Source organism: the organism of the source record quoted next, unplaced genomic scaffold, assembly GCF_019419815.1.
Source record: "Pyrus x bretschneideri cultivar Hongxiangsu unplaced genomic scaffold, Pyrus_bretschneideri_v1 Contig13, whole genome shotgun sequence".
In the NCBI taxonomy this organism is placed as follows: domain Eukaryota; kingdom Viridiplantae; phylum Streptophyta; class Magnoliopsida; order Rosales; family Rosaceae; genus Pyrus; species Pyrus x bretschneideri.
Genome location: NW_025999424.1, coordinates 2,677,703 through 2,819,959, shown reverse-complemented (window position 1 = coordinate 2,819,959; position 142,257 = coordinate 2,677,703). Strand labels below are relative to the sequence as shown.

The window sequence follows — 142,257 nt, the reverse complement described above, 5'->3', positions numbered from 1 at the left end:
TAAAAAAGAAAATACAAGAAAAAAGATGGGGTGGTCATAGGACCAAACCCCTCTATAAAATCTAAAAGGTAAGCACCGGCAAAACAAGTTGCAAAACAAAAGGAAAATCCAAAAGGATTAGGTAAAAAAGAAAATCACATATCAAGAAGGGAGACAAACCTGTAGGTCAGCATGCCCAAGAAATTTGAGTGCGGAAAAGGAAGAATATATGTAAGAGGAGCAGCATGCCAAACAAGTAAAGACGATAGAAGCCCTAATTAGTTAATTTGTCAGCAAATGCATTCCCGTCTTGAAATGTATGAGAGCAATGGAATACCATGTTTTGCAATCGGAAAATACAAATTTTATAACGTGTCTGGAGCGACCAAGGAGGAGAAAAAGAATCAAAAGCAAAACAAGATATCATGCTAGAAGAATCACTTTCAAGTCATAAATTTTGCCAACCTCGTGCGTGAGCCAACTTGATATCATGAAGCTCTGGATAAAAAGAGGTATGATGCCACAAGCTCAGGGAAAAATCGCCAAGAAAGTAACCTGCAAAATCTCATAAAACCCCACCATATGCCGCAGGACACAGGTTACTTTTAGCAAGGCCATCAGAATTCACCTTGACCCAAGTAAATGGAGGGGGCTACCAAAGAGCATGGACTATAGAAAGAGCTTTACAGGACTCAGCCAAGATTGCAAGAGAGACTAAAAGTTGTTTATCTAGAAATACCCCATACATGGCCAGGAGTGAAAACTCCAACCTACCTAATCCAGACTAAGGTGGAATGACAAAGGCGTGAAAAGGAAGGTGACTTACTTTCAAACTTCACTTTATTACGCATCTTCCAATTAGCCTTTGATTTTCAACATGATCAGACAATGGACTAATATTTTTGATATGGTAGCGATGAAATGGAAGAGATGGCCATGACTGACCACCTTTTTTTTATAGACATGATTGACCATGTTGAATTCTCAAAGCTTGCAATCAGCCATAACTCCATATTAGTGTATCTAATGTATCTTTTTAGTAGTTGACCATATTTTCTCAAACGAACACGACATGTTTTTCAACTAACCAAAATTTAATGATTTGTACTAAAGAGAAGCAAAGAACTTGTGAAAAGTAGGTTAAACGTCTGAAATAACCAGACACAAATCATATGTGAGACACATGACTTATTTTCAATAGAAAACTTAACAATGTTAAGGGTGAAATGAAAAATTAAGGAGTTTGAAAAGTTAATATAATAAACCGCTTAAGTTTTAGTTTATATGACAAATTGAAAACTCATATAACATTTCAAAATCTTTATTCAACTAGAAAACCCTAATATTTAAATACCAAAAATACCCTAACATACAAATAAACTAAAGGGGTGCTATCCATACATTCTAACTTACTTCTCACACACCCCTTATTAATTTATATCCTTTGATAATCATTAATTCATTAGTCGAAAATTACAAGGATGTATGGGAAGTAAAAATGAGTATGTGGATATCAAATCCCTAAACTAAATTACTAAGGAATATTTTGAAAGTTGTGGTACCTGGGGAATATTTTGAAGTTGTGGTAGCTGTAGTTGTTACCTTACGGTGTACTTTCCATCTCTTTGCATTGCCTCGGGACAGAGATGATCGGTGGACCGTATAAAGATTAGAGACCGATCATGAGATAAAGAATAAAAAAGACAAGCGTGGAAAGCTGCAACGTCTAATTATCAAACCTTTCAACATTTATAATACAACAAAACAAGAGCACCTCAACTTGCTTGATATTAACACTTGTGTTGATCAAATGCTTGATATTAACACAAGCAACTAGCTAGCTGTAGATTCTCCGATGATGTGATTTTCATTTCTAAATTTTGTTTTAGAGTGTATTTTTGTTCATCACCTTCAAGTGGTGATAATGTTCATCACCTTACTTATTATCATTGAATGAGTTTAAATTTTTAAATTTGTGTCTATTCACTTGATGGTGGTAAGCAAAAGTATTCATCTTTCTTTAAAACACAAACCAACAAGCAAATGCAAGTGTAATCATATTAATTACTGCATAAGTGGTTCTCGTGTGCACCCTAATTTTCATTCATTTCTATACATTTTAGAGTAGTTTAAAGTAGAATAATGCTTAGTATGGAACAAAACCTGGCCTCAAAACAACAAAGGAGTTATTTTCCTCTTTCATTTTGTATTTTTGTTATTAAGAACTCAACCCAAAGTTCTTTTTTCAAAAAAAAAAAAAAAAAAAGACCAGCTGGCAATTTTGTCACGACAATCAATTTTTTCATGAACCAAGAAGATTAACAGAGACATCTTTATTACCAGGCTACCTTCGAATGCTTTTTTCATGTTGTTAACATGCTACATATTAAAGGAATGCAATTGCAAAACACATATTTATTTGGAGATAAAACACAATTAATTAATACTTCAAGTCAATGAAGGACCACACAATTATTTGCAGCATAAAGATTAATATATACATTAGTGACTTAGTGGTCCTAGCTACTATGTGATCTAGTAGTCCCCTAACAATCTCCATCCTTTATATATATATATTCCTTATTTGTACTAATTAATTAGTAATTATAAACACTGTCATAACTTGTATAAACCCAGATAATTCACCTTAATCTCATCCTATATACTCCTTTAAGTACTTGTGACAGTGTCTTAAAAACAAAAATCGACCCCAATCGAAACTTATCATATTCGAACAAGTTTTTCCTGAAGTCTTGTTTCTGCATAAAAACAACTCATAAAAAAGGATGATGGGTATATACACCAGCTTTATGAGAGAATAAAGGTTGCTGTTGAGAGTTAATCCCACATTGAAAAAATGAGAGATTTTGTATGTACTTATAAGTAAATGGAGTTACTCTCCATATTGCCAATTGGTTTTGCAGTGGACCCTCAACTTTCTTCATGGTATCGAGCATGTTGTCTTGAGTATGAAGCCCAACTACCACATGTGTTCCACATCACTCAACTTGTGTCATCCATGTATTTGGCTTGAAACTTCGCCACACATGAGGGTGTGAATGAATCCCACATCAAGGAAAGGAGAGACATTGCTTGTGCTTATAAAAAAATAATTTACTTCCCATGTTGCCAATTAGTTTTATGACATTTATATTTACCATACTTTTCTGATATCTTTTCATAAGTGGGACAAAGACATGTACAAATCAAAATAATGATAATATTAATAAGACAAGGACTTATGCAAATATGAGCAGATTTGGTTCGTTGTGAAATCTTTAATCCCAATACGAACGAAGTATGGGAATTCACCGATTTATGAAATTTTTTGCCATCTCTTGATTTTCTAATTTGCGGTGAATAAGTTACGTGTGGGTGTGTTCTCACAACATTTGGTACCATCAACCATCTATAGCATTTAACTTGAAAAATTGTTTTCACACACCTTTCTTCATTTCTCATAGATTTCTCTTTCTTTCTAGCCATCAAATTGAATAAGTCAAATAGAATCAATGGCAATGATTAAGAAAGGGTGCGTAAGAGGCTAACTTGAGTGTGTTTATCATTTCCATTTAACTTTACTAGTTACTAATTTCACCAACCATGACATTGATTACCTTCACAATAAAACTGTGCCTCTAATTAACAGAAAGAATGTATATAGCACGTAGTGTACACAGTTATAGTGATTTCTGCTAATAAGAAGAAAAAAAACGTGTAAAGTTTTGTTCACGTCATTATTTTATTGATATGAGACATGACGTAATAGTGTACCCCATGTCATGTAAGTTATTTTCCTAATTAACCTAATAAGTTGGTTGCAAGGGAAATAGAATTGTCGTGTATTGAAATATTGATACATGCATGATATCTACTAGGAAAATGCCAGGGAGACTATTTTTTTAGACTATTCTTTGAAAACCATATAATGTTGTGGCTGCTTCTTTTGCGTTAAAAAGCTTGATTCTCTTTCTTCAAATATCCTTTTTATAGAGTCAAGTCAGACATTCACATCTTCTTCTACTAAATACCCATAATCCTACCTCTATCCCGTCATTCGCTAGACTCTATATGATACTAATAGTTCTATCAAGTATAAGTTCTATTACAGTGTGTAAAGCGATTTACAGATTAATCAATTCCCTAAATCAAATGAAAGTTCACGTAAAACTATAGCTACTTCATGTGTAATATTGGATCGTATAGTATGGAATTTGAACCCACGTGAAAACAAAGAATAAAGAGGTCATTTGTCTAACCTAATTAGGAAACCATATGGCCCCATTATCAGTCTAATTCACGAGCTGCCAACTTCAACATTGCCTTTGGTCAATGCAAATGCCGCCCTAGCTATATTGAATTAGGTCAAACTCAATCTTTACTAAAGATTCTAATAACTGAACTTGTTTTTCTACGAGTTTGGTAAAACATTCAATATTTGGGTCTTTCAAAGTTCGATTAGGGTTGTTTTTGGAGATAATGGGAGCAAAGAGTTGCGTGTGACTTACTTAAAAATGTTGTCAAAAGCACATTTACATCAATGGTTATACAGATTTACCTAAAAAATTTAAACAAATTAATTTCAAGAAGTTTGCTATTGTAATTGTTGATGAGGCCGTCTAATTCTCTAGAAAGAATGAATTAAACCTTCTAATTGTTTATTATACTATTTTTACTATTAGAAAACTAGAACCCCATATTGGGGTCACAAGGCTTCACAACCATTGGCACAATATGTTTAGTGGAAATTCAAAAGTAACTACATATATTTCTATGTTCTTCGCAGCAAAATTTCATATACAAAGATATTCTCAAAGTACTTTACGGATTTACCAAAGGTATAAAGGTATGTATTTTCAAAGTACTTTAGAAATGTATAATGTTGTTGCAGAAGTACGTGTAACGCAAATTGTAGACTTGGCAGGCCGAAGGAAATGGAATTTAAGAAAAGCTTAAGCAACCATTTGAGTTCATGATTGGTCTGCAACGTTTTCAATTATAATATGCTGTAAGCTTTCTGTATAGTGCCAAGATGAAAAAATGACCAAGAAAGAGGCGTTGGCATTCAATTTTAAAGCTTTTCCTCAACATGACAGCACTAGTAAATCCCATTACCTTTTTTTGGCTAAAAGCATGCAAGTATCTCTAAAATTGATTAAGATGGTTTTTCTTGGACCACAGTGCAAGACTTCTCATTACCTTCTTTTTATGCAGAAGTTCGTTTCTCTTGAGTTGATGGCTGGTGGAATCTTAGATAGGACCACAGTGCAAGACTTTACTGCTGAACAGATCAACAGCTCAAAATTTAGACACATGTCCAACCGTAATTGGTCGTAAACCGCAGCTGCTGATCCTTCAACACCCGAGTCCAGTTTGAAAAAAAAAAAAAAAAAGTCCAATTACCAAATTCTTCTTGGCTATGCATTGACGGATTTCTAAGACCCAAAGTTTTATTCGGACAGCAAACTATTTGGCCCATACGCCAAAATGAGTTTGGTCCATTATATAGATTGTGCATTTTGAGCCCTAAAGAAGCCCTCCTCAAACACTGCGTACCATTTTTTCACCTAGTAGCAGTGAAAATAGAATGAATAATTTGGATGTACCGGTAGAATTTGGAATGTGCTTGATTAATTGTGAGACCGTTTACAAGCAAATATGTATTTGGGAATTTCTAATAGTAGTTTAGGTAAAGAGATATTTGGCTAATATGATACTTAAGCATAAAATATATATTTTGAGCTGTACAACTAAAATGAAAAAAAAAAAAAAAAAAAAAAGATAAAAAAAAACATGAAAATACAGGTGACTAGAAATCGGAAAGAAAATAGATTAATACAAGAGCAGGGAGCAATAACCATCTTTGGTTTATGGACTACGGATTACTAAGGTCACATTAGAGACCTCTAAGAATAGAAGAAAGGCGTGATAGCTTGCTTACTTAGTGCTTGCCCCCAGTAAGCTAAACATGCATACGTACATACTGCTTTGAGGGTTTCTTAGAATTGACATCTACCCGTTCAACTCACACATAATGTAATGTATACCTGAATTTTTGTTCCCTCTCCATACCCAAGGCCGAACTTGATTACAACAACTCACAAGCACGATCATGAAAAAACGTCAAAACCCTACGAACATCGAAAAGGAAAAGAGAAGGGAAAAGAAAACCTTGTACATATTTGGTTCGGCAATTGCCATTTTCAGATCCTTTGATCACCAAACGCCAAAAGGGAAACGTTTTCTAAGAGTGTACTACTGCATAATTATATATTTTGAACATGCTTGAATCATTCTAGTTTATTCAACCTTCTTCATTATGTTCTTTTGAATATTGGCAGTTGAAATTGCATATGAACATCGTGGAGCGTCCTATACCGTTCTTTCTTGGCTTTTCGTTCTTGGGATAATCAACAACTTGACCTACCAAAAGAGATTATATTACGGATAATCAACAATTTAATCACCTTTCAAGTACGTTGCTAAAGAAACCCTCCATTATAACAACCAACACGATTAGATATGTGGGCCTTCAAAGTAAATACAAAGTAATCTAAACATTTATGTACTAATTGAATTGGATACAGAAGGAGTAATCTGGCAATATATGAGCTATATATATATATATTAGATACAGAAGGAGGAATAATTCCGGAACGAACTTTTAAGATCAGTCAGTACCACTCATAAATTGATGCTTTATGCATGTCAAATATATGCACTTATCAATGGAGGATGAAACGTGATATCTAGGTACGTACATAATTATTCAGAAGAATTAAATACATGAGAAGAAGTTTCTTTACTAATACCCGAGAAATTCAGAAACTACTAGCTATCTAGGTTACTTGAGATAAATTAGCTAAATATTTAGCTAATATAGTTTGTCTATATACCCTTTTTATAATAACAAAACTAAAGATTTGGCTAAACTGGTATCATTTTTTTCACTGCTCCATCACCATGTAATGCACATACACCATTGCTGCTAGCTGTTGTTTTCTTTTAATCTGCACAGACTTATTTTCAAAGAAAAGTACCATATTTTCATATGGGCATTACAAATACATATCATGAATAACTTGGTTTCTAAAGGGTCTTTGCACACAAGACCTAAAAATATTAAATAAAGCATCACTAATCGCAAAGCAATGAGTAGACTTCAAGCACTCGTCCAACCTCATCGAAAATAGTAAGATTACACATATCAATAAAACAGTTAAACCTCGTTAGATGGACTTCAAGCACTTGTCCCACCTCATAGAAAACCGCTGGATTACACAGATCAATAAAATAGTTAAACCTTGTGTTACATGAGATCATATGAGAACAAAATTTCAAATCTTATATTGGGACAAGAGTACAATGCCCAAGGGTCGACCACATCACCTATCACCACCACGTTCCTAGAACACCAAGTGAAGTAGATCCAGCAAATCAAATAGTTCTATCCTTCACACACGGATCCAAAAGAGGTAGCACACTAAACGAAAATCAAAATCAAGCAACTCTCTTATAGAGAGCAATCAAACTAGCAAACTCTCCTAGACAGAGAAATCAAAACAAACTTCAAGACAATTCGTGGAAATTATTATACATAAACAAATAAAAAGATAAAATCAGGTTGTTGCTCCACATTCTCTGGACATCTGAGAGGCATATCACCACACCGGCTAAATTCATAGTGTCGATCTGACTAAACTAACATCTTCTGACATAAACTGGCATATTTCACGACTTCCTACTTCAACCCTATATTAAGGGTGATAACTGGATCCAAACCTTGTGTTTACTCTGGATGTGGGCAAAAGACGACTATCACGGCAATTGCAGCGTTTCACATCGACTATTCTACACCAAACAAACTAAAAGGAAAAGGAGAGGAAAAATGCTAAGAATGATTTTGAAGAAGATAGCCGACGACCCCAAAACCAAAGCAGGAGCCTGCGGCAGAGAATTTTTCTTTAATTTTTGCTCTGGACGGCTAAATGAAGAGTATCTGCACACACTTAAATCAACTAGGAAAAAACAATACCTTTTAACCTTCCACCCATACATATATAATAGACTGTCTTGGCATATATTTCCGTAATCTCTCAACCCAGAAAAAACTAAAACAACAATATCTCTCAAACCACACACTTAATAATAATTATTATTATATGTAGCTGCTTAATTATTTTAATTAAGCACCATTTGAAGAAGGCGAAAAGCACTCGCAGACGGTCTCTACTTCTCTTCTGTGGAAATTCCTGTGGCAGCCACAGGCAGCACAGGTGAGCGCAGCAGTTGTTCCCTCCTCCCCATTACTTGCCATGAACTCTCTGCACCCGTCAACAGCGTAGCCTCCTACCGCGGCGGCATGGTTCTTCTGGCACTCTCCATATCTCACGACGGTGAAAGATGAAGCTGCTGAAGCTTCTTCTGTCCTTCTCAAAACTACTTGCCGCTTCCTCATTTAAGTTTCTGATAAATTAGATCCCTGTTTAAGATCTTGGTTATTAATTGCGTTTCTTGATTTCCCCGAACCCCCTTGACACTATATGCTGAATTTACTGACTGATTTTTTTGACTCAGAATCAAATATGGCAAATTAGAAGTCCGGGGCGGTGAGTTGGTGATTGAGAGAGAGAAAGAGAGGGGAAACAAGTACTTATTGTGGTGGTATGACCAAGCCCTAACCCTAGATATATGTTTATAGCATATTAGCACGTAATATTCTCTCTCTCTTCTTGCTTTAGCAGTCTTAACTATTGGTAGGTACAGTAATCCAGCTGTTTTTGTTTAATTAAAAATTGTTTTATCTTATACCAGATATGACTTGGCGAAAAACTAGTCGGTAATTATATTGTTTTATTTTTCTATTGACAGGAAGTGGGGGCATGATCCATGACCAACTTTTTACTATATAACTATTAATGTGTAATCTCGTTGTTTACTTGCTAGCTACTGGTAAACCCAAAAATGTTCTTTGTGAACTGATGGTCCAACAACCTCACAACTCATTAGCATAAAATTGAAAGGAAAAAAATTATGAAATCTGATCTGTGTAAATAAGGAAAAAGCCTAGATGCTAAATATGTTGAGAAAGCTTTTTCTATATCAATCGTAACTCCGATTGGTTTAATATAGAATGACCAGCTAAGCAGAAATATTAAGACCTCATAAAACATAATATGCATGTACTGTGTGGACCCTAAAGTGCTACTAAAGGGATGGTTTTGTGGTGTGCAATCAGGGCCGGTCTAGAGATTTTTGAGGTTCGAGATAACATAAAAAAATGTGCCCTCACTTTATATAAGAAATTTATTTGTTTTTACATGTTAGATATCGATAAAATTATACTTAGAAAAGCACTTCAAACTTAATAATTTAGAAACAAGGATAAACTAATTTATTTTGTATCGTGAGAAGAAACAAAAAAACTTCGGGTTCACAAGTTGATAGATATGAGTTTTTTTTTCCATTTAAACTTTTAAAGTGTTTTCGTATAAATCGTGAGACGTTTTTTCTTATTTACTAACCTTGTCAATATGGGACTAAAAAAATAATTATATTTTTGAGTCTTTAATTGATGTGTATAAGTAATAAATTGGTACTAAATTAAACTTTTTGATGACATGTTATATGATTTGCAAATTTGGTCTAAAAATTTGGCCAACGCATTACTCTTTGTGAAAGATTAGACTTGAATTGGAACAAATGTTTAAAAATAACAACCCACATAGCTATTAGCTATTAATTAAAAATAAATTAACAACCAAACAAAAATTCGTAAAAATTGAAAAGAGCACTTAGCATTTTCAGCTTAGGACCTCTCGTTAATTTTAAACAACAAAAACCATTGATTCTAATTAAATTTCTTGATCATTTAGCCAAATTTTATATATTTATACTCTTATGAAACATAATTTGTAAAAATTGAAAAGTAAATAAGCACACATGGTGTTTTGAACCTAAGACCTCCTCATTAATTTCAAACAACAAAACCACCAATTTTAGTTAAACTTCTTTGTCATTGAACAAAATTTTATAAATTTATACTCTTATGAAAACATATACAAATATATCATCCTAATAATTTTGGTGCCCCCAATTATTTTGGGCCCCGGATGGTCGCCCTACCCACATTGGGCCTGAGCCAGCCCTGGGGGCAATGATACGATGCCAATGGAAATTGTCTAGCTTAGCTTCATCAACGACCTAAAAATAGTTTAATTTCATCACCCTAAAACTCGATGGAAAATGATATCTTGCCAACCCTGTACGGAAATGCAAATGCTACAATTCTAATTCTCTTCTTGTTCTCTTGCTTGCATGGCATAAAGTGCTACTAAAGTGCTACCAAAGGGCTACTAAAGGGATGGTTTTGTGGGGTGCAATGATACAATGCCAATGGAAATTGTCTAGCTTAGCTTCATCAACGACCTAAAAATAGTTTAATTTCATCACCCTAAAACTCGATGGAAAATGATATCTTGCCAACCCTGTACGGAAATGCAAATGCTACAATTCTAATTCTCTTCTTGTTCTCTTGCTTGCATGGCATAAGGTAATAATTCAATTTCATGGTTTATGCAGAATTAATAAATAAAAATAAAAGTTTGATGGTTAAGTTTATAGAAACAGAGAAGGCAATAGTTGGTGCCATGCAATATATCGATAATGATTTTTGCAAAAGGATAATGTTAGAGAGACTAAAATTTTGAACTAAATTTTGAAAACCAAATGATGTAATTGTTCATGATTGGATTATTACTTAAGTGATGATTAAGCATGCTTGTTTCCTATTAGTAACACATCACCTGGTTTGCAAATTTGATTTAAAAATTTGGTCTTCCTAGCATTATTAACATAGTTATTTCCTATTGGTAACACATCATCTGGTTTGCAAATTTAATTTAAAATTTTGATCTCCCTAACATTATGCTTCCTAGAAATTATGTCACAGATTCATCCAATCACAAGCGCACATATAAACAAAGTGCACAATTTTGCCTTTGATTAATTACAAAAACAAATGATGTTTCCAACCATATATAAACCGATATGATATAATTTTGTCTGTGTAATTATAAACTAACACGAGCAAACATTGTTAGCTGTATAAGGTTATACAATTAAAACACAAATGAAGAAGTGACTAACCTGATTCCAACGACGGTCATAGAAGTCGAACACGAAAAGAAGTGGGCATGGCAACACCAAGATCTTCTATAAGCTCCTAGCCGAATACAATTACTCTATGGGAAGCATTATGTTGTGTGTTCTAGGGCTTATAGGGACCAGTGTTTTATATAGGCTAAAAGCTAGGGTTTCCATCCATAAAGGAAACCTAAACTTTACTTTCTTAGCCTCCAAGTCAAGTATCATAATCATATTCAATTAAGGATTCCATCAATCCTATTTCCAATATAAGACACCTTATATAGGATTGATATCTTTAAGAGATCAAATCACAATCAACATTATTCTCCAATATTACATTCCTATTACATGTAGTAGACCACTTAAAGGTTGACTTATATTGGATAAATCCAACATTCTCCCACTTGGTCTACAAAATGTAATATTCATGTTTATACTTGAGATTGGAGACTAATGTCACTTTAGTGGCCATGTAATAGTGATTACATCTCATCCTTAATGCAGTTTCTGTCAAATGCATTTCTTAACATGGATCTGACAAGGTTGTAGGATTGATACAACCTAGAACCTTCATAATTACACATGCTAAGATCCTCATTCACATGAAACACAAATTATGATCAAGAGATGAAACTTTATATTAACCAAAATGTCTTACTTTATATCATCTCAGGTCCACCTTATTATAACTCACAAGTTACACTTTACGCTTATTCGAAGCCTTAAATCTATCAATGCAGATATCTTTCATCTAATGAAACCACCATAATCTGTAGGTGTGAATACATCTCCAAAACAATCATGCATCACTTTCATTAGATTAGTAACAATACAAACGATGTTTGTAGCCAAAGGACACAATTGAAAATACCAAATAGGCACATGTCCAAGTAAAATATCCCAAAAACTTCATAAAACAAATTAATTCAACACTTGTGAGTAAGATGAATTAATATGTTTTTGACACTGATCTATGCACCATACCAGTTACTTTCATAGTGATTTCCAACACCTGCGGGCAAGATGAAAATCCTCACAACTGAGGCAGTGCACAAACCATGTCATGCCATTTAATATGCAATTTGATAACAACTTGATATCTGATATATATTTCATCATATAATTGACTAGCACACGAAAAATGTGACTTAATGAATCCATCTATATGTTGAACATATCCAAAATTCAGGTCATTTGGTGACCATTAGACGTGTCATTCACCCGATTTAAATCAAGACACGTAATCTGCCAGAAACAATTATGTGCATTTATCATGAATTTATGCATCCATAACAAATTAAATTTCATATCATATCAATTTCGATGTTTAAAGGAAACTTTAGTAGTCAAATTTCATCCTCTAAACTGACATCATAGTTCAAATTGAAAAGATTTACAAGCATAAGATTTAAACAATGCGTACCTTAGCATGGGTCCAATACTTTGCATCAACAAGTCTCATGAAGAGACACAAAATATGTCATGATGCAACCGATTTCCGTGCCTTCAAACCACAACCTTTTATGGGGCTCATTGTGGAAATATTTGTCACTAATGGCATGGAACTTTATCCCAATAAACTTCATGAAACTAAATTAATTTACACCTCTAGGCAAGAAAATTAACAAGTTTCTAGTACTAGATTTTATGTCACAAAAGTACCTTCATGAAAAACTTCAACACATGTAGGCAAGATGAAGATTTTCACAACTTCTGTGAAATAAAACACATATTATGCCATCTTAATTAAACTAAAAGAAGTAATCCACACCTGTAGGTAAGAAGATTATCCCTTTTATTCTAATTAAGATGCAAAGTTGACCGAAGTAATTCAAAAACACAGTCCCATTGGCAACTAAGCCGTTGTGTCTTGCTTAGTTGAAAAGGCATTGGTCAACTCTGCCCTGAAAACAATACAAGAAGTCACATAGATTAATTAACTGTAATAACCTGATTCAAGCTTCGAGTCTTGCCAACAAATGACACTAATTCCTTCATGACTCCCTTTGACATTAAATTAATCTCAAGAAACCTGACAGTATACTTGAAAGAGATTAATCACATATAGAACAAGTTTTATTCCACCACAAGAATGTCAATACTTATCATTATGGAGTCAATTACTTAATAGAAATACTTTATGTAATGGGAAAGAACAATACATTCCTTTAATTTAAAAGCTAAATCGCTCAAATGTTTTCTTAAGTCAAACATGTTCCTTTCCTTTTATATATTTCTTTCCGTAACACAAAACTACTAAACATAGGATTAAAATCATGCATTAGCTTTTGCAAATACCAAATTAAATAAAAGGAACAACCAAAATTATTTTCTTCCATAGAAAACATCTCCAATATGTGCCATACATTAGCCATGAAAAGTTTCTTTTCTTCTCCCCTTATGACACATAAAAATTTACTAATCAAAGCACTGTTTAAATTCTTTAGGCATAGGAAAAACCACAAACAATAATACATGTTTGAAATTCATGCTTATCAATTAAGTCACATATTTTGAATAGATTACATACCTCATGCCTTCATATGTTCATCACTTCTTTGTAAACATATATATAATCACATGACCATTCATATGTTCATCACTTCTTTGTAAACATATATATAATCACATGACCAACCATAATTCTTATATAAGAATAGATAAAAATACAAATGAGAATTGTCACATTAATACAAACCTTATTCATTTGTATAATACCTTTGTTCTTATCACTGGATGCTTCCTGTCATTCTCAATCAATCCATAAGTTATGCATCAATTTTATAGTTAACTAGTCATGTACAATTAAATGACTATACTGAGATGGGAAAGCAAAATTGTAGACAAACCTAATTGATTAGTCACGCATATTTCTTGTGCTATTAATGGCATAAAAGTTCATTCACAGCTCGTGAATATTAGTGGAAACAAAACTACAATCCATTATAGTCCAAAACCCACGGCAATATTAAAAATATGTCATCTCATGCTTGAACCAAATTAGCCATACAAGCAACACCATACACGCCATTTGCTTAACAAATGTTGCCAAAATATGTATGACTTACTTTCATGTATAGGAATTTTATTAAAATTCATTAACAGACATGTATATAGTTGACATGCATAAAACTTAGCATATGCTTCCCTACAACACAACTGTAATATATGTTATTACAATCATAGGCACAACATATCCCAATAGTATTGATAAATTATAGGATATGACTAATTCCATCTCCTACAATCAGAAAGACGTCACGACATGGTTGAATTTTGCGGGAACAATTTAACACTTCATGAATCCAACACAACCATTCCTTATATAATTTATCATGAAGACCAAAAGAAAAGATCATACCAGAATTTCATATACTGATGTATATACGAATCTCTTCATTGGGCTTGTTCGACTGAGGGATGTCAAGAAATTCTCCAATCCAAGGTTAGAACAAATGCAAATTTGTACAAATGCTTACACAACTTGAGAATACATCGGCAGCATATGGTAAAACATTCTAATCAAAATTTTCTTTACATCCCTTTATCAAAACCAAATACGATAAGAGCTTTAACAATAACATGCTTGCCACATTTAAAATCCAAATCTAATTATTCATTAAGCAGTTTGCATTTAGTCTCTAAGTAAATTAATTAGGCCACTGTTGTATTATGACTTGAAGCAATTGACATGAATATTCATGTAGAATAGTTAAAAGTGATATGGCAATCAAACCAACATGTAATCACAGGTTCACGATGCAGGCTCAGATTTTATAAACTTTACGCCCCATATGCAGAAAGACCAACTTTTACAATAAATTCATTGCATACTTGCAATGGACTCCAAACCTCTTTTAGTGCACAAGCAATCCGCATGAGCATAACCCACTTTCCTTGTTTAAAATTGAATGACTCAACACTGCATAATTTCTAGGAATAAGCGGCTAGGAATTGTTGCATGCAAAAGAGATCCCAATTTGATAGAATATTACAGGACTATAACTGATTTGATGCACTCTACAAGTGCATATATACAAGTCTAAATCATGTCACAAATCAATAGCAAGGTATAATTCTTAATTATTAATGTGCCAAAACCTCATACATAATGATTTTAGTTGAAACTATCATGAATGATAAATGCAATTGGTTGCAAGAGGCATGTGGTCCCAGGAAGTAGATCATAACGACAATATATTAATTATACAATTGCTCAAGAATTATCATTGCAGTGTATGATTTACTCACGACAATTAATGGGATGTGAGAAATTGCACAAAATTTCAAGACAATGGTATGTACTCTCAACATGTTGCTTAAAAAAAAAAAAAAAATTTAAAGCTCAGTTCATCAATTTTATCGACAACTTTAATCAAACTTCAATCTTAATAGGTTTTAATTATATAACCAATGGCTCTGATACCAACGGTTAGTTGTATAAGGTTATACAATTAAAACACAAACGAAGAAGTGACTGACCTGATTCCAACGACGGTCATAGAAGTCGGACACAAAAAGAAGTGGGCATGGCAACACCAAGATCTTCTATAAGCTCCTAGGCGAATACAACTACTCTATGGGAAGTATTATGTTGTGTGTTCTAGGGCTTATAGGGACAAGTATTTTATATAGGCTAAAAGCTAGGGTTTCCATCCATAAAGGAAACCTAAACTTTACTTTCTTAGCCTCCAAGTCAAGTATCATAATCATATTCAATTAAGGATTCCATCAATCCTATTTCCAATATAAGACACCTTATATAGGATTGATATCTTTAAGAGATCAAATCACAATTAACATTATTCTCCAATATTTCATTCCTATTACATGTAGTAGACCACTTAAAGGTTGATTTATATTGGATAAATCCAACAAACATTACATAACCTACAGACTTCATATGCTTTTTAGACGTGATTTTATTTTATTTTGTGCCAATTGTACCGGACAATTTTACACCTAAACAAAATGAATTCATGTGCTCTATAGAGCTAATTTGCACATGCATGCACAAGTGTCATACGGATTTTTTGCGTTTTTGCCAAAATTCAACTAAATATCAAGTCTGCCGAACATCTCAATCTCCCATGTCCTTGACGACATAAGGAGGCCAAGGATGACAATGTCCGTGAGGGGAAATTTAACCGTTGAAACCTTCATATATTAGTTTATATATGTGCTGCTATAAGTGATGTGGTACGTACGTATGTATGCTGTGACTGAATTCACAATGCTAGCTATAGTGGAAAAAATTGTGTTAAGAAACAAATTGGATGGCATGAATTCAAGGCGTTTGGATGGTTTTGGATTTTCTGTTGTGTTTGATTTTGAGTGACCTAATTCTCAAAACTTGAGAGCATCATTATTGCAAAACGTTGTTGTGCTATTAGAAGTGAAATCATTTAACATAATTTTCTAATGTAGAGTTGCATTCTTCAACATTGATTACATCTTAAGACTAGCCAACCAGTTCGTAATACCGTGACAAACTGAAATTTTACATTCCTATGGTTATTAATTAACTTAAATTTAGTGGTAGTTAATTCTTGCGTAAACTTATGCTGTCGTATCTTTGAAATGGGAAAGGCCAAGATTTTGTGTCGTATGGCGCCAATAATGACATCAAAAGGGTTAAGGATGAGTAGTCAATAAAATATATCTTATGTGTAAATTGTTATTTGGACTATTGGGTATATGAGTGTACGATAATATGAAGGGAACTGTTATTAGCCCTCCAAAAATCTCATTTTATAGTCATTTCTTTCTAATTATAGAAAATTAGAAATGCAAATGAGATTTTTCGAGTGCCAATAATAATTCTCTAATGCGAATACATATTTTAACTTTTAAGAAAATATTACATAAAGTACTCCATTGCCCCTAACCGTCGTCACAAAGATTTTGCAACTAAAATCAGTTTGATTATTCATGATCAAATTGGAAGAGAATATATATAATGTCTTGTAATACTCTGACGCGGGTGACCCAAGGGTCTGGAAGAGATGGAAGATAAGGTAATTGGGCATCTTTGGATCAGGAACAACAAATCCACTCAATGTCGTTAATCGTGGATTAGCTCGACACAACCAAACCCAATGCTTAAGTTGAAAAGGAGAGATCACTCATTTCAATTACACAAGGCAAATATACGTTTTTTTTTTCCATTAATCAAGTCTCCACTTATAGGCATTCTAATACAATATCTAATCGACCTCTTTTTTCTATGGAACTCTTACCAACCTCTCCAAAGAAGACTTAACAAACACCTAATACTTCCCATACAATTGGTTATCATTTAATGGACTTTGTGTACTGCATCATTCTCCTCTTCTCCGATAAAACTCGTCCTTGAGTTCAATTGACTTTTTTTTTTCCTTCTTCTTTTCCTCAATCTTTTGGATGTCCAACCAAGATATTCCATAGTACCCAATTTAGCACCAAAAATTTTCTAATCACTTATTTTCTTCTTGAAATAATCACATGGAATAATGATTCCAAATTCATATTCATGACTTGTTAAGGAGTAGAGATAATTCAAATCATGTTGAAAAGTTCTTTTATCAAAAAGCTCCTCTCATATCTCAAACAACAAAATCGTCCCAAAAAGGATAATGAATGCTATGGATACTAAGAACTTGTACTCCATTATATAATTGTACATGGAATTCTTCAACCACATCTTTATAGCCTTCATAATAATCATAAATTGGGGCAAAATCCCATTCGGCAAAGTTATTGACTTCGTCAATGCATTCTATATGTTCCCCTTTCGTGCCAAACTCCATGTTGGAACCTTTTTCAACCTCTATACATGTAACACAACAAATCTCACATGAACTACAATAAAAACTAGAGGAAGATTAAGATTTAGAAAATCGTCACCTGAAAAATTAAAGGCAGCCGTTTCTAGAACCCAGCCAACCTCATTTACTGACAGCAGCAACATGCTTTAGTAAATTGAGGATATCGTTTTGTAGAAATAACAAATTGAGGAACCGCTTGAAAGTTTGGAAACTATTAATAACAGAAATGTTTAGTAATAACATAAATGCCACATGGTACTATTTTAGTAGTGGAATTTGTTAGTATAGTTAGAAGGGTATTATTGTAATTAGGATATATGGTTATATAAGGGATTGTATAGCTATCATTTTCTTAAGTTCAATTGTATACATTTTGTCTAATCAATCAATACAATCTCTCTTGTTTCTCTCTACCAATTCTTTCTCTTTCTATGTACCAATTCTTCATCTTTTGCAATGTAGTTAATATGGTATCAGAGCCACCAGGCTCACACTTTGGATTCTGGTGGTTCCATTTCCCATTATTTTTCATCTGTTTCTAGCTTAGTTTCTTTCCAATTTTTCATTAGATGTTCGATTAAGTTTATGGGTGCTTCTGTGATCATTCTTTTACTTCTAGGTTTTTTTCTATATTGTGATCAGAGATTTCTCCACTGATCTCGATGAATCCTCTTTCTTTCCGAAGTCAGATTGTGGATCACAGACAAAGAGGTCATTCACGCTGCTGGCTTTTGGTGTTTGTTGACAACCATCACAATGCAAACCGAAGTGGGAACTTCCTGATTCTTGAATTCGGGAAAGGAAAATTTTCTAGGAAAATGTCGGATTCTGGGAAAGGAAAAGCATCAACTTCTGGGCAAGTGTTCGATTCCATTGAAGGAAAGTATGATTGTTAAGTTCTTGGGTTTGAGGAAAGTACGACGGCGGCAGCCTCTCTTAGGTGCCAATTCTGAATTCTACAAATATAAGATGGGTCCAGACCAACACTATAGTTCGATTTCGCCAAATGAATTATACATCGACACTTATAAGGATGGTTCTGTTTGGAGGACCAACAAGTTTATTGATGTTTGCACAGGGCTGATGGTTGCGCTTGTTAATGGCAGGGATGAGCATTGCGGCTTGATAACGTATGCTTGTTGAGAATTTTTCCAATTGTTTTTGCTTCTTGTGATATTTTAGTGGAATTGGCTGTGAAACAATTTGGGTATTGGAAATTTTTTATTTTGGTGGTTGTTTGTTCAAGATTGCAAATCTTGGGAGCTCTTCAGGTTATGATTTTGTGCACTCCAACTATTTGAAGGAATGGGTTAGTGAATTCTTTGATCTCTACTTTGTTCTTTGGTATGGAAGAAAGATCAGACATAGGTGCAGTCCAGGTGTTTGTCGAATTACCCAACTCAAAAGTTTCATGTGAAGGTTATATTTGGTGTTAGTCTCTGGGAAGATTTAGGAAGATCTCAAGAGTGTCATTCTCCTTGGTTAATTTTGGTGTTAGTATCTAGGAAGATTTAGGAAGCTATATAAAGTGTCAATCTCCTTGGTTGATTTGGTTTCTTGGAGTGTCATCCTCCTTGGTTAATTTGGTTTCTTGGAGTGTCATTCTCCTCGGTAGATTTAATTTCTTGGAGTGTCATTCTCCTTGGTTGATTTGGTTTCTTAGAGTGTCATTCTCCTTGGTAGATTTAGTTTCCAGGAGTGTCATTCTCCTTAATTGATTTAGGAGGGATAATTTGCATATATAGTGAGTGTGTTACTATGGCTTCTCAGTTCATAGTCAAAAACTTGTTGGGTACGTTTAGACCAAGATCAAATTTGATTGTATTGCTAAGCTCATTAATAATCAGGAAAGCCTTGCAATCTTGCAGATTCACGTACAGTGAGAATTCGGTCCTGTTCTGGATGTAATACTACCTGGTTGTGACAACTTGGGAAAGTAAGCATAGTGGGCACTATCTCATCCCACCATAACCTCGCAAACGGTCTTTTCCAGCTGAAGAACCCGTTTCTGAAGCGGATTCACTAGATACTGCTCTTCACCACAACCTTTGTCATGCGTTCAAAACGTCTTGTAGTTCCCAATTAGTTTCAGAGCTATATATGGCTATATAAGGGATTGTATAGCTATCATTTTCTTAAGTTCAACTGTATACATTTTGTCTAATCAATCAATACAATCTCTCTTGTTTCTCTCTACCAATTCTTTCTCTTTCTTTGTACCAATTCTTCATCTTTTGCAATGTAGTTAATAACTATATTGGAATAGATTTCAAATGATATGTGGCATAAAGGTCAAGAAGTGCTTAATAAATTCGAAACCTGACCCGCAAAAGAACTGATTCGGTTTTTGCAACGTCACTAATGCTCTCTAGTGTTTTACCGGTATCTGCACGGACAAAATTTCGTTTGATGCACGGTTTGTTGCGTTGAAAATTAGACTCTTAGAGCTTTCCGATGATATATAGCTCTCCAAATGAAAGTCACGGGAACTGAGTCAGTTTTGATGACGAACACACACATATGATTGTGCAGCACCTCCACTAGGATTTCAGATAAAAATCCAAAAACCCGCCCAGATACCACTTGATGCAGGGTAGACCGAGGAATGTCGAGGATGAAGGATAGGTCACCTGGGATTCATTGAACCAAGGTCAACAAATTCACTTGATGTTGTTAATCGTGGATTCACTTGACACGACCAAGTCAAACGCTTGATTTGAGAAGGAGAAATCACTTACTTCACTTGCTCAAGGCAAACATATGTTTTTTTTCATTAATCTAGGCATTCTAATACACTATTTAAAAGGCTTACAATATTTAATAGACCTCTAATTTCTATGGGACTCTTACAACCTCCAAAGAAGATTTAACAAACTCCTAAGTAACAACATTTCAATTTTTTTTTTTTTTGAAAAAAACGAAATTATTTACACTATAGGGAGGGCATGGGTTTAGCCTCACAATGGACTAGCAATAGTGCGGTTCAAATTTTCCTTTGGCGAAAATCAAACCTAAGACCTCTTACTTACAAGTGCAGAGGAATATCACTAAACTGTAATACTAAGTGACAACATTTCAAATTTAAAATTTAATTAAGTCTTATACTTCCCATACAATTGGCTGTCATTTAATGGACTTTGTGTTCTGCATCATACTGTTTCTTTGGTTCTTGACTTGATCTAGCTAGGTACAAGAAATCATGAGGTATAAGGAAGGGAAATCTAGAGAGATAGAGAGATGCTTATAATAAGGATAAATATTTTGTAGATTGATGGGGTCTTTTTAAAAATATATATGATTGTGCTTTGAGAAGATAATGGACGAAGAAGCGTTTTGCCTCTCACCAACCCAACCCAATATTTTTATGCCCACAGTAAAAGCCCTAGTGTGATCTTGTCATTTGGGTCCTTAGGGTAAAAGCATCTTAGGCTCCTAATCACGTATTTCCTTTTTATCACTTTGTATCGTACTTACATGAATGGTGACAACAACTCACTAATCAAGTTGATCAATAATACAAACTAAAATGGAAATTTTTAAACAAAAGTTGGTTTTGATTGATGCAACTTGACCTAAGTATTTTCCCTCAGCAATTAAGGGCTCGTTTGGATGTACTTTTAAAATGACTAACAACGCTTTTAGAAAAAATGTTATTGTGTGTTCGTCCAACTCCAGAGGATATGATGCGAAATTGAAACTTTGGTGCATTTGATGTGAAATTGTCTAAGAGCGGCGTCGATCTGGCTGTCTTGTCCATTGGGGCTATGGAGTTGGACGGACACACCAGAGAATATGATTGATTGTGTGGCTAAACTTGCAAGTGAGTTGTCAAGAGAGAGTTTCGACTAGTTCCTTGTTCTTCTGTGGATTATGTGAAAGGAAAGGAACTCATTTTGTGGAAAGGAAAGGCGCTTGAACTGATGGAACTAAATTGTAGGGCAATTAGTTGGTTGAAGGAATTCCAACATTGGCATGGGAAAAATGAAAAATGCAGCTGTAAAGTTTCTCAAAAATGGACGAAGCTGGATGCAGGGTGGTCTAAATCTAATTTTGATGTGGCATGGGACGAACATAGGGGTGTTGGTGGTGTTGGGATGGTGATTCGGAACAATAGGGGTGATTTTAGGGCAGCCATGACAACTAGGCATGCTGCTATTTCCTCCCCTCTGCTGGCCGAGATTATGGCAGCTAGGGATGCGGCTTTTTTGGTCAAACAGAAGCAACTACAGGCCATGGTGTCTGAAGGTGATGCGCTGCTTGTTATGGCAGGCCTACAACATGATGGTTAGGAAGATTATTCATCGTTTGGAAATATTTTAAATGATACTCGATTGATGATTCATTCATTGTTTCAGTGGAAGATTGGTTTTAGCAGAAGGAGACGAATAAAGTGGTGCACAGATTAGCACAGATGAGTCTGAAGTGAGAATTTTATTTTTTGGTTTGAAGAACCTCCAGATGTAATTGTGGACCTTCTCTTTGAGGATAGTATTTCTTAATTTGTTTGGTGCGGAACACTCTTTTTCCCTTAGACCAGGTTGAAATCTCCAGCAAGATTTTTATCGAAGATAATTGTATGCACCAAATCCTCATTGATTGTACGTATTCCCTTCTGTAATGAATATCGTACATTTTCTCAAAAAACATATGAACACTTAGGGCATAGTCAATTTAAACCTTATCAATAAGTAAGCAAATCCTATCTACATCACCTTCATAATATATAGGTATCAAAACCTATATATCCACGTTACCTTTACATTCGATATCAAAGTCATTGAGATTACCTACATTTGGTATCAAACACGTATATCCACATTAGTAAGTCTCAAATATAATTATTTTTAAGCTAAAAATTAATTTGTATGAAACAACATTAAAGTAGAAACAACATTAAAGTAGAAAAATAATGGTTGACAAAAAAATTGTAGACAGTAAAATAGGCATGAAAAGAAATGAGAAATGAGAATTCTAGCTCTTAATTAACTCCCATCATATCACTTTGGTAAGTTTTTCAATATGAAAAGTTAGTCAAATATTATATTATTTTGTTGTTGCTTAGTTCATTTCTTACATCGTCGTACTCTAGTGAGCTAATCACCTGATACTTTGTTTAAAAAAATAGTACGGTAATATTCAATATGCAGTGTGCATGCAATGTGCTGATGGCCTTAATAATTCGAGTAAGATTTGGGTGGTTTGATTATCTGAGACAGTGTCGTTGAAAGATATATTTGGTCAAAAAAAATGATAATTAGTAATAGAACTTAATGGCTATTAGGCACGTCAAAATAGAAAACATGGCCACTGAAACGACGTTGAATTATGGATCCTGTAACTTTCTTGTTAATTGTCATGATGGATTAGGTGGGGATTAAGTTGATGATTCCGGGTGAATATTTTGTTCTTTTATTCGTGGAAGAGAAAAATCGGTTTAAATGTTATTTACCAAAAATAATCTCACTTCTAAACACACCAATGTAGTCATTTCCCCCCAATTTTCTTGCAGTTGTAAATTATGAACTCCCTGCATATTTAGGAAATTGTTATAATAATAATACTTTCATTCAATTTCTTTGAATGAGCTCATTCTCTCACTTACAAATAACGATCCGTATCTTCACACTAGAAATTTCATAATCAGAACCATTCAATTTCTTAATCTTCATTTGGAGATCATCCTTACAGAGACTCATTCGAATTGGAGATCGTTAGGTCATTCAAATGCATCAAATAGATCAACGGTGCAAGTACTAAGTAATAGGTTAATGATAAACCGTCTATTATTTGATATAATTGGATAACTAAATAATCTCTATTTCGAATAATTTTTTGTAGAAATGATCTTCAAATGAAAATTAAGAAACTGGACCGATTATGAAATTTTTACGATAAAAATACGTTATTTACAAGTAGGATAAACGCAAGTATTATTTTGTTATTAATCCATGTACGAATATTATTCATTCATTCACTAATATTTAACATTTATTCTGTGATCCCTGATTTGAAATTTGGGCACTCAATTGTTAATAAACGCTCGAATAAAATACGTAACTATGTAGAAGAATGTTGCATTATGTAATTCTTGTAACTGTGTAGACAGGAAAATTTGAGAAGATACGCTGAAAAATTAGTGGTTATTAAGGACTTTAGGAGAAAACTATATAAAAACAAAAAAGAAGTTTATTCTTAGTACGTTGGGAGTAGGGAGTATTGATGAAAGACCTGTTTTCTAGGGTAAAATAAGTACCCCATATTTTGCCTTTCAATGTGTGCTATGTATAGACAATCTATTCCATTTTTGTGACTTCTCAAACTAGAGACCCATGAGCCTACAATCGATCACCCACACGTTGGGTGGTTTTTGATCTTACGTAGAAGCATGTGAATCCCGCTAACGAGGCCTACATGAATCCATTGTCACAAATAAACATTTAGGTTTCACCCATTACTTTGTATCAATTGATTTGATCACATACTTAGTTGGTGTAGTAATTAGGTGTTTGATTAAGTTTCTGTAGTGCATATTGACCAGGGTTTTGTTCATAATCTTTCTTGAGTTTGTTTGGTTGTCACAAAATAACATTTAGGCCAATTTAAGGTACCCATTTATCACGCAATCCTGGTTGAATAAGCAAACCTGAATCCAAAATAATATGCAAACTTAAAACTTACTACCTCTAAAGGCTTTTTAGAAAGAAAAACACAATCTCCTAATTTAATTACGCGCTTAAGTTGTTTTGGACCATACCAACGATGTTTATGAAGGCTCACAAACATCTACGGTCACAAATAAACAATTAGGTTTCATCTTACTTTGCAACAATTGATAAGTTATGCTTTTGGTACTCTCTCTCTCGTCGTACCAGCAGATTATTGGATTACATATATACATTTGCCATTCTATATTGAAAGCTTCAATGCCAAAGCACATTTTCTCTTATAACAAAAACTATATGTTAGTCATCAATTATGACTTAGTGAAAACGATGTCTTTGAGAGCCTTGAATTTCCATTCCTTCGAGCCAGCATTTTCTAAGTACGTACGTAAGAAAAAACTACATGTGCAATATATATTCTTGAGCATGCATGTGAAATTGTGAATGTCTCGTTTGAGTACCAAAACCCTATGACACTCTCATGTGGTAGCATTAAAAGAGATAGTAAAAATAGCTTCCTCCCATCTGACTCTTGGTAGCGCCTCATGCTGTGACTGTCTGCAACTTCTTAATTCGCCAGTCTTTGAATTTTCTTTCTTTATATTTATATCTTTTTTCCAGATTTCATCAATCACTCTTCTAGAAAGCTCGGCGGCATTGGTTGCATTTTTCTCTTGGTGCCAAAAGTTTCAATGAATTGTCGGACACAAACTGCACACATAAGTACTACTGATGTGATGTATATTTCAATTTCATGGCAAATAGACCAAGTCAATACAACCTCAATGGGACTTCACCTCGTTAGCCGGTGATCATTTTCCACGTAGTACTTCACATGCACATAACAAGGAACTGCGTTTGGACGACTTTTCATGCAAGCCATTAAATTGATGAGATTTTTGGTTGCAGACACGTATTGTTTAGGGTTTCGCTAGAATTAGTCACGTACGCGCATGGATGTATCGAGCCATTGACTTTAAGTGCCGGTTAAGATCTTGCGCGTGCGTACGTAACAAACACTAACACCTTCCTAAAGCTAGTACAATCTAATGTATACATATGAATACATATACTCAGAACACATACACAAACACTTGCAACAGTTAATACAGCATAAAAGGGGTTTTGGAAAATCATGTCTGAGAGGAGCACATGTTTCTGTCATGGAACAGGAAGTTGACAAGGGTGGCAAAACTTGCAAAGCATTAGTTAGCTAGAAATGGAGGGTCCATTATGTTATGTACAAACACAAGGAAATAGTATTATGATCAAATTAAAACTGCAAGCTAAGAGCTAGCTATAGCAAGACACCATTGCAACATGCAAAACCCTTAAAATATTATAACCGTGGGGTAACCCTGCGGGGTCTAATGTCACAATTTAATGTAATGTGAACATCAAACTAAAAATTGGGAATATATACTTGCTAGCTTAACTAGTACATCTCTATGATACTGTCTTGAAAATTTCGGTCTCTTTCTCCAAATATTTGTAGGCATGGTTGGACTATCTTACCATCTGGCCACATTCACAAAAATAATGACGCTTTACATATACTTACATTGAAATTTATGAAAGTCCCCACTTTGTGAGTTTAGCCGGACAGATAAATGTCCATCAGAATAACAAAATTCTCCACCTAAATCCTACACATCCATCACTTCACCACATTATGCTATTGCACCAAATTAATGATCATGTCTAATCAGGGGACGTTATCAACTTTGACTTTCATATATGTCTTTAATAGGCTATAATGCTAGTTAAATCAGCTCATTCCACTACCATATCTGATAAATCAAATTAAGAAGCTAGAGAGGGGCCGGGCAAGTAGTTAGTAACTCACCATGCAACTTGGACAGCATGGCTCGTATTGTGTACGTATTTTGAATGGTATTCATTGGGGACCAATTACCTGTGATTCTTACCCAATCATCCCATAATTCCCATTTTGCCATGCATGCCTTTTTCTTATGGGGTTGTTTTGCCCTTACAGTCTGGATTATTTGCTTGGCCAGGTTTAAAACACAACTTGTAATGACAAGTAGTAGTGATGAACATCAAAACCCTTCACGTGTTTCAATTAGTTTTCTTGGCCAGCCATCAAAAGCTTCACATGTTCGTTTTAAGGCCAATTTGCACATTTGCAATGCAGTTTCGTTTACCCGTGCTCAGTCACACAATCACAAATGTTAATACATTTCTTATATTTCTTTCTTTAAATTAGCCTAATCATTTTGATAAGATTGGTACCTAATTGAAATAGCTTTAGCTTAAAATTCATGATTAAATTTTCTTCCCAATGGTTGCTTTTGACGGCAATGTTTAAGTAGACCAGTAATAGTAGGAGAAATTTTATGTAAAGCTTTCAAATTTGGACAGGGTGTAGCTAGACATAAAAACCCTCATCGATGATTCCACCTACTTCAATTAATTTTTTAATTAGAGAAATGCTAAGCAACTCTCTCAAAAGTTAGACTCTTTATGAACTTTCTGTTGCCTCACAGTTTACGTTAATTTTCATACCAATATTATAAAATATTATGTCAAAAACATAAAGTGACAAAAAGTCCATAAGAGTCCTACTTTGAAAGAGTATCATTGCCATTTATCTTTTAACCAAGCAAGCTGCAGGACTGTTGGCTTTACTTATGTTTTAAGTTTTTAACATTCAATTATGCTATCTGCATGGTTGACTTGGTTTCAATTGGCATACATAAATCCATGTCATATCACTTTCATCACAACGAATAAGTGAAAGCCATTGTGCACAAAGAGTACCATTGATGCTAATCTATTGAATGAAATGTTCATAAAAGTAGAAACAGCCAAAATCAGCTCACGCGCTAGTGATTTTATCACTCATCGTTTATTGAAACGTTGATTCAGTCATATATTAGAGCAAGTCCATCGGGAGTGGATTGCCCTGCACCCACCACCCAAAACAGCCCGGCCTCTAGCCAAATCACTCCACCCCAGCCTAATAGGCTGGCACCCAGCCCAAGCCAGGCAAGAGACTGGTCCAAAATCGACAGACCCCTATGCCGAGCCATCTGACGTGAGCAATCTCATGCACGGCGGCCATGACGGTGTTGGCCGTGGGGGCGTTCACCACCAAAATAAGAAACCCCAATAACACCATTCATCCATTATTTTGCCGCACTCAAATCTCACCCCAAAATAAGAAACCAAACGTGTACCTCCAGGAATGACTCCTAAACAACCCAGATCATCCACACACCCATCCATGCCACCCCAACGACTTTCACTTTTGGAATTTTACCGCAGAATCTGACCGTTTGCGCTCCTACTCGATGTAGTGGACCAGGATCGAGACTGCTTTCGTCGACAAGTCCGCTCGTCGCTGGACCAGGACTTGCCTAGCTATGTGACGATGGCTATGGGGATAAAGGGGCTGGGAAAAAAAGGCTTGAGATGAAAGGGTGGGGATGGTGAACAGGCCAGAGCATAATATTTTTATTATCATTTTATAATAAAAAATAATAAAATTTTAATAAAATTGACTAGGCTATTTTTTGTTAGGGGTGGAGGTGTATTTGGCCTATTATTGTTCATTGGCATCTATCACTATTCATTGAGGGTGCTGGTGCATTTTTTTAGGGGTGGACTTGCTCTTAGGTGAAGCAAATGCAAATATTTGCTAGAAAACAATGGATCTATATTTTGATTGAATTTATACAAGTACTTTAAAGTTTGAAGAAACAAGAACAAGAGCTAGCTAACATGAAAGAACTCTTTATAACACAAAAATAACAAGAAAATAATATATATATATATATATATATATATATATGTGTGTAGTGATCATGAAAAGAAGCTAGGCGACAAAATGGTGGATGATAATTCAATTCATCACAACATTCCAAGATCTTATAGAACAAAATCTTAGGCATAAAATGGGAAATAATTATTATCTTCCAACTTCTAAGACATTTGACAATCGACATAATTATAAAGTAATATTTTTACACTTCCTTTTCTAACAATTTCCCTTTGCTAATCAAGGCACTGGAAAAGACTAACAATTAATTAAGATATTCCAATCTGCCCAAAAAACAAGCAAATCCTCAGAAAATGTTAGCATTTCCATGATCTGGTATCACCATATCACTAAAGAAGTGGTATTTCCCTAGAGCAGCAGCAGCAGCAGCACCTTCATCAAACAGCCACTTCTCAAGAAACGACAGCGGCAACTGGTCGCTGGTAAGATCCGGCTTGCTTTCGCCCTGGAATAGACTGGCCTCCGGCGACGTGGATGGAGACAAATCGGAATTCGAGGACTCAAAACCGAACAGAGACTCAAATGTATCAGATAACTCAACATTGCCACTATTGGCAGTATTTGCCACCGATGTGGTTCCCTCACTAGATGAATAATGCTGATAATCTGTCTGATTATTAGCCAAGTTGGTTAACCTAGCTGATTTCTTTGGTGGGTTTTTCATCCAACCTTTCAACAATCTTGAAATGTTCTCAGTGCTTGAAGCATAAGTAGAATTGCTTGATTGATCTAGGGTTGGTTTTTTCAGGTTCGAAATCGAAAACCCATCTGCGGGATTCAAATCAGAACTCAAAGCCAGTGGCTTTTCTGGGGAAAGGGCATCTCTGAGAGCTTGCCTGGCCATGTGGATGTCTGTTTGAAGCCTCCTCTCCCATTGTCCTCTGGATATTGCCTGTGAGGAAGAATTACTGTTTCCTTGATCTTTAGAGTGAAGGCCTTCAGTGCCTCCTCCTGCAGCTTGGAGCTTGATCAGCTTCTTCCTCAAGTGTGTGTTCCAATAGTTTTTAATGTCATTGTCAGTTCTCTGAGGAAGGTATGAAGCTATTGCAGCCCATCTGCAATCACACATTCAATACTACCCAAATTAATTGAAGATTGGATCTTTTGTACTATTAGATGTAATGTAAATAGAAATTCTAAAAATTAAACAATATGGTGCGTTTTATTGATAAAATTACCTATTGCCCAAAAGAGCTTGAAGGTGGATGATCATCTTCTCCTCATGGTCAGTAAAGTTACCACGCTTGATCCCTGGCCTGAGGTAATTAGTCCATCTAAGCCTGCAACTTTTACTGCATCTATGCAGCCCTGGATTTACCAAAATAGAACAACGATACGTATTAGTTTTGATTCCCAAAGAAAAAGAAAACAAAATGTGACAATTTAAAGGTAAAATATCACAAATTTTAAGATCTTCCACTAATCTCGAAGTTAAACAAAACCAATGTTGTCATTCCAAGCAAAAACCAACATTTTACTCTCAAAAAATGGAAAGAAAAACAAAAACGGAAATTAGAAAAGAAAGAAAATCTACCTGTGTTGGTAGGAACAGCCCTCCAATTTCCAGGACCATGTTCTTGAATGTAAGAGACTAAACTGATGTCTTCTTCAGGAGTCCAAGGTCCTTTCTTGACCCCTTCTTTGTCACAGCAAGGAGGCCTCCCCATAATATTTTCCCTTTCTTTTCTCTTTTCTTTAATCAAATCACCACCACAAAATCTCCCAAGTGTCTTGCTATCTTGTCACTCACCCACTTGGAACTATGTTTTTTTTTTTTTGGAAAATGCTTTCTTTCTTGGAAAATGCTTAAGACAAGAGACTCAATACTAAAGAATGGAGGTTTTGGTCTGCATAAATAGACAAATGAAGCCGAGAGAGAGAGAGGAGAGAGAAATAGGGAGATAGGGGAAGACGCTGACCCAAAAGATATCAACAACAGAAGGGCAAGGGTAGCAAAAGAGTCAAAAGGTGACAGCAAGGGCATTTATTCAATGGCAGCAAGGCAAAGCTAAAGTCAGATGTAGTGGCACCTCAATCTCACTTCCCGCCAGCCCCCCCACAACCCTTTTTCTCCTCTCTCCTCCTCGTCCTTCTACTGCCTCGCAAAACCGCGTGGCATTCAATGTGGCTCAACTGGGGAAAACCCCGTCCTTTAATGTGCTCTTAAACCCAACATGTCATCACTCATGAATTATGTGCTTCGCTTTCAGCAGACTCGGCACTGCTCCTAGTGAAAAGTAAACAGTCAAAAACCCTACAAGCCCCCCTAGTAATTACTTGGAACCAAAGTCTTTAACGCTCTCTTATCAAAATTTTGCCTCTACACTCTCCTTTGGAAGTGCTTCGTGAAGAAAGTGCTTCTCCAGCCTTTTTTATAGCTCAAAAGTAATTTTAACTTTTGTTGCCCTTATGATCCTTTTTTATTGTCAAAATGTAATTTCAAACATGTCCTTTATATCCTTTTTGCATGTTTACGTTACCTTATTGATATGATAAAAAAAATTTAAATGTAAGAATGATTCGGTCACATAACATATTATAATTAATATGAATAGTTTGATAACGTTATGTGGGTATGCTGCGATTATATATACGCTAAAACAATTCTCATGATGAAAGGAGTAAGTTGGACTTATCTTGAACCATAACTAATATGTATATGGGGGTGTAATGGGTGTTGGATTTGTCTCATGTAAAGACTTTGATTTCACTTGACATCATAGAAAATTAAGAAAGATAAAGTATGATCAATTTGATCAATTTGATCAATTTGTTGAGTACCCAAAATCCAAGACGGGGACATACGTGGCGATTGATCTTGTTTTCTCGTGCATCATACATGTCGGCTAACCTGCATGGATAGCGAGGTAGTGATCAAAGTCAACCGTGTCAGCTATGTTAACTTATTTAGCCAAGAACAAGATTAAGTCGCTTAAATCACAAACAAGAAAGCATGAAAACTCTTACATAAATATGTAAAGAACTCTGCAATACCACTAACCTGATGAACTGCTATTGGAAGATGCCATAGCTGCTGCCATTCAATCTCAGTGCGTTGCAATCCTTCTCCTCTCTGTCAGATCAATTTAAGCTCTAACCAATAATAGGACTTAGTTCTTAATTAAGCGCGCATCTGTAAGAGTAGAGGTCACAATATATATATATATATATATAGACATATATCTCTCCTAATCCAATAAGGATTCCCTATTAAAATCCCTGCAAGAAACAACTTATGTCTCCTAATCCACATCAGTTCACCACTATGATAGACTCCTCTATCAACAAGAACTCACATTCATCTTCCTATAAGGCTTTCTTATACTAATTGGTCCAAATAGCTAATGTCAGTTCACTGAGAACTCATGTTCATATTCTTACAAGCTACTCATGGAAATCACTTGCCGTATGTCTATTACATTGCTTATCATCTTATGATCTTATCCTTGGAATGATTCCCATAAAATAAAATAAAAAAAAATTAGATCATCTAAGACTATGTTTTCGTACTTATTTCATGAATAAGAAAGATATCGAAATGTTTGTGTGAGATAACTATTCCTTAGGTAATTAAATATATAGTTGCTCATGTACAAGATGCTTATTTTAACGTCGAATGAGTCATATAGTTTTTTATTTTTATATGCTAGTGAACACATGATATGTCATTAATCAGGCGAATGCTTCCAAAAGGCGACCCTCTCGAGTTTCCAGCTGTTTCCAAGTGGAGTTCTTTCTTTCTCCCATAATCTTCTTTTTTCTCAATCGTCCGAAAGAGTGAAAACCTGTTTAAATCCTAGTCATTCATCGTACATAGTACAGTCAGAAATCATTTGAATTTTTTTATTTAAAATTAAATACAAATAGTACCTGATAAAAACTGACTGCACGATATACGATGAATGACTAGAATATAAGAATTCCAAAAATTCTCACAAAAAGTATCCGGAGAGGATCCTCCGTGCAATTTCGATTCATGTGTCATTCTTACCATTGGGAAGTGACTTGACTAGGGGATGGTGGGACCTTGAAAGGCATAATCTTGTGGAATCTTAATTAGGCCTGATTGTAATTATCTTGAGCTTGGACCCATCATTTATATATCATCCATCGTACAACGAAAATGACAGTGAGTTTAGAGAGTGAAAAGCCTGGCTTTGCACTTAATCCAACCGGCTAATTAATGGTCCTACTGTTCGCCATAAATATTTAAGCTTAGTCGACAATCAAATTATCTTGTATAATTACATGTTTCTAAATCTTCTTCCAAGTCGTTGTAGTAAAAAATCAAAGTCGATTTCAACCCGTTACAATATATACTGAAAAGTGAAAAATGTAATTATTCTGATGCATGTAGTTAATTGATGGCAACCTATAATCGTCACATTTCTTTTTGTATCATTTACTGTTTTTTACCACCGAAATTGTATCACGCATTGTATGCAAGAACGTTCTTGTGTGCCCGGTTAATTGTAAATATATAGAGCTTTATGTAATAAAAAGGTTTCTGGAGTATAGTGGAAATGAAGGGGCTGATTTGGAACCAGGAGGCGAAACCCTAGCAGAAGAAGAATGGCAGATGCATGTCTGTGTTGTGCATATGTTTAATTGTTTGTGTAAGAAGAAAATTATATATGCATGTGCCAATTCTAAATTGCGTCACCGATTCTGTCATACTGCAATTTCCATGTGCCCTTTAATATATATGCAGAATCAAAATTCCTTCTTCTTTCTCCCTCTTCTGATTTGGCTCTATGCTAGCTATTTCTGATTGGAAATTTATATATGCTCGTGCTTCCAATTAGGATGCAATCTCCAATATGATATCCCTGTATATATATGCATTTTTTTAAGGGAATTTTAACGAAAAACTTCATGTGATGTTCATTTTAACGAAAAATCATATTTTTACACTAAAAAGTCAATTCTGGTATTATTCACTTTACTCTTTATTTTGTCATTTTTATTAAAACTCAAAGTTTTCAAATCATTTTCATTAGTTTTTTCTTTTTATAAAAGCCTGCAGCCTGCACAATTCACAAAATGATCCAATTGCATGATCAGTTGGCCATATATTTTCTGCTGCCAGTGAACGTGAATATATACGGGTGATGAAATTTGGGAGCATGAATGTTTGTAATTTGTTTATATATGATACAAGCATACAAATACTAGGATCTCGAAGATCATTGTAGTTGAGAATTTATGTCCAATTTTTAATGGTTAAATTACATCATTGCAATTTGAATGTACTTTTAAAAAATGTTGACTGTATATGAAGATTAAAATGAATTAAACAAGGGAATTATTATTGGCACTCCAAATTTCTCATTCTACATTTCGAACTTTCTATATTTAGAAAGAAAAATACACTTGTGAGGAGTGTAAAATGAGATTTTTGGAGTGCCAATAACACTTCCCTTAAACAAATACATGATAGTTTCCTTTGGAACGAAAAGCCAGTTTGAGATTTTGCTTTTGAAGAATCGAGTTACTTTTTTTTCAGTACTATATGTTTAAAATTTTTGTATGCTTTTATATGTTTCATTACTCCATTATTAAGATGTGTCTCCAACTTGCGAACTTTTGCTACAAGATTGGACAACCTTAAAATTAGAAAATAGATCGAAACTTGAATTTGGTACCGAATTCTATTTCTTTAAGCTCGCTTGAGCTTGACTCGTATAAAAAACAAGATAATCTTCGCTCAAGCTCAAAATTTTATACAAGCCAAACTTGAGCATATAGTTCGATTCAACTCGTGTACAACTTTAGTGTTTTTTTACTTCTCTAATCAGATTCGAGTTTCTTTTTTCGTAAGAGAAGTGTTATTGGCATTTCAAAAATCTCATTCTACACTCCTCACAAGTATATTTTTCTTTCTAAATATAGAAAGTTCAGAATGTAGAATAAAGAATTTTGAGTGCCAATAACAATTCTTTTTCGTAATTTAAATCATATTAGACTATTGGTCGAATAAAACAAATTGATTTTATAGGTCCATAGTAGTGCATGCCCATCAGTGGTGGTTTTCTGTATTGATCTTCCTCATTTCTCTCTTGTTTTGACCTTTTATATTTATTTTTCTTCTGGCCGACTACATGTCCATAGACTCCATACTGAAACAAATACATGACCTTTTATACGAAGGTGTTGGTTTCTAGCTAGTAGTATAGTTGACTGAAACAAATGCATGTCCATACTTTCTATTTTCTTTGATTAAAATGCCCATACTGTCCATACAGATTTGAAGTGTCCAAGTCGTGAGTACTGAGAAAATTCATGTGCATTATTATTTCCCACAATTTACAAGACGCTTTAGTGGTGTATATGAAATGAAAAATCAATATGTATTCAAGTATTCTCACATGTACAACCATCACGGGGTGGCCCAATGGTTGGGGACAAATTTCAGGACCGTATCTTATATGGCACATTCTGAGTTTGATTCTTGACCCTAGTAAATCACATGATGGTTGTTAGGAATAACCTGAAATTCCTCTATGAGTATTCCGATTCTCAAAAGGGTCCTTTTGAAAAAGAAAAAAAAAAGTATTCTCGCACGTACGTATTTAAAGATAAAGATGAGCAAATATGATCTTTAATATCTTTATATATGTGTGGATATGTATGAGAGATATAACTACAACCTTCAAGATATGCATTGAACTTGTTATATTGTGACCTCGTCAACTTATTTCTTTGGTTTCATTGGGCATATCACATAATGATATGATCAGATCGAGTAGATAATTCCGTCGACTGAACTCTCTTCCATTCCAAAATGGTATGCCGCATGTCAAATCAATAGAATGAGGTACCACTCATAGGTACGGGAGCAGTAGTTGGCAAATGAATAATTAAATTTCAATAGGAGTAGTAGTGTTTCGATCATAAAAACTTAGTTATGTATAAACAAGAAAAATCATTACCTGTTTTTAAGCAACGAAGACAAAAGAATTCGAACATAAGACATCTTTCAAGTTTAGTTTTTTCTTAACGACCCAAACATAAGGTTGCCTTGTTTCTTTCACAAGCAAAAGCTTCGACGAGCCACGTGACCTAAACCAATGCAATCTCAAGCTGTTTTGAGACAATTCACATTCTAGTCTCGAATCCAATTCCCTTCTTTTAATATTGCTGGTACAAATATATATTGATTATACAGAAAATTGTCTTTAACACTTCAAAAATCTCATTTTATACTTCAAATTTTCTATAATTAAAAAAAGATAATTTTTGAAATGTGAATAATGTGAATATATGAACTTGTTCATATTTTTCAATTTGTCATATAAACTAAAATTTTAAGCAATTTTTCATACCAACTTTACAAAATCATTAATTTGTCATCTCACCCTAACTCTTTAAGTTTTCCATCCAATATAAATCATGTGTCTCGCACATGACTTGTGTTTAGGGTTATTTAGGTCATTTTAATATCTTTTCATAAGTTTTTTACTTTTCTTTAGTACAAGCACTTAAATTTTTTACTTTTATTTAGTACATATGCATTTACAACTTCATTTATGGCACAAAACGTCAACTTGTTTCTCATTTATAGAGCCCGTATGAAATTATGTCTTCGTGACATGCTAAAATGCAAACTCCCATTTGTGTATCATTACATATTTGGAATAGCCAAAAGGCAGTGCATTGCATGATCATTCCATTGTTATCATATCAAAAATATTGTTTCATTGCCTGAGAAACCCTACCGTTTTTTGTCAAAGGGAAGTAAGGTATTAGAACAACCGAAATAACCCTAAACACAAGTCATGTGCGAGGCACATGACTTATATTGAATGGAAAACTTAACGAAATTAGGGAGAGATGACAAATTAATGGTTTCAAAAAGTTGGTATGACAGATTGCTTAAATTTTACAAATTCATATGACATTTCAAAAAATTTCCCTTAAAAAAAAATTACACTTATGAAGAGTTTATGAAAAGTGTAGAATAACATTTTTTTAATGTTAATAACAGTTTTCATTATATATATATACACACACACACACACACACACACACACCCAAGTCCAGTTCCCATCTCCTTCACATGTGTAGGGTTGTCCCATGACTTGCTCCAAGCAGCCTATGTGAGCCCAATTCAAATCCCAATTGAATGGACCATTTTGAGCCCAAGGTGAAATGAAAGGATATGGCCTGATTGCGGGCTTAAAACCCCCATCAATGCCCCTCGTTACGATAAATTTCTGTCTCAGCAACCGTCCACAACTACACATACGACACTGGAGCTGGCCGCGTTGTGCCGCACATTGTTTCGTCAGAAATCGATCCAGAAGAAGGATTATTTTGACTAGGGGGTGGCTTCATTGTTTTCTCTTACCAAGGGACTAGGTCATCGTCCTCTTCTCCTACTAGAAAACGAACCTCAACATCGTATTATGTGTCTCCATCTATAAATCTCATGCTGATCACGAATGACGAAGATGAGGAATTAAAAAGAATTTTTTGCATTTGGAAGGTAAGAAAATATGAACCTTAAGAAAACTCTAAACCCTAATATTATATATAGAGAGAGAAACCCTAAACCCTTAATCTAATGGTCATATGATTTCAGATTTAGATAATTTTTGGTATACATGATCTTTGATGGTTCGGATCGTTAAACACATTACGAAATAGGTCTCATGAAAACGTTTTTCAAAAGCTGTGTAAAAAAAATGATGTCACGAATTGGACTTCATATATATATATAGGTTAAATTCTTTTTGACTTGTGTATGTCATGCATATATATAATAACGTTCATTCTCTGTGAAGACTCAAATACTGTAAAGCTTGTGGCACCAATTCCATTAGGCATGCATAGATTATCGATAGCCCCACACGTTATTAGGAAGATATTGCCTTCAGATGTGCCATTCTAGGACGGCAGATAAACAAAACATTCTAATTTCAACTTCGATCACCAGTGGAAACATATCTGAATTTGTCACATACTTGATTATGCATACTGTCCTTACAGAAAAGAGAATCGGTTCTCGGTACAAGTAATGTTGGGAAGCATAGAAATCAAACACAGGATCTCGAGCGTAGTGGTTTACATTCATAATCTGTTACTAACAAGGTTAGAGTGCAGATAACCAATGGCACTATTATCAAAGAGAAGTTATTTTTCAAGATATATGAAGCACTGGTTTTGTAATAATAAAAATCTATAAAAGTATAGATTTTTTTTTGTAACAAAAAGTTTAGGGAGAGATTGTTACTCTCACTGCTAGCACCAGGACAGACCCATAACCTCGAGCTAAAATGACTTACGCATGACACCTGCTAGTTATCACCAGTATGAATTTACGTAGGAATTTACATTTCTTGTATCAACGAGGACTGCTAGCAGCAAGACTCAAACTTTGACGGGGCGACACACAAAGTAAAGACCTTACCAACCGAGTCAACCGTCGTTGGCATAAAAGTATAGATTATGTAGTCAAGTAGAACGATAATAATTTTAGGGACAATAACTAATAGCTGTAGTGTAGCACAAATTTGGAGGACTTCCACCATTGAAATATGCCAAAACAATAGTCTTAAGAAACCAATTAATTGAGCTAGGGTTGCCTTATATTTTTGTTTTGGTTGATGTGGATGGAATAGATGACGAACATTGGCCATTTCCCATTGCCATTAGTTGCTTCTACGGTTGTAACACGTATCAACATAATTATACGACCAAATAAAAAAATATTAGCTAACTATCACGGGATGGTCCAGTAATAGATGATGAATTCTATATTTGTATTCTACATGGTATGTTCATAGGTTCAATTCTTGATGCTAATGAATCATATGATGGTGGCCATAAGAAGGTTGAAATATCTCTGTTAGTCTTTTCCAGCCCCTGAAATGATAGACAGTGTAACGAAGCACCAACTGGTCTCTTTTTTTTTTCTTTTTTTCTTTTTTTTTTTTTTTTTTGCAAAAAAATAAAAAATATTAGCTTAACCAGTACGTATGTTAATGGTTTTTGTTTAAAAAACGTATGTTCATGATCTAAATTCATAGTTTATACATACAAAAGAATTCTCTCTGTCATCCATGATCACAAAATTATGTTTTGTCTTTGCATAAATTTGTTCAATGGGTTTATATTAAAATATAAAGGTTTCTCCTAAAAGATACTTGAGAATTGGGTCAATATAAAATTCTATGTTGTTTTAACATATTTGCTATTATCTATCCATAGGAGTGGGGGAGAGTTAAACTTTATAGTGAGTTAGTCATAATAATTTAATTTGAAATCCTTTTTGGCGATATCGAACTTAAGACTATCATACTAGTAAATGACTATTTTACATATATTAAAATGAACCGAAATTACATAGAGCACAAAAACAAGAGTGCGAAAATTATTTTGTATTCAAACACTCTTTTTTTTTAACAAATCTCAAAGACACGCCCATCTTATTTGGGAGAAACAAACAAACAAAATCCATAAAAACGTAAGCTTTCAATCTCACCCAATTCTCTCCTTTTTCTAAACCATAAGATAATTAGTTCAACTTCAACCCCAAGTCGCTGACACGTTCTTTTCTCCCCCTAAACATTTGCTTCCAAATCCCCCTTAAATCTCACCAATTAGTTCAGATTTCCACCTCTCGGAATCCCATTCCATGCAACCCTTTCGAGCATTCGCATGAAGTCTCCTGCTTTTACAGGTGGGAAGTCCATTCCTCCCCAAAAAATTCAACGTGGGAATCAGAGCCTGCATGAAACTCCTCTGTATTTTTTCTTAAAACTGAGATAAAGCGATTGATTGATGGATTTCTTCACTGATGGGTGCCTTAATTAATTCTTTGGTACATACCCACTTTGATTTCGGGAATATGGGTTTTTCTGGTGGGGGTTTTTACTCATATACGCCTCTTTCTCCTAGGTTTTTCACCCTCTCTGTCTCCTCCCTCTTGCTTGCTTTGTTCAGATTTTTCAGCAAGTTCTTCCTCAGAGTTAGGTACTCAAATTCACAGTTGGGTTTTGTACTTCTGATGTTTTTAGATGAACTCCCAGCTTGGTTTTGTAGTTAATATACTTTTTTATTCGTTCAGAAACTTATTTTTGTGTTTGTTTTTGTTGCAGTTTTGTTAATGGTGACAGTTCTTGGATGAACAATTATTGTTGTTCTGGCCCTGTTTCTGAAGAAACTGATCAAATGGTATCGAATAATAATCTTGTTGAGACAGAAGCTCTGCCTGGAAAATCGGATTCTTGTTGTCCTAGCTCTGCTTCTGAAGAAACCAATCAAATGGTATCGAATAATCCGGCTGAGCCAGAAGCTCTGCCTAAGAAAGCTGATTCCGAGATTTCGAAAAGCCATGGAGATTCAGAGTTTGGTGAAGCTGATGATGGAGAGGCGTCGAAGCCGAGTTTCGTGTTTAAATTCGAGTACCAGACTAAAGAAATATTAAGCAGAAGCAATAGAGAGTGTAAGTTTATGGCTGATAAGTTTAACCTATTCAAAGAAGAACCAGAATTCACAAGCAGCAGCAGCAGAAAATACGAATTCAAAGCCGAAGAGAGTGTGAGTTGCTTCCTGGAAGAGGCTAAAGTTGCAACCTTTACTGTCGAGGAAGGAGGTGATCATGAACAAATTACTCAGGAATTTGCAGGTGAGGAATGCGAGGAAGATGAAGTGTCTGATAAGAAATCGGTGACGGAAGATCCTCATTTGGATGAAGAGCGAGTGGGGAGTCTTGAAAGCGATTCAGATTGTGAGAAAGTTGATTCTCATGAAGTTAAGTTCTTGTCAGAAAAGGACTTTGTTGCTTCAGATTATGAGTGTGCTTCTATCGGCTCTCCTAGTGTGGGGTTTTTGTCAGTAGCAGATTTTGGGGAAAGAAATGACCGGCTTGAGAATTTCGATATGGGGCACGAGTCTGATTGTTTCGACGATAAAGATGAAGATATAAACGAACAAATTCAAGAATCGGAAGAGTTGTACAGCAGCTCGAGTCCAGAAGGGTTTAGTAGCAAAGACGAAAAACCAATTGAGGGTTTCGAAAATGCTGAAACGCCCCAAGTTCGTAGTTTGATACCTAATGCTTCCGAGGATTCAAACACATTGGAAACATTGTGGGAACACCAGGATTTGATAGAACAGTTGAAAATGGAGCTCAAGAAAGTCAGGGCTACTGGCCTACCTACCATTCTTGAAGAATCCGAGTCCCCGAATATGGATGATTTGAAGCCATGGAAGATCGATGAAAAAGTCCATCAAGGTGATAGAATGGGAGAACTTCAGAAGTTCCACAGAAGTTACAGAGAACGCATGCGAAAATTCGACATTTTGAATTACCAGAAGTTATATGCAATAGGTCAGTTTTTTCTTCAACTTCGATTAACGTCTTCATAGTTTCAAATCATTTTGTTCGTGTTTTCTTCCCAAATTTTCTTCTTCTTATTTTCGAACTGCTGTAATCCATTCGATTCGCCAGTATGTTTAATTCAACCTAATTAGGACCTACTAAATCAGGTTAGTTGATCATGAAAGAAGCATGAGCCTGCTTACATAAAAGTAAATTTACATGACCTAGTTAGAAGTTAGAAAACACCTTTTGTTAGTTCTCAATTGTGTAAGCACTTTTCGAAAAAAGCACTTTTGCATGTGTACCTGTTTAAATATTGTCTAAAAGCACATTACATACTTAGTGGATGTGCACATAGAGCCACGTCATTACCCTTAATTTATGTTTAATTAGTACCATCTGAGCATGCTGATCTTTAAGCTGCCCAGTCTAATTATGGAAGTGCTTTTGTGCTCCACCATTTTGTTTGCTGGTTTCCTCTATGCAGACAATCTGCAGAAATTCATGTGTATGAAAAGTTAATCTGTAATTATTAAATTAAATTGGCTTTTGGGTTATGCTAATTGCTAGATGCTCTATGTTGTTTTTATGCTAACTGTATTTAGTTCACATGATCTTAATTTCTCATGTGTTTTATGAAAAATCCAAATGTGTAGGTTTCTTGCAGTCCAAGGATCCACTTCAGTCGTTTCCGAGCTCCAAGTCCTCAGCTCCGGCAATCCTATCCTTTCTCTCACAGAATTTTTGGGGATGCAAACCGAAAAAAGATTCGGATTCCGACCCAATGGTGAAGTTTATTAGAGAATTGCATAGTGAATTAGAAGTGGTTTATGTGGGGCAGTTGTGCCTTTCTTGGGAGATTCTTCAATGGCAGTATGAGAAGGCCGTCAAGCTTTGGGAATCGGCTCCGTCTGGAATTGGTTCGTACAATGCAGTCGCGGGCGAATTCCAACAGTTCCAAGTGCACTTGCATAGATTTGTAGAGAATGAATGTTATCAAGGGCCTAGGGTTGAAAATTACGTCAAGAATCGATGCATCACGCGCAATCTTCTTCAAGTTCCGGTGATTAGAGGTGACTAAAAAGTTTAGATTAAGTGTTGTGTTTACTTAGGGATGTTGAAGGTTTGATTTATTTAAACTTATAGAAATGTGTGGCATTGCAGGGGACAATTTAAAGGAGAGAAAGAAAGCAAGAAGAAAAGGCAAAGATGATGGTGCAATTACAAGCGACATTTTAGTAGAGATACTCGAAGAATCAATAAGGACGATCTGGAGATTCATTCGAGCTGATAAACATGCTAATTGTACGCTTGCATGTCGAAAGAGAAGACCAGAAGAAGAGCTTGAAGAATCGGATTTGAAGCTTTACACAGAGATCCAAACAGATCTTCACAATGTACGTTTCATATCAGACAGTCTAACATGTCATTCCGTATCACGATTTTTCATGTTTCGGTTTGACCTAACGATGAAGTTAACCTGTACTTTGGAATGCAGAAAAAGATGAAGCTAAGAGAAATATTGAGGAGTGGGAACTGCATACTAAAGAGATTGAAAAAGCATGAGGATGTAGGCACAGATCACCTCTACTTCTTCTCCCAAGTTGACATGAAATTAGTAGCTAGGGTTTTGAACATGTCGAATATTACAACGGAGCAACTAGCGTGGTGCCGCAATAAGTTGAGCAAGATAAATTTTGTGAAACGAAAGCTCCGCGTAGATCCTTCCATCTTGCTATTTCCATGCTAGCAATAGTAGCCAAACTTTTGTCTAACCAAAGAAGTGATGTTAGCTTGCCAACTATATATTATTGTTCATATACATTAATATACAAGGAAAAGATTTCAAATTTGAAAATAAAATTGCGAACACGCTGGCTTGACTAAGGGCTGTTGTGCTATTTTTAAATCTGCTTTTGTGCGAATAAAGTGAGAAAAAAAAAAAGGCCAAATGTTTGGTAAACTAAAGGGGTGTAGTCAAACTCGGATTTGAAAGGATTTTAAAAGACTTTAAAATCCTAGTATAGTCAATTAAAATATTTTAAATGATTTTAGAATCCATTCAAATCTAGGTGTAGTCAATTAAAAGATTTTAAAATCCATTCAAATCTAAGTGTATTAAAAAAATTAAGATTTTTGAGCATTTCAACAAGTTGTGGATTTTGTGGGATTTGAGAGCTATAACCAAGACTAAAAATAATCCAACCTCACCCTCTAGAATTTCAAATCCTTCCACCACAATCCAGTCAAACTCTTTAAAATTCATATGAATTTTGTACGAGTCTTTAATCTTCTTAAATCCTATAAAATCTATCATTCTTAAAATCCTTTAAAATCCTTTAAAATCTTAGTTTAACTACACCCCCTAAAGGACTTTTAGCGAAAAGATAGGTAGGGGTAAAATTGTCAAGATAAAACTTATAGTAGTTGGTACGATTCACTTGCCTCCAATGACAAAAACGTTTTTTTGAGAAGCATATGTAGAGCTGCTTATATTTCCTGCTATTTTGGACTCATGATTTAAAAAAAAAAAAAATTATTATTTTTATTTACCAATCACAATTAAAACTCAAACTTTTTTTAAAAGTTAATTTTATAAAAATATTACATAACCCCAAACCAGCCCTCACGAGTCAACGCATACATGCTTATTGTTCATATTTTGATAGGTTGAAAAATATGTATGGCGGTGGTAATGTGAAGTCTCTAGGCAGCGAGAGATTTTTTAGTGTGACCATCATACGAGGTAATATATCACGTATTTCTATATAAATGGTGAATTATGTGTGTTAAAAGGTTAATAATTTAAAAATTAAAATTTTTTACCACTTGCATAAAAACACGTGATGTATTATTCGTATTTTCATCACAATTAAAAGTTTCTTCTAGGCAGCAGACGAAACATAAATCTGGCGGCAAAGATGAGGTGCCTCCACCTTATGGGTTCGTAAGTTGTAATATCATCGTAATGAACATTTACTTGGTCAAAATTTCAAATTTCAATGATGCTGTACCTTTACTCAAGTAAATTAACTTACCTATTAACTTTTTGTAATGGTTGGTGGCTAGGTAGTTAACAACAAACTTAATGTGGTGTTTCGATAACCAATTAATTACTAGTTTGGAATTGTTTTTCAAAAATATTTGAAGTATTTTTTACAAGAAGTACATAATTGGTGTTTTTTTTGTAAAAAATACTTAAGTGCTTTTGAAACCCAAATTTTTTTCTCTAGAAGTGCTTTCAGTCATTTTAAAAGTATTTCTAAACGAATCCTAAGTAATGATTTTAATTAGGTTGCAAGATTATTTTTTTTTCATTCTATTTTTATATCACATTAAGATATTTTTTTCCAACTATGTGAGAGAATGTTTGGTCATTTTATTAGCAGAGCAATATGGTTAATGAGCTAGATAGTTGGTTGTTAAAGAGAGACGAGACAGAAATTGATAGGATTCAACCCATCATATGTAGAATAAATTCTACTGGACCATTAGTCACACTAAGGGCCAATTTGGGATTGCAATGCCTTTTTAAAAAAACTGTTTATGTTGTGCATTAAGAATAATCAGCTATAAAATAAGGTTGGTCAGCATTTGGTTAACTGAATTTTAAAAGTGTTGTGAGTATGAAAAGCAGCGCAAAATCGTTTGGTAAAATTTAATGGAAAAGTTATATAATTGTATACAATGACAAATGGACATAATAGTAGGAGTGGGGGTGACAACAGCAGTGGTGGTGGTAGTGCTAATAACGGGATGTGTTGGCTAGGGTGGAAAGGTAACAATGGTGGCGGTTGCGGTAATGGGGGTTGTGTCGGCAGTGGCGGCAATGATGGTGGTAATGGCAGTTGTAGTTATGGTGCAATGGTGGTGGTTGTAGTAATGGTGGTGGTGGTGGCGATGGCAGCATCGATGGTGGTAATGGTGGTAGTGGTGGTGGTGGTAGCAATGGTGGCGGTAGTGGTAGTGATAGTGATTGTGCTGACAATGATGATAGTGGTGGAGGTTGTGGTTAAGGCGGTGTTGGTAACAAAAACGGTGGTTGTAATGACGGTGATGGTGTAAGGTTACTATTTGTAATGGTAGGTGGTAGCGTTTACTTTATTCTCTAAGGGATAGAATGTGTGTGAAAGGCTAAACAATGTCATTTAAAAAAAAATTTAATGAAGTTACAACAATTGAAAATAATTATTAAAGACCCAACTTTGTTTTTTATTAAAGCAGTTTTCAAAAACAACCTACATGTTTTTAAAAGATGCTATCTGGAAACCATTACTTTGAAAATAGGCAGGATATTTTACTTTTACTAAACAATTTTTTACTGCTTAACTTTAAAGTTAAGCAGGTTTTAGTTAAAAAATAAAAACAATACCAAATGGAGCGTAAGACTCGAGATTAGGACCAAACATTGAATTTTACATCTCATTTGGGATGTCCTGTATTATGAGGGGTACACCACTCTGAGAGCCCAGAAACAAAGATCCCATCCCGTACCTGTAAAGCATAAGAAAAAAGTCTTTTCCTGAACGATTCAGTTTGATTAAATCGTGATCCAGAAAGCCCAAATTTTAAATCAGACCGACTAATCTGGTTCGATATAGTACTGAAAAGGAAAATTGACAAGAAAAGCCACACCAAACCAGACAGGCCGGTTCAGTCCGGTTTTGTCGAATTTTCGGTGGATCAGCCAATCTATAAAGCTCAATGGGCTGTGTGATTGGATTACCCCCTTTATTACGGATCAGCATGGAACTCTAAGTTCAGGCCCGTCTCTTTTCATTTTAGACCCGGCCCATGTTTTTACTTAACCTCTTATAAATTCTCACCGTCCAATACTTAAAATCTCTCCACAGCCGTCAGATCTAGGGTTTCTCAGTCTTCGAAAACCCTATTTAAACGCTCTCATCGTCCAAACGCAACCCTTTTGTTGCAGTCGATCGCACTGACAGAGAGAGAGAGAGAGAGGCAGCCGAGCTGAACGAGCATTCCAAAAATGGTGCAGCGGCTCACGTACCGGAAGCGTCACAGCTACGCCACCAAGTCCAACCAGCACCGCATCGTCAAAACTCCCGGTAACATAATTTGCACCGTTTGCATTCCCAATTTGCTTCTGGAAATCTGATCGAATATTCAATTGGGGTTTTGCTGGTTTTGTTTATGGTGTCGTTTGATTGGTTTGGTTGAGTTGGTTTTGTGCGTGTTGAATTTTAGGGGGGAAGTTGATCTATCAGACCACCAAGAAGAGAGCCAGCGGTCCCAAATGCCCTGTTACTGGCAAGAGAATCCAGGGGGTATATCTTTGCTTTCGTTTGATTGTTCAATATCTTTATATGCGATTGTATATAAATGTGTGTGTGTTTGTATATATTTGTTTGACTGAGCAATTAGGTTAGGTTTATGATGTGAATGCAAGAATGTGTGTGATTGTATTTGTTTGATGAATGATTTGTTGGGGTGTATGAATTTGTGGGAGACTAGCCAGAAGTATTCGAATTTCGAACATGAACTCCAAAGTCCAAATGAATGTTTTTATATTAGGACTGATACCGGGTACATAAAAAAACTCTTTCTTTTGAATCCAATCGTACCATTAGGTTTGTGACGAGGGAATTGATCATTCCCTAACTTGGAGCAGGCAACTTATGCTTGTAAATTCCAAGTGTTAATAACGTTGCACATAGACTTGTCGACGTTGATGGTCCTCCCAGCTCTTGTTGAAAGCTCCTCCGTTGATGGTGGTGTCATATCCTATCTTCCCGTGAGCAGTGTCACTGCCATTACCACTTCGGAAGATAGCCATGCACTGACATTTTGTTTTTTCAATTTTTGTTTAAGCATGCTCTTAGTTTTGAACTTTAACTTACGCCGCACTCTCAAATGCATTTTTTTGGTAGGGACTCTCCTACATGCATATAAATTATATTTGTATAATCTTTTAAAAACTTGCGTTTCATGTGGGGCTTTTGTTTGGGTTTGTTCTTCTGTTGGGTGACATGCTCTGCATAACCTCTGGTGTTTTTCCATTAGTTTTCTTTAAAAATTCGACCCTTAAAAATGAGAATGACTGGAGTTTTGATAAATTGATTGTATATTTGTTCGTTTCATCCAGCTTTATATGATATTTGAAAGATTGAACATTGGAGTGAATATTGGATGGTAACTGTGGTTGATAATAATTTTGGTTTCCTTGCAGATTCCTCACTTGAGACCTGCTGAGTACAAGAGGTCTAGATTATCTAGGAACCGCAGGACTGTGAACCGGGCCTATGGTGGTGTATTGTCTGGAGGTGCAGTTAGGGAGAGGTAAATTAGTGCGAACATTCTGATTGTTGGATGCGCTGGTTTTATAATTTTTGTATGGTAGTAAATTAGTAATTACGGCTTGCATTGAGTTTTTATTGTTCATTTGTATGCAGGATCATTCGAGCTTTCTTGGTCGAAGAGCAAAAGATCGTGAAGAAGGTTTTGAAGATTCAAAAGGCTAAGGAAAGGCAGGCGGAGAAAGGAGCCAAACATTGATAGCGTTTGAATGAATTGTAAGAAATGGTTGAGCGAGATTTTGTCGTTAGGTTTTGTTGATTGATGAATTTGGATCTGAGATTGGGATGCTTTTACTGTTAAGTGCTGCTCGGTTACTCGGTTAATTTCGTTTCAATGATAACTAATTCCCTGTTTCTTCCTTTGTGATAAACTTGTTCGTTTATCTTTATCTTTACTGGCAAATGGCAATGCTTCAGTTTGTTTTTCAGTGCAAATTTTATGCCGTTCTAAAATACTCGTGGATGATGACGATGATATTGTAAACTACTTTAATTTACCGGGCGATGTCTACATGCTTCAAGAAAAAGACTAACTTAGCTACTTATGGAGAACATCATATGTCGAACACCATATGTTATTTCTCATGCATAGGAATGAGAGGGAAAAATAAAATTGAGGGTCATTTCTCATGCATAGGAATGAGAGGGAAAAATAAAATTGAGGATAGGAATTAGCGGGAAAAAATAAGGGGAAATTTTTGTTTTTTTTTAATTTATTTTCAGTTTTTTAATCATTTTTAAGACTAAAATGACTTAATTACCCTCACATGTTGTGCATGTGGTCTCACTTAACAGAAATATGGATGAAATATATGAAAAACTACTGGTAGGGGCAAATCGGCTAAAAAAATTAGTTTGAGTCCTTAATTTTCCAATAGAAAAGTTCAGAGGAGAAATCAAAAGCTAAGTAAAAGTTGAAGAGGTAAATCGACAGTTTACTCTTTATTTTTTAAATAATCAAGTATGTTAATAAATAAGATCAACACCAAGAAAAATGAGTAGAAGCACGAGAGTCATTATATTTAAAAAAGATAAAAAATCCCCAATCCAAGGAATGACTTCAGGAGGTAACCAACAAGACAGTATTAATCTTAGTTATTTTATGTCATAAATATTGAAGGAATGTTGCTTTCAAAGAAATTTATCTTAATTGATTATCCTAAAACATAAATATTATAACATAAGGCCTATATGTGATTGATGAGTAATTTGGACAAGCACTTATGTCTGGAACTTACATTACAACTTAACTACTGATAATATTATTTTCTATCTCAGTTTTTTATTTTTTTTTTAAACATTGGATATTTACAAAAAGACTTTTACCGGGGATCAAGCATGTATCGTCTATGTGTGCAACTTGGACGGGTTTGATGGTCAACCCATTCCTTACCAAACATTTCTACTTCGGGTATGGGTTCGGTTCGGTTTCATGTTGGTTTATTCTGGTTCGGGTTTAAATTGGGTTTGGACTTACTCGGGTTGGGTTAGGTTTTGCTCAACTTTATTGATTTAAATATTACATTGTTTTATAAGATAAATTTCAAATTTTGAACCAAATAATGTCAAAAATATTTAAATTCAAATTTACACAGACAATATCAATTTTTAACCAAAATAAACATAAAATCAACACAATCATTCATTGTTCAAATGAAAACCAAACAACAAACTTTAAGTATAGACCTCCTAAACTTGTATATCTAGCTTATATAATATGAAATGGGACAGGTAATATGTACATGAGTAATTCGGGCTAGAAATTGGGCTGGGTTTAGGTTGACACCAATCCAACCAAACCCAATAAAAAATTGGGTTAAGGTCGGGTTGGGTTTGGACGTATTTTTACTTCATTCTAACCCGCTCGATTGGGTTTAAATTTGGGTTGGGCTTGGACGGATTCGGGTTAACCTAATCCAAGTTACACCCCTAGCATCGTTCTTACAGTCATATGAGTCAAATTTGAGGCTTTCTTCAAGTAAGTGAAAACAACTATTTGCGAACCAAACAAGGACTTGTATCTGGTGCATTTGGTCAATATAGGTTTGCTTGAAAAATGAAAATGGTATGGGTTGAAGTGTTGCTTAACAATTTTATACCAAGAATGTAAAGCATAAACATATAATATATAATGGACGATGCATGGAATTTGATGCGGTTAAGGAAAACTATATTATAATTAGCTAAGAAAGTCATTCACACTGATCGATTAAGTTTTGTCTGATAGGAACATGCATGGTTGTGTTAATTAGAAGGTTGATGTTTGCAAAGGAAGAGAGGTTAGAATGTTAGAAATAGGTTAGTTTACAAGATCGGAAATGGATGTCGTTTATATTATCGATTATAATATGGTATGAAGGATATAAAGAGAGAGTGAGTATGAAATTTAATGAATTTGACATAAAAGGATTTGTCAAATATATAGAGATGGAAATAACTTTTCTGAAGGAGTTGTATTCTTCAGGGGTAGTTATAACTTTTCACGTTGAAATACAATTATTTATATCCTTTTAGAATTAATTAATTATATTATTTCTATTTCTAATTAATTAACTTATTTCACTACAATCATATGTATATTAGTATACCAATGTTATGATGTACTTTCACATATGATTACACATATTGTGAAAACCGTGTTATCATAATCATATTCCAACGTAGAAAACTTGGTTTGGAAGAGTTTGATCCAAATTTCAACTTAGGTTGCACGCATGGGTTCCCAATCCAAGGTCAAGCAACAGACAACAAGGGTTGCAAATGAGGATCTATATATCTGGGCAATTTCACCAAATTTGAGTCTCCTCACATGCATATATATATACATATATATATATATATACATACATACATACATATACGGACAATTAGTTTAGGGAAGTGTTATTTGCACTCCAAAAATCTCATTCTACACGCCTCACAAGTGTATTTTTCCTTTCTAATATAGAAAGTTTGGAGTGTAAAATGAGATTTTTGGAGTGCTAATAATAATTCTCTTAGTTTAAATTGTACACATTGATGATTTAAATTAACATCTCATTGTTAGCTTAATACTAGTGGCTCTTTTTGAATAGTGTAGTGGTTGGTTGACATGAAAACTTTTTTTAGTACGAAAGTCATACTGTCACATGTCGTTACTAATTCATGCGTCATAATATTGATGAATGACATAAGCGTACATAGATTGGTAATACCACGTAAAATAGAAAGCGTAACAAAGCTAAGTGATCTCAATTCGTTGGAAGAAATGCAGCTTCTCAAATCGGGTGTCTGGAAAGTACCAAAAAGATTGTTCTTTTTGGCCAGTGAGGCTACCAAAACAATTTGGATGTTAGGAAGTTTGGATTCCCATGTTCGTGAAATCAAGGGGATTGACCCATGCCTTCTCATTTCTTAAGCAATTAAGCGATGCAGTGAGAAAACTAATTAAGGCGGATTCATTGTTTCAGTATGTACGGATTTCAAACTAACCAAACAGAAAAGCTTTCTGTATTAAACAATATGCTGTTCATACTTTTATATCCTTTAAGTTCAACACTCAAAACATAATAAAAGGAATTCAATAAAATTTAACAAAAAACTTAGAAGTTCAATACATTTTTATATTAACATATTATCTGTTAATATTGTCGATCAGCCATCATATTGACAATCCTCCCCGTCCAAAAGAAGAATTGTTAAGTATAATATTTACCATACTTCATTAATTTAGGAAGAGGAAAAAAACCGTGAACAATCAACAGGAGCAGATAAACTCTCTGCATATATAAGATTCCAATCTTGAGCACATACAAGACATGATTTTTGACACATCCCAACCCAAAATGTCTCTAGTAACTTGATTGGTAGTTCAGATAAACCTTCCGGTTGAAGTGTGTCAATTTCTTCATCTGTTTGCTTTTGTTTTGTTCTTATTGTGTTCCATCTTGCATGCATTTAACTTTAAAGGTCAGACGACATGCATCACTGGTCAAACCCTAACCCTAGTAGTTGAACTGCCCTGTGTGGAGCAGTTTGGTGAACAGTACTCTGAATTTACCCTAAATAGACAGCTGTCCAAGAACAATTTTAGCCCAAACAATCACTGTTTGCCTAACCTTGTCAACACTGCAGCACTATATTCTTGTAATTTCTGGATTTACTGGTAATTCAGTAAAAATATATCGTTTTTCTATTATTTCCAATTTACCATGCATCGTCTCAGTGTCATTAAAGATTAGTCCGGGGTTTTATTTTGCATGGTGGTTTTTTCTTGTGCTAATCCATAACTGGTTCTGGGATTATCTTAAGACTAAATAATTTCTATAAACAATAACAATCAAGCTTTATCCCATTAAGTAAGGTCGGTCATATGAATTCTAGAACGTTATTGTGTTCGTTCTTCCATTAGCCCAAGGACTCATTATATTTTGTTAAAATCTCTTTCTAAGTCTTCCCAGGTCTTCCTTTACCCCTTCTACCCTAAGCCTCCACCTCATAGTTTCATCTTCTAACCAGAGTATCTGTAAGTGTTTGGTTTACATGTCCAAACTACCTTAACAAATTTTCTCTTGCCCAAATAAATTTCTATATATTTTCAAAATGCTCAGAGAAATTTCAATATATTTTTGCATAGATATCTCTTGGATTCACTATAATTTTGAGCTTTTGTGTTTGGGAAGTTAGTCCCTAATTAAATTACATGGTTAGCAAAAAATAAAAAGAATTTAAGAAATGATTATTTAAAAGATGGTATAAGCCAAAAATAAAGATTACTCAAATAAATAAATTATAATATTATGACAAGGAACGTCTGTTTGTCATTTTGTCTAAGGTGGTTTGAAGATAAAAATGGAATTGGTTTCTATAGCCAAGCTATGAGAAAATGTGAAAGCAACTTGGAATTTAAAATTCCAGAAAAAAAAAGAAAATTGCTTAATTTTTCTACACTCTTTGAGATCCTTAATTTGGATTTAAATAACCCTCTCCTCCTTATGCAGTCCAAGAAGCACACACCAGCTTAAATAAAAAGCACTTAATTCAATAATAATCTTATTCACTTGACTACTCAAGTTTTTCTTGGTAGCTGTTGTTATAAGAGTTGAAACCCTCAGCAGCTTCTGCTTACCAAAACAGTGATTTTCGTGCAAACCTACTTCTCTCCATTTTAGTCACCCTAAAGGGGCGGCTGAGGCTCCGCATTCAGACTTCTCCTCGGGTGGCACATGATATATAGCTTTGGATGAAGTTAGCTTTTAACTCACAAATGCTTCTCTTTGAGCTCACGTTCAAGAACTAGTTAAAAGTGCTTATCCAAAAAGCTTAAGCTGTTCCACTATTTGATTAGAGATATATTATTTCTTACGATTTAGAGAAGGAAGAGAAGTATGGAGCAGAAGAACGAGATGGAAAAGGTTGATGATGTGATGTTGCCGGGTTTTCGGTTTCACCCGACCGATGAGGAGCTTGTAGGGTTTTACCTGAAGAGAAAATTCCAGCAGAGAGTTCTTCCCATTGAGCTGATTAAGCAAGTTGACATTTATAAATATGATCCCTGGGATCTTCCAAGTAAGTTAACTTGTCTCTGATTCATTCTTATAAATTGCTTTTTTAGTTTAGATTTTTAAACTGTTTGCCCTTTCCATGTTTTGGATCTGTCTCAGGTTTATGATGTGTATGGCCAATTTAGAAAAGTTAAAAGTGTTTAAATTTCTGCAGAAAAAAACTCTTCTACCTGCGTTTGACTAGACAGAAAAACTCAAAATTTATGAAGCGTTCTCTGTCAATCTAGTAGGTGCTTCTTGAGGAAGCACTTGGATTTTTAAATAAATTTCAACAAATTTCATATATTCTTCTTGATTTTTGCTTGACTTTTCAAATGAGCGTATAGCAACTGTCACTGAACTTGTAAGTTGTATTTCATCTGTGCAAGCAGAGCTGGCAAGTACTGGGGAGAAAGAGTGGTACTTCTACTGCCCGAGGGACCGAAAATACAAGAACAGCACTAGGCCTAATCGCGTCACGGGAGCCGGGTTTTGGAAAGCAACCGGAACAGATCGGCCTATCTATTCTTCGGAAGGCTCCAAGTGCATAGGTTTAAAGAAGTCCCTTGTGTTCTACAGAGGCAGAGCTGCAAAAGGGATCAAAACTGACTGGATGATGCACGAGTTTCGGTTGCCTTCTCTCTCAAATTCAGTTCCACCAAAAAAGCTCTTAGATAAAAGCCTCCCTGCAAATGTAAGTACTAGTTAAAAATTTGGAAACCGAAGTAAAATAATCGGGCTACGAAAATATTGTTCATTTTTTATTAAAGAACTGACTGTCGACATGTCATTATTAATGGTTGTATTTGTCTAGTCAATAAAACGTGCCAACATGTTATTGCTCTGCTGATTAAAATACTTCATGGTGTGCAGGATTCATGGGCAATTTGCAGGATTTTCAAGAAAACAAACTCCATGGCACAGAGAGCACTTTCTCACTCTTGGGACTCTCAGTTTCCAGAGCCTACGGCAGCTGGTTTATTCACCCAACAGTTCAGCTCAGAGGACATGTCTTGCACAACTGACATGGGATCAACCATGCAGTTTTGGAATAACAATGACTTGCAACAAGCATCTAACACAAACTACTCTTCCTTTGACACTCTTCCTTACAAACCAATCAACCCTACCGTGTCGAAACCCTCCATGTTCGACGGAGAGTTTCCCAACAGCTTCATGTTCTCGCCGGCTGAACTGTCCGGAACTATGAACCCTGCGTTAATCGATGATTTAAGCAACCCCGCAGGGAGCATAGACTTCGATGGTTCACAGCAGCAGTTCACCGGCTTTTCGATCAGTTTGCAGCAACAGGATCAGATGCAAGGAAATACGGGGACATCAGAAAACGAAGGGGGATTCAGGAAGAACATGAGTAGTAGTAGTAATAGTACAAGCCAGTGGGGAAGCAGCAGCATCAGATCAATTGGTTTTCCCTTCAGTTTGGCTTCAGATGATGAGTCTTGGAAGCCAACTCTGCCTTCTTATTCACCACCTTATCCTAGTAGCTATTCTACAAACAAATGCTACACTTGATGCAAATCATTTTGCGAAAGAGAATATATTTGGTAGGGCTGCCTGATTAGGGCAATTTTCACATTGGGCAGACCAAAATACAAAAAGATCTCATACTTTTATGAGGAGCGTCTATAAATGATGTAGTCGGACATCCTACCCAAAATTTTATCCTCTAGTGGTTGACCCCTTGTAATCATGTAGTTAGTATCAAAAATTCAAAATCATACTTCTAAACTCCTAGTCCTTTTAGTGTGTCATTGTACAGTTTCTTGCATTCCAATCATACAAGTTTAGGCAATATGTTGTTTGTTTTGTGTAGCACTTTGCGCAGTTGAGGTTGATGAAAGCTACAACTTAGCACCAACCAAATGGCCATTTTAGATCCTCTAAAAATGTTAAAGCTTTTGAAGGTCCCAAATGCCTGCGTCCAATTATTGATAACTATAGATTGTGCCTTACAAATTGAGATGAATTTACGAGAATATGACCTAAATAACAGATGTGAGTGTAGTCAGACTGGCTAGAACAAATATGTTATTTCTATGCACTCAAGTTTGAATCCTCATCCTCACAATTTAGATTAGAAATTATAATCTTGTTTTTTTTAAAAAGAAAAAGAGGATAACTCAAATAAAATAATTTGACACGAAAAGATTAATGAATTCAAATTCGAATTCTCCTTCTTGTAATCCGCATGTTTGTAAAGTTCTAGAATTTGAGAGAAAGCCAGAAATTAAAAAAAAAACTAATGAAAATAGCTTGAAAACTGTAAATTTTAACGAAAATGACAAAATAAAAAATAAAGTGAATAGTATTAGGATTGACTTTTTAATGTTAAAATATAATTTTTCGTTAAAGTAAACAGTACTATAAGATTTTCGTTAAAGTTTCTAATAATAAAAAAGGATGCAGGCTTACTATTATTAGTCCCAGATGAAACCCAAGCCCACAATCTTAAACCGACCTAAGTAAAAGAAAGAGTGAAAAATCAGCCTCAAAAAGTCAAAACCCAAAAGCAGCTTCTGGGTTTTAGGTTTTTGCTGGGGAAAACCCCCACCGTCCACTTTCTCTCAATTTTCTCTGGCTCTCAAATTCTCTCAGGTTTGCTCGCTATAATCCAATCGTTTCAAACTCACTTGTTATTTCTTTGAATTTTTCCCAAATTTCTGAGCTTTTTTTAAATTTGTTTATCATTTCTTTGAGCTTTTTAAATTTTATGCGAGTGTTTAACAATGGCTAGAGGCCCGGCAAGTTCTCTGTTTCGAATTTATGCTTCCAAGAAGAACATATCTAGGTTTAGGGTTTTGATATGGAATCAATATGTTAGTTCTTCTGCGCCATATGACCGCTCTGTATCCTCAAATTTCCAATTTTGTCCCGCTTTCGATGTTCCGAATCACCGTTCGTTTTCGACGGGATTCAGGGACCTAATTCGGGTTAGATTGCCCCCCAAAGGCCCAAATTTCACAGGCTGCGGTACCTTTGATGCGAAACCATTTTCGACTACTGTGAAAGATGGGGAGGATGAGGAGGATAATGGGGTTTGTAGTAGTAGAATGGTGGATTCTGAATGTGATTTTGATGCAGATGCGGGGAAAATTTTGGACTTTGTAAATGAGGGTAGTGCTCGCAATTTGTCGAATTGGGGAGATGGAGATGAGGGTAATGAGGGTGTGGTTTATGATTCGATGGTTGTTGAGTCGGAAAGTGGTGATGAGAATGTGAGTTCAGCGAAACCTATGAACTTTCAGCAGGTTGCGTCATGTGAGCCTGTTGAATTGTATCGTGAGCTTCGCAATGCTGACAAGGGTGCAAAGCAGAGACGGGCTGATTGGGAGACTCTTCAAGAGATATTCCGGAATTTTGGCAATTCGGGTTGGGCATGCGATCAGGCTCTTGCAATATACATTGGACGTTCATTTTTCCCTACTGCCGTGCACAAGTTTCGGAATTTTTTCTTCAAGAAGTGTTCGGCTGATGTTGCCAAATATGTGGTATCCCTTGGTCCATCTAATGATGCTGTGAAATTTTTGTTTCCTATATTTGTTGAATATTGTTTAGAAGAATTTCCAGATGAGATCAAGCGGTTTCGTAGTATGATTGAATCAGCAGATCTCACTAAGCCTCATACATGGTTTCCATTTGCACGGGCTATGAAGCGTAAGATAATTTATCACTGTGGTCCAACCAATAGTGGTAAAACATACAATGCTTTGCAACGGTTTATGGAAGCAAAGAAGGGCATTTACTGCAGTCCTCTGAGATTATTGGCTATGGAAGTCTTTGATAAAGTCAACGGGCATGGAGTTTATTGTAGCCTTCACACAGGACAAGAAAAGAAATTTGTCCCATTCTCAAACCATGTTGCTTGCACTGTCGAAATGGTGTCAACTGATGAAATGTATGATGTTGCCGTGATTGATGAAATTCAGATGATGGCAGACCCATATAGAGGTTTTGCATGGACAAGAGCGTTGCTTGGGCTGAAGGCTGACGAGATACATTTGTGTGGAGATCCAAGTGTTCTGAATATTGTTCGACAAATCTGTTCAGAAACTGGCGATGAGTTGCACGAGCAGCATTATGAGAGGTTTAAGCCATTGGTGGTTGAAGCCAAAACGCTCTTGGGAGATCTTAAAAATGTTCGGTCTGGAGACTGTGTGGTTGCTTTTTCTAGGAGAGAGGTATTTGAGGTTAAAATTGCAATTGAAAAACACACTAATCATCGTTGTTGTGTTATTTATGGTGCCTTGCCACCAGAGACTCGTCGACAGCAAGCGAATTTGTTTAATGATCAAAATAATGAATACGATGTGCTTGTTGCTACTGATGCAGTGGGAATGGGTCTGAATCTCAATATCAGGAGGGTTGTGTTCTTTACCCTTGCAAAGTACAATGGTGACAAAACTGTTGCGGTTCCAGCGTCTCAGGTGAAGCAGATTGCTGGAAGAGCTGGTCGGAGAGGAAGCATCTATCCAGACGGACTCACAACCACATTGAATTTAGATGATCTGGATTACTTAATTGAAAGTCTAAAGCAACCTTTTGACGAAGTTAAGAAAGTGGGCCTTTTCCCTTTCTTCGAGCAGGTTGAGCTATTTGCAGGGAAAATTCCTGATGTTACGTTCTGCCAGCTACTTGAAAATTTTAGTGAAAATTGTCGTCTGGATGGTTCATACTTCCTGTGTCGACATGATCATATAAAGAAGGTTGCAAATATGTTACAGAAGGTTCCGGAACTATCTCTGGAGGATCGTTTTAACTTCTGTTTTGCCCCAGTTAATATCAAAGACCCAAGAGCTATGTATCATCTTCTAAGGTTTGCTTCATCATATGGTCAGAAACTCCCTGTCAGCATTGCTATGGGCGTACCAACGGGATCTGCCCGTAACAATAAGGAGCTCTTGGATCTGGAGACCAAGCACCAAGTTTGTTCTATGTATATGTGGTTGTCACACCACTTCAAGAAGGAAACGTTTCCATACTGGAAGAAGGCTGAGGCAATGGCCTCGGATATTGCTGAGTTGCTGGGCAAGTCTCTAGCCAATGCCAATTGGAAACCAGAATCGAGGCAGGCAGAGAACCAAAAGTTTCTTGAACAGAAGCAAAATAGTTATGAGAGGCCAAGGTCACTCATCAAGCTGTATGAGAAGTAAGTTTCGATATGTTTCGATTATTTTTTTAACTGTTCTCCAAATATTATTGATTCAGAGGCATCTGTGAAATGTATACATTGGGATCTTTCGATATCTTTCTTAATTTGTTTGCCTTACCATTTCACAGTGCTAACGATTTCTTCTGATTTGTAGGAAAAAGCATGACCGGTCTGTACAACATGAGCTTGGAGAGAAAGTAACCGCTTAGTGTTCTTGCAGGTAATTTTTCCACTAACCACATTCTATATCTGCCACAATTGCCTGAAGTACTGAGTAGAAGTAGAGTTGTTCCGTAACTACGTACTACATTGATTGGTTGAGTTCTTTGCATTTCTTTTCTTTGCAAGTCATAGTTTGACAATAAATTTCAAATAATTGAACTGAACTTGTCGCATGAACAATGTGTCGGTTCTTATATCATATGTTAATATAAACCTTTCCATATTCTTTCGAATATGATTGAGTTGACAACAGAATGATATTTTGCAGGCAAGGATTGGAGATTTGATGAACAAATGCCGTGTGGCACTCGGTTAGTGCAAACCAGTAGTTAGAGATAGACAACCACGAGGGCAGATGTGAGATGTTAGTCTAGAACTGTGTAGTTTACCGTCATCTGGGAGCGTCATGTGGACAGACTTTGCAACATTTACCGTGTTACAAAGACACAGCAGGTTTGCTACTCTTATGAGCTAACCCTATTTTCGAGTATGGTGGTGGTTCGCTTTTAGAATAGGAAACATGTTCAAATATCTCAACTGAGTACGAGTAAGATGCAACTATATTGTTCAAAATTAAAGGACAAGAAAGAGAGTTGTTTAATCATTTTCGGGATAACTAATTATGGCTAACTGTTTATGTAAATTCTTTTCGTTGTAAGATTACCGACAGTGATTTGGATTAACCGGAAGCTCTCTTACCGGTTGGTTGACCAAACAATCCAGGGAAGTAACTATGTGAATCACTTTGTTTTACCATAATTGGCATGTCCGAAAAGTAATTTCGAGCATAAAACACGAGATGAACAAAACTAGTTATATCAGTAGAACGCTTCTGCTGTCATTTTCTTTCCTTCTTCTAGGTGATATATGGCTACTGCTCAAGGGCAAACTCTGCGGTTTTGATCGGAGTCCAAAAGTATTTTCTAGTGTGACGGGAAGGAGATGAGACGCCCAACCCGCCTTTTCTTTTTTACTTTTTCCGTGTGCTTATCTACAGTTTACCTGCACCCTCTAACAATGTATATAAAATCGTAATTTTTAGTTCACCGGCTACTGATCTCACCTTGTAGAAATCGAATTGACGAAGGTAGAATCCCGATTATTTGTTCCTTTTTCTTGCAAGGGTCTCTAAAACCAAACGCCATTGTGGATTGCTCCAAGGCCTCATCCTCCAAGCCATCATCTTCAATAAAAAGAAATATACGAAGCATTCTTACCAATAATAACCTTTGTAAATATTCAGCTTAGATAATGCATATGTTCTTAAGGGCTACTTAGATACTGAGATACTGCTTTTCACTCAAGAGTTGTTGCCCTTTTTCTAGTCGGTAAGAAGTAGTGTAGATATGCAGCTCATATATTGAACGTGTTCTTACTGGTAAGAATACGTGCGAATAAAAGGGGAACTGCAAGGCGCTTTGAGTGTATGACAAAGGTTATGGTTAAGCCTGGGATTTGGTACATGAGTTGGAGAAAGATTTGATGAAGTCACTGAGCTTAGAGAAGCCAACGCGCAAATGATCCAGTTCGAAGATAACATAATCCCTCAAATCACTTTTCAGAGAGGAGAGAGCGTATTCTCCACTCGGATGCCTTGGAAGACGTTGTAAGAAGCGATCGAAGAAACCACTTCTTGCAAGCCTTTAGGCTTTAGCCATACAGGCATGCTTTTACTGTCCTTGGGGCTGCTGATATTATGTGCTTGAGTTGATGTGTTTGGTTGGCCTTGGACTGCCTTATCAAGCCAAGAACCTTGTTCGCGTTTATTTGCTTCCATAACCATCTCGCTGGACGACACCTTTGCTGGAACTGGAAGTGGTGGAGATTGGCAATAGCAATTCTTCTCTTGTTCTTGTTGTCGAAATGACATTTCCTCCGACTCAGCTGCCATTTTTGGTATTAGACTTTTTATTTCGACCGGCTTGCCTGCCATGGTGACATAGTGTACTTGAACAGCTGCAGAAACGGACTTCTCCTCTTTAAATCTGACAAATCCAAAGCCTCGAGATTGCATCGCCCAAATTCTTTTTCAAAAAACTTACCCAACGAATCTGCTTCACAAAGAAACGTATGAACATTACGTTATCCAGAGAAATAGAGTTGAATACATCTGTTATACAAATCAATGAAGAATGCTCGAGTATTCGTAATTCATACAACTTAAACTTACAGAGTTTTCTTAGGGTGGCAAGATTAACCTGAGTCTACTGAAGGAGGAAGTCCTCCTCCGAAGACGCGCTTGAGTGCTAATGCTTTAGCAATACGAAAATGATTCTGGGCTGCTCCCTGCTTCATTTCCGATTCTCCTCCACTCCATGTGCATAAAAGCACTTGGATCCTCTAACACATCCACGAGGAGAATCGAAGTATTTACAAATCTCTGCCTTGTTGCTGGAGTGAATAGTTCTCGCACACACAGAGAGTATGGAAACTTGAGAACGTACTAATAGATTAAGGACATACGCTTGCACAAGCACTTTCAGTAGTGGTGTCTTCATCTTGCATGGTTAGAAGTGCTTCGCAGGTGCTTGAGAAAGCCTCGTCGCCTCTTGAACAAGCATGGCATTTATGTTGATTGGTACCATCAAAATTGAAAACCAATAGTTAGGAATGTGAAATCAAATGTACAGTTGGTACACGTTTCGAAAATTAACTTACTGAGGCTAACAGTACTGCTTGGGTTCAGCAATATGAAACGCTAATCTTGCGAGTTTGTCAGGTCGATAGGTCTTTGTCTACTGGTAGTGTTAACAGTTTTGCAGACACGGAGATGAACGTTAGCAGTCGAAGTTTGAATTCTGAGAGCCAGCTTCCAAGAGGCAAATAGAGAATAAATACTAACAACATTGAACTGCATGAGTAGGTTCAAGTGCTTCTTACCGCAGATTGGGAATTTCACTATTTGTTCCCCTGGCTCACTCGTGCACCATGCATAATGAGAAGCCATAAAATTCTGAAACAAGAAATCAATCAGAATTTATGTAGGCAATTAACTCTATGCATTTGTGTGTGATTGAGAGGGAAAAAGTGTTAGACAAATAAGGAATATACTAGCCGTCCTACAGCCGTCAAGCCGTCCTACAGCCGTCCTACCTTGTCCTACCTACACACTAGCCGTCCTACAGCCGTCAAGCCGTCCTACAGCCGTCCTACCTTGTCCTACCTACACACTAGCCGTCCTATAACCATCAAGTCGTCCTACAGTCGTCCTACCTTGTCCTACCTACACACTAGGACGGCTACCTTGTCCTATCTACACACTTGTATCATGTATATATATCCTTGTAATCTTGTAGAGAAAGATAATGAGAAAAAAAGCATTCTCTTCCATTTTTTCCACATTCACGTATCAATATATTTTTAGCCTACATACCTTTTTCTACATGGTATACAGAGCAGGTTTATAACCCTAGCCCTAATTTTTTTTCTCGGCAGCTTTCTCTGCCGTTCCCATGGCTATTCATGGCCCGTCCCGTCCCTCCTCTGCTCGTCCTCCCCTCCACTGCACCTACTGCAATTTTGATTATCATACCCGAGACACCTGCCATAAACTTCATGGCTATCCCGTTGGCCATCCCCTCCATGGCCAACCGTGGCGACCACTGCACCGTGCCACTGCTTCCAGTTCTTCTCGCAGCCATGCACCTTCCAGTTCTCCCCGGCAGCCACGGTTTTCTGCTTCCCGGCCCCATAATTTCACCCAGACCCATCACGTGCAAGGCACCCAGGCCCCCGCCTCCTCTTCTACTCCAGCGACCCACCAAGTGCACGGGGCCCAGCCCACTTTGCATGACTTGCAGCTTGCCATGCCTGACCTCTCTGCCGAGCAGTACTCCCGTGTTCTAGCTGCTCTACGTGACACCACCACCCCTCCTCAGGCCAATGCCGTGCTCACTACTGATTTTGCCCAAGGTTTGTTACCTATCACCTCTCGTCATGGTCAATGGATTCTTGACAGTGGCGCTACGGATCATATTACTTCTTCCGCCTCATGTTTGGTTAATCGTTCTCCTTCACATTTGCCGCCTGTTTCTTTGCCTAGTGGTGCTTCCGCTCCCATTACTTTTACCGGCACTATTCCTTTAAATTCATCAGTTACTTTGAAGGATGTTTTATGTGTCCCTAATTTCTGAGTGGACCTTTTATCGGTTGGTAAACTTACAGATGGATTATCGTGTTCCATAACCTTCTTTCCTTCTTGGTGTGTTTTGCAGGACTTGGTTTCGAAGGCGATGATTGGTGTGGGTAAGCGACGTGGCGATCTGTATTACCTTGTGGCCCTTACCTCTTCTCTCCCCACCCGTCAACCTCTCTGCAACTTCATTACCATCCCCTCCTCCCTCTGGCATAGGCGTCTTGGTCACCCTTCCTCCACTCGTTTGCAAGCTTTAGCATCTAGCTCTCTTAATTGTACTTTTGATTCTAGTCATATTTGTGATGTTTGTCCGTTGGCAAAACAAACTCGTCAACCTTTTCTTTTGAGTTCAATTTCATCAACTTTCCCTTTTGCTTTAATTCATTGTGATATTTGGGGCCCGAATCGTCAATCTTTTCTTTCTGGTGTTCATTATTTCTTAACCATTGTGGATGATTTTTCTCGCTTTACGTGGGTCTTCCTCATGAAACATAAATCCGACACTCAACAATTAATTAAGGATTTTTTTGCTTATGTCACTACCCAATTCCGCACTACCATCCAATGCATTCGTACTGACAATGGTGGTGAATTTTTATCTCTTCGTAGTTTTTTCTCTGATCATGGGGTGCTTTTACAAACTTCTTGTGTTTATACCCCCCAACAAAATGGCGTTGTTGAAAGAAAACATCGTCATCTTCTTGAAACCGCTCGCGCCCTTCGTTTTCAATCCCATCTTCCTATCAAGTTTTGGGGGGAATGTGTTCTTACCGCTACTTATCTCATCAATCGTCTCCCTACCCGTCTTCTCCATCATAAATCCCCATTTGAGGTTCTCTTTTCGAAAACCCCATCTTATGACCACTTCCGCATCTTTGGTTGTCTGGCATATGCCACCTCTGTCACTCCCACCACCAAATTTTCCCCTCGGGCTCATCGTTGCATTTTTCTCGGTTATCCTCATGGACAAAAGGCTTATACCCTTTACGATCTTGACAATCACCGCATTTTCACTAGTCGAGACGTCATCTTTCACGAAACTACTTTCCCTTATGCCGTTTCTCACCCTCCTATCCCATCCTCTTCGCCCACCCTACCCATCCCACCCCCTCTGGACTTTACATATAACCCACCCCTTCCTGCCCCGACGCCTCACCCTCCTCCACCTTCCTCCCCTTCCACGCCTCCCACAGATTCCCTTGCTGCCCCATTACCCGTTCTTCCCCATGCCCCTTTACCCACGGACATCCCTACCCCCCCACTACCTACCACTCCTATCCTTCCCCGCACCTCTTCCCGTGCCCATAAACCTCCATCCTATTTAAAAGACTACGTTTGCTCGCAGGTGATTCTGCCATCCCACCCATCTTCGACTTCGCAACCCGGTTCTACACAAGGTACGCGATATCCACTTTGTAATTTTCTCTCTTATCACCGTTACTCTCCCAGGCATTTTTCTTACATTAACTCTGTCAGTCGGACTGTGGAGCCTTCCTCTTTTGCCGAGGCTGCCACTGACCCCAATTGGCAACGTGCTATGACTGAGGAGCTTCAAGCTTTACATGCTAATTATACTTGGACTTTAACTTCCTTGCCCCCTGGCAAAATTCCCATTGGTTGTAAGTGGGTGTACAAACTCAAGCACAATTCCGACGGCTCTATTGACCGCTACAAAGCTCGTTTGGTTGCTAAAGGCTTCACTCAGGCTGAAGGTATTGATTATCATGACACTTTTTCTCCTACTGCTAAGATGATTACGGTGCGTTGTCTTCTTGCTTTTGCTGCTAGTCAGTAATGCTTTCTTACATGGTGACTTACATGAAGAAATCTATATGTCTCCTCCTCCTGGTCTTCGACGACAGGGGGAGAATCTTGTGTGTCGCCTTCACAAGTCACTTTATGGTCTTAAGCAGGCTTCTCGCCAATGGTTTGCCAAATTCACTAGTGCCATCATTTCTGCCGGTTTTCAACAATCCAAAGCTGACTATTCATTGTTCACTAAAAAGTCTGGTATTTCTTTCACAGCTTTGCTCATTTATGTGGATGATATTGTGATTACAGGCAATGATGCTAGTGCCATTAATTCTCTGAAGTCTTTTCTCCGTGATCATTTTCGGATAAAAGACCTTGGTGATTTAAAATATTTTTTGGGTATTGAGGTTTCTCGTTCCAAACAAGGGATTTATATTTCTCAACGCAAGTATGCATTAGAGATTCTCAAGGACTATGGTTTTTTGGGAGCACGACCCATTGCTTTTCCTATGGATGACACAAAATTATTTGATAAAGGAGAACTTCTCAAGGATCCTGAAAAGTATCGACGATTAGTAGGTCGGTTAATATATCTCACTATCACTCGGCCGGATATCACCTATTCTGTGCATGTTCTAAGCCGTTTTATGCACGAGCCAAGGATATCTCATATGGATGCTGCGCTTCGTATTGTTCGTTATTTGAAGGCTACTCCAGGTCAAGGTTTATTATTTCGTTCTGACAACCAGACCAAGTTAACTGCGTTTTGTGATTCTGATTGGGCAGGTTGCCCTATCACTCGCCGTTCGACTACTGGGTATTGTGTATTCTTGGGCGGTTCTTTGATTTCTTGGCGGACGAAACGACAGAAAACCGTTTCGCTCTCTTCAGCAGAGGCGGAATATAGGGCCATGGCAGGTGCTTGTTGCGAGATAGTTTGGCTTCGTTTTTTGTTGAAGGATTTGAACATTCCTTTGGATGGTCCTTCCATTTTATTTTGTGATAATCAAGCAGCGTTACATATAGCTGCCAATCCTGTTTTTCATGAACGAACTCGTCACATTGAGATGGATTGTCACTTTATACGAGATAAGATTGTAGATGGCACAATAGAGACCAAGCATGTGGGTACGGCACAACAGTTGGCAGACTTGTTTACCAAACCTCTTGGGAAATAAAAGTTTTCGGGTATGTTACGCAAGTTGGGAGTTCTTAACATCCACTCTCCAACTTGATGGGGAGTGTTAGACAAATAAGGAATATACTAGCCGTCCTACAGCCGTCCTACCTTGTCCTACCTACACACTAGCCGTCCTACAGCCGTCAAGCCGTCCTACAGCCGTCCTACCTTGTCCTACCTACACACTAGCCGTCCTACAACCGTCAAGTCGTCCTACAGCCGTCCTACCTTGTCCTACCTACATACTAGGACGGCTACCTTGTCCTATCTACACACTTGTATCATGTATATATATCCTTGTAATCTTGTAGAGAAAGATAATGAGAAAAAAAGCATTCTCTTCCATTTTTTCCACATTCACGTATCAATATATTTTTAGCCTACATACCTTTTTCTACAAAAAAGAGACTCTATCTGCTGTGGATACAATATATGAGCTGAATATTTACACAGCTTTTATTTGCACTTATTCTTACCGGAAAGAACACATTCAATATCTAAGCTGAATATTTACGCATCTTTTTAACGGTAAGAACATGTGCAGTATCTGAGTTGAATATTTACAAAGGTTATTACCAGTAAGAACGCTTCATATATTTCCTAGATTTTTTTTAAAATTATTTCGAAATAGTAGGTAAAGTGTTAGAAAAATGCATGGCCGGTAATGACTCGTCTTGACATGCTAACCTTTGCATCGTGGCACGCCATAACAAGCCTTGCAAATTGTCGACAGAATGCATGGTGTGCATAACATGCATTCTGCCAACAGTTTGCAACGCTTGTTATGTTGCGACCAACGACGATGTTCTGGCGTGCCACGATGCGACGGTTACCATGTCAAGACAAGCTATGACATGTAATTTTCTAACACTTTGACATGCTAACCCTCACATTTTGACATGTCAAACCATCAATGTTAGTAGATGTTACACAGAAAGGAAAAAACAAAATTACACGACGGTTCACCTTCCTCAGCTTTACCTTAATAATGTCCATGGCTTTAGAAATTTTCCTCTGAATTCTCTCAGATAAACCAGCTCTGTCATACGCCGATCATATACATAAGCCTCTCTCTCCTTTTCAAATTCTTAGTTTCAATTTCCTAAATTTTTCGAAAAACCAAGCGGAGTATTACAATTTATAAAAAGAAGAAAAATTGGACATCAGCAAAGCTTGTCATGTCGTGGCCTACAAATACAATGATATTTTGACGTGCCACAATGCTGGAACCTCTGACAATAACGGATTGGACATCAAGGGAGTTGTTTAAGAAGTGACACGTCACACAACACTACGGTGAGGATGTGAAAAGACTGTAAAGCCCTCGAGACGTCACTCTCGTGTACACACACGCACAACAATCAGTACAAAACCCTCTCGCTGATTTTCCCTCGCTTTCCAGAGTAAAATTAGGGTTTTGCTTTGCCTCCAGAGCTAGGGTTTTGCTTTCTCACGATGGTGGCGGACGCGGCGAAGCAGCCCAAGCTCACTGAGCGAGCTCCGGAGGACGACGCCGATCACCTTGACAAGGAGCTCGTGCTCTCCGTCGAGAAGTTGCAGGAGGTTCAAGACGAACTCGACAAGGTTCTGCAACCTCCCTGTTCTCTCTCTCTCTCTCTCTCTCTCTCTCTCTCTCTATGCTGCGTATATTTGTGTATAAATATATGTATTGGCAATTTGTATGTATAAAGGCGTCTGCATATCATAGCTCATAAGTGCTGCTCTCAATTTCAATTTCGATTTTATTTTAATTTTTGCTATTTGTATTGGATTTCAATCACCGTGTAGAGCTTTACATATTTTTAATTTCGTCCTTCATTTATTTTTGTGGTTTGGTTGGTGTTTTTGTTCGAATTCGAATTCGTATTCGTATGTTTCTTGGTGTTTTAGAGAATGTGACCTTAGGCAGGATCATCGGTTAAAGATAAATTGGGTTTTTTCTTCTTCCAAGGTTTAGTAATAAACAAGTAGAATTTTATATTGATGGAGAGTCTATTTAGGCATTTTGGGTTAGTTGTGAGTCTTGCCAAAACTTATTTCTTTCTTTTCGTCATTATAAAAGAAAAATCACGCATAAGCACTGTTCTAAAAATCTCCGCCTAGACGCGAGGTAGCTAGCAACCATCTCGATTAATGCCTAGGCATTTGAAAATTAAGAAAGGGCTCTAGACTTACTGAGGCACCCGTCTAGCTCGCCCAAACCCGCCCAGGCAGGTGCCTAGGTTGCGACTCACTTAGACAGAAAACAAATAACTTTCATTTTGCATTTTATTTTATTTTTCAATAAATTATAAGAGACTTGTTGAATACTTAAATGAACACACATTATATGTTTGTTTCTCATATTTTCATTATGTTCCAATACTTCATAATATACTGTCGTTCTATTTTATGGTTTATGATGAAATTATATATATTTTAAGTATAAACATACACTTATTTACACGAAATATAATAGATTTACTTAAATCCGCCTAATCCGCTTAGGCACCCGCCTAGGCCCCGTTTAGCCTTCTAGGCGCTAGGCCCCAGCCCACCGCCCGACTAGTGCCTTACGTCTTTTAGAACCTTGCGCATAAGATTGAGTGTTTTGTTTCTTTTTTCGTCAACTTCGTAAGAATTACTAGCATTTACAATTTGTGGGAAATGTAGTTAGCAACGTTAGTGGGTCATATACGGACAATGTTAATAAATGAATTTCGTACGAAACCTTCCTTTTGGATTTGTTGATTTGTGATAAGAAGGTTATTCTGGAAAATTTTGATGGGAGAATTTAAATAACAAGGGATGTATGAATGTGCCCGTATATGTTATCTTTATGCCTTGAGCACCTATCAATGTTTATATCAGAATAATTTGGTTCATTGGATAAGCTTAAGATTTCATTTTGGTATATAATGCTGATGAAACTTGAAATTGCATTGGCACCCCACAGGTTGATGATGAAGAGAATGACAAGGTTTTGGAAATTGAGCAAAAGTATAACGAGATACGCAGGCCCGTCTATGTGAAGCGGAATGAGATAATAAAAACCATTCCTGACTTTTGGCTAACTTCTGTTAGTGATCCGATATATTTCATATTCATCTTTTTTAGAATGTTTAATGGTTGATACATAATTTGGGCATGTATATAACTTGTGCATTATTGTTGCACGCAGTTCATGAGCCATCCTGTACTTTGTGATATTTTGAGTGCAGAAGACCAGAAGGTCAGACAAATACTTTGTTAAAATTTTTTACTTTTAGAGTAAATTTTCGTGTTTCCTCCTACTGTCTTAATTCTCTCAGCTGACTGGAATTGATCAATTCTGTGTATTTACCAATTCTCTTCTTTTCTTCTTCACATAGATTTTCAAGTATTTAAAGTCTATTGATGTGGTGGACTTCAAAGATGATAAGACGATAGGATACTCCGTCACATTTGTAAGCTCCTTCTTTTCGTGTTGACTTTACCTTGGGGACACGCACATTCTATTGTCTGTTCTCCATGCATGCTGCTTTTCTTTGTTCTTTTTGGATTTTGCTCCAATTATATAATGCCCATTTTTCTCTGATAGTGTTTGAATTACTCTTTGCTAATGCTTCTTTCTAATGCCTCTGTTTCAGAACTTTAATGACAACCCTTATTTTGAAGATACAAAGCTGACGAAAACTTTTACATATATTGATGGTGAGACAACAAAAATTACTGGTACTCCCGTCAAATGGAAGGAGGGCATGGTATTCACCGCATTTGCCACTTTGGCCCTTGTCTTCTTTTTTCTCTCTTCTTTTCTCCCTTCATAGAACTGGAGTTGTAAACTGTGTAGGGTCTTGCAAATGGAGTTACTGACGTGAAAAATGGAAAGAAACGACCCCATGTTGATGAGAGGTTATGTTCTTTTGATTCTATGTGTTCGTTTATAGCTAATCTGTTCTATTAGGCTGGGTTCAAGGGTTTATAAGCTATTAGGACCTCTTTTTGCTTGGCATAAAGTGAGTCCCCTGTTTTTTGTACATCTGAACCAAGAAGCAAAACATCTTTTGTACTGCTATGTATTCCATGTTGTATGCCCTTATAAAGGTACAATTGAGTACTACTTTAATAAGAATTAAATGCTTCAAATTTTTGTTAACATAGGAATTTATTACGTTGAGGATCTTATTTCTTATTTTTTCCTGTTTCCATATATATTTTGTAGTTCTTGCTCTTTGACTCACCTTTTGGCATTTTAATTATTGCAGCTTCTTCAGTTTGTTTAACGAAACTGAACATAAAGATATAGATGCGATTCATGATGAGGTAACGTCTGTTTTTGCTTATCTATATTCACTGAGTAACGCTTGTATGTATCTGTGCATGTTAATTTTTCATATGTAAAATGCTTCTTTTAAAAGGAAAATCACCTGATGGTTATCACTCATAACCCTCAAAATTAATGGTATTTGCTTGCCAATGTGTAGTTTTTAGTTATAGTTTCATCCTTTTATGGTTTAACCGTTGCCAATTCCTGCACGCTTTAAATTGAAGTTCAAAAAAATCTGCTTTTATTTTCCTTTTTAATCTTTACTGATCTTTCATTTACTGTGACATTGCAGGTGGTAGAGATAATCAAGAATGACTTATGGCCCAACCCTCTAAAGTATTTTAATAACGTAATAGTCTTTCTTCATGAGTGTATATTTGTTATTTTTAATACATCAACTGATCACTTCGGTTTTATTTATTTAAAAGTACTTGGTGACATCTATAGATCCCTTTTTTAAGGCCTTTGGAACAAACGGGATGGATTCTCGTCTCCTAGACTCGTCGGGAGTCCTAGTCCATCTCCAGGACGTGTTGGGAGTGCTAGTCTATCTACCAAGACTAACCCGGGCAGGCAGAGTAACTTTTTATATTTGTTGTTTCAGGAGGCTGATGAGGAGGAGGTCAATGAAGAGGATTCTGAAGATGATGAAATGGTAACGAAGATGAAATTTCATTGCCTATATGTTGTGTACATCATTATTCTTCTTTTCTAACTCATACAGAAAAAATTGTTTTTTACTAATGCGGGTTGTGGTTAGACCCGATGTTGAAAAAATGTGATGCTTACATGAATTACATATTCTGTGGCGTGTATAGGCATGTCATGCGAGTGATATATCCGTAGTTTAGTTGACAATTCGATAGGTTCTCTGTGTTTCTTTGTTTTGCCTCCTTTTACTGTGGCAAATGGTTGCATTGTGAAAATAGTCTGAGTCACTACATGTCTGTACCGAATAGAGTTCTTGCTCTTGCATATCGCAGTGGCACGCCGACGTGTTACAAAACCATAACAGCAAATTCAGTTCTGCTTTCGGAGCATGGTTTTACTTTTCATATTCATGGGCGGGTTATGAGAGGCTGGTCGATCAGCCCACTCATGCCCCACAAAACAGGATCCCATCCCCTCGAGTCTTACGAGTATATATTCCTTCTAGTCAGAGTTGATCACCTTGGATATTAGTGTGGAATTGATGACTAACAACTTCTGAATGCATATGTGCAGGAGAATGGTGACGAAGAAGATGATGAAGACGACAATGACGAGGAAGATAGCTAGATTCTTCTCGGGCCGACTTCTCTTTCATGGATTATGTCTTGGTCGATCAGCGATATGTACCGTTGTAGTAGGATACATGGGAAGAGAAGAGGACTTGTAGCTTATTAATCCCCCACAGCAGACTTGTCGCATATAAATTAGTCTCAGTTTATCGTTTAGGCCTTTTGGGTTTTGTTTTGGTGCGCAGAGTCGTTTTAGGATTGATGCAGCTGACCCCGTTTAACTGGATACGGCATTGTAGACGTTCTTATACAATTCAGTCTTATAGCAGATGTTGGTTTTAAAGCTTAAAAGACGTTGGTATTTTTCGTTACATTGGGGATAATCGAATCCCGGGGCTTAGGACCCTTAATCCCGACCAAACAACCCGCCCTTCCTCATCGCCTGAGCTAACCTCAAGGGCTTAAACCTTAAAGATCTTGTTAGCTAAAGATTTGCATAATTCCTAACTTTGGTTCTTGAGATTTGAAATCAATAGAAGTGGTTTCTAAGATTGTCCATTATTAATTATTTTGGTCATTCCATGAAAGATCTCTATTAAATAAAAATAAAATGACAAAAATGCCTTCAGTTTTTTGTCAAATCCTTTTGGCCTATGGTTTGTTAAATTGAAAGTATTTTTGTCATTTTAATCCTTATTTAACATAATTTTTTACGAAATGACCAACATGATTGATGGTGAACAATCTTAGAGACCATTTCTATTGATTTCAAATCTCATGAATCAAAGTGAAGAGTTATACAAATCTCATAAACCACTTTGGTTAAAAAACCAATAAATAAAGAAGACTACTTGTGTTGACCGCCGTCAACAACCCACATCATCGAGATTCCTCAAACATGTCAGGCCGAAAAATCGGTTCTCTAAAAAGCATTCAACTTCTGCACCAGACTCTCGGAGTTCGAATTCTTCCACTCCTAATATTGCTTGTATAAAAAAAAATGCAATAAGAAAGTTGGAATGCAGAGCAACTGTATTCCCAGCTGACGTGTACGTCAACATTTCCTTGAAATTCTCCACAATCTCCCCAAGTAGTGAACGATATGAATCCTCCATGGCTATTGTATTGTACAAATTACATCTTAACTAAGAAGAAAATGGGGATTGAATCCATCCCATATTGCATCCCATATTACATCTTAACTAAGAATTCAGGGAATCTTTGAAAGTATTTTTGTCATTTTAATTCTTATTTAATATAATTTTTTACGAAATGACCAACATAATTGATGATGAACAATCTTAAAGACCATTTCTATTGATTTCAAATCTCAAAAATCAAAGTGAGGAGTTGTACAAATCTCAGGAACCACGTTGGCTAAAAAGCCATAAAATAAAGAAGACTACTTGTGTTGACCGCCGTCAACAACCCACATCACCGAGATTCCTCAAACATGTCCGGCCGAAAAATCGGTTCTCTAAAAAGCATTCAACTTCTGCACCAGACACTCGGAGTTCGAATTCTTCCCCTCCTAATATTGCTTGTATAAAAAAAAAATTAAAAAAAAAATGCAATATGAAAGTTGGAATTCAGAGCAACTGTATTCCCAGCTTAAGTGTATGCCAACATTTCCTTGAAATTCTCCAAAATCTCCCAAATAGTGAACGATATGAATCCTCCATGGCTATTGTATTTGCACAAATTACACCTTAACTAAGAAGAAAATGGGGATTGAATCCATCCCATATTGCATCCTCTCCCAATTTCGGGATCACGTTGTCACCGTTGGAGCCAACAGCATCCTCGTGCGATTTAACGACCAACAAATACAGGTTAGAGATCAAAGGGTTCCTGAGAAACGGATTGATAGCTTTACCGAGTTCTGCAACATCAGACAGTAGATGCTTGTTATCACCAGTTTTCCCGTTGAGTACGCAAATCGAGAGGGTATGAAAGGCAAGCAAATTGGCATAAAGCGGCAGAAATGCATCCTTGTGGTTGCCCGCTCCACCAACCCAATCAGCTCCACCTAGTTTCGCGATGCGGTCCTTGGCAAATGCAGTCAACTGGCAAGAAAATCTGAGTCTCCAATCGCGTAGATAATCACTAAACTGTTGCTTGTTCAGAAAGTCAGCCGCCCAAGATTTTGAAATCGGAAGGTTCTCCAGTTGCGAACAGCATAGTTGACAGACGAACAGCTTTTCCTCATGATGATTATCGATCTCCTTATCAAATACCTGTCTCACAAGATCTCCTTTCGGCACCTCACGATTTGATGCATTCAGCACCCAGCGTAAAAGATAATCAAAATACCCAATCCAGTGACCAAAGATGGAAGATAGATGCTCAAAACAAGACCCGATCACTTTCTCCACTTGAGTCGGAACTACTCCACTACGAGAGCTTCCAGATCTTTTGCTCGTAAAACTCCCCTGAATACCAATAGCAAGCCTTTCTCTAATCTCATCATCTTCATCCTCCAGCAGCTGGATACATGTGAACCATATATCTAGTATTTGATGCCCGTAGAAATTAACCGCTTCTTTTGGTTCAAAAGTAGAGCATGAGTTTTCAGAAGGGATTCGGCTATTGAATACAGTGGAACCGATAAGCGCAGCTTGCTCTAGCAAACCAGATGCTATGATAGACTCTGCCGCTGCCATGCGCATGTTTATTGGCTCAGACGAAGCACTATGTTTCATAATTACGTTGGTGAAAAAGGAAATTATGCTATAAAGTCGGGTCAACTGATCGAACAAATCAGAGTCACTGTTGTCAATAAGAATAGAAGTTGTAAATAAACCTGAAAACCGCTTTATGCAGATTCCGAAGCAGCAGATGAGTGTTTGTTGAGCTTTTGCATGTCTTGTGACCTTGTACAAGGAAATCAACTTATCCCAAAGCAGAAACACAGAATCACATTCCATACTACCAACGTAAATTGTTTCCGTGCATTTTGCATCCCCAAGTTTCTGGAACTGCAGCGTGTTCCAAGTGAATAGAATCCTCAGTATGTAATATGAGCATCTGTGGTACTTCTCCACATCCAATATATTAACCAATGTCGTTTGGAGGTTAGTTCTGACCCAGTGCTGAATAACCCTAATCTCACTGCTGACGTCATGGGACTCGTTACCAGATTCTGTTGATGTTATGAATTTCAGCAGCCACTTCAATGTTGCAAGTCGTACTTCATAATCTGAATCTGACAAAGAGCGGACCAGCCTTTCCTGGAGTCCCGCAAAAGAGTTTTCCATTTCAGGTATCTCTGCATATCTTGAATTATTCTGAGAATACCTCTGAGGCGTCTGAAAAACATCTTCAGCCATTTTCTCTGATGCTTGAAACACGCAACTGAAATAGGAGACTGCTGCTTGTTGTCGGAGTTCTGCCATGGTTGGATCATAATATGAATGCCCGTTAGAAACCTTTACATCTAAGCATTCTGTAGATAACTCCAAAATTAGGTTGCGAAGAGCATAAATTTTGTTGCTAGTATGGCACGTCCTTGCAATACTGAGCATGTGATCCAGTAATTTTAGGAAAGAAGCATTGAGGATTGGACAAGGGCACAATCTGGGCTTTCCGATCCATGAATGCACTAAAAGAGCTTGAAACAAATCACCAAGAATCTGATCTTTCTTTGAGGAATCAGCCAGATTTCTACAGTTTGTATCCAGGAGAGAACTCAACTGCAGTAGAATTCCATGGATCCAATTATATGAACTCTGGTGTCTTCTTTCAGTTTTGTGAAGTAATAGGGACGATTCGGGAGTCAGTGCAGCTTGGTCATCTATTCTGGGCAACTCGGATACTATATTGAGGAGAACACTTGGCAGCTTCTCATTAGATACAAGGCCTGTTAAAGCTCTAGATGCAAGAACACGGACTCTTAGATTGCTTTGGGTAGAGCACTTTCTAATGAAGGGCATTAACAAAAAAGGATCCACGTCATCTCCAGTCTCACTTGCAATTGTTGAGGGCTTCAGCCTGGATAACAGAATCAAGACGGGGCACAAGCTTGGGTGCACAGCATTTTCTAGGTTGGATTCAGATTGTCCAGATATCCCGTCCGCAAGCAACACTGTCGCAACTTTCAGTTCCTTGAATAGAAATGGATGCAATAAGGGATACCTTCAAGGAAAAAGGATATTTTGATTAAGTAAAAGTTTACTCAGAAAACCTAATAAAATGTCAAAGCATTCAGCAAGAACCCATGACAGTAAGAAATAATTAGTCAAGGCATCCATACCGATGAAAAAATTCAACCCCAGTTAGTGCACGTCTTGACGACTCTCGTTTTTGGACATTAAGGAATCCAATCATCCGACGTACCAAAGCAGTGTATGCCTGACAAGCACTGTTCCGAACCTCCCAGTGGGGAGAAGAAAAGGAGCGAATTGAAACAATCATAGCCTCAGCAGAAAAACCTGAGGTGTCAGCAGCCAGGTTGGTATCATTGAAGGCGGCTCTGAGGACATTGAATGCATGTACAGTAGGAATGACACCCTCATCACGGATCTTTGAAACCTTGTCGCTAATATCTATATCTGACGGCACCAGAGACTCAAAAACTTTGCCCGACTTTATTGAGGGCAATTTACCCATGTCGCCATTAGAGCTGTTGGTTTCAACCAGACCCACAATAGATGCATTAGCAACATCTATGAGCCACCGTAGAGCCCGTGGGAGAAGTTTCTTAGGTGCACCTTCTGGCTCTGAGAGGAACAGTGCTATAAACGCAGCAGGAATACCTGCACTTCTCCTTAACAAGTCATCCACTGTTTGACCCTTGGCCACGGTTCTGTCCATAAGCTGCTCCATCCAGGTTTCTGTTAACTTGCAAAGTCTGAATGGGGACGGCATAATCCAACAAAAAAAAGTGATGAGATGCACAGAAACCGTATACATAATAGTATATAATACTACAATGTACAAACTAGAAAAATAATTTAAGAAAAAAAAAAGAAAAAAAAAAAAAAGAAAAGAAAAGAAGAAACATACCGGGGATCATTTGAACAAAGCAAACGGTTGCAAAGAGCTGTAAATCCGGCCCTTGTTTTATCAATTGCACCGTTGTGCTTCATCTTTAAAAGGACCTCCAAGAAGTGATTCCCAATACGTTCAAGTTGTTTCAAATCAAGCATTGCATCGGAAGCCACCAAAACTGAAGCATCAGAAGCACAAGAAGAGGTGGCTTCTGAATCTAATAATTCTGAGGAAGGGCTACTTGGTAAAGGAATCTTTCTTGTGATAGTTCCCAAAAGAAGACTCACCTGAAAATTAAGGCAAAAATAACATGGTCACATTGACGTACATTTACAAAACCTTGGTCTCGACAGTACATGATACGTACGTACTACAACATCATATATCCTAGGCATTTATCACATCAATGACTTATTAACTGCACTCCAACGCAAACCCATAAGTAACGCCAATTTAATTACCTCTTTCATCGCAAGCCAACAGCCAACCATTACACTTTGTTCTGATCGCCTGTTACTCTGGACAAGTCTGTAGTTTTTGTCTTCATCCTCCAACTGAGATGTTTTAACCTCCACCTCATCTGGAACCTCTGATAAGAAAGAATCATCATCATCAACCACTTCATCCATGTCCTCAGGGAGATGCCAAGCATCTGCAGAAACCACCCAAAGTGCCAAAGAAGTTATTCGCATTACAAGCTCCAAGAGCTTCTCTAGTGAATGTCTCATCTCTGAGATGCTAGACTGTGCTATGTCAGAGTTGAAGTCCAATTCCTCAAAAGCATATCGTAGAGTGAGTAATACCCCGTGAACAAAGCTGTTCCGACAAGCTTCAGAAAGATCCTTCTCCCCTTCCTCTATGGAAACATCCAACCAATCAATTAGTGACCTAACATATTCCATCACAGGATATCCAGTATTATAAGTTTGATTATCTCCGTTTTCCATGGCAGACTCTGTACGAAGACAAGCTACATTAACTGAAGCTTGAACAGTCCATCCTAGCTGTAAGACATACTTCCTGAAAATCAGCCTTAAGGTCAGAGCTCCAGCATCAGTTTCTCTCACTCGTGGACTGCAAACTAATTTCTTAGCCCATAAAATCACATTCTTGACCATACCTTCATCTGAAATTCCAGGAAGTGGGGTTGGAAAATGCAACAAGATGCGAAAAGAATTCTCTCTCAGCTTGTCCCAGCTATCAATTATGGATCCCACTAACAACAAAGTTGAATCAGGTGAGGTCATTCCTTTATTATATGGATAGAGCCGGTCTTCCACACATAAAGAACCATTTTTTTCTTGAGTAGCAGGCACAATAGACCAAACATTGAGCATTATTAGAATGAGCTCCATTGCCATTATTTTTCTCTTATAAGGTGCAGACGGATAGCAAGAGAAAAATAGAAATGAACTTAACCACCTCATGAAATAAAAAAGATCGCTCGCTCTGTTTGCTTCAGTATGTTCACTTCCATTTGAAGGATGCATTCCATTGCTGTTACTATGCTCCAGGGGTTGCCAGCGTCCCTGCTTAAATTGTCTCTCCAAGGCTGTTCGGACCCGAGCAAAAAACTTTCTGAACAAGCTACTCCACTTCATTTGGAAAGCTGTAGAGCAACACCTCATGTTCAATGGCACTGCTTCCCTTAATAACATGAGCTCTAAATGGGAAGGTAAACTAGCTGTCTTGGGATTCAAGAAAAGTGTCTCTGCAGCGTCCACGCGTAATGAATCATCAACATGGGTCAATGCCAGCACTAGCCACTCAACACAAACTTCAACCTTTATCCCCTTGATAGAAACAAGAGCATGTCGGTCGGGGAAATTTGTTTCTAGTTCACCAAAATTTTCATGTGCTGCGTAATCAATGTCCCCTTCAAGCAATGCAAGTAAACGAGATACCTTCAGCAGTGAAACTAAGATGGCCACTTTCTGTTCAACTCTCAGTTCTATGTTTCCATGATAGAGCTCAGGACATAACAGTTGACTTTCACCCTTGCTCAGACCAACTGAAATAAAAGCAAGCATAGCAAATATACTGTCCTCGTCCACTTCAAGTAAAATTGGCAGAGCATAAGTGTTCAAATTAGAGCGGAGCTTTGAAACCCCAGAAGCAAGTCCAGACAAAAATGGAGGCAGACAAAGCCCCCTATAAAGCACATAACCACCTTCAATACCATCACTTCTCCAACACTCGTTACGCAAGTCCTCAAGTAAAATCTTCAAAAACGACGTGAGAGCACAGCACACATCATCATCAATGTACGCATGTGCAGTCTGAAACAGCAAGCCAGGACTCATATCCAACATAGTTTTTGCACCCAATCTCTTTGTCAGTGAACCCAAAGGAACATATCTTCCCTTGCAGCGAGGACCCAGACGAAGAAGATCTGAAGCAATGCTTTGCAAGAATGACCTTATTCTCTCACTACCTTCTGACCAGCGAAGAGTGGATCGAATGTCTAGGAAGAGATCAAAAATGAGATGAACTTGTTTGACTGTTTGACTCAAAGGATCTTCCAAATTATTCCATATGATCCTCAATATCCGGGTTCCCATCTCCACTGGGATCGGATCATAATCCTTGGATGTGATGGTAAGACTAGCTAACATTGAAGTTTTTATTTGTTGCAAACACATCTGCAACACAGTCAACGCATGGAAGTTAAAATGGCTATCGGTAGGGTTCTCGCAGTAGTTACATAACTCAGGCAAAATTCCATCATACAGTATAGTCTTAACGCAGTTGCCACCACTCGTATGACTCTCGTAGCCATTCGAACTACCCTTTGACACATCAAAATGGGTATTAAGCACTGCTCTCGAAACCGCAGTAAGAATCCCCCGTATCAAGCAAAGTCTACTCATGTCAGATAAACTATGAATTTCGGTGTACATATCCCCTTTATAAGGAAGTTTGGCAATGACATTCCTCCTTTCACTATCAGCATTAGCGTCTAAACTACTAATACAATCAGTTGGGTGAAAAATACCTTCAATTATAAACAAGCCGAGCTCTTCGGGGCCGAGACACACTTGCAGAGCTGCACAGAAGCTCACTCCAGCAGCCACATAACAATCTCTCGAAAACGCCACCGACTTCAGAACGCTCAAAACGACAGTCACACTCATCTCCAACACATTCAATCGACCATCATTATCAGAACCACCATTAAACTCCTCGAATTTCGAAGGGAAGCGCTGAAGCAGATAATACAAACAAGACAGAGCCTCCTGGCATTGCTCCATAACGATCGGAGAAGGCCGAGAGTACGCTTTCGTCTCCGAAATCAGAGCATCCAAGCTCGAAACCGTATCGGATGCAATTAAAACGGCGCATTCTTCCACAATTTCAACCAAAAACCCCAACTTTGGCATACCCATTACCGATAAGGCGGACCGGGACACACAGAACCGCTTCCCCCTGCCGCCGCCGTAGTCTTCGCATAGCTTCCGATAGCACCGCCGGATCAGAGGCTGGAAAGTTCGCGCCTTTGCCAAAACAGAGACGAGAGTTTTATGCAGAGGCAATGAATTTTCCAGAAACAGAAGCTCCAAGTAAAACGGCGCCGCTTCGGAGACCAGAGCTTCGTCCCCACAGGCGAGTACGTCGCCGAAAGCAGCGGCGAGGCCCTTGGTGTGGTTGAGCTGGGAGTAGGTGGAGTTCAGAGAGACTAGCTCTTTGAGGAGGGAGAAGAACTTTGAGGTGGCGATTTGCGGCGGGAGGGAATTCAGGGAATCGGTATAGGTGGCGGGGAATACGACGGTGTTGTAGGTGTAGCGGTGGCGGTGCTGGATTGCGCGCCATTTGGAGGACATGGTTGGAAATTGTGAGCTCTGCTTGGAGCCGGCAGCGTTGCTGGTGTTTGAAACTTGGAACCAATATGTAGGGCATACGTCAGACCGGACAGGACCATTTAGTCTAATTGAATAAGCAATTGGGGATGTTGATGTTGAACTTGTGTACTATTTAGTACAATCTTTTTGTTTTTTGTTTTTTTTAATGAATAGTTTGAGTTATTGTATTATTATAAGGACGGATTTATGGCATTATTTTTTTTATATAATTTTTTACACAAGTTTTTATGGGGCTTACTTTGTCATGTATTTCAATAATTCGAACTGTCTATCTTTTAACACTTCCTCTAAATATCAATGTCTACCAAAAATCATCCAAATACGAAACCATATGATCATTGGATTAAAACAAATAAAGGTATAGTGAATAGAACTAAGAAAATGTAAACATGTGATTTTTCGTTAAAAATAAACAGTACCGAAAGTGTTTTATTAAAATTTCATTTAAAATAACACTACATCAATCAGTCATCGTATTGGGTTTGTTTATGGGCTTCCTTTAGCGTCCCTTTGCTGCATCAAACTGAATGAACTTGGGCCCGTATGTACGGTCGAGCCCAAAAATACCCCACCAGGTTTTACTTACAACTTTGTTTGGGGGCCCATAATCCATTTTTGTCAGTATGCTAGACCTTGACGGTCAGTAGTACTGTAGTAGCATGTAAATTTTGCTCCCATGAATTACCAAATGCATGAAGGAAAGATCTTACATCTCTCATTGAGATCTGAGGAATGAAAATGCCTATAAATACATAGTTGCTTGCTCTTCAGTCTTTCAATTGACTCGGAAAGAAGAGGTTGCAAATGAGAGTTGACGGAAACTGAACCTAATTCCAAAACACGGTTCGGTTTCCTCCTACATCTTATCTACCACTGTCTCTCCAAATCAATTCAACATTTCATTGTTGTTTTGAAAGCCGTATGTGAGAATTGGAGGGGACTAAACAAATTCCACCAGGAATTCTTACTTTGTTTGGTTTCCTTCAATATCTCATTTCCGGCTTTAAAAGCCATATTTGAGAATAGGAGAGGGCTAAACAAATTAATCTCCCGATGGAAGCTTCCTAGTTTGTTTAGTTTTCTCCAATATCTCATATCCGGTGCCTACACATAAAAACTTCTCAACATTCCGGTCATCTTTTAAAAGTCGTATGTGAGAACTAGAGGGAACTAAACAAATTAACCAAATAAGAAACTTCTACTTTGTTTAGTTTTCTCCTGTATCTCATCTCCGACATCTAAAGTAAATGGAAATTACCCATCATTTCTCAATTTAAAAGTTGTATGTGAGAGTTGGAGTGTGCCAAACAAATAAAAATATTAATTGCCATAATTTGTTTGGTTCCATTCATCATCTCATGATCTCATCTCCAACTTATAAAGTTCACTCCCAGACCCAAAAAAAAGCTTTTGTCTCTCTGTATGAAGGGAGAACACAGATTTGGTGAAACATTCATATACCAAAAGTGGCCCTCCATTCTTACAACTTTTAAAAGAACAACTTAATTAAATAAAGGAAAAATCAGCAAAATAATCAAAATAAAACTAAAAAAGAGCATACTATGATAACCAAAAAACTAACTGAGAATAAACTAAAAAAGGAGCATAATGACACGCCGTTAGCATGTGGCAAGAGACTAGTAGTTACATAAAGTCTTAAACTTCGTTGTTTCTCTCTTCGGTGTCAACTGTTGTCTCAGGTTTCCCAATGCTTTTTTCAGTTTATTGAGGGTTTTCTGAAATTAATCGGAAACTGATTCAGCTAACGATAATTACAAAATCCTGAACAAATTGAAGAAATACCAAAAGCCTGAGACAAGAGCTGAACCCCAGGGAGAGAAAAACAACAAATTAGAACACGCATCGACCCCACAAGATCAAAGCAAACTATACACAATGCTAAGTCTCCTAGAACCGGACAGAGATCAAAAGAAATCATTTTTGCGCAAAAGTGGAAATCTAACCTTTCATCGACATATTTGTCAAATCTTTGCCTTGCTTGGATCATCCAATCTGGATTTCATATAACATAACAATATTGCAGCATTTCCAGCTGATTATCCCACAAACAGTGGGCGAGGAATGGTATCCTCCTGTGAGCTCAGTTTTACCCAGCTTCTTGCGAAATGGTTTTCTTCGTCAAGGAGTACAGCAATCATTTCACAAGCTATTAATGACCATCACCATGTACTAACAGAAGCAACAGTATAAATTTTGAAGTTAACGAGCTCTTACAAACCCTGCATTGGATGAGCGTAAATACTGGTGCTCAAAATCTGATACAGGAGGAGAATGATTCTTTCCAACAAAGTTCCATCATCCCATTTGGAAAAGTTGAATAAACATGAGGAAAGATTAAGCAACAAAGATGCATTAATGTAACTTCATCGGAACCCACCCACAGCCTGTAATGATCCGTGAACAATATTCCAACTGACCAAATGCAGGATAAATCATACAGGCTTGTGCCAAAAGCTACAAATGAAGAAGAAAGGAACCAACCCATGGTTTTTTTTTTTCAAGCAAGGTACCTGTACAATTTTCTATCTGTTTTATCCCTCTCCAAAAACTCCCGCTCAATTAGGGACTCGATTCGTTTCTTTATTACAACAGGGTTGGGCAAGAATCGCCCCTGCAGCTGTTTCGTCACCTCAGCAACAATGTTATTGTGATCCAGGAACCGCCTTGACTTCATGATCCTCACAATTGCTGCCTCAATCTGGGGTTTCCTGTCTTCCTCTACTCTCTGTCGGGTTTCTAGATTTTCTGGTTCAGACTCCCTTTGCGCAACCACAGTACCGATCTTTACCTTGAAGAACTTGCTTGTGAACTTGTCATTAATGAAGAAGGCATCCTCCTCAGCTATGTCCTTGCTCATTGGCTCCTTCCGAAGAACATTCTTCCCCTTAACACAGGCCAGAGATTGCAGGCACCTCTTCAAGTCATTGGCTGGTATCTCTGTGGCCTGCTCAATTTCCTTATATGTCAACCGGTCAGTGTTGTTAAATAGCATCAGTACACACATCTGATATGTGGAAACATTCAGCTCATGCTTCTGGCCCTTTCCAAAAGTCGCTTTCAAATCAGCTGTGCCCATATTAGTTTGCCATGACAATCTCCGGCCACTATGGGTCCCAAGATAGTAATTCTTGAACGTCTCACATACCCACAAAATTTCTGCTGGAAGGTTGCACGTGGCACTTGGTTGAGTAGGCCATGAACCTGTGGTGAGGACCTGGACAGTTAGCGTTGGGCTATCGCCTAACTGAGGTCCCACAGTTGAGTAGAATCCATGCATCGTATCCTGAGAGGTCTTCATATCAGTAAACATACCCTCCAATTTAGAAGTAAACTGATATCCGCACTCTGTTTTGAGCTTAACAATCAGACTTCTTTCCGCATCATCAGAAACAGTCTTCCCAGAAAGAAGCCTCTTTGCCAAGTGCTGCTTGTAATACTTTTCAAAGACGTCTTTCTCTTGAAGATAACGGAAAAGCATCATGACCTTGTCCAGTACAACCTCTACATCCTCCTCGCTAACCCCTCTCAGTCCTTTCCGAAGCTTGTCATCCACAAACAGAGAAATGAATTCAGGGCACCGGGCATTCAAATTAATGAAGTATTCAAAAGAGGAATTTAGAGCATTTTGGAATGTTTTGTCATTGTTAAATGCCAAGTTGATAACTTTGTCATATTTATCCTTCAAATCCAGGAGACGTTGCACAAAATCTACAGGATCCCTTAACCTTTCTGGGTCAGTAATTAGCTGCTTACCAGTATCTCGGATGTAAGCGGTCATGACATCTCGTACTATTACAAGTCCATTCTGCACCCTGCGGAACAAGCTATACATTCTTCCCAAGTCGTCATATTTGTCATCCACAAGCATATTAACTAAACCTGAGCTCTCCATGTGAACTAGTCTGTTCATGTGACTTTCAATCATCTCCTTCTCCACCACATTAGTTATCTTAGCTTCACTTCTAGCATCCAAATAATGGGACACTCTCTCCATCTCTTCCGTTAAGCGTCTCTCAGCCTTCTTTAAATAGTTCCCACAATCGCATGACTCTATGAACTCTTGAGACTCACAGCGGTAAAAATCAGCTGAGACCTCAAGAAAATGCTTCTCAAAGTCATCTTGGTAAACAGTAGAACCTAAATCCATTAACATTTTTATAATATTCCTCATCAAGCCTCTGTTAATTACTTCCCCACTCCTTTCTCTGTGCACAAGCTCAAGAAGTGTATCCAAAAGCCTAGACCGGGTTTTGCTAGCATGGATAACAACATCCCTCCACAGGTTCAACCCAAGCTCATGAACAGGGGTCTTGTGGGTGCTTGGGATGAAGGTCCTATCCATGTACATCAATATGTCTCGGATCATCTGCAACGCTTTGTTATGCTCTGCCCATTTCCGGTTCAGCTCTTCCAGAAACAACTCTCCCTGAGCAGCTTCAATTGACTTAGATATTTCTTTTAGATGATGAGTCATGGTTGTCACCAAACCGGAGTAGAGTTTCTCTCCAAATTTGTGCAGAACCATATTATAAGCATTCCTGAATTTACGCCATATTATTAAACATCAGAAGCATAAAGTCATGTGAAACAAATAGTAATTATACATAAGAATCAAATCCACTTGCAAGTTATCTTTGCAAAATGAGAATACCAAACTGGAAATGCTAAACAGACAGAATCCTCCGCTTTCCTCAAATTACACTCTTACTAAGAAAAGCTTATCAATATAGCGAATCAAGTCATGGCACGAAATCATATAACTCACAAATGGGGTGGAAAATAAGGTCCAAATTTTTCCTAAGCAATACACAGTTCACAATCATTCCATAATTCTGAACTAATAATGGAATGACAATTAAGGTGCAGTGGAAGTAAAATCTATCAGACTACCAACAAATACACTACAAGGGGATAGAAGAGACAAGACTAACACTCTCTAGCATAAATAAGCACAAATGGTAATGTAGAACAGATATAAGCAACATAGATAAGAGATAATACAATGATATCCTGGCACCTCGTGATCAACCAGAAAGATATCCTAGAATTATCGTGACACGTAACTTTGGAAACAAATAAATATGCCAAACCTTTAAATAGCCTATAATCACTCAAATTCCTACCATAACTACACAAAGTAAGCTCTCACACTACCAAAGGGCAACATGCACAAAATTAAGAAATAACAATCGGGAAGTATACAATTTATTAGATACAATGCAATCCGCTGCGAGTCATCAACCCACTCCTTACACAAGTAGACCATAAGACCATCAATTACACCTAAATCAACATGTAAACTGAGAAACTGGATCACAAACAAAAAACTAGGGCGAAAAAGCAATCATACACCCCGAAAGCAACATAAGAGTACGATCATCATACTTAAAGCTGTATCTCACAAATTAATCAAACTTTAACTAATAGTGTTCAGAAATGAAGTTATCCAACAAACCCAGAACAAATTATCACCTCCTAACAAGAATCAACATTTTCATTACCCAAAAACTAGATCATAATTCATGCGTAATTACATATCCTTTTGCGTTAATCGAAAGAGCTAAGCAGCAAACCTGTAGAGCTCCTCGAAGCTGAGCCCGCTAGCATTGTGATTGTAAATTTCATGAATCGCATGCTCCAGGATCTTCCACGTCTTCTCAGCGTACTTCGGATCAACCACGACCCGATGTTTGAAGGCTTCAATTTGGAAGTTCCTCTTCTTCTGACCACTCATCTTCTCGAACAACTCAGCTGAAAACCTAACACCTCCGATTAACTGATACGCGGTCCCGATTCCAAACCCTAGAAACCCGATTGAGATCGGGCGGTTCGGGTACTGCGAGAAAACCCTGGCTGTTGACCCGAATTGGGGAGAAGATCAAACGATCAGAGCACGTGAGAAAGGGGTTTTGGAGATGCACGGGTTTGGGACGAAGAAATCAGGGGTTTCCAATTGGAAACGGGACAACCCGGGGATAATGATAACGGAGACGCAAGAGAGAGTGAGAAATGTCGACCGCTTTATTTTGTGATTTTTTTTTTTATTTTTAATAAATTTGGTGTTCTTGCATTATTATTATTTTTTAGCACAAAAATATATTTTATACTATAAGGAGAAGAAGTTCGGTTAAGCCTCGTAATAGACAACTTAATTTGATATCGAATTCGATATCCATAAGATTCGAACTTAAAACCTCTCACTTACATGTGAAGAGAAAAATTATCAGACCTTAGTACTAAATGGCTTTTTACATTATTATGTGAACAAGATATATGCTAAAAAAACTCTCTTAAGATGGAACTTTCTATACGTTAATTTTCATGGTAATATTATAAAATATTGTGTCAAATATATGAGTTGACAAAGAATTCTTAAAAAATCTCACTTTTGAGAGAGTTTTGGTAACATTTCTCTTTGGACGATTTGAGACAACTCTTTTCTCCTTTGTTAGCCCTTTTTGATTCGTAGACGCTGAGTGTAAAAAGACTAATAAACCCCAGCTCACCATCAAGAAGGATTTGACATCAAATCTTCTTCTCTCTTTTTGTTTTCTCTTTTTTACCAATTAGAATTTTATTTGAGTGTAATAAAGGGGATTTGAGTTAGTAAGGTTTATATAAAAAGATGTATAGATACTCAAAATGGGGACTTTAAGTGAGTAGCATTACGTATATGTAGGTAAAATGCTAACCACTTGACTAGAGTTAAAAATCTCTCTCTTAACACTGTTAGCGCAATTTTAAAAGCTTGTAACTCAAATGTTTTTATGGTAAGGTATAACGTTGGTAGAGTCAATTCGACCGATTTGGTTGGTTTTAAAGCTAAAAGTGTATTAATATTTAATTAAAATGAACCAAGTTGTAATTAGATTGGAATGGTTTGATGTTGCCTATACGGGAAACCGGCTAAACCGAATTAAACCGCCTAATAAATTTCATTAGTTTTGGCATGTGACATTTATATATGGGTTACCGTCATTTACTATTTTGTTTCATCTCACACTTAAAAAGAGAGTGTTCTTGTTCTCTACTCGTTCTAATCGGCCTCCAACAAAAAGAGGGAGGTCGGACCAAAGATTGAAGGTGGGTGGGCCCAAATGATCGAGTGGTCGAGTAGGGGCTTTCTGGGTCTGTGGTCGTACAGTTGACGGGATTCAATCCTTGGACACTATAGTTAATCCACGTATTGGTATCAACATTCTATGTAGTAAGATTAATAGTTCATCATCCCATTCGGAGAAGTTGAATAAAACATGAGGAAAGATTTAAGCGACAAACATACATTAACGTACTTCATCGAAACCCACCCGCAACCCGTAATGGTCCAAGAACAACATTCGTACTGACCAAATGTAGGATAAATCATACAGGTTTGTGCCAAAAGCCACAAATAAAGAAGAAAAGAAACCAGCCATGGTTTTCTTTTCCTTTCAAGCAAGGTACCTGTACAATTTTCCATCTATTTTATCCCTCTACAAAAACTCCCGCTCAATGAGAGACTCGATTCGTCTCTTTATTACAACAGGGTTGGGCAAAAATAGCCCATGCAGTCGTTTCGTCACCTCGGCAACAATGTTATTGTGATCCAGAACCCGCCTTAACTTCATGATCCTCACAATCGCTGCCTCAATCTGTGGTTTCCTGTCTTCCTCTACTCTCCGTCGGGTTTCTACATTTTCTTGTTCAGTCTCCCTTTGGGAAACCACAATACCAATCTTTATATTGAAGAAATTGCTTGTGAACTTTTCATTAAAAAATAAGGCATCCTCCTCAGCTATGTCCTTGCTCATTGGCTCCTTCCAAAGAACGTTCTTCCCTTTAACACAGGCCAGAGATTGCAGACACCTCTTCAAGTCAACGACTGGTATCTCTGTAGCCTGCTCAATTTCCTTATACGTCAACCGATCAGCATTGTTGAATAGCATCAGTACACACAACTGATATATGGAAACATTCAGCTCATGCTTTTGACCCTTTCCAAAAGTTGATTTTAAATTAACTGTGCCCATATTAGTTTGCCACAACAATCTCCGGCCAGTATGGGTCCCAAGATAGTAACTCTTGAACTTCTCACATACCCACAAAATTTCTGCTGAAAGGTTGCACGTGGCACTTGGTTGAGTAGGCCATGAACCTGTCGTGAGGACCTGGACAATTAGCGTTGGGCTATCGCCTAACTGAGGTCCCACAGTTGAGTAGAATCCATGCATCGTATCCTGAGAGATCTTCATATCAGTGAACATACCCTCCAGTTTACAAGTAAACTGATATCCGTACTCTGTTTTGAGCTTAACAATCAGACTTCTTTCTACATCATCAGAAACAGTCTTCCCAGAAAGAAGCCTCTTTGCCAAGTGTTGCTTGTAATACTTTTTAAAGACATCTTTCTCCTGAAGATAACGGACAAGCATCATGACCTTATCAAGCACAACCTTTACATCCTCCTTACTAACCCCTCTCAGTCATTTCCGAAGATTGTTATCCACAAACAGATAAATGAATTCAGGGGACCGGGCATTCAAATTAATGAAGTATTCAAAAGAACAATTTAGATCATTCTGGAATGTTTTGTCATTGTTAAACGCCAAGCTGATAACCTTGTCATATTTATCCTTCAAATCCAGGAGATGCTGCACAAAATCCACAGGATCCCTTAACCTTTCTGGGTCAGTAACTAGCTGCGTACCAGTATCTCGGATGTAAGCAGTCATGACATCTCATACTATTACAAGTCCATTCTACACCTTGTGGAACAAGCTATACATTCTTCCCAAGTCGTCATATTTGTCATCCACAAGCATATTAACTAAGCCTGAGCTCTACATATAAACTAATCTATTCATGTGACCTTCAATCATCTTCTTATCATTCTTTTGAAGATAATAGAAAAGTATCATGACCTTGTCCAGTGCAACCTCTACATCCTCCTTACTAACCCCTCTCAGTCATTTCTAAAGTTTGTCGTCCACAAACAAAGAAATGAATTCAGGGGACCGGGCATTCAAATTGATGACGTATTCAAAAGAGGAATTTAAAGCATTTTGGAATGTTTTGTCATTGTTAAATGCCAAGCTGATAACTTTGTCATATTTATCCTTCAAATCCAAGAGGCGCTGCACAAAATCTACAGGATCCCTTAACATTTCTGGGTCGGTAACTAGCTGCATACCAGTATCTCGGATGTAAGCAGTCATGACATCTTGTACTATTACAAGTCCATTATGCACCCTGCGGAACAAGCAATACATTTTTCCCAAGTTGTCGTATTTGTCATCCACAAGCATATTAACTAAGCCCGAGCTCTCTATATGAACTAGTATGTTCATGTGACCTTCAATCATCTCCTTATCTGTCTCTTGAAGGTAACGGAAAAGCATCATGACCTTGTCTAGTACAACCTCTACATCCTCCTCGCTAACCCCTCTTAGTCCTTTACGAAGCTTGTCATCGACAAACAGATAAATGAATTTAGGGGACAGGGCATTCAAATTGATGACGTATTCAAAAGAGGAATTTAGAGCATTTTGGAATGTTTTGTCATTGTTAAACACCAAGCTGATAACTTTGTCATATTTTTCCTTCAAATCCAGGAGACGCTGCACAAAATCTATAAGATCCCTTAACCTTTATGGGTATGTAACTAGCTGCATACCAGTATCTCATATGTAAGCGGTCATGACATCTCGTACTATTACAAGTCCATTATGCACCCTGCAAAACAAGCTATACATTCTTTCCAAGTCGTCATATTTTTCATCCACAAGCATATTAACTAAACTTGAGCTTTCCATATGAACTAGTTTGTTCATGTGACTTTCAATCATCACCTTCTCCACCATAATAGTTAACTTAGCTTCACTTCTAACATCCAAATAATGGGACACTCTCTCCCTTTCTTCCATTAAGCGTCTCTCAGCCTTCTTTAAATAGTTCCCACAATGACATGACTCTATGAACTCTTGAGACTCACAACAGTAAAAATCAGCTGAAACCTCAAGAAAATGCTTCTCAAAGTCATCTTGGTAAACAATAGAACCTAAATCCATTACATTTTTATAATATTCCTCATCAAGCCTCTGTGACTTACTTCGCCACTCTTTTCTCTGTGCACAAACTCAAGAAGTATATCCAAAAGCCTAGATTGGGTTTCGCTAGCATGGATAACAACATCTCTCCACAGGTTCAACCCAAGCTCACGAATAGGGTTTTGTGGGTGCTTGGGATGAAAGTCCTATCCATGTACATCAATATGTCTTGAATTACCAGCAACGCTTTGTTATGCTCAGCCCATTTCCGGTCAAGCTCTTCCAGAAACAACTCCCCCCGAGCAGTTTCAATCGACTTAGACATTTCTTTTAGATGATAAGTCATGGTTGTCACCAGACCAGAGTAAAGTTTCTCTCCAAATTTGCGCAGAAACATATTGTAAGCATTCCTAAATTCATGCCACATTATTAAACATCAAAAGCACAAAGTATCAAGATGTGAAACAAACAATAGTTATAACATAAAAAATCAAATCCATTTGCAAGTTATCTTTGCAAAATGAGACATAACAAATTGGAAAGCTACACATAGAGAATCCTCCGTTTTTCATAAATTACACTCTTACTAAGCAAAGCTTATCAATATAACCAAATCAAGTCAGGGCACAAAATTATATGCCTCACAAATGGGGTGGAAAATAAGGTCCAAATTTGTCTTAACCAATAGACAGTTCAGGATCATTCCAAAATTCTGAACTAACAACGGAATGAGAATTAAAGTGAAGTGGAAGTAAAATATGTGGGAGACTACCATCAAATGCACTACAAGGGGATAGAAGAGACAAGACTAACACTCTAGCATAAATAGGCATAAATGATAAAGTAGAACAGATACAAGCAACATACAACAACAACAGCAAAGTCTTTCCATCTAGGTGGGGTCGGCTGTGGTGATGCAACACGAGGACTTCCCAAGAGGTCACCCATCCTAGTACTACTCTCGCCCAAACTTGCTTAACTTCGGAGTTCAGATGGGATCCAGTGCATGTGAGTTGATATGATCGCATCCCAAGGATTCGATGTAAGATAAGAGTGCCGACTGTTGACTACTTGACGCCCTCCCCTCCTCATTTATCCAGGCTTGGGACCGGCAATGTAAGATAAACTTACACATGCGGAGTTAGATACAAGCAACTTAGATAAGAGATAATACAATAATATCCTAGAACCTAGTGATCAACTGCGAAGATATCCTAGAACCATCGTGACACGTAACTTTGGAAACAAATATGCCTACACTCTCTAAAATATTCCAAACCTTTAAATAGCCTATAATCACTCATTTTGCTACCGTAACTATGCACAGTAAGCTCTCACCCTACGAGAGGGTAACATGCAAAAAAATTAAGAAATAACAATCGGGAAATATCCACTTTATTAGGTGCAATGCCTTCCTGCAAGTTATCAACCCACTCCTTAGATAAGTAAACCATAAGACCATCAATTACACCTAAATCAACATGTAAACTGAGAAAATGGATCACGAAAAAAAATCAATGGCAAAAAAGCAACTTAGGAATAAGATGATCAGACTGAAAGTTGTATCTCACAAACCTAGAACAAATCATCACCTCCTAACAAGCATCAATAATTTCATTACCCAAAAACTAGATCATAGTTCATACATATTTACATATCCTTTTGCGTTAATTGAAATAGCTAATGGCAAACCTTAGATGTCATCCATGCTGAGCCCGTTAGCATTGTGATTGTAAATTTCATGAATTGCATGCTCCAGGATCTTCCACGTCTTCTTAGCGTACCTCGGATCAACCACGACCCGATGTTTGAAGGCTTCAACTTGGAAGTTCCTCTTCTTCTAAGCACTCATCTTCTCGAACTCAACTCAGCTCAAAGCCTAACACCTCCAATTAACTGAGACGAGAGAGAGTGAGACAAGGAGATGAATCGGCAGAAATCAAGGGGAAACTCGGGGATAAAGTAAACGGAGACGAGAGAGAGTAAGACAAGGAGCATTTTTGTTCACAATTTACATTGTTATCTCCACCGGACACTTAATTATCTATCACGTGTATTTTCATTAATTTTGCTTAGTTTTTTTTTTTAATCAAAATTTGAAATATAATATTTAATGTAAACGTTAATAGAGTTAGAAAATGACACGTGTCCGAGTTATATAGTAAGCATACGTTATAGTTATTTTGTAAATATAATATTTAATGTGAAAGTTTGTTTTACAATTTATTTTTCTTTTTTGGGTCAGTTGTATAAATATCCTTGAATTTTAATGGTGCTCATTTACCACTTGAATAATTCATTTTGACAATTTACCATCTAGACTTCGAAATCTCGTGGATTGCAAATTTGATAACTGTTTTGTAGCGCAAAAATGATCCATTTTGCACCAGGCTCCTATATGACTGAAGTTGGTGGATGCAGAGAGAAAAAGATATGGATGTGAATTGGGGGTTAGACCATCTCCAATAAAGAGGGCTAAATGTCTAAAAGCCAAAAAATGACTTGATTTGCCAAAAAATTATCTCGACCCGAGGGTTGGGCTATAATTCTATAGAGTCCACCAGATCATTATTTGCCTAAAAGAGTATCAGGTTAGCCAAATGTAGTCCCTTCCTAGCCCATTTTTTAGTGCTCAGCTTCTCAGTTTTAATAATTGATTTAAATTTAAAGGCTAGATTTGAAAACATCCAACAATAGTTTAATTATATTAACCAATAAGTTTAAACTATAAACTTAAAACTTATATATTATTGAAGGGACTATTTTTAGCCCATTCGGTTGGAGATGGTATATGAGCATGACTTAACATTGTTCATTTGAAAATCATTTTTTTGCAAGATTATAATTCTAGATGCGGCTATGTTTAGCCATTTCAATTGGAAATGACCTTATGGTAGTGGAGCATGGACATCTGACCTTGGTAGGGTAGGAGAAGGAATGTGAAATGGGAATTTATGTGGGTTTGAAACATATTTTGGTTTATAGATATGTTGATTTACCAAATGAACCTTGAAAAAACGCACATGTGATATCCATAATCTGATTTAACGGCAAATTTATCAGAATTGGACATGGATGGTACACTAGCACCAAATGTGAAGTCTTAGAGTTCGTTTAGATATACTTTTAAAATAATTAAAAGCGCTTTTGGTAAAAATATTTCTTAAACCAATCTTTAGTAAAAATGCAAATAAATTCTAGAAAAGCACTTAAAGTGCTTCTTAGAAGAAGTACATAACTGGTACTTCTTGCAGAAAGCACATTAGGCCATCTCCAACCGAGGGCTGGGCAGAAAGCTTGTTTTAGTCATCTGGCCCTCCAAGAAATTAATATTTTAATGAACAGTACAGGGCCATATTTGCCTCCATCTTCAACCGAGGGCCAAAAGGCCATAGAGCCAAACATAATTTATTATTTAAAAACTACAACTTAAATTCAAATCCAAAGGCTAAGTGACATCAACTAGCCGTTGGATTTGAATTTTTCTTTTACTATAAATATGGTGGATATTAGGCTATAATTCACACAACTTTGAATTCAATCTATTTCAATTCAAGTTTGCAATGAATTCCAACTTTTGATCCTCTTCGGATTCCAACTAGGGGTCCTCATCCAATTCCAAATTGGAAGCCTAGGCGCAAATAAGACGAAAAGATGAGGAGTATGATGAAGAAGTTCAAGTAAGGCGCCACAAACAAAACAGAGCAGCAGTTATGGCCGCAGCCATGATGTGTCAGCCAACTGAGGAACACCTCAGTGGGGTGGCTCTATTGCTGGTTGCTATTACAAACCACGAAACAGAGCGATGTTGCATGCCAATTTGATGAACAACTACTTCAACCCCAACTCGGTGTACACAGAAGAGGATTTCAGGCGTCGCTTCCAGATGAGGCGTCATGTCTTCGAGCGTTTACTTCGTGATGTCCAGCAGGTCAATCCATACTTTCGATAGAAGTGGAATAGAGCACACCGCCCTGGTTTCTCATCTCATCAAAAGGATACTGTTGCACTCCGAATGATGGTCTATGGCTCTTCAGCTGATTCGATGGATGAAATCCATGGTATGTCTGAGTTTACATGTCTTGATACTCTTGAACAATTATGTGACATAATCGTTCAGGTTTACAAAAACGAGTACCTCCGTGAGCCAAATCAAGAAGATCTGAATCGGCTCATTCGCAAAGCTGAAGACCGTGGGTTTCCGGGCATGATGGGGTCATTAGACTGCATGCATTAGGATTGGAAGAACTGTCCCATCGGATGGCAATGAGGTTTTAGCAGAATGTCGAGAAAGCCAACTGTTGTGTTAGAGGCGGTTGCCTCATATGACACATGGATCTGGCATGCTTTCTTTGGAGTCCCTGGATCCCAAAATGACATTACAGTTCTTGGGCGTTTACCCCTCTTCAATAACTTAACGGAAGGTAAAGCACCTGAACTTAACTACTACATCAATAACCATCAATACAATATACGGTATTACTTGGCAGATGGCATTTACCCAAAGTGGGTGACACTTGTCCAAGCAATTCCAAACCCTAGGAATGACGCAGATAAGTTGTTTACCTTACACCAAGAGGCATACAAGAAAGATGTTGAGAGAGCTTTCAGTGTTCTATAAGCATGGTGAAAGATCATTGGCGAACCGGCAAGAGGGTGCAATCGAGAAAATCTGGACTCCATCATGATGTCTTGCATCATATTACACAATATGATAGTGGAAGAGGAGCGAGATGGGTATATTGATGGAGAGTCTGATGACGACCAAGAAGATCCAAATAGGTCAAGAAGGGCTCGTGCAAAAATATATGATGGGCCTAATTTGCCTTTCAATCCAAGAACTGGTAGTATCTCTATAAATGAGTACATGAGGCGCTATAGAATGATATGTTCAGTGCCACAAACAAGTACCTACAACAGGATCTTATTGCACATCTTTAGGCCAAAAGAAGTATGAAGTTGGCGTTTAAGTTTTATGTTGTTAAATATTTTTAAAAATATTGTTTAAGTTTCATGTTGTTATATGACATCCCACATCGCCCAGGGGAGTGATCCTTATATGTATATTCTCATCCCTACCTAGCACGAGACCTTTTGGGAGCTTACTGGCTTCGGGTTCCGTAGGAACTCAGAAGTTAAGTGAGAAGAGGGCTAGAGCAATCCCATGATGGGTGACCCACTGGAAAGTTGCTCATGAGTTCCCAAAAACAAAACTGTGAGGGAATGGTAAGCCCAAAACGGATAATATCGTGCTACGGTGGTGGAGCAGGCCCGGGAAGTGATCCGTCCCGGGCCGGGATGTGACATGTTAAATGTTTTTTTTATGTTGTATAATTTGTATGTTGGTTAATGTTATTGAATGTTGTTTCATATTGTTTAATGTTGTTTCATGTTACTTAATTTAATTTAATTTAATTTAATGTTGTATAATGGCTTAGGAAGTTATAGGAGAAAAATATGAAACAAATTTTGTGAAATAGAAGTTATAGGAAAAAAAAATAGAATTTAAAATAAAATGAAACAAATTTTGTGAAATAGAAGTTATAGGAAAAAATGGAATTTAAAAAAAATATGAAACAAAATTTGTAAAATAAAAGTTATAGGGAAAAAATAGAATTAAAAAAAATATATGAAAGATAGAAGTTAGAGGAAAAATTTTGTAAATAAAAAATAATAATAAAACTGTAAAAAAAAAAATCAAATCAACAGGAATAATGATTTTTCTGGCCAGCCCTTTCAGATTCAGTGCGGCTCTCTCAGATTTCACGAGCCCCCTGGCCTAGTGCTTGGTTGGAGACGGTTTTCGGGCTATTTTCGGCCCTCTGGCCCTTTGGACCATTCGGTTGGAGATGGCCTTAAGTGTTTTTAAAGCTAAAAACATTTTCTCTAAAAGTACTTTCAATCATTTTAAAAGTACATCAAAACGAGTTTTTATACGGTAAATTACCAAAATAATTCTTCAGGTGGTGATTCGCACCCATGAAAATTCAAGTGATATTTATGCAAATTCCTCTTTTTTTTTTCTTTTTTTTTTTAAATAAATTTGGTGTTCTTGCATTATTATTTGTACAATTCGTGACAACAACTATTTTTCTTCTTCTTTACCTTGCTTTTGATTCGTTAGCACTGAGAGATAAAAGACCATTAAACCTCCGCCCCCCCTTGGAGAAGGATTTGACAACGTCAAATCTTCTTCTCTCGTTTTTTTTTTTTTTGGTTTGTACCAATTAGAATTTTGTTTGAGCGTAATACATGAGATTTGCGTAAATAAGCGTAATTACCGTTAGATTGACCTAAAGGTTTATATAAAAGAGGTACGGTCCTCAAAATAAGGACTTTAGGTGAGCAACATTAGTAACGTATACGTGGGTAAAGAGCTCATCACTTGACTAGAGCTAAAAATTTGTCTCTTGATGCTATAAGCACAATTTTTAAAGCTTGTAACTTGATATTTATATGTTAAGGTATAACGTTGGTAGAACATATTTAACGAATTTGGTTCATTTTAACGCTAAAAATGTATTAATATTTAATTAAAATGAACCAACTTGTAATTAGATTGGTATGGTTTGATGTTGCCTCTATGGGAAACCGGCTAAACCAAATCAAACCGCCTATAAATTTCATTGGTTTTGGCATGTGACATTTTTATATGAGTTACCACGTTTACCATTATGTTTCATCTCATACATAAGAGACACTGTTCTCTACTCGATCTTAATCGGTTTTCAACTAAACGGGGGGTGGGTTATGAGGTTTTACTAACGCTTTTACACTGATTTTAGCACTAACACTTTTAAAATATAGTTTATCAAACATTCAACTACTTTATTTTACAGCTAATTATTCTTAAAGACATAAAAACAGTTTTTTTTTAAAAGTGCAACAATTCCAAACTAGCCTTGAATCGCCAAACTGTCCAACAAAAGTTTGGTTTTGATGGGCTTTGCCTCCATTTCATGTAACCGAATCAAAACTCACCATTTAATGGCTGATCGAGCCACGATTTCAAGTAAAACCGATTCAAACCAGACTGCGCCCAAAATTAGTTGGACCCAGTGTACACATATAGTCAGCCCAAAATTAGATGCTTAAGTTCGAAATGGGGAAAAGTCCAATCCAAAGGTAAAGGGCTTGTTCCGCACAAGCCCAGCACAACACAGGGGCAAATTTGTCATTACGCTCGCACCACTAGGGTTTAGCCAAATTTAGGGTTTGCATATAAAGCGAAACAAAGTGCCATTTGGGTCGTCCTCTTCTCTCAGAACTCGGCAGCGCGAGCCTCCCCCTCTCTCTCACTCTCTCACTCTCCTTTCTGGATCTGACCTAGGGCTAACCAGCCATGGTGCACGTCGTCCATTACCGCAACTGTAAGCCTCTCATCTCCCTCTCTATCTTATATCTACGGAGCAATTAGGGTTTCGATTGAGCTGTTTATCTTTGTTTGTAGATTTTGATTGCTTTCTTTTCGAATGATTTAGCTATTTGTTGGTTTTATTATCCTAATCTGTTGAAGTTTAACGAGTTTTTGAGTTTGCCCATTTGTGTTAATCGTCATTAAACTTTGATTTCGTTAATTATCCTCCTCTTAATTCAGCATTTGCAGCCAAATGAGTGTTTAATCTGTATTTAGACAATTTTTTTTGCTTATGATGTTACTGGATTTTCTTGGATTAATCATGTTTGCTTTGTTTATGCTGGATCTAGCTAAATCACGTTTGGTTTCAAGTATTTATGTTGAAAAATCTTGTTCTAAATTGTTTACATTGAAGCTGTTTTTTCCATTAAAAGAAAAAAAAAACCTGAAAAGAGTTAGGGTTTAGTACAAAAGTCTTAGGGGGGTGCTTAAAATTTACACTTTTTACTGATAGAATGATTTTCGTTTTTACCCCTGTTATTAATCCCTTTTTTTACTATCAGTGTGTGATGTTATCTATCAATTGAAAACCTGTGTATGTTTCATTATTCAAATTCAAGTTTTGAATTATGATTTCGTTCTTGTCAATTTTTGATATTGTTGAATGAAATTTGTATTGAAATGTTTGTACATTATGATGTGTGATGGCAGATGGGAAGACCTTCAAGAAGCCACGTCGTCCTTATGAGAAGGAACGTTTAGATGCTGAGCTGAAGCTTGTTGGAGAATATGGACTCCGCGCAAAGAGGGAACTGTGGAGGGTTCAGTATTCTCTGAGCCGTATCCGTAATGCTGCCAGAGAACTTCTTACCCTGGATGAGAAAAATCCTCGCCGTATCTTTGAGGGTGAGGCTCTTCTTCGCAGGATGAACAGGTATGGGCTTCTGGATGAGAGCCAGAACAAGCTCGATTATGTGTTGGCTTTGACAGTGGAGAACTTTTTGGAGCGTCGTCTTCAAACCCTTGTGTTCAAAACTGGTATGGCCAAGTCCATTCACCACGCCAGAGTTCTCATCAGGCAAAGGCACATCAGGTATAAACCTTGTTACTCAAAACGTCGTTTGTGTTATCTGTTTGTTACATATCTATAGTTGGGAGATGTGTTTAATAAGATGGCAATTTTTCTACCAACATGGTTGATCTTCTTATTTGTTAGTTAAGCTTCAAATTGTTTTGGACGGCTAATGATTTTCATGTGTTTTGTAAATCAAGCTTCACATTTTCCAACTGTTCTCTCTAGGTTATTACTTGTTGTCTGGTTATTTGTGCGAGTTTACGTGGTTAAATTGTCGTGACTAAGTGGGTTAACTGCGTGTGTCTACAATTTTTATGATATTATTTGTGAACACACATTGTTCATACTAAGCATGTGTTCTTTGGTATTATTATTATCTTCAGATTAAGCATAGTGAAATGAACATTCTATATCTATCAACGTTTTTGGGTGAAGAGTTGGAGGGCGGGAGTTGGGTTTTTCTATTTTGTGTGCTGGAGCCATCTTTGTCGTACAGCACAATGTTCTCGCGGAAAAGAAATGCGTTGTATGTTTTGTTAAGTTTGATGTCAAAGCTTGTGGTGTTTATTTTTCAATATCCTTCTTTCATTGCCAGGGTCGGAAGGCAGGTGGTCAACATCCCATCTTTCATGGTGAGGGTGGACTCCCAGAAGCACATTGACTTCTCTCTCACCAGTCCCCTCGGAGGTGGGCGCCCTGGAAGGGTGAAGAGAAGGAACCAGAAGGCCGCTGCCAAGAAGGCTGCTGGTGGTGATGGCGACGAAGAGGAAGAAGAATGAAGTGGAGGCCTCTCAATTTAGAAGCGTTTCGATATCACGAGCCTTGATTTTATCGTTAGTTTCTTTTACCGACCTTTACAGTTTATTTTAGCGGATGTTATAAGCGTTTCTTGCTCGTGTTTTGTTGCGACTAGAGCACAAATGTTTTGCTTTAAATACCCTAAGTAATGAATTTTGTGTTAGCTTATTATAACTTTGGATCTATGTCTCTAATTTCGTTGCACTGTTTGCTTTGATTTGATGAATTTTCCTGTGTTTTTTTCTCTGCCTCTTTCGTGTTGAGCATTTTTCTCATAATTTCATTTTGTAACCGTAGCATATGTAGGTTTGCATGTCCAAACTACCTTAATTGATTTTTTCTCATCATATCTTAAATTGCGGCCATTCTTCCTTTTTTGCGAATATCCTTGTAATTTCTCGTGTGTCCACGTGTCCATCGAAGCATTCTTATTATGCTATACTCATTTTTTTGTATATATTGATTTTTACCTGTCTATATTCCCCAACACGCTCGAAAATTACTTGGGTCGCACAAATGCACAACATGCTCGTAAAGTACTTGTCTCGATCTAATTTGCTTAATTTGCGTTTCAATTAAGAGAATTAAGAGAATTGTTATTGGCACTTTAAAATTTTCATTTTGCATTCTAAACTTTCTATAATTAGAAAGAATAAAAAAACACTTGTGAAAAGTGTAGAATGAGATTTGTGAAGTGTTAATAATAGTTTTCTTCAATTATTGATGTCTATCAATATAGTGAGAGGTGTCCAATTTCTTTTGTGGTTAAGGAGTTGGGTCTCCATCTCGATAAATTTTTAATTGTGAAGGAGACACAAGTGGTACATCATATGTTTTAATGGGAATAGTGAGATTATTAATTTTTTAGCACACATATCTTATTATTTATATAATAATATGATAATATATTATTTCGTGTGTGTTGATGACATGGAAAAATCTCTTCTCCATCTCTCTCTCGTGCACGTAATCAAAATCATGCGGTATCACGTTTTGAATTTGAAAAATGGAATTTCGTGGGGTCCCTCCCACGTGTTCCACATTAATTCCGGTCTTAGATATTTATCTCATTGCAATTACACCCAACCACGTCTTCTAGAGATTTATCTTCCGTCTCGGTGTTGTGTGGCATTGTTATAAATCAGACACGTGTCATGTTGTTGCGATGCCGTATATATGGGTTCGTTTTTCATTTGGAGAAAATTTTCATTGCGACGGGAAGACAAGTGAGACATCATGTATTTTAATAGGAGTGATGTGAAATTTTATTTTTCAAGCAATTAATTTTTTAGCACACATATCTCACCGTTTGTATAGTATACATGGTGTATCATTTTATGTATCAATCACACTGAAAATTCATGGTAGATCAATGTCAGACCGAATCAATCAAACTACTCAAGAATTTACGTGCGAACATGAGAATAATATGGGACTCAGTGGGCCAGCTGCCCTAGCCAAGTTTTTCCCGTTCTAAAGAGGAAAAGATATGATAATGTTTGGTTAGCTGATATGCTTGAGTTGTTTTAACTCTTAAGATAGAGACAATATAATCCTAATCATAGTGAAAAGGCCATCGCTTAAGAAAGAACGCTCATACTACAACAGTATAAAAACAAATAATAATACGTAATCAATTTCAAATACCTTCACAGTTGGATTTGGATACGGTTAAATCAAATTACTAATTGATTTCCATACAAAACGCGAAACAGCCTCGTCCTCCTCGTCCAGCTACGACGAAAAAGGCCGTTAGAGCGGTCTCCAAGTCGTGGAGTTTATAACAACCACATGTCCTGTCGGTCCACCACGTGGCCACCCTCGTTTCTCTCTCATTATTCCCACGTGTCGACCTCCCATAAGTTTCCGCCCGCAATAAAGGTTATAAAACCTCGGGTTCCATGCCAGAGCTCGCGTTCGTCCAAAGCCAGAGCTCTCGCCACTGCGCAATACGCACCGTTTCGACCAACATGATGACACTGCGTCACAAGCAGGAGGAAGAGAACCGGAACCGGAACCAGAACGAGATTCGGGAGATGATGGAGGAGGTCCGGCGGAGCATGCTGTTCGTTTCGTCGAAGGAGAAGAAGGCGTGTACGGACGAGCGGGAGGAGGACAGCGCCGGGTCGTCGGAGGAGATGGAGTCGCCGAGGTCGGTTGGGCGATGGCGGAGGAGGACGACGAAGGAGGGGTGCGTGATGCACAGCCAGGTCTTGAGGATCAGAGAGGAGGACTCGCATCTCGGCGAGAGTACGGTTCCGATAGGTGCTGCTGCTGCAGCCGGCAAAGATTATCACGGCATGGACGTTATGCTTTTCGCCCGGCCAATCTTGCCTTCCTCGCCTCTCAAGAAAACGATCAACGCTTAGTTTGCGCGAATTACTCTGCTAATCATGTTCAGGTTTGTTATTTCTTCTTCTCTTTTTTCTGAAATTGATTGATTAATTTGTTGCTTTTGTTTCTTTGATTTCCTTATGAAATTCTGGTGTCGGTGGTGATCTGGATTGTTTCAAATCTTGATCTGCAAATTATTTGAGGATTTGGTTTTAATTGTTTATTCGAACCTTGAGTTTTTTACCATAGCTTCTGTTTGGATGCTGGGAAAATTCATGGTAATCAAAGTTCATACAGGATTGTTTTCAGAATTTTCTCAGAAGTGTGGATTTTCTTTTCAGAAGTAAATTACTATTTTTCAAAATCCTCTGATAAGATCAAAGCAAGTCCTGAATTTCTGTTAAGAAATTGCTTAACTTGTTTTCGGTTCAAGGAATCACAATTTTATTCGTTGGTCCATATAATTTTCACGGCATCCAAACGACCCTTTCAAACTTTTCCGATTCTTTAATTTTCTTTTGACTATTTCACTTTCCCTCCATTTGTCTGTTATTGGGCTTGGCCCAATTATTGTTTGGATCTTAATGGGCTTACTTGTTTTTCGTTTAGGAGGAAGAAGTTGATGGCTTTCATGCTGAAGAAAAGAGCTGCAATGAAAAATTCCGAGGAGAAAGACGAAAAGTTAGAATTAAGTTCCATCTTTGTGTTTTTTTTTTCCTTTCTTTCTAGGATAAAAGTGTAGTCAGTTTGTTCTGCAAGCTTTTCTGTACAGTTAAACAAAAATACTTTTTGATAAATCAAAAGCACTTTTTGAAATAGCTGAAAACTTTTTTGAAGCGCATAACAAATGTTTTTTGCAAAAAAAACAATTTAAACGCTTCTAGGACTCAAAAATATTTTCCTAAAAGTGATTTTGGTAATTTTAAAATACTTCCCAAGGAGCCCAAAAGACTTCCAAAGCACTTTGCTTATATCTTTTGCTCTAACGTTAAAAGCACGTATAGCAAAACTGCTTGCGCAGATCGTTTTGTCAACGTGAGGTCCTTTCCAACCACTAGGAAACAACTGCCCGAGGGACACGTGCCCAAAAGAGGATATATTTTTCCTAAAATTGGTTTCAGTAATTTTAAAATACTTCCCAAGGAGCTCAAAAGTGTTTCAGACTACGGTTGTATTGTAGAGGAAACACTTCAAAGCACTTTGCTTAAATCTTTTGCTTATGTTAAAAGCACTTACAGCAAAACTGCTTGCGCAGATTGTTTTGTTAATGTGAGGTCCTTTCCAACCACTGGGAAACAATTGCCCGAGGGACACATGCCCAAAAGAGGATTAATAAGGTCTGATTTGGTACTGAGGTGATTATGAAAAAAACTGGTATAAAAAAAAGCTGGGATCTCTTTTTGTGTTTGAAAAAAGCTGGTATAAAAAAAGCTGAGATCTCTTTTTGTGTTTGGTAAACATTCAGCTTCAGCTTTTTTTTCACAGTTTTGGGTGAAAAAAAGTCAAAAACAAGAAGCTGCAAAACCTAGCTTTGAAAAACTAGATTTTTTTCATATCTGTTTTACATAAAAGTTTACTAAACACTATAATACTGTTTTTTTTTTCTTTTCAAAAACACTTTTACAAAAAAGTTTACCAAACACTCTGCTGCTTTATTTCACAGCTGCTTATTCTCACAGCACAGCAGAAACAACTTTTTTTCAAAGCACAACAATACCAAACCAGCTCTAAGTCTACTGGTCAAGGGCCCACTGTAACAACAACGATATTGTCTCTAATTTACCATATGTCCAATCCGTTAGGTGTGGAGTTTTATCACAAAAAGCTTCGGTATTAATTAAAGAAGGGTATTTTTATTTAAACTGCTTTCTCTTTGGTCCTCTGGCCGACGTGAGACAATGGATTCCAAGAATACTGCTTAGAAGGGGTCAGAATTGAGAGATTCGGTGTACATAGCCCAATTTTAAGGAGTTAACTACTTCTATATTATTTTTCAGTTTGTTAGTCTAAAGTCCGAACACGTAAACACACGATTATTCTAGTCTTTGTTGACCTCACTAATTTTAAGCATTAACATGTCTGAATTGAGCCGAAAAACATCATCACGTGACCGAATTGTAACAAAAGAAAGCATCATTCCATTAATAATAAAATTCAGCAAGTTTCGTTAATCTGGAACACATTAACAGCTTTTTTAAGCTAAACCAACAACTACCTAATTCTAATACTCATCGTCTTCACCATCGTCACCATCAGCAGACTCAAGCCCAACTTCCTCATAGTCCTTCTCGAGCGCGGCCAAGTCCTCCCGAGCCTCCGAAAACTCTCCTTCCTCCATGCCCTCACCCACATACCAGTGCACGAAAGCACGCTTCGCGTACATCAGATCAAACTTGTGATCAATCCTCGAAAACACCTCAGCAACACTTGTGGAGTTGGAAATCATGCACACAGCCCTCTGAACCTTGGCCAGGTCGCCGCCAGGAACGACAGTAGGAGGCTGGTAGTTGATGCCGCACTTGAACCCAGTCGGGCACCAGTCCACAAACTGAATGGTCCTTTTAGTCTTGATCGTGGCCACGGCCGCATTGACATCTTTCGGAACCACATCTCCCCTGTACATCAAACAGCAGGCCATGTATTTTCCGTGCCTTGGGTCGCATTTCGCCATCATAGACGCCGGCTCAAAGGCGCTGTTGGTGATCTCGGCAACAGAGAGCTGCTCGTGGTAGGCCTTTTCTGCGGAGATCACAGGTGCGTATGACGAAAGCATGAAGTGGATTCTTGGGTAGGGGACCAAATTGGTCTGGAACTCCGTCACGTCCACATTGAGTGCGCCGTCGAAACGCAGAGAAGCAGTGAGCGAGGAAATAACCTGCACAGAAAACACAATTCCTCATCCACATTAGCAAGAAACGCGCAGGAAACAAACTATCAAACACTTCGACTGCACAAGAGTAAATTATCAAATACTATGAGTTCACACGGGCAAATTATCAAACACCTTCGGTGCACAATGAAAGCCTCAATCAGTTTTACCTGAGAGATCAGCCTGTTGAGGTTGGTGTACGTGGGTCTTTCAATGTCAAGAGACCTGCGGCAGATATCGTAGATGGCTTCGTTGTCGAGGAGAACCGACACATCGGTGTGCTCCAAGAGGGAGTGAGTGGAAAGCACGCTGTTGTATGGCTCAACGACGGAGGTTGAGACCTGAGGAGACGGGTAGACTGTGAACCCAAGTTTCGATTTCTTTCCGTAATCGACAGAGAGCCTTTCCAAGAGCAGAGAGCCGAGGCCAGAGCCGGTTCCACCTCCAACGGCGTGGAACACCAGAAAACCTTGAAGCCCCGTACAGTTATCAGCAAGCTTTCGGATTCGATCAAGGCAGAGATCAACAATCTCCTTCCCAACTGTTGGAACACCAACACAATAAATCAAACGAGAATCAACGGAATTATTTCGCATTTTGAAATCGGAAGTTCGAAATTGGGGTTGTGAGAGAATTTTTTACTTGTGTAGTGGCCTCTGGCGAAGTTATTGGCGGCGTCTTCTTTGCCGCTGATGAGCTGCTCCGGGTGGAACAGCTGGCGGTAAGTGCCGGTCCTGACCTCATCCATAACGGTGGGCTCGAGGTCCAAAAATACGGCACGGGGGACGTGCTTTCCGGCTCCGGTTTCGCTGAAGAAGGTGTTGAAAGCGTCGTCTCCGCCACCGACGGTCTTGTCACTCGGCATTTGGCCATCAGGCTGCACAAAAAACATCGAAGATAAAAATAAAAATCCCAAATTATATTTGGAACAGAGAGATAAACAAAACCCGGTACCGAAATCGCGGAAGAGATTAAAAAACAACGGACCTGGATGCCGTGTTCGAGGCAGTAGAGCTCCCAGCAGGCGTTTCCGACTTGGATTCCGGCCTGACCGATGTGGATGGAGATGCACTCTCTCATTTTTTTTTCTCTTTTGGGTTTTGTTTTCGTGAGAAGAGAGAGCGAGATGTGCAGAGAAAGAGAGGTAATTTGAGGATTTGAATTTGTGCGAAGGATGAGATTTGGGAATTTATAACGGTATTGAAGCCAACAAATCGGGTGGCAAGAAATTTTGAAAAAGCCGAGGTTTGGTGGGTCCCAGCTGTATGTGACCGTTAGATTTGAAATTTGAATTGTGAAAGCGCGAGAACCGACTTAGTCTAGTTTTATTGGACTGGGCTAGCCTTTGCACAAGTCTCAGTTAGCCCACTTTACAAATGGACCTATCAAGCCTCTTTGGGCCTTTGGGCTTTGGACTGTTTTGTCCTGGCCGTGTGCCCGCACCCTTGAATCTAAGCTCGAATCCCCCTATTGTGTGTAAATTTATAGGAGTTTATACTGAAATATTGCCGTGTAAAAGTTTGTGTGATCAAGATGACTTAAACGATTGGTTTAAGTCGAACCTTTTGGAAATGATATAATAGCAGTCGCTCAAGTTTGAATCTCACTTGACTCCAAAAAAAACATTCTCAAGGCACTAGTTGAATTCTGGCTAGGAGTCATACAATCGATCCAAAAAAGTCTAGTAAATAATATACCAATTACCCATTTCACATTTGCTAATTTGGTTTAAAGTCCACACATTCTAACCAAGACTGACATGACCATCGTTTTAAGATGGAAATTTGATTTTATAAATGTAAATCCATCCCAAAGCTCATCATGTTCTTACTTTGCGGCCAAATGTCCCTTCAATTGTATGGCGTACCGTTTCGTGTTTCAAGCACACTGAAAAATTTTTCCGTCCCCACAACTAATCATGATTAACACTTTGTGAAAAAGTTATAGTATTCCAATTTCCAATTGTGACATCTTATTTTTCTTCCGTTGGGTCCATTTGGGGCTATTTAATACACATGCAATGTTTACTTCGAAACAGTTTTGTATCTGCTTTACAGACATCCTGGGGCATAAATCATGCTCGCAAACTTTACAGAAAGTTTGCAACTTTGAGAGCCCATGCTTGTGTTTCTTTTAGCAGCTGTGTCATTGCATCTTTCCGAATACAAAAAGGTATATAGGAAGGAACGAGATTACAGCCGAATTGTAATTTGCGAGATTCGAACTAAATACCTACGTTGTTATGAAGTAGAGATTAGGCGCAAAAACTTCAAAACACGAATAGCGTTTGAACTATAGTTTCATGAGTTATTAAAAGTTGTGATAGTTGCATTAACAGGTTTACACATTCGAGAAAATCTTGTGCGCGACATACCCGTATAAGGCGATAGATTCAATGGAGTGCGAAATATGTAGGGTTGGGCGTGATCATATACATATCTTTGTCACGAGGTATGTGTGGATGACTGACGTGGTTCTAGTATGTCTGTTGCCCTATGTATCTCCCACGACTTTGAGTGTTATTTGGAAGGCTGGATGAGATTCGGTCTTGGAATAGAATTGGATTGGCAAGGATTGGTTATGCAGTACTTACAACCCGTGCATATGAATGGGTTAAATAATTCACTTTATTGTGGATTTATAGCTTATTATGTCCATCTCACGTTTTGACACAACAAACAACAGACTAAACTCAAATCTAGTTTGAATGATCATAACCTATCCCAACTAGCTCACCAACGTGCTCGAATTTCTTGCCCCACTACTCAAGGATGCAATGGAGGTAGGGTTGATTGACGTGGTTCTACTGCCGAATTCAATAATTTCTCTATTGTAAAGTAGAAATAATAAAAAGTTTAGACAGAATAACTGAGATTGTGACAATTTTGGGGGGTCCCCGAAGTGTGGTGTGCTGCAGACGAGTCCTCACTTCTTTTCCCATGATTTTCCGGTATTCGTTTGATTGATCATGAATTTTGAACATAAAGCTGTCTTCAGATAACAATTCACTGGCTCATACAAATTGAACCCATTTTTTAATTAATTGAAAAATCAAATAAAATACTTTAGTTATTTTTAATCAAGTCAAGTACTTTAATTATTTTTAAGTAATTTCAGTGCAGCTGAATGAGCAGAGACTCCAAAAATGTGGTCCAAGCAAAAGCAAACATGTAAGATTATAGACTCTTTGTCTCCAGATTGTGGTCCTAACTTAATTTAATTTAATTCTTTCTATGTTCCAAGCAGCTTCTACTTTTGGGAAAGGAATCCTATCTGGATCCCTTCCTTCTAATATATTAAGTTCAGAAATCTAAGCCGTTGAAATTTAATCTAACAGTTAAAGTTATTATAACTTTTAAAGTGGGCCCCTATTTGTAGCCGTTGGATCAAATTTCAACGGTCTGTATCCCCGAACTTGATGGATTAGGAGAAAGGGGTCCGGAGAGGATCCCTTTCCCTACTTTTGCATGCTGGCCAGATAATTAAAACTTAAAAAAAAATGTTTAACAATGTTTAAATATTTAATTAGGAGTATAGATTCATAAGGGCTCGTTTAGAACTGTTTTTAAAGTGATAGGAAACGTTTTTGGGTTTCAAAAGTATTTGAAATGTTTTCTGCAAAAAAACACCAGTTATGTGCTTTCTTTAAGTGTTTTTTTTTTCAGTATTTATTTACATTGTTACTAGGAATTGATTTCAAAAATATTTTCATTAAAAATGTTTTTAACAATTTTAAAAACACTTTCAAACGAGATCTAATTAAACTAAACCCTAATTTGAGAAGCATATCACATGCTTTAGTGTTAGCAAAACATCAACAAGGACAGGAGTAGCTCACCTAGTGTCCCCAAAAGGACACACATTGCGACTAAAGCCACTTCAACTTATAGGGCCTAAAAACACTTGGGGCTATGTCTTTACTTTTATATAGCCTCTTCCAACGGACCTGGATTGTGCGCCCTTCCCATCCTATACCCTGTTCATTCCTTTTTATTTCCGTTGTCAAGGTTAAGTCACGTTAATATTTTCTATTGATTTTTTTATAGAAATAATAAGACAAAAAGCAATGAGAATATAAAATATTAACGTGACTTAACTGTGATCACATAAATAAGAAGGGATAGGAAGGGTATGGGATGGGGAGGACAGATAATCTAGATCCTCCTCTAACATATTAGCCAAAGTTTCTCAGACCCATTGGAGTAGGTCAACAAATTACACTTGTCTGTCAAATGCAATGATTATTTTGATCAAACTTTTTGAACTCAGTCGGATACTGGTTGGTTACTTGCAATTAAGCAGACAGTTTTCTTGCGAGTTAGGTTTTTCGAAAGACGACAGACCATATGAATTTGTTTATGTGAAGAATTCGTTTGGTCCTCAATAACTTCAAGATTATAAAGAAAGTTAATTTGACGTTATATGTGTGACAACATGCGTTCCATCATTGGTTAGCATGAAAAGCTTTGCTAACATCTTTCCAAGAAGACGATGCTAGGTTAGTTGTAACTTTTCAATTCTTTCTTTGTGATTTCTTATCAATTATAATATAATTAAGGTTGAATATTTTTCAATTTTTTGAATTGTAATTTGTCATCATTTGTTGGTCAAGTTCCTGTTCCTAGTTTTCAGTTTGGAACTTCGAGAAATCAATCCAACTAGTAATTAATGGTGGTTTTTTTTTTTTTTTTTTTTTTTTTAATTCTTTCAAAGAAATCAAAACTATAAGTTCTAATTTACATGGGCTCGTACTTTTATCGTTACAATCTAATCAATTGATCTAATCCGTATTTACAATTAGTGGTAAATTTATGCCTCATTTCTTCTTATCGCACGCATTACGCTTAAAGAAGAAGTAGGTATGTACTCTGATAGTTTTTTCTCGGGTTTTTAGGATATAAATATACATTGCACTTTTTGGTTGAGCCTTGTTTTTTTGGTGGGGCAACTGCTTGATCCCATATTTCGTTGGCCCAAATATAAACCCTTCCTCCCATAAAGTAAATGTTTGTGTGAGCCCAAATTGTGCCCATAATTTTGGTTGTCTTTTGGTGGATGCATAAAGAAAAGGAAATTTTAACGACAAATTTCCGGTATTGTTCATTTTAACAAAAAATCATATTTTTTTTACTAAAATGTCAATCCTGGTACTATTCACTTTACCCTTTATTTTGTCCTTATCATTAAAACTCAAAGTTTTCAAGTCATTTTCGTTAATTTTCCTTAAAGAAAAAGAAGTTAGTCTAGGCTTGGTTTGGAGTTGGTGTAGCTTCTTAAAAAAGTTGGGCCCTTAATTGTGATTAGTAAATAAATAAATAAAGTTTTTTTTTTTATTAAAATCATGGGTCCAAAATAGCGCAAAAAAAAAAAAAAAAAAAAAAAAAAAACAATAACTCTACACATGCTTCTAAAAAAAAAGCGTTTTTTGTTTCTTCTTTTCTTTTTTTAATTAAAGGAATATGAACAATACCAATTAATGAAACTTTCGTATTAACAATCCTACCTCTATCTTTCTTTGCTAATAGCACTTTTAGTACTATAGTTTACCAAACACTTGCGTTTTTCACAGTTTATTTTCGTAGCACAACATAAGAAATTTTGAAAAAAAAATTAAAAACCCCAAACTAGCCCTTAATATTATATCAAATGTAGTTTACATTAACAACAAAAATGTGACATTTGATATAACATATGATTCTAATTGAGCTAATGGACAATGGAGATATGATTCAGAAGAAGATGATGATAGTTCATGGAAGCTAAAGTTTCACAAAATTTAATCACTTTGTTGGAGTTTTTGATTTGCCAACTCACCTACTCCTAACATGGCAACTATCCATTTGTATTTGTACCTCACTCCACCGGACAAAAGATATTTACCTTTTCGATTTTTAAGACCACTCAACTTAATCATGATTTCCAAGGCCAAAATGCATGATAAATGGAGTGCACAAGGAAATGGGTCCATGTATTGCTCTGTAAATGTAACCTTTTATCTTGATACTTTATGCATTATAACATAGAAAACAACATTAGGGGCATATTGCTTTGTTGTAAAGGGTCGCCTAATGCGGAAAAAACATGTCTGTCATAGTGTTATTTAGTTCAGTTTCTATCTACCTCTTCACGTGATTAACGATAGAAACTGAAGTGATATATTACGTGATTGGAAAATCTTAATTCACCTATTGATGCGTTTCAAGGGCATGTTCGGCGTGAGGATTTCCTTCTAAACGTGTAAGATTTTGAGTCCTTGGCTTATTTGATGGGGTGTGTTACTCATCCAATACAATGGATTGAAAGATCATATTTGTCAAGTTAATTAATCTTTCCTAAACAAATTCTAACAACCCAAAAAATCGTGTCAACTGCAAATGACTTGTAACTCAGTTGGTTAAAAACATTAGTTTTTGCATTCAATGTCCCATATTAAAATTTTCCTTTCTATAATTTAATTTAAATTATCATATCGTTTGGAAAAAAGAAAAAAATGGTCTCGGAGTTGCCAAAAATCTTGTTGGGACTTCTAAGAGCAACTCTAGCATGTGAAACCTCCCCCCAGGTAATACACTATGCTATTCACCTAGTGAACAGTAACTGCCTTTAATGAACAGTAATCGCCTTTTGCATTTCCACCGTTGCACTTTAATAGCCCTGGCAATAGGTAATAAAATATTAGTATTTTATATATTTATAAAATAATACAAAATAATTTTAATTGTAATTTCGGATAAGATTTTTAATCGTTCTCGTTACACCATGTGTTATTATCCAAAATATTATTAAATAATACAAAATAATTTTATTTGTAATTTCGGGTAATGAACACATGCAATGTCAGTCGAAAGGGGTGCTTCCACGAATATGGTATAAATTTATTTATGATCCTACAATGTATTTTTCATTTTTCAATTCACAAACATAGAGAGAGAAAACAAAAAGTATTTCCTTCCATCTAAAATCTATAGGATATCAAGGTGTTGGTTGAAATGCCTAAATGAGATTATGAGAATGTGGTAATGTGTATTGAGAACATTGTAGCAACGGTTTCTTAGTTTTAAACTCAATTGGAGCGTTGGTCTTTTAATTAAAAATTTGTGACTATTAGTTCTTTAACTCATCAAAATATGCAACCATGATAATTTTCGTCAATTCTGTTTGATCTTCTGTCAAAATAGGTCATGGTGGAAGGACATTGCTACAATTAGATTAAAGTTGAGGGATCATTTCTCCAATTGGGTCAAAGTTGAGGAACCATTGCTCTAATTGAGTTAAAATTGAGAGATCATTGCTACAATTTTCTTATTTTGTTTTTGATATTTGCCACTTAATTCTGCCCCCTGTGTGTGGCACGTAACTTATTTTAACGGAAATTCTGACAGAATTGATGAAAATGACCATAATACACATTTTGATGAGTTAAGGGACAAATGGTTATGAATTTAACAGTGAATGAACCATTGCTCTAATTTAATTAAAATTGAGGAATCATTGCTACATTTTCCTCAAGAGAAATTCATGAATTTAACTATAAAACCGAGCGTTAAAACATATGAACATATCATCGCTAATATCAAAACCCTATATATGAAATTCCCGTTCTTTAGATTTTGTATTAAAATTTGTCGTTTGATTAAAAAACAGACGTCTTGCACATGAAATTCCTGTGCTAACGACAGTTTATGTATCCTTTCTTTTGGTTTCTTCTGTTCATGGATTGAACCAACTCATGTTTATCATGTTTCCCATTTTCTTTTGAAACTTTATTTTGAGGTTAAAGATATGAAAAAAAGGAAAAAATATATCAAAGAACGAGAACCGAGGCAGAGCCACAATTACCAAGCGCAGCAGAGGGCAGAGAGCAGAGCAGGAAGCACAGTGTAACACTGTTAACCAGATTCCTCACCTTTAACCTGGATCCCCCCATAAGTTGCAGTAACTTCACTACCGCAGTTAAAGCTCCCTCCCTTGCCACCGTATACTAAATACTATATAACTCCACCACCCACACCCCTCTCTCTCTCCATCCCTCAATCTCTCCCACCTTCCTCCTTTGACTACTGGTCCAACCTCTCTCTCTCTCTCTCTCTCTCTCTCTCTGTTGGGCTGATCACCCAGAACAAATCGACATTGACGGTTCTTGGAACGAAAGAGAGAGGAAGAATAAAAGATGGGTTCTTTAGATCTCACGCTCTAAAGCTAGTTTCTTTTTTGTTGGGTTCGTTCTGCTCTGCCTTTTTTATCCTAACAAGGTGAGCTGCTGCAATGGCGGAGACAGCGGCGGAGGCGAAGACATTGCCGGAGGCGGAGAAGAAGAAGGAGCAGAGCCTGCCGTTTTTCCAGCTCTTCTCCTTTGCAGACAAGTACGATTGGATGCTCATGATCTTCGGAAGCTTGGGCGCCGTCGTGCACGGTTCCTCCATGCCGCTGTTCTTCCTCATGTTCGGCGAAATGGTTAACGGGTTCGGCGAAAACCAAATGAATTTGCAGAAAATGACCGCCGAAGTAGCAAAGGTTCGCAGCCCATTTGTTCATTTCTCATATTTTTATAAAGAAAATGATTTCCGCACACCTAACTTTCTCTTCTGCACACCTCTGTTTATTTCCGTCTCAAATGCGCGAAATAAATAAATATGGATGTGCACAGTAGAAAATGAGTATGCGGAACTCATTTCCTTTCTCGAGATTTCGTCACGATTTCTCAGATTCCAGATCTGATTTTCTGTTGGTGATTGCAGTACGCTTTGTACTTTGTGTATCTCGGTCTCATAGTATGCGTAACATCCTACGCAGGTAAAACCTTCAAAATCCAACCTTTTTATTTTTTTAATTTTTATCTCTTGCTGCAACGGAAATGTTGTTTTTTTTATGACCAACTGGTCCGAGTCGTAGAAACTTCTTTGTAAAATAAAAGTAATGCTGCGTACTGTAGACGTTCCCGACCATCGCAAAGTGGAGAGCTTTGTTATCTTGGGTCGCCATTTTTTAGTCCTTGCTGTTGCTGGTCTTCGAGATCATACTTGTTGGACTTTAGTCCAGTCCAATCCAATCCCACATGACTCGTGCATCACACTTCACGTGCACTGTTCCCTCCCTTAATTTTTCATTAATTAATATTTTAATCCGTTGGTTAATGAGGTTAAAGGTGATTAATTTATGTGATTTTTATTTGCAGAAATTGCATGCTGGATGTACACCGGCGAGAGGCAGGTGAGCACGCTGAGGAAGAAGTATCTGGAGGCGGTGCTGAAACAGGACGTCGGCTTCTTCGACACGGACGCCAGAACTGGGGACATTGTCTTCAGTATCTCGACGGACACTCTTCTGGTCCAAGATGCCATCAGCGAGAAGGTTTCCATCTTTGCCAATTTACATTTTGCTCCCTTTTAGAATCTCTCTAAACATTTCTTCTTTTCCTTTTCATCTAATCGTTGAGAAGTGATTTTCACACGTTTTTTTTAGCACACGTTTGTTTATTTTCGGCCTTTTTTGCTTGATTAAATCAAAAGAGAATCGAGAGAGACGGAAATAAATATCGTTGTGTAGAAGAAAATCATCTCCCATGTGGAGCAAAATCTAGTCTTTGGGAGTGTTAAATTTGTAAATGGGGCTTATCTAGAGAATTTTTTCAATTTGTCCGGAACACGGGACAGGAAACCATATGTTATTAAGTGAAGGAGATTTTTTTCAAATTTCTCTCTTACATATGACGTATTTGCCCGTGTTCTGAATACACGGATATTTGGGCATGCATCAATGCGGGGCCCACTACCTAATCCCTGCGCACGTTAGCAAGGACTGGCTTAACGTGCGTGGTGATGCCCCTATGATTATTCCTCGCATTTTTTTGGCGATTTTGATTTGTCCTTAAATGTTTGATGTTGAAAGGTCATATCCAGTAGGTGGATGTTAAGTTAATTCTATGATGTTTTATTATTTTATTTAATTTATGGTATTTTTGTTTGTTTGTTTTGATTTAGGTGGGGAACTTCATACACTATCTATCTACATTTCTGGCAGGCCTGGTGGTAGGGTTTGTATCAGCATGGAGGCTGGCGCTGCTGAGTATTGCCGTGATTCCGGGAATCGTTTTTGCCGGCGGCTTATATGCCTATACACTCACTGGCCTCACGTCCAAGAGCCGCCAGTCGTATGCAAATGCAGGGATAGTGGCTGATCAGGTGAAGTTTTACAACTTAATACAAATGTGTAACTGTTTTTCTTAAGTAAATTTTCATTCTTGGTGATTATATGGTTTCGAAAATAGGGTTCGATCAATCAACATTTGGTGTGATTACAACGATTTTATAGTATGATATTTGTTTTCGTGGCCTAATTTTGTAAGGTTTTCTGTGTGCCTAGGCCATTGCGCAAGTTCGGACGGTTTATTCCTATGTTGGTGAAAGCAAGGCCCTCAATTCGTATTCAGATGCCATACAGAACACTTTGCAGCTTGGTTACAAGGCTGGAATGGCCAAAGGTCTTGGCCTAGGGTGCACCTACGGCATTGCTTGTATGTCATGGGCACTTGTTTACTGGTACGCTGGTGTGTTTATCCGAAATGGGCAGACTGATGGAGGGAAAGCGTTCACTGCCATTTTCTCAGCCATTGTTGGTGGCATGTAAGATTCTAAGCCAAGAACTTTCATCTCTCTTATATTATCCTTTTCAGGTCAATAAGCTTCTTGATGTTAATATGATCACTTGAATGTTACAGAAGCTTGGGTCAGTCATTTTCGAACCTCGGGGCCTTTAGCAAAGGTAAATCGGCTGGATACAAGTTGATGGAGATAATTAAGCAAAAGCCAACCATAGTTCAAGACCCCTTGGAAGGAAAGTGCTTGTCGGATGTTAGTGGCAATATAGAATTCAAGGAAGTAACCTTCAGCTACCCTTCGAGGCCAGATGTTATTATCTTCCGAAATTTTTCAATCTTCTTTCCAGCCGGGAAGACTGTGGCTGTTGTTGGCGGCAGTGGTTCAGGGAAGAGCACTGTTGTCTCTCTAATCGAAAGATTCTACGATCCTAACCAGGGTAAGTTAGAGGCTTTTCGTAATTGGAGATGCTGGTTTGAAAGTCTATGATGCTTGATGAAAGGAAATATCTAACATTTCTTGTTGGTAAGCAGGGCAGGTTTTGATCGATAGCGTGGACATAAAAACGCTTCAATTGAAATGGTTGCGCGATCAGATTGGGCTTGTAAACCAGGAACCGGCACTCTTTGCTACAACGATACTCGAGAACATTCTCTATGGAAAGCCCGATGCAACAATGGAAGATGTTGAAGTTGCAGCTTCTTCAGCGAATGCTCACAGTTTCATCACCTTGCTTCCAAAGGGATATAACACTCAGGTTGGTGTCGATAATTCACTGAAAGTACCTTGGCTATGTGTAAACGCTATGCATTCTTCCCCGTCTTAACATTTTTAACTTGTGAGAATTCAGGTAGGAGAGCGAGGAGTTCAACTCTCTGGTGGTCAAAAGCAGAGGATTGCAATTGCCAGAGCTATGTTGAAAAATCCAAAGATCCTCCTCCTTGACGAAGCTACCAGCGCCCTTGATGCAAGCTCGGAGAGCATTGTTCAAGAAGCTTTGGATCGTCTCATGGTCGGAAGGACAACTGTTATTGTGGCACATCGCCTTTCCACTATTAGAAATGTTGATAGCATTGCAGTTATACAACAAGGCCAAGTTGTCGAGACAGGTACACATGAAGAACTGATTGCTAAAGCAGGGGCATACGCTTCTCTAATTCGATTCCAAGAGATGGTTGGGAACAGAGACTTCAGGAACCCATCTACTCGCTGCTCGCGTTCATCACGTCTAAGCCACTCATTGTCAACGAAGTCTTTAAGCCTCCGGTCTGGCAGCTTAAGGAACCTGAGCTATTCGTACAGTACAGGTGCTGATGGGCGGATAGAGATGATTTCAAATGCTGAAACAGACAGGAAAACTCGAGCTCCTAAGAACTATTTCTTCCGGCTTCTGAAGCTAAACGCTCCTGAATGGCCCTATTCAATAATGGCCGCTATAGGATCAGTACTCTCTGGGTTTATCGGTCCAACATTTGCTATTCTAATGGGCAACATGATTGAGGTTTTCTACTATAGAAACCCTGCCTCAATGGAAAGGAAGACAAAGGAATATGTTTTCATGTACGTTGGAGTGGGACTATACGCCGTGGTTGCATATTTGATACAGCATTACTTCTTCAGCATCATGGGAGAGAACCTCACTACTAGAGTGAGAAGGATGATGCTTGCAGGTATAAACAATTAGTCTTTCTATTGACTCGTTATATCACCTTGAATTCTTGAGCATACATTCAACTATTTTATTCAGCTATGTACACCATACATTCATATAGTTTAGTATTTTTCGTTAATTCGCTTTGAAGTTTATGTCTTTTGATTTGCATAATTTACTTGTTTTTCTTCAGCAATCTTGAGGAATGAAGTTGGATGGTTTGATGAGGAGGAGCACAACTCTAACCTTCTAACAGCTAAATTGGCGACGGATGCTGCTGATGTGAAATCAGCTGTTTCTGAGAGGATATCTGTGATATTGCAGAACATGACTTCACTCCTCACTTCATTCATTGTTGCCTTCATAGTGGAATGGAGAGTCTCCCTGCTCATTTTAGCAACCTTCCCTCTTCTGGTGCTAGCCAACTTTGCTCAGGTACACTTCACACTCTCAACTCACTTTACTAAAAAGAAATTTACCTAAACCTGGATGACATGGTGACAGTATCGCCAGTCAACCGTGCACTGTCATGCATGTTAACTTTTACTATGATAATGTGTGATTGGTTTAGTATACGGCCTCTATGGCTTGCCAACTACGTTTTAGTGTCTCACTTTGAGAGAAATTTACTCTCGGAATGTCATTGTGTCTGTATTACAAGTCAATTGCTCACTATTATTTGTTTAAACTTTTTCTAGTCATGTGCCTATGTCACTAGTTAATCACATAACTTCAAGTGCTTTAACTTTTCCGCATTTCATGTGCATGAAAGTTCTTCTGCACCACACCAAGATAAGAAAGTGGAAGCATTTTTTTATCTCCTCCCTTTCTTCTTTTCGTATTTATAACACCAAAACATATTTCCCTTGAAAATTGCAAGCTTTATGCACCCAAAAAGAGAAATGCTAGCTTTTTACTTTGGTGGGTTGACCCAAAGTCCTGCAGAAGCATATGGGTATGGTCTATGTAATATTTTTATTGCATCTACCTTCACACCCCATGGAATCTTAAACTTCACCCAAACCCTACCATTAAACGACAATAGAATACTGCCACGTGTCACCACCCACTGCACTGCACGTGCCTCCCTCCGAGCCTTGTGCACATTAACTCTTGGAAAATGGTCGCAAAAAGTTAAAATATGAAATACCAAAGATTCCTTGAAAGCATCCCTTCTTCCAAGCTGCTAACTAGTAACTAAGTAGTCTGTATGTTGCTTATTTTTCTCTAATGATTGTATATTTAGCAGTTATATTTGACTTCAAAGCGTTATCTTAAACTAATTACGTGTTATCTTAAACTAATCACGCAATGTCTCGTAGCAAATTTAAATAGTAAGCGACGAGCTGGCACTGCACATCACAGAGCTACAGCTTATACTGTCATCTGTCTGAATTTATAGGCCCCAAAATTTGTCACAATAATTTATACTTTTCCTTTTTTTTTCACTGAAAACTCCCATGTGCTGAGAGTTACAAGAGATACTATACTCCCGTGACCACATTGTGTAATATGGTAGATTCCTTTTACTTTTTTCCAGAGCTTTTTCCGATAGATTTCAGTCCTTGTCCTTTGTTTTGTTGTTTTTGGCGGGCCCGCTTTGAGTAAGTAACTAACCCGTCAAAAGAGAAAAAATTACCTACACCTGAGATGACACTGAAGCATTGCCATGTGTTTTTTACTTTGTTTTGTTTTTTTTGGGTTTTGAGTAAGTAATGAGTTGGTAACTTGGTCGAAGGAGTGAAACTTACTAGCAACTGGAATGACACGGTGCCAGTATCGCCTGGCGTTGGCGTTATCATGTGTTTTAACTTTTTTGCTGAAGACCTCACCAAATTGTATCAAGAAATAACTATCAACCATCAAGCCAACAAAGAACAGAACAAACTCTAACTAAATGGAAATTTCTGTTAGTAAAGAACCTTATTAGTTATTACTCATTTACGTAATGCAGTTTACTGACTGTTTAATTCTGCAATTGTGCGTTATGCAGCAACTTTCTTTGAAGGGCTTTGCTGGAGACACAGCCAAGGCACATGCAAAGACGAGCATGATTGCTGGGGAGGGAGTGAGCAACATTCGGACAGTCGCCGCCTTCAATGCCCAAAACAAGGTCCTATCTCTGTTCTGCCATGAGCTCCGTCTCCCACTGCTGGGAAGCCTCCGCCGCAGCCAAACTGCTGGCGTCCTATTTGGCATCTCTCAGTTTGCTCTCCATGCCTCTGAAGCTCTCATTTTGTGGTATGGTGCCCACCTCGTTAGCAAAGGTGTCTCCACCTTCTCGAAAGTTATTAAGGTTTTCATTGTCCTTGTTGTAACGGCGAATTCAGTTGCTGAAACTGTCAGCCTTGCCCCGGAGATTATCAGGGGCGGTGAAGCAGTTGGTTCGGTATTTTCAATCCTTGATCGTCAAACAAGGATTGACCCGGATGACCCTGAGGCTGAGGTGGTCGAATCAGTTCGCGGAGAAATTGAACTTAGGCATGTTGATTTTGCATATCCATCGCGACCTGATATCATGGTGTTCAAAGATTTTAGTCTCAGAATCCGAACTGGCCACAGCCAAGCGCTTGTCGGAGCTAGTGGTTCGGGAAAGAGTTCCGTGATTGCATTGATCGAGCGATTTTATGATCCACTAGTTGGTAAAGTAATGATCGATGGCAAGGACATCCGCCGGTTGAACTTGAAGTCTCTTCGGTTGAAAATTGGACTGGTGCAACAAGAACCAGCCCTGTTTGCAGCAAGCATCTTTGAAAACATTGCCTACGGCAAAGAAGGCGCAACCGAAGCAGAAGTAATCGAAGCTGCACGTACTGCTAACGTGCACGGTTTCGTTAGCGGATTGCCTGATGGATACAAAACCCCGGTTGGGGAGCGAGGAGTTCAGCTCTCCGGTGGACAAAAACAAAGAATTGCGATCGCAAGGGCGGTGCTCAAGGACCCTAGAATACTCTTGCTAGATGAGGCCACAAGTGCACTTGATGCTGAATCAGAATGTGTGCTGCAAGAAGCACTTGAGAGGCTAATGAGGGGCCGCACCACCGTGCTTGTTGCCCACCGTTTGTCGACAATTAGAGGGGTGGACAGCATTGGCGTGGTGCAAGACGGGCGCATTGTGGAACACGGCAGCCATTCGGAACTAGTGAGCCGCCCCGACGGAGCTTACTCAAGGCTGTTGCAGCTGCAAAATCATCACGTATGAGAAGAGTTTTGGTCAAAATCAAGCATGCATGCATGGATGGCCTTGTTGGGTGTTAATTATGTGTGTCCCCTATTAATTTTTATGCATCCACCATTTTTCTTAGTTTGTAGATATTGGCAAATATGTCTGAACAATTTCTCTCTAATCTCTAATCGAGTAGCAAGTATTATATTATTAATCAAATATCATATCTTTCCTTTCTCCTTTTTGAGAAGCTTTCCTCAGCCATTCTTTTCCCATTGCATGTGTTTCCGACTTTTATATATTTTTCCTTTCCTATTAAGGACATGTCTTTTTAAATGTGATAATTTCAGATACGATATAGAATTTACAAAATTAAAAGACATACTAAAACTCGTGGGATTATAAGATCTCTGATGTATTATGTATATGAATACAGAATTAAAAGACATACTAAAACTCGTGGGATTATAAGATCTCTGATGTATAAGCAGTTAACATGACTAACATTGTTAAACGAATGTTGGTAAACCTAAACACGACTCATTGACGCCCGTACTTTACTAGGGATTAAAGGTTGAGGCCTACAAAAATGCAAGGCTGCCTCTTAATAATAAAATGGAGACACATTCATTTGTAGCAGATGGTGTGAATGTGAAGCTTGAGAATCTGCAGCAGTACTGATGACAATAATGAAACCACTTGTTTTGCAAAGCAAAGCAATATTTTTAATTATTTACTCTTTTCCCCCGTTCTATCAGTGAAGTTGTGAGGCCCCAACACTTTTCAATTCATTGAGTGCCCCGATACTTGTATATTTTGAGGACTCCCCTTTTCTGAATTATGTGCAGTAAATTAGTGGGTTTCCAGAAGAAGGATGTGCTATTTACACTATCATTTTTATTTTTCACATATTCTTTTTACATTTTGATCGTTGAATTGGATGAATTGAAAAAGATCAATGACAAAAAAATTGGTATGTAAGATGTAAAAATGAGTGTGTGAATAACATTATTCTTCCATAAATATCCTGTCGATATTCAAACATCTGAAAGATAAAACTAGATAAAATACTAAATTCATAATTTCATTAAAAAAAAAAAAAAAAGTCTTTCAAAGGAGGTCTTCTGATAATTTTACAGTTTGAATATTTCGTTGAGTTGGCAGTCGGACATTTGAGAGAGTAAAAAAGAAGGGCAGGGCATGGCAATGAGAAAGATGACATGCATCATGTGTTTCTCAGTGGACAGTCTCAATTATATTTTTTCTGCACTCTCTTGTATCTACAAATAATGAATGTGGCATAACAATTAACTAGGGTTTTTTCAGGTCTCTCATTACACCTTCTAGGTACACACACTATTGAATCTTTGACAAGTTTTAACCTGTTTTGGATTGTTGTAAGAAGTTGTTAGCTTAGATGGTTAAGAGAATTCACTTATGCATTTAAAGTTTTGAGTTCGATTCTCTCTCTTTCTCCCCTCCACCATATTGAGTGTAAGAAGAAACTATTTTGAATTGCTTATGGAATGACTAAAAGTATTTTAAAACAAACTAAAAGTTTGTGATGCTTGTTTGCAGAAAAAAAAAACTTTTAAAATGTGTATGATTCATAGAATTGATGTTTTCTAGAAAAACACCTTGTGAAAGGTAATTCTAACAAGGGAAGTGATTTTCACACATTTTTTAGCCTCTTACAAACTGCATAATCTTGATTGTTGATGCCATTTGATTTATTTAACTCAATTGTCATCAATAAAGGGTAGTGCTATCTACACTTAGTTTTACTTTTCACATATCCTTCTCAATTTCCGGCTGTCAGATCGAATGAATTGAAAAAGATCAATGACCAAAAATTAATAAGCGTGTGGGGAGGTAAAAATGAATGTGTAAATAATATTATCCTAAATAAAAAGAGGTGTGAAAATTATTGAGAATGAATCTGACATTGTCAATTGCCAATAGGTTTAATTGTAGAACATTGAATGTTTTATAGTAACAGATCATGTTGTCTCACATGTGAAGTTCAACGATCACACATGCTCCACGTCACTCCATTTGTGTTGTTCATGTGTTATGCTTGAAAATTTGCCACACGTAAGAGGACGTGTTGGGAATCAATCCCACATTAACAGGAGAAGAGATCTTACATGAACTTATAAATAATTTAATTTACTTATCATACTGTCAATTAGTTTTACAGTGAAAACCTAACTTCTTCAAAAATCACTTCCATTCTAACAACTCATGAGTAAAAGTACTTATATATACTTGGCTGTATTGAGACTGGAAATAGAAAAGGACAAGTGAAGATGGTGAAAACGAAAGTGATAATGAAAGGGAAGAAATTGGAAGGTAGCTTTAGATTCTTGAGGGTCCCTTTATTCATGTTTCTGCTTCTGCTTCTGCTTCTGGTTCTGCTTCTGCAGGAGAAGATAGAGAGGTATGACTGTTTCAGTGTTGACTGCTATGTATGTATGCATGGCAAAGGTCACAGGGTCGACCCCATCTCTCAGGCCGTACCATTTTATCGCCTTTCATTGGCAAGAATTTCAATCACAGGATCTTGTGATGAAAGATGCAATGGATGTCCTTGTTACTTATGAGTGGTTTTCACCAACCCTAATGATTTGGGACCCGTTTTATGAGTGGTTTTGATGAAGAACACTTGGTAGATATGAATTCATGCAACAATTAGATCCACGTAGGAGTCTTAAAATTTTGAATTTTATGTTTGTGAAATTGGTTGGAGAAGGGATTTTACCGATCTCAGTTATCAAACTGATAAAAAAAAACAAATAACGATATTCGAGAAGTTAATTAAATTTCTTTCGTGTTCTTTTATTAATCAAATCTCCAAATCCTAATACGATTTAGACTATCAATTTTAGTTTCTCATTTCAAGTAGATTTTTAGGATTGATTCCTACGTAAAGTCTTAGCAGCTCTTATGCTTATCTACGCGACACAAAAAACAAATTAATAAACACAAGCAGATATTACTGCCGGTTGAAAAAACACATTGTCTTGTGCCAATGATTTATATCTTGCTAAGCAAACTAAGAAGGAGAATATCAAAGAGGAAGTTAACTAAACAGGGTACTTGATTCATCCCTTGATTTGCAAGAGGAATTGAATTTAAACAACTTTCAATAATTGAGATAATATTATTGAAGAAGATAGATCAAGTGGGCAGGTCAGGGCAAGGCAATCCATAACTTTAATTGAATCTGCAGAAGAAGAAGATAATTGTTGACATTGATGACCTGTCACCTGTCTGTGTGAAGGCCATGGCCAACCAATTATCTTCAATAATTCTATTAAGCTGCGCATGCACTACTATTTAGGTCAAAGTTTGATAAAGATAAGCACTCAGCATAAATATTTTTTAGGGTTTCATTCAAAGATTTTCTTAGGCTTTCATTGTCTATAAATTTGGTGGAGGGACGGGCGGGGTGTTTTTGGTGTAATGATCCTCTTCCCTTTGGGGGGGAGTAGATGCCTCGAAAATAATCACTGTCGAAGAACTAATCTCGCTTAATCATTCTCCATTTAAAAAAAAAATACAGCTAGCTAGCTTATGTTTTTATCAATTAATGGTTAATTTCAACTTTTTATGGATCATATTTTCGACTGCTTCGATTTGTCCTGATCCTCAGGTGAACAGTCCAAAGATAATATGTGTTCCCCATTGCTGCAATGATACATATGAATTATTACAAAGGTGTTGCAGTACATCTGAGGGATTAAGAAAATGCTCTAAAATTCAAATTTCCATAGTTTGATAGAAAAGTTGATATAAGTTTTTAACTTAATTGACGCGTTATATTGTCAAGTTACCAAAACTAGGTAAAAATTGAAGATGAACATTATTTACACTGCATCTAAGGTCTTGTGTTCGAATCTTTGATCTCCTAATATTGCTTGTATAATTACATTTTAGAAGACACTTTCAACAATAAATCCTACATAATGAACAAAAAAGGAAAGGAATATGAGGAAACGCACAAGTTATCGGTTGGTTTTGAAGAAAGGATGGGCCGGCTCTATTTGGTCAAGCTGATATTCTTTTTTACATTCAAAATCAGACCTTCAAGCATTTGGGTCTCCATGAAACATGCCTGAGAAGGTAAACCTTGATTTTCTTGGGCTACACTTTGTGAGCCCCGAGTACCATGTAATTTGTTGGGTTTCCTTCTTTATTGCTTATGATTCAAATCCCGAGTTGGTTCCAGTTTCCAAAACTCATGGCATGGAGAAATTCTTAGGTCCTTCGACCAAACAGTGATCGCCTGTGCAACAACAAACACAGGCAAGTGGAACCCTCTTGTATTGGGTTCCAACTTGGGCATGCTCTCACCGACCCTGATGCTAGGTGGCCAGCTTGTTTGAGTCCATCGCTGAACAGGTGACAAGGTCTAGTAGGCGGACATTAAAATTTCTCCATATCATTCTTTTGTGCCCTTTGCAACTCTCAATACTTCATTTTCACAGGTAACGATTTCCACACTCCTCTTTTCTCGTATGCACTTCTCCAGTTGTTTCTATCTATTGAATTAACTTTGATTTGTGCAGGTGGAGAAAGGGAGGTTGTAGAAATCATTCCCATGTTAGTAAATTGTGCCAAAAAATACAAAAGGAAAAAGTAGCCAATGAATAATCAGTGGCATAAATCCAGGGCCTAGTTTGAAAATGCAGCAGTCTCTGCATATATATTTCAGCATAAATTCAGTTAGGTGTGCGATTGATTCGAGAAACTATCATCATTGTAATTTAAACCCAAGTGCATGCGCATTCGAGGCCGGTGCATTCCATGCTTCTTTTCAAGTTTATTACAATACAACATTCTTTTGAAGTTCATTACAGTATAACATTAACCGCGATTTGATTTCACAAATCTTGCGTCTTAGATACATCTTACTTCCGTAGAAAATTCAGATAACCAATTGAAACTTGATATCTTTGATGACCGTAATACCAATTGTCCACCATCCATTATTTTGGTATTTCTGTTAAAAACTCCGTTAAGTGTTCCGGAACTCTTGGCCGGAAGTTTGGGCAATTCTTAAAGCTTCGTAACTCAGTCGTTTCTTAACTAAATTCGACCCATAATATATCAAAATGAATATAGGAAAGTGTAGAACATGATTATATCTATTTGGAAGCCCAGTGGTTACCGGAGATGGTAGGAAAATAGCTTGAAAGGTGACTAGTTCGCTGAAAAACTGGAAAACTCGCCAGAAACTGGGTAAATTTTAAACATTCATAACTTCTTCAATACTCAATGAAATTGAGTGATTCAAAAACAAAAATAATACTTTCCGATGAGAAGAAGAGAATGGTACCTTTATCGATGGCTAATTCGCCGTGTTTTGGCCGGAAAACGGCTAACTCGAGACCAAGATAGCCATTTTCGAGCCGTTTTCCGGCCAAACCACAAAGATTTAGCCATCAAGAAAGGTACCATTCTCTTTGTCTCGTTGAGAAGTATGATTTTTGTTTTTGAATCACTCTATTTTGTTGAATATTGGAGAAGTTATGAATGTTTAAAGTTTACCCAGTTTTCGGCAAGTTTTCCAGTTTTCCTGCGGACCAGTCACCTTTTAGGCTATTTTCCGAGCATCTCCGGCAACCATTGGTCTTCCAAATAGGTATAATCTTGTTCTACACTTTCTATATTCATTTTGATATATTATGGGTTGAATTTGGTTAAGAAACGATTGAGTTACGAAGCTTTGAAAGTTGCCCAAACTTTCGGCCAAAAACTTCAGTACACTGAATGAAGTTTTTAACGGAATGACCAAAATAATGGATAGTGGACAATCTCAGGGACCATTTCTATTGATTTTCAATCCCAGGGACCAAAGTGATGTGTTATGCAAATCTTAGGGACCATTTTGACTGAAAAGCCAACCTATATTTCATCTCTATTGTAGCTTTTGAATTATTAGTGATATGATAATGTCATGTTGCAGTGCTACAGTTATTGGCAGATCCATATAAGGACTCAAGGGGTCTCGGGACCCTTCGGAGGCCTAAAGAAACACTTGTGATCGACCTTCACGACTCTCCCACAATTTGGACAGGTGTAGTGGAGAGAATTATTGTCTCCATGGATGTGCAGGCAGCAGTGCTTATAACAAAGAAGAAGAAGAGGTTTTTAATTTTTGTTTTAAAAGTCCTAGCCAAAAAGACAGTGTTTTCGAGCCAGGTCATTATAAAAAATTTTAAAACTAAAATATCTTTGTTTTCTCTACAGAGCTCGAGAACCCCGATCTTTTCCAATATCCCCAAATTATATTTAAGAACCCCAGCCCTAATTGTCGCAACCTTCCAACTTTAAACCCAAGTTACCCTATTCCCCACCACCATTTGCGTTCCACCGCATTTAGCTGCCTAATTTTATTTCTTCCAAATTCATATAAGTTTTTTTAATCCTAGACTCTAGTCCCAACTCCCAATTAATAAGATATATGTTACATTAACAATTTTATTTTTGTAGAGTCACTAATTGCGTTATGCTACTGAGTAGAATTTGTTGGTTTTACTACCTTTGAGATTAATCTTGATTTATTCAATGAATCAAATTCAGTAGAAAATAGTGATATGAAACCAAATTAATCTACTATTTTTTTTTTTTGAGCTTTTATATTGAGATCCCAATTTTAAAATCCTGGATCCGTCATTGACTACAGTCACCGAATACTTCTTTTCGGAACACGTACTCACTAGAGAGCCTTATTCATTAGTCATAAAAGTCACTCTCAAGAAAGTAGTCGGCAAAAAATGCCTTATCTATATTGTCCTTTTGTACGTGAAAAGTGAACGATTGAACCGCATGCAGTGACCTTCCAATATTTTACTTAAACAAGCATGCATGCATCAGCCATTAGATGATCGGGCGATGAGTAGTAAACTGCATTAACGCGTGATGAAGAAGAAAAAGTCGGTGGTGGTGCATATAAACTACGACATCATTTACGATTTGTCGGGGCAGATTCAAACTTAACTTTGTACTAAAGCCAAAGAGTACGGTGTGGACTTGTAGAGATAGGGAATATTTTTGTTGACAATTCTGAAGTAGTGGTGATATCTACCATCTTATTTATTACTGTTGAATGAGTTTAAATCTCAAGATCTATGTAGTAAATAGATATAAAATCAAAATTTAAACTCATCCAATGATAATAAATAGGATGGTGGACATTACTATCACTTAAAAATGGTGAACGAAAATGCACCTGTAGGAATATATGCCAATTAAGCAGTTAATTTGACAGTTGCAAACTATACCAATTACCTAGCAAAAGCCATGGATTAATTAGTGGAGACGAGTAAATATGAGTAAATCAAGGGACTAATTTGTCGGAAAAACAAATTTCTTGATATAGAAAGTGTTATGGAATCTGAAGCATAGTGTTTCGGAAAAACTGTGTTTTTAGATGGGACGGTTGGAACCAAAATGGTGATATAATATTTGACAGCCGATTCAAATGTAACCATGCATTCATATTTAATCAATAATTCTTTCTAGTTAGCATGGAAAAGATGAGATTTATCCCGCTTTCATCAATTTGAGATTCATTCATAACACGCACTTTTACGTGTGACGAAATTCAAGTCAAACACTTGAACAAGACAAACAGGGTGACGTGGAGCATGTATGACCGTTGAGCTTTACACGTGTGAAAATCTGACTTTGTTACTATGAAGAAAGTTGAGGTTCCACCATAAAACCAATTAAGAATATATCGAGTAGTCAAACCATGTGGGATTTCATAACACGCACTCTTACGTATGACGAAATTCAAGTCAAACACTTGAACAAGACAAACAGGGTGACGTGGAGCATGTATGACCGTTGAGCTTTACACGTGCGAAAATCTGACTCTAATACTATGAAGAAAGTTAAGGTTCCACCATAAAACCAATTAAGAATATATCGAGTAGTCAAACCATGTGGGATTCATTAGCCTAACCTACTTAAAAGCCAATGCAAAGTCTTTTCTCCCATCAAAGTGAGATTTATTCTTAACATGTCACATCTCGGCCCGAGACCCCACCATATCCCGAGCTCAATTTCACCGTAGCACGATATTGTTCTCTTTGGGCCCTGACCACGCCCTTACAGTTTTGTTTTTGGGAACTCACACAAGAACTTCACAGTGGGTCACCCATCCTGGGAATGCTCTCACCCCTTTCTCGCTTAACTTCAGAGTTCCTACGGAATCCGAAGCCAGTTAGCTCCCAAAAGGCCTCGTGCTAGGTAGAGATGAGAATATACATATAAGGCTTAGAGGATCCACTCCCCTGGGCGATGTGGGATGTTACAATCCACCCCCCTTAGGGGCCTGACGTTCTCGTCGGCACACTTCAGGCCAGGGATTGGCTCTGATACCAAATTGTCACATCCCGGCCCGAGCCCCCACCACATCCTAGGCTTGACTCCACCGTAACCTGATATTGTCCGCTTTGGGCCTCGACCATGCCCTCACTGTTTTGTTTCTGGGAACTCACACGAGAACTTCCCAGTGGGTCACCCATCCTGGGAATGCTCTCGCCTCTTTCTCACTTAACTTCGGAGTTCTTATGGAATCTGAAGCTAGTGAGCTCCCAAAAAGCCTCGTGCTAGGTAGAGATGAGAATATACATATAAAGCTTAAAGGATCCACTCCCCTGTACGATGTGGGATGTTACATAATACGCCCCTACTTGTGGAGAAATTTCAAGTCAAACACGTGGACAAAACAAACGGGGTGGCGTGGAGCATGTGGCCGTTGAGCTACACACTTGGGAACGATCTACTCTAATATCATAAAAAAAGTTGATGTTCCATCATAAAACCAAATTGACAATATTAAACAAGATTCATTTTTTCATCAATGTGAAATTTATTCTCAACTCACACGTATGACATCACACAGATCGATATATAACAGATATTTTAAGCTTGCAACACACATGACTTTCAAGAAAGATTCATGACATGTAGTAGGCCATCAGTGAACTTTTGGAATGTCCTTTCCACATAAAAGCAAGACCCCAATAAATAATACCAAACTTTCAAAAATATAGAGGAACAAAAAAGGCCCCCAGAGGACCCCAAAAATTGGCAACACCTCTTTGAATTAATTGAATCAATAATAGGGGGACCTGGATCGAGTAAGAGCAATACGGCTCAAAATCAAAAAGCACCGTAGAACAAATTTTCAACATATTTGGAACATAATTATGTGACGGTGTGATGGTAATATATGTTATTATTTAAATTATAGTATTTTGATTTGTTTTTTATTAAATATCTTATGAGTGAGACGTTTCAATTATACCATCCATCGTTTTTATAACATGTGTAATAATAAACCACGTGACCTGTGTTTTCGATACCTTAAAAAATATTCAAGTATAACGTGTGTATAATGATTAATGAAAACAACAAGAAGATAGATTAAGCTAATAAGTAGCTGATTGTTGCCTGAAATGAATCCTGTATTGGTCCTTTAAGTTAAATGGGGTCGGTACTACACCCTTATTTTTACAGCAACCTCACATGCATGCATGTATATAAGGACAATACATTACGATCAATGAGATAAGATTTGATTGTATATATAGGGTGGTTAATTTTTCTTCCCGATTAAATTTCATGCAGCAAGCCATGTGAATCTATCGAATTATAACGCATGTATATAGAAACTGCATGTGTGTGTGCAGCTAGCCTTTACCATTTTCAGTGGATTATGTGCGTTTGAAGGGAATATGAAAGTTTCCTTCTCTTTGCAACTCTTTAGGGTGCATAATACATGTACCATTTGGTTGCATTATGCAACACATAGAGCCAGAAAGTTCATCTAAAAGATTAGAGATGTTATTGCTACAAAAGATTATCTTTTTACTAAACCCTAATTCTAGATTATAATGCAATGTCGGTATATGCGTCCATTAGTAAACCCTAGTTTTATGTTCACTCTATGTACAACTACGTTTATGATTTTATTCATAGCTTAAGTCGATAACATATAACATGTCAAACTGTTTTAGCAAAATATCCTATCTTTATAAATTGAACATATATCATATGGGGATTAGAGATTAGAAACATCAAAGATACGCCCACACAACATATTTATCCCCGCTATAATTTCGTTGGTGGATCCCCAGCAAAACGATCGTAGTTAAAGATCTTGCTGGTTGTTAGTCTAAATAAAATTTGCAACAAAATACACACACTTGCAGCACATAAGCACACAACACACAGAGAGGCTCACTGAGAGAGAGAGAGAGAGAGAGAGAGAGAGAGAGAGATGAAGGAGTATGGAGGGGTCCTTGACAAATTGAGGGTCGGGGGTCCTTGCAGACAAATAGGGGGTCGTTTAATTTTATAGTCGCACGTGACAGTGCTTGACAAAAGCCAGGAAATTTCACATCCATGCCTGTTTTAGAGAACACCTCCCACCGCAGGGAGAAATTTTTAATTGTGTCTGAATCGTATGTGGTATATTACATGTTATTATATAAGTGGAAATTTTTTTTTATTTTTCAAGTTGTTAATTTTTTAACATAAGTATCTCACTACTTGTACGTGGTATAACACCTCATGTTTTGGACACATTGAAAAAAATTTCTCATCCTCTGATTGTATGTAGTCAGGTTTATGGCGCGCCACGTGGCATGTCGTGCGAGCCAGGAAATTGGCATGTGACCCTGAAGCTTATGCCATGTAGTACTCACGTAGTTGTGTCCCAAATAAGAAGGGAAAACAAATGTAGAAAGTGACATGGGAAAGATAGACTCATAGTCTGAGACTCAGAGAGTAGAGATTTGCTTGGTTAAAATGAATTGAGTATTTCATTTACAATTTGCTTAATGCATAAATAAGAAGATTTGATATGATTTTCATGGGATATATGAAAGGAATCTTTCAAATAGGCAGTTGGAAAACTAAATGCATTGAATTCAAAGAAAACTTGAAACAGGTTAAAGAAAACTCGAATCTACAACACTAACTGTAAGTTCATTTGTCAAGTAGAAGAAAAACTTGAGGGTAAATTACAAAAAATTATCTCAACTATTGGTGTCACGACACTTTTATACCTCATCTTTTAAAATTGACAATGTCATACCTAATCTTTCGAATTTTTGCCAATGTCAGAATTTTGTCAGTTTGCTGTTAAGTTTGACTGTTAAGTTATGAGCTGGCAGGTGTGGGAACCACATCTTTACCCAACTAAATTAAAAAAATTAATTAAATACTAATAAATATATTTCAACAAAAAAAACTAATAAATGTAGAAAATCATTTAAAAAAATTATTAAGAAAATGTGGGACCCACCCCATCCCCCATCTTTTCCCGTCCCCTACCTTTGTCCCTTCGAAGATCTTCGACCCAAACAGAGGTCCAAGACCTCTCCTCCTCCAACACCCCATCCAAACCCCCACTTACTCCTCTTCCGATCCCTGTCAATCCCAAGACTCCGACCATCGCCGCTCCCCGCCATCCTCAACCGCATCCTACCTCTAACGCCAACATCATCCACTTTCTCAGCTATTCCAGCTGGTTCTTGCCGAACCACATCCACCACTGCGAGGTCTGATTCCTCCCCGAGTTCTTCAATTCTCAATCCCCTTCGCAAAATCCTAGCCTCTACAAGTACTACCGCAACACCATCGTCGCCGAATCCAGGGCCATCAACCTTTCTCGGAAGCTCACCTTCATGGAGGCTCGCAAGTCTCTAGTTGGCGACATCGGCTCCATTCAGAGGGTTTTTTATTTCCTCGAGGTGTGGGGTTTTATCAATTACATTCATTCCGCACTCAACAAACCCCTCAAGTGGGAGGACAACAGCAAGGCTGCTAGTGCTTCTTCTAATGGAGGCGGTGAATCCCCCACCTACGGTGCCAAGGAGAGCCCCAAGAAGATGACCTGCAATGGCTGCAAGTCTGTTTGCAGCATTGCCTCAACTATGGAGATTTGAAATTGCCCCAAGAAGAGGACCTGGAATTGAGGTTTTTCGTTTAAAATTGGCATGGAGATTTGAAATTTAGGGTTAAGGTTTGGGGGAATTAGGGTTTTCTGTTTGAAATTGAGGAATTAGGGTTAGGGTTTGGGTCGAAGAAGGAAGGGGGTTCTGAAACAGAAAAAGGGACAAAGGTAGGGGACGGGACGAGTGTGAGTGGGGAGAGTGATGGAGGAGGGAGACCGCATCCCAGAGAGAGGAGAGAGTGAAGAAAGAGAGAGGGTGGTGGAGGAAGGTTGGAGGGAAAGGGAAGGGTTTGGTGGCTATCGAAAAGAAGAAGAAAAAGGGTTGGCGCATGTGGAGGAAAGAGAAGGTCGGATCCCTTAGGCCATTTTAAAATTTTTTTTTTTAGTTTTTTAATTTTTGAATATTTAATTATTAAAAATATATTTAATTATTTTTTAATCCAGTTGGATTAGTGAGTGGGTCTTGTCTTTGGCCACGTTAGCATTTAATAGAGAAATTAATAGAAAAACTGATGGAGGTCTGACATTGGCACAAATTCGTAAGATGAGGTATGACATTGTCAATTTTAAAAGATGAGGTATGAAAGTGTCGTGACACCAATAGTTGAGATAGTTTTTTGCCATGTACCCAAAACTTGAGTAAAACCAACCCAACTTTCCTCATCATCTTATATAAGGAAAAGAAAAAGAGAAAATTAGAATTGGATGCCTCATTTTGAACTTTTGTAGACTAGACATTTATGCTTTTTGAGTTTTTGATTAAGCTTTTGAAACATTTGATTAAGATACTCAAACTTGAACTACTTCAGATTAATTGAAATTAAGTTACATTTAAATATTTGCTATATATTTAAATAATTTCAACTATATTTAAATCTAAAAATTTAAACTTTTCGAATCTAAATGTAAACTCATGCCAAATGGAAACGTACCAACATTAAATGAAAACGTACCAACGTCAAACGAAAACGTACCAACCCCGAATTAAAACGTTCCCAATTATAAACTATATTAAAATGAATATCATTTTTTGGAATGTTTAAAAATATGTTTGATTCATACACGCTCTAGATAGTCTTGCTTTTAATTAGATAAGTCTCTGGAATAACTTTTAGTTGATCAAAGATAAATTCTTATTATTGTAGATAATGCTAAATAATAACAATAAATCATTTAATTTTGAATTAACAAAAAGGCTATTGTCCGTTAATTAATGACTATTTCTATAAAAAAAAATAATTAAGGTAATTTAAACTTTTACATTGTTAACAACTATTTCTATAAAAAAAATAATTAATTAAAGTAATCCTCATTATTAGGACAAAAAGTAATAAAACTTATGTTTTGAAAACAAACGTACCAAAAATTCAAATGTACCAAGAAACCAAATGGACCAAAAATTCAAATGTACCAAGTAACTAAATGTACCATTATAATCAAAGATATTGATATAACCAAACGTACCTAACAACGAGTTTTGTTACATTCTATTTAATTTACTAAAATAAATATTTTAATAAAAATTAAAAAAAATCTTAAATCATCAAAATAAGAGATGCATAAAAATAGGAGGAAAAAAGGGAATACTAACGTGAATAGACTTCTAATGAAATAAAATGAAATAAAATTAAAGTACCAAAATTGTAGGGAAAATGTTTAATCAAATTTGCAAAAGGAATAGATGTTTAGTCTATGATATTTAAAAACGAGACATCCATATCAAAACGTCCCAAAGAAAAAATTAGTATCCGGTCCCTAATTACTAATGTTCATTGATTAGTTTTAAAATTTTGATTGAAGTCTCTAGCATTAATGCGATAATGAATTTACATGTTTATTGCATATTTTTAAAATAAAAATTAGTAATTGATTTAGCATTTTAATATTCACACCTCTATTATACTCCTAATTAATTTTCAATTCAAACATTTCCAAAATTAAAAAAATTAGAATAAGTTTGTACCCATTAGTTTTTTGTAAAAAGATTCTCAATTTTTTAATCTTAAATGTACCCATTCATATAATTTTCAATCTTTTTTTAATCTTAAATGTTCCTATTCTTAAATATACCAATTTGTTATATGTAAAATGTACCATTTTTTCAATATAAAATGTACAAATTTTTCATATAAAATGTACCCAAAATTTTAATATAAAATCCATTCAAATTTTTTTAATCCATTTTTAAACTTATATGGGTACATTTTTTTCCATTGATTTGAGAATGTATCTATGTCAAGTATAATCGAAGAAATTTACTAATGTTATCAAGCCTAATATCTTTTTTTTTTTTTTTTCTGTGTTTTGAAGAATGTACCCATGTGACACACCCCGCCCTAATTTAGGTCGGGACCCGAAATGTCCACTAGGATCCTGAATCGAGCTGTGCTGGCTAACACCTGAAAGGTGACGAAGTCATAAAGTGTGATAGTGTATAAAATGTGAATAAATTAAAACCTAAAAGTGCTTAAGTACACGAGTGCACGATGAGCGGGTCCTAGTGGACATTCTGGGTCAGGGTGTGTCACATGTTTTGGTACAATAATTTTTTTTTGTTAATGTACCCATATTTACACACACACACACACAATATAATAGAGAGTACTATAATTTATATTTTATTATTTTTAATCCCACAAATTATGGGTTTATATTTAAAATCTCATTAACATAAACATATATAAATTTCAATTTTTAATTTTAAAAAATATTACACTATACTACATTAATGTTAGGGACTTCGATAAAAAAACTAAAAACAGATAAGATTTCAATCAAAGAATATTGACAGCTAGAGATTGCATCCAAAGTGTCCCTAAGGAAAAACATGAGATTTCTCTGTATGTTTTCTTTCCATGCATACAACACTAAATTGGTTTCACTCCGTGTAAAAACTACTGGCTTAGTGAGGCAATCCTACTAAAGTTTTAAACTTGTCAAGTAGAAGCCTCAATGTATGTAATCAATCCACCTTGTTTTGAAAGCCAACCGTTGCATGCCAAGTCAGAATAATGGGTAGAAAAGAAGAGTCCGGATCCTCTTCGGATTCGTGACATGTCCATTCATCGTACATCGTGCGTTCATAAATTATTTTAAATATTTTTATTTAAAAATAAATATAAACAGTATTTAAAAAAAACTAACCGCACGATGTACGATAAACGAACACGATTCATGGATTCCTAGGATCCTCACCAAAAAGATCCGGAGAGGATCCTGTTGGAGAAAAGATATACCTGCATCTGGAGATGACTGCCCTGAAACATAGGAGCCGTGGCTGAAAATTCAAGGGGCTGGCAATGGCTGATTGGTGAATAAAATTCAGTAACCCTAGTTGTGGAAGTTGACAGGTCCAGTATCCTACGATCACATGGTGGTGCGTATGGAGACATATACATGAAGGCCCCACTTTGTTGGCTCAAAATCAAACAACTTTCTTGAAGCCCACTTGAAAGCAAACCCCAACTTGGGAACATACACAGTGTATCTCTCTCTCTCTCTCTCAATTTTTTTATAGAGAGAATTCTCGCCGGATTCTTTTTGTAAGAATCTCGGGATCCTCCAATCACATTCATTTATCGTATATCGTACGGTTAGTTTTTGTCAAGTACTGTTTATAAGGGAATTTCAAACACGATGTACGATGAGGAATTGAGGGAATTCTCTAAGGCATGTTACTACATTCAAAATGTTGTTTTAATTGATTAAATGCGAGTTAGTGAGTGGTGACTGCGGTTAAGTGTTTACTCAAGAGTAGAAAAAAAAAAAGTGAAAAAGAAAGGAAAAGAGTTGAGAAATACGGTCTCAGGATCCTCTCCTTTGTCGAGCATGATGTACGATGAACATATGTGATTTGAGAATCCACGGATTCTCACAAAGAGGATCCTCATGCTTTATATATATATAATTATAACACAGTCACATAACGTTAGTATTTTTAACACGTAAATTTTTTTTTTTTTTAGTTAATATCTTAAACCTATATCGTCTATCTGTGTTATAACACGTAAAATAATAAACACAGTTTGTGTAATATAGAAAATTCTCGTTGGTCTCATGTTCCCTCTCTCACTTGGCTTAAAATACCAGGTCTAGTCTACTCTTTCTCCAATGCGCAGTTGTCTTCTTCACATCCAACATCGCTGTCTATGTTATAGTACTCTCTCTCCCCCTGTCTCTCTCTCCTATTTCCCCAGTGGTTCTTCCTCTCTTTGTATCTCTTATCACTGTCTGGGGCTAAGCCCATCAGATACCTTATTTATAGGACTGCCAGTTCCACTTCGGTTACTAGCTACCCCTTTCCTTCTCCTCCTTCTTTCATCCACTTCTCCTTCCTTTCCCCCCTCCCCAGTATTTTTCTGTTGCTAGTCTCTTTTAGGTTAATATTCTCGTTCCTAAACCCTATATATATAAAATATATAAAGCTCCATTGCCAGGCTGATCATTCATACATATATATATTTTGAAAACGATAATATAAAATTAGCTACTTGTCTAGCTAGGTAAGTAAGGATCATGTCTAGCGGAAGGTCAAGGCAGTCAGGTACTCCAGCGATCAAAGATGACCAAATCATCGAACTGGTGTCCAAATTACGTCAACTGGTTCCTGAGATTCGAGATAGGCGCTCCAACAAGGTAAACTCTTCCTCTCTGCTCTCAATGAAAATAAATCGATCATAATACTGGAGTCATTATTTGTACTTAAAAAAATCATTGATTTTGCACTCATTATCGTAGGTAAATTAGCAAATACGTTGTTAAAACCACGTATGATCTGTAATATGAAACTTTTTTTTTGAATGTGCCAATAACAATTCTCTCTCATGCTACATATGTATCTAGATTTGAAAAGTTTTCAACAACCGTAGAAACCATGGAGCAAAAAAAGGTCACTTTAGGACTGGATGTAAACTGTACTATGGCAGTCTATTTGGACTGTTATAATAGTCTAAAAACTTGACCCGGACATCAAGGGATCAGTACATTTTTCCATGGTAACTAGATATATATGGGTTGATAATATTAATATCGGTTTCCCATTGACCCATATATTGTCGTGGTAGTTGGGACCATCTAGTAGTAAACCTCATCACGTGTCACGTGTCACGTGATGGTATGTTTAGAATTTGGAGAATTTATTACGTTATACATATATAGTTTGTTATACGGAGATATTGTTTAGGGTAAACAAATTTGATAATATTGTGCAGCAGTAATGTTATAAAAAATTATTTCCTTTGTAGAAATATTAGAAAGCCAGTAGTTATGGCGCTAACTGGGATCTGGCTATTGTTTTGTTGTATGATGCAGGTACCAGCATCGAAGGTCCTGCAAGAGACTTGCAGCTATATCAGAAACTTACACAGAGAGGTTGACGACCTAAGCGAGCGACTCTCCCAACTGCTCTCTACAATTGATGCTGATAGTCCGGAGGCCGCTATAATTAGGAGCTTGATTACGCAGTAGATGAATCATCAGATCATGATGAGAAACCCTATATATATATATGTGTGTGTGTGTGTGTGTGTCTAAGGGCATTTTAATTTATACAGTTAAGTGTCCTTTTACTTTCTTTCCAGTTTAGAGTACTTAGTACTGTATGTATTTAAAGATGTCATGTGTGTTGTTGATTAGAGGCGTACTGTATTCTAGTTTGTTTAATAAATTGAAGGACTTGCACTGCTACTAGCAAGTCCTATTATAAAGAAAGAATTCCTATTTACTCTCTGTAATTTCTTTACGCAAAAATGATTTCTACACATTTTTTCTTTCTTCTACACAATCTCACAACTTAATTGTTGCCTTTGAATTGAATAAATGTAACATACAGAAGAAGAAAAAATTTGAAAAAAAAAACATTTGCCATTCTATATTCTAGCTAGACTTCATTGAAACTAAAAAAAAAAAAAAAACAAAAAGGGGACCCTAAGCCAACAAGGCTTTCTTTTTGTGAGAGTTGGGGAGGGAGTTTCTATACGTAGCCTTACCCTTATTTTGCAAGAGGCTATTTCTACTACTCGAATTTGTGATCTTTCGGTCACAAAGAAACAACATTTTTGTTGCGCCAAGGCTCATCCTCTCTATTCTGCATTCTAGCTAGGCTTCATTGAAATTGAAACCAGAAAATTGTATCTGCGCACTGCATTTACGTACAAGATTAGTGCTCTTCGTTTATCCTTTTTAGGTAGTGTGGTTTTTGGTTATGGACTTAAAACTTAGTAATGTAGAAGTCTCACTTATCACGCTTGTCTTTCTCATTAGATTCCAACATACGATCGTGCATGGAAAGATTATTAATTAACTTGCCTGTTTTAATATTATGATCGTTGCACAGTAACATCAAATCAGCCAAACCAATATGTCGCAAGGGTCAGCAAAACAGCCACCAAACACTCACGTGAAAATAATTTGATCATGATTGTCGTTTGTTCATCTCCACAAACTAGGGTCCTAGCTAGTCATGAAAGTTTGAGAGTCCGCAACGAACTAAAATCTTGCCTAAGAGTTCATATGATTTTGACCCTTTCTAGTAGTGGCGAAGCTACGTGAGGGCGAGGAGTGGCGCCCACCACTTCCTTCGTCGGAAAATATGCCTAGGAGCGTTAGTTCAGCCCCTTTGCTCTCGTTGAAATCGAGAGTCAGGTGCTGGTTCGGTTGGGATTTGCAGACGAAGGTGTCGGAATTTCAGAGGAAGGTCGATGAGGGAGAAGGTTGGGTGGAGGGAACAAAGGTGTCAGATTTTCAACGGCTGCAATGCTCTGGCTTTTTACAAACCAGAAGAAGAGAAGAAGATGATCAATTTCTATTCAAAAACATCCTAAGTCACATGCTATCTAGTCCACGTGAGTTTTTAAGTAAAACAATGAGCATTGATGTGTTGTACACCACCTAGGTCACATGGGAGGCTAATAGCCTCACTATTTTTTTATTAAAAAAACAAAAAGGCTCGACTTTCTAAGAAAGTCCACCTCACCCAAATTAACTCCCTAATCCTCCATATCCTAAATCCCACTCCACCCAACTGGAGTCCACCATCATCAGCACACCACCAATCTCTTCCCCAAACTTCACGTACCTATTGACACCTCAAGATCAACTTAGTTAGGCATTTCATAATCAATTTGATATTTATATTTATTCTATGTGTTTGAGAAATAACTTTTTTAATTGCAAGGAATTAATGATCTTATTAAAAAATGATGGAAAGGGGTTACACTAAATTGTTGTTTGTATAAAGATTATGAATAAAAAGTTGTAATTTATCATTTAATATTTCAATGGTATTTTCATCTAATTTTGTTTTAGCTTGAATATTAGGACCACCCAATATTAAAATCCTGGATCCGCCACAACTTGGAGGAGAAGGCTGCGATGGGATCGATGAAGGGCTTTGAGTTTTTTAGAATCTAATCCTAACTAATTTAAGCTTCTTACATAGCTTTGGTATTACTGTTTACAACTGCTTTGGTGAAGAGACAATTTTCTGTTATGAATATTGACTCAAAACTTTGCACTCTCCAATGTGAAAGCAACCGCTTCGATTGAACCTTGCACTCTTTTGAATTTCGCCCCTCCCCTCGGAAAATCTTGACTTCACCACAGCTTTTCAGTACTTGTTGTTTGAATTTTAAATTAAATGCTCACATTCTAATATGATATCGAAGCTGACAACTCGATGGTATAGACTGTAAGAGTGCTCGTCTTTGTCAATTGCCATACAACTTGTCAAATATTTATCCGGATGTCATGAGAGTTTGAGAGTCCGCAACGTATTAAAATCTTGCAAAAGAGCTCATATGATTTTGACCCTCACCACTCGTTATTTGAATTTTAAATTGAATGTTTACATTTGAATATGACGTCAAAACTGACAACTCAATGTTAGGCGGTAAGAGTACTCATCTTCCATATTTGACATACAACTTGTGAAACGTTTATCTGGATATTTAATTATACGTATATTGCTTAATTGATAATCAGTTGATTTTAGACTGGATTAGAGAGTAGCATTTGGCATCATGATGTAAATTAGCATTACTTATATATCATATTCCGTTATATTTCAGTACTCTGCAATTGCATCAAGGTATTTCTAGCTCATGGGGTTTGCCGAGTTGTGTGTGAAGAAAACAACTTTATCAGTCACATTATAATGTGACTAACTGATCCTTTGCTGCAAGCGCTTGAAATATATGGGATATTTTGGTTCCGGTCCTTTCAGTTGAATCCGTTTAGTCTTAAGTTTAGGACTCTATGATGTACCTATTTCCATTTTCCACATGTATTCTTCTACGTTAAGTTAGCTTTGCTTTTACATCATAACCTTGTATATAAGTGCACCTTGTACTCTCAATACAATCATCAAGTTCTATAATTCTACATGGTATCCCGAGACTAGGTTATTAAATTTCAATATGAATTAAGAAATTTGATCACGAAAATTAATAGATCCTTCCTACATTAATCATGCAAAGATTAATATATACCAAGTTGTTGAAAATATAATCAAAATTTTATTTATTTATACATCCTTGTTCGCATCCACATCTATGAATATTTTTTATTATTACAAGCGATATTTATATTAATCTATATTAAAAAAATGAGCAGCATTTGAACCCGCAACGCTAACCACTAGGGTAATCAACTAGTAGCACATCTATGAGTGTTTTTGACAAACCTAATTCATAATTGCATGAATGCATGCAACCATATAATGTCATCCTCAAAATCAAGGAAATGAGCACACAGTTAATGCGGTATAGGCCAATCAATCACATATATAATTAAGATTGGACTAATTATAAAAGGATAAACGGGTGATTTCGTTGCTTCCTGATCACTATGATCAGGTCAATGCATTCATATATCCAAAAGAGACATATGAGTTTGACCATTCATCGAAGGAGTCATCTACAAACTATAAACTTGTAGGTACATGATTAGGAGAGGGTTTATGGGAAATTTCCTTCGATTAAGAAACATGAAGAGCCTAATTAATTGAATCTGCAGAGGTTGTCAACGTTGGAAGAAACATTAATGAATCCATCGAGGAGATTGCCTTATACTCGAGATTTTCAATGTGCTTGAAATCGGGGCCGGAACATCCACATATCATTATATAATTGGAGAGATACGTGAAAAAAAATTTCCTCCAATTATAAAATAATATGTAGCGTACCGTCTCGTGTTCCGAACATACTAAAAAAGTTCTCTCGTACTATACGTATGCAATATTTACATTATTTAATCAAATCATTAGCAGCATAAACCAAGAAAAATGCAAGCGTAATTTAATTTACATGAACTTTTGTTTGATTGCTAACAAACAAAGGAAAAAAGAGAGAGAAGGAAACATTGGACTGTAAGTAGTACAGTACTACGTTAAGTTATCATACAATTAAATTGATGTATAAGACAATATAAGAAAGGGTGTGATATCCACACACCCCATTTTACTTCTCACACATCTTTTTAATTTTCGGTCATTAGATCAGATGAATTGAAGAAGATCAACGGACAGAAATTATCAAAGGGTGTGTGAGAAGTAAATTAAATGGGGTGTGTGGATAGCACACCCCAAGAAAACAGAGTTATAAAAAAGATGCTAATTAATCCACTCCTCCAAGGCTTTGGCTGCCGTTTGGAAAGAGTTGTGACTTAATTAGGTATTTTCACTGTTCTAAAAATCCTTACCTAGTTCTGTTTAGACCCGTTTTAAGTGTTAGGTGACTGGCCACTGTATGATTAGTCTTTAGACGTTTGAAAATTAAGAAAGCGCACCTAAACCCGTTAAGGCACCCGCCTAACCCTCCTAGATTGCAACTCTCACTTAGACAAAAAAGCGATACTTTCATTTTGCATTATTTTGTTAATAAAATGTAAGAAACTTGTTAAAAACTTGGATGAACACTCATTATAGGCTTGTTCCCCATGTTTTAAATATGTTCTAATACTTTATAATATGTATGTAATTTTATTTTGCAATTGATGTATCACAATACAATTATGTTTTTTTTTATAATATAAATAGGCACTTATTTACAAATAAACGATAAATTTACTTAAATCTGCCAAGGCCCCGCCTAGCTGCTAGGCCCCAGTTAGATTCTCGACTAGCACCTAGTGTATTTTTTTTGTGTATTTTAGAATCTTGGGTATTTTGGATCACTTGTCTCTATATATACTAGCCTTCATACATGCGTTCACGAATGTGCATAAGATATTTTTTGAATTATGGCGTGCTACGCACTACTTACACGTTTTAAATGTATTTATATACGTAAATTGACAAAAGAAAAGTCAAATATTTGAAGTAAATGAATAATCTTAGATCACGCTAGAAAAAACCCTTCATAAACCAATTAAATCAGTTGAATCCACATAATAAAATCGGTCTCTATTGAATTTATATTAAGAATAGAGAAAATAATATTTAATAAACAACTGAATGAATTACACTATTGCTAACCCATTGTGAGGTAAGCCCACCCCTTTCCCTTTAGTGTAGATAATATCGTTTGTTAAAAAAAAATCATTTGACAACTAATTTAATCACATTATTGTCCATGTGCGAAATACTTTTTTTATAAACGGCATTACATGCTTCTTAAGATGTTTTGAATGTGTTGAAAAATAGAGAAAATAATATTTAATAAACAACTAATTGAATCACATTATTGCTAGCCTATTGTGAGGTACTAATTATTAAAAAACAAACTGTACAAAAAAAAAAAATTATTAAAAAATATTGTTAAAATGATGAAAATACCCCTTCCACATTTGATGCATTATTTTGGGTTGCTTTTGAAGTTTTTTGTTTGATGGGCATTTTTATCCAATTATTTTTTGTGAAGCTTGTGACCCAAAAAAAACAGTATTCATTGGGCCTTGGCTTTATATATAAAGATGATCATTGTTTACAAGTCATGAATCCTTATGACTTTGGTGTGTTGATGTTTGGTTGTCGTGGTCTAAGATCTTCGAGCCCTAAGACCATCTCT

At 37.1% G+C, this 142,257-nt stretch overlaps 14 protein-coding genes, 1 long non-coding RNA gene, 1 other non-coding gene and 1 pseudogene across 16 annotated transcripts; 10 read left to right on the top strand and 7 right to left on the bottom strand.

The window, feature by feature from the left end:
• Positions 1–7,303: 7,303 nt before the first annotated feature.
• On the bottom strand, positions 7,304–8,683 carry LOC103933080 (mini zinc finger protein 2-like). The gene has a single exon (XM_048578970.1). It carries the CDS (start codon positions 8,435–8,437, stop codon positions 8,165–8,167), a length of 273 nt encoding a protein of 90 aa, XP_048434927.1. The 5' UTR covers positions 8,438–8,683; the 3' UTR covers positions 7,304–8,164.
• Positions 8,684–28,501: 19,818 nt separating this feature from the next.
• LOC103933079 (myb-related protein 306-like) lies at positions 28,502–30,441 on the bottom strand. Its single transcript, XM_009342736.3, has 3 exons — positions 29,932–30,441; positions 29,576–29,705; positions 28,502–29,452 (listed from the first exon to the last, which is right to left on the bottom strand). The coding sequence occupies exons 1-3, from the start codon at positions 30,062–30,064 to the stop codon at positions 28,684–28,686; spliced, it is 1,032 nt and encodes a 343-aa protein (XP_009341011.1). The 5' UTR covers positions 30,065–30,441; the 3' UTR covers positions 28,502–28,683.
• Positions 30,442–38,849: 8,408 nt separating this feature from the next.
• Positions 38,850–42,545, top strand: LOC103933091. The gene is made up of 5 exons (XM_048578661.1): positions 38,850–39,374; positions 39,500–40,734; positions 41,382–41,798; positions 41,890–42,122; positions 42,224–42,545. Exons 1-5 carry the CDS (start codon positions 39,199–39,201, stop codon positions 42,473–42,475), a joined length of 2,313 nt encoding a protein of 770 aa, XP_048434618.1. The 5' UTR covers positions 38,850–39,198; the 3' UTR covers positions 42,476–42,545.
• Positions 42,546–45,633: 3,088 nt separating this feature from the next.
• On the top strand, positions 45,634–47,473 carry LOC103933078 (60S ribosomal protein L34). Its single transcript, XM_009342734.3, has 4 exons — positions 45,634–45,797; positions 45,937–46,016; positions 46,919–47,028; positions 47,142–47,473. The coding sequence occupies exons 1-4, from the start codon at positions 45,719–45,721 to the stop codon at positions 47,242–47,244; spliced, it is 372 nt and encodes a 123-aa protein (XP_009341009.1). The 5' UTR covers positions 45,634–45,718; the 3' UTR covers positions 47,245–47,473.
• Positions 47,474–52,194: 4,721 nt separating this feature from the next.
• LOC103933077 (protein FEZ) lies at positions 52,195–54,313 on the top strand. The gene is made up of 3 exons (XM_009342733.2): positions 52,195–52,592; positions 52,960–53,261; positions 53,441–54,313. The coding sequence occupies exons 1-3, from the start codon at positions 52,412–52,414 to the stop codon at positions 54,098–54,100; spliced, it is 1,143 nt and encodes a 380-aa protein (XP_009341008.1). The 5' UTR covers positions 52,195–52,411; the 3' UTR covers positions 54,101–54,313.
• A 760-nt stretch (positions 54,314–55,073) lies between these two features.
• LOC103933076 (DExH-box ATP-dependent RNA helicase DExH18, mitochondrial) lies at positions 55,074–58,718 on the top strand. Its single transcript, XM_009342732.3, has 3 exons — positions 55,074–57,734; positions 57,892–57,957; positions 58,228–58,718. Exons 1-2 carry the CDS (start codon positions 55,315–55,317, stop codon positions 57,944–57,946), a joined length of 2,475 nt encoding a protein of 824 aa, XP_009341007.1. The 5' UTR covers positions 55,074–55,314; the 3' UTR covers positions 57,947–57,957; positions 58,228–58,718.
• Positions 58,719–66,427: 7,709 nt separating this feature from the next.
• On the top strand, positions 66,428–70,885 carry LOC103933072 (NAP1-related protein 2). Its single transcript, XM_009342726.3, has 10 exons — positions 66,428–66,610; positions 67,962–68,084; positions 68,187–68,237; positions 68,377–68,451; positions 68,635–68,748; positions 68,838–68,899; positions 69,253–69,310; positions 69,607–69,663; positions 69,919–69,969; positions 70,539–70,885. The coding sequence occupies exons 1-10, from the start codon at positions 66,482–66,484 to the stop codon at positions 70,590–70,592; spliced, it is 774 nt and encodes a 257-aa protein (XP_009341001.2). The 5' UTR covers positions 66,428–66,481; the 3' UTR covers positions 70,593–70,885.
• Positions 70,886–72,110: 1,225 nt separating this feature from the next.
• On the bottom strand, positions 72,111–79,372 carry LOC103933073. The gene is made up of 4 exons (XM_009342727.3): positions 75,985–79,372; positions 75,539–75,810; positions 74,787–75,383; positions 72,111–74,668 (listed from the first exon to the last, which is right to left on the bottom strand). The coding sequence occupies exons 1-4, from the start codon at positions 79,342–79,344 to the stop codon at positions 72,244–72,246; spliced, it is 6,654 nt and encodes a 2,217-aa protein (XP_009341002.2). The 5' UTR covers positions 79,345–79,372; the 3' UTR covers positions 72,111–72,243.
• Positions 79,373–81,571: 2,199 nt separating this feature from the next.
• LOC103933074 (cullin-3A) lies at positions 81,572–85,427 on the bottom strand. The gene is made up of 2 exons (XM_009342730.3): positions 84,978–85,427; positions 81,572–83,942 (listed from the first exon to the last, which is right to left on the bottom strand). The coding sequence occupies exons 1-2, from the start codon at positions 85,136–85,138 to the stop codon at positions 81,902–81,904; spliced, it is 2,202 nt and encodes a 733-aa protein (XP_009341005.2). The 5' UTR covers positions 85,139–85,427; the 3' UTR covers positions 81,572–81,901.
• Positions 85,428–86,668: 1,241 nt separating this feature from the next.
• Positions 86,669–91,586, bottom strand: LOC103933075 (annotated as a pseudogene).
• On the bottom strand, positions 90,341–90,459 carry LOC125475037. Its single transcript, XR_007256372.1, has one exon. It is a non-coding gene; the product is annotated as a 5S ribosomal RNA (ribosomal RNA).
• Positions 91,587–96,642: 5,056 nt separating the features above from the next.
• LOC125474851 (40S ribosomal protein S9-2-like) lies at positions 96,643–98,885 on the top strand. The gene is made up of 3 exons (XM_048578968.1): positions 96,643–96,799; positions 97,498–97,879; positions 98,457–98,885. The coding sequence occupies exons 1-3, from the start codon at positions 96,772–96,774 to the stop codon at positions 98,638–98,640; spliced, it is 594 nt and encodes a 197-aa protein (XP_048434925.1). The 5' UTR covers positions 96,643–96,771; the 3' UTR covers positions 98,641–98,885.
• A 1,654-nt stretch (positions 98,886–100,539) lies between these two features.
• LOC125474852 lies at positions 100,540–101,811 on the top strand. The gene is made up of 2 exons (XM_048578969.1): positions 100,540–101,060; positions 101,603–101,811. The coding sequence occupies exon 1, from the start codon at positions 100,561–100,563 to the stop codon at positions 101,026–101,028; it is 468 nt and encodes a 155-aa protein (XP_048434926.1). The 5' UTR covers positions 100,540–100,560; the 3' UTR covers positions 101,029–101,060; positions 101,603–101,811.
• A 212-nt stretch (positions 101,812–102,023) lies between these two features.
• LOC125474853 lies at positions 102,024–102,855 on the top strand. Its single transcript, XR_007256228.1, has 2 exons — positions 102,024–102,330; positions 102,726–102,855. It is a non-coding gene; the product is annotated as an uncharacterized LOC125474853 (long non-coding RNA).
• Positions 102,856–103,108: 253 nt separating this feature from the next.
• LOC125474850 (tubulin alpha-2 chain-like) lies at positions 103,109–105,059 on the bottom strand. The gene is made up of 4 exons (XM_048578967.1): positions 104,850–105,059; positions 104,505–104,739; positions 104,033–104,403; positions 103,109–103,868 (listed from the first exon to the last, which is right to left on the bottom strand). Exons 1-4 carry the CDS (start codon positions 104,940–104,942, stop codon positions 103,215–103,217), a joined length of 1,353 nt encoding a protein of 450 aa, XP_048434924.1. The 5' UTR covers positions 104,943–105,059; the 3' UTR covers positions 103,109–103,214.
• Positions 105,060–111,662: 6,603 nt separating this feature from the next.
• Positions 111,663–119,511, top strand: LOC103938737 (ABC transporter B family member 19). The gene is made up of 10 exons (XM_009348772.3): positions 111,663–112,376; positions 112,601–112,655; positions 113,038–113,213; positions 113,843–114,043; positions 114,225–114,484; positions 114,580–114,896; positions 114,991–115,214; positions 115,308–116,127; positions 116,302–116,543; positions 118,102–119,511. The coding sequence occupies exons 1-10, from the start codon at positions 112,128–112,130 to the stop codon at positions 119,308–119,310; spliced, it is 3,753 nt and encodes a 1,250-aa protein (XP_009347047.1). The 5' UTR covers positions 111,663–112,127; the 3' UTR covers positions 119,311–119,511.
• Positions 119,512–135,399: 15,888 nt separating this feature from the next.
• On the top strand, positions 135,400–136,976 carry LOC103938738 (transcription factor PRE6). The gene is made up of 2 exons (XM_009348773.3): positions 135,400–135,889; positions 136,565–136,976. Exons 1-2 carry the CDS (start codon positions 135,770–135,772, stop codon positions 136,718–136,720), a joined length of 276 nt encoding a protein of 91 aa, XP_009347048.1. The 5' UTR covers positions 135,400–135,769; the 3' UTR covers positions 136,721–136,976.
• The last annotated feature ends 5,281 nt before the right edge of the window (positions 136,977–142,257 follow it).

Excerpts from the sequence above, each read along its gene's own strand:
- LOC103933080 (XM_048578970.1), bottom strand. The coding sequence starts at position 8,437 with ATGAGGAAGCGGCAAGTAGTTTTGAGAAGGACAGAAGAAGCTTCAGCA.
- LOC103933079 (XM_009342736.3), bottom strand. The coding sequence starts at position 30,064 with ATGGGGAGGCCTCCTTGCTGTGACAAAGAAGGGGTCAAGAAAGGACCT. Across the intron at positions 29,706-29,931 it reads GGCTGTTCCTACCAACACAG|GGCTGCATAGATGCAGTAAA; the intron begins GTAGATTTTCTT and ends TGGTAAATCCAG. Across the intron at positions 29,453-29,575 it reads CAAGCTCTTTTGGGCAATAG|ATGGGCTGCAATAGCTTCAT; the intron begins GTAATTTTATCA and ends GTGTGATTGCAG.
- LOC103933091 (XM_048578661.1), top strand. The coding sequence starts at position 39,199 with ATGGGTGCCTTAATTAATTCTTTGGTACATACCCACTTTGATTTCGGG. Across the intron at positions 39,375-39,499 it reads AAGTTCTTCCTCAGAGTTAG|TTTTGTTAATGGTGACAGTT; the intron begins GTACTCAAATTC and ends TTTTTGTTGCAG. Across the intron at positions 42,123-42,223 it reads TCCAAACAGATCTTCACAAT|AAAAAGATGAAGCTAAGAGA; the intron begins GTACGTTTCATA and ends TTTGGAATGCAG.
- LOC103933078 (XM_009342734.3), top strand. The coding sequence starts at position 45,719 with ATGGTGCAGCGGCTCACGTACCGGAAGCGTCACAGCTACGCCACCAAG. Across the intron at positions 45,798-45,936 it reads CCGCATCGTCAAAACTCCCG|GGGGGAAGTTGATCTATCAG; the intron begins GTAACATAATTT and ends GTTGAATTTTAG. Across the intron at positions 47,029-47,141 it reads GGAGGTGCAGTTAGGGAGAG|GATCATTCGAGCTTTCTTGG; the intron begins GTAAATTAGTGC and ends ATTTGTATGCAG.
- LOC103933077 (XM_009342733.2), top strand. The coding sequence starts at position 52,412 with ATGGAGCAGAAGAACGAGATGGAAAAGGTTGATGATGTGATGTTGCCG. Across the intron at positions 52,593-52,959 it reads TGATCCCTGGGATCTTCCAA|AGCTGGCAAGTACTGGGGAG; the intron begins GTAAGTTAACTT and ends CTGTGCAAGCAG. Across the intron at positions 53,262-53,440 it reads ATAAAAGCCTCCCTGCAAAT|GATTCATGGGCAATTTGCAG; the intron begins GTAAGTACTAGT and ends CATGGTGTGCAG.
- LOC103933076 (XM_009342732.3), top strand. The coding sequence starts at position 55,315 with ATGGCTAGAGGCCCGGCAAGTTCTCTGTTTCGAATTTATGCTTCCAAG. Across the intron at positions 57,735-57,891 it reads CTCATCAAGCTGTATGAGAA|GAAAAAGCATGACCGGTCTG; the intron begins GTAAGTTTCGAT and ends TCTGATTTGTAG.
- LOC103933072 (XM_009342726.3), top strand. The coding sequence starts at position 66,482 with ATGGTGGCGGACGCGGCGAAGCAGCCCAAGCTCACTGAGCGAGCTCCG. Across the intron at positions 68,452-68,634 it reads TAGGATACTCCGTCACATTT|AACTTTAATGACAACCCTTA; the intron begins GTAAGCTCCTTC and ends CCTCTGTTTCAG. Across the intron at positions 69,664-69,918 it reads CTCTAAAGTATTTTAATAAC|GAGGCTGATGAGGAGGAGGT; the intron begins GTAATAGTCTTT and ends TTGTTGTTTCAG.
- LOC103933073 (XM_009342727.3), bottom strand. The coding sequence starts at position 79,344 with ATGTCCTCCAAATGGCGCGCAATCCAGCACCGCCACCGCTACACCTAC. Across the intron at positions 75,811-75,984 it reads GTTGGCTTGCGATGAAAGAG|GTGAGTCTTCTTTTGGGAAC; the intron begins GTAATTAAATTG and ends CTTAATTTTCAG. Across the intron at positions 74,669-74,786 it reads GGGGTTGAATTTTTTCATCG|GTATCCCTTATTGCATCCAT; the intron begins GTATGGATGCCT and ends TTTTCCTTGAAG.
- LOC103933074 (XM_009342730.3), bottom strand. The coding sequence starts at position 85,138 with ATGAGTGGTCAGAAGAAGAGGAACTTCCAAATTGAAGCCTTCAAACAT. Across the intron at positions 83,943-84,977 it reads AGCTTCGAGGAGCTCTACAG|GAATGCTTATAATATGGTTC; the intron begins GTTTGCTGCTTA and ends GCGTAAATTCAG.
- LOC125474851 (XM_048578968.1), top strand. The coding sequence starts at position 96,772 with ATGGTGCACGTCGTCCATTACCGCAACT. Across the intron at positions 96,800-97,497 it reads CGTCGTCCATTACCGCAACT|ATGGGAAGACCTTCAAGAAG; the intron begins GTAAGCCTCTCA and ends GTGTGATGGCAG. Across the intron at positions 97,880-98,456 it reads ATCAGGCAAAGGCACATCAG|GGTCGGAAGGCAGGTGGTCA; the intron begins GTATAAACCTTG and ends TTTCATTGCCAG.
- LOC125474852 (XM_048578969.1), top strand. The coding sequence starts at position 100,561 with ATGCCAGAGCTCGCGTTCGTCCAAAGCCAGAGCTCTCGCCACTGCGCA.
- LOC125474850 (XM_048578967.1), bottom strand. The coding sequence starts at position 104,942 with ATGAGAGAGTGCATCTCCATCCACATCGGTCAGGCCGGAATCCAAGTC. Across the intron at positions 104,740-104,849 it reads GCCTCGAACACGGCATCCAG|CCTGATGGCCAAATGCCGAG; the intron begins GTCCGTTGTTTT and ends TTTTTTGTGCAG. Across the intron at positions 104,404-104,504 it reads CGCCAGAGGCCACTACACAA|TTGGGAAGGAGATTGTTGAT; the intron begins GTAAAAAATTCT and ends GTGTTCCAACAG.
- LOC103938737 (XM_009348772.3), top strand. The coding sequence starts at position 112,128 with ATGGCGGAGACAGCGGCGGAGGCGAAGACATTGCCGGAGGCGGAGAAG. Across the intron at positions 112,377-112,600 it reads TGACCGCCGAAGTAGCAAAG|TACGCTTTGTACTTTGTGTA; the intron begins GTTCGCAGCCCA and ends TGGTGATTGCAG. Across the intron at positions 112,656-113,037 it reads ATGCGTAACATCCTACGCAG|AAATTGCATGCTGGATGTAC; the intron begins GTAAAACCTTCA and ends TTTTATTTGCAG.
- LOC103938738 (XM_009348773.3), top strand. The coding sequence starts at position 135,770 with ATGTCTAGCGGAAGGTCAAGGCAGTCAGGTACTCCAGCGATCAAAGAT. Across the intron at positions 135,890-136,564 it reads GAGATAGGCGCTCCAACAAG|GTACCAGCATCGAAGGTCCT; the intron begins GTAAACTCTTCC and ends TGTATGATGCAG.